The sequence below is a fragment of the Alligator mississippiensis genome, chromosome 7 (assembly GCF_030867095.1).
Source record: "Alligator mississippiensis isolate rAllMis1 chromosome 7, rAllMis1, whole genome shotgun sequence".
In the NCBI taxonomy this organism is placed as follows: Eukaryota; Metazoa; Chordata; order Crocodylia; family Alligatoridae; genus Alligator; species Alligator mississippiensis.
This window is the reverse complement of record NC_081830.1, coordinates 33,381,549-33,523,747: the sequence shown is the minus strand read 5'-3', so window position 1 is coordinate 33,523,747 and position 142,199 is coordinate 33,381,549. Positions and strand designations below refer to the sequence as shown.

Here is a 142,199-nt window from a genome sequence, read left to right as displayed (position 1 = left end):
TAAGTGCCATTGCAAACTGGTGCAAACAACATCTTGGCTTGCCTACACAAAGAGGTTGTGTGGGTGTAGTTATGCTGGCAGGTGGCAACTAGTGGCTGAAACCAGAGCAAATCACCCATGGAGACCAGGCTTTGGGTTAAACATGGTTTTCCTGAGGGATTCGCAAGAGGAGTGAATGGGGCTGAAGCCTGGTTGCAAACCATGGGTATACAGCTGAGCTAGTTTGCTCCATTTTGCTATGATTTAAACTGGGGGAGATTATGTAAAGCCGGCATGAACACCAGTGTGGTGGCGTCTACCTTATAAATCAGCTTGTACTGGCTGCCTCTAAATGTTATCCTACCAGCATAATGCAACAGAAGGCAGAGAATAGAGAAGAGTGGTTAAAGGACAAAGAGAAAAGACTGAAGGAAAGGCCATGGGAGGGTGTGCTAAATGTGATCCTCTCCCAATTGCAATCTCGATGAACACATGCAGGGGTGGATCCAGGATTTTCCAAAGCGGAGGGTCAAGAGCAACAACTCAAGCTGCAAGAGTGGCTGCACCCCTGCTCCCAGCCTCCTCCTCCCTAAAATAAGTGAAAATTCCCCTCCCTTCCCCTTCTTGCTCAGATGCAGGTCTCCTCCCCTCCTATTTCCACCACTCCCCTACCTGCTGTTGCTGCTTTCTTCACTGCTTGGTGTTGAGGAAGCCCCAGAGCCAGCCAGGCTGGGCAAGGGACTTGGCTCAGCTGGGGAGGGGACAGTGGCAGCAGGGTGACTGGAGAGTAGCTCCCCCCACCTGACCCAGGGCCAGAGCAGGTGCAGGGGAAAGGAACCCCACCCCATTCATCCCTGCTGCCACTGTCCTCATCCTCAGCTGAGCCCAGCCCCAATGCAGGGGGCAAGAACAGCTCTGGTGCTTCCTATCCTGGGACAGCTGGGAAAGGCAGGCAGGGAAGCAGAGGGGAGGAGTTGTGCCTCTCAGCAGGAAGGGGAAGGGAGAGAGGATTTTCACCCACTTTAGAGACTTCAAAAAGTCCCTAGAAGCTACACTCTAGTACCAAAGGGAGGTGCAGCAATGCCACCACCCACCCTTCTGGATCCACCCTTGGACATACAAAATCCTAGAAAAGTGTCTTACCCTCTCCTCATTGCACTCTTACTTCCAGGTGCCTGTGCCCATTAAACTGACCATGGGGTGACTGGTCGGAAGCAGAAAGCCCTGGAGAGACGCCACAGCCATTTACCTAGACCACAAAATGGACCCACAATGAGTTGCTACATGCTTTTAAGACAGCATCTTGACAATCCACTGCAATGCCTGGTATGCCAAGCTGTATCAGCGTACTCTTTTCTGCCTCTTCCTTTGTTGACACCACTTTCACAGTGAAGATATTGCAGTGCCATTAACAGGGCTCTCTGCAGCAGTGTATGAAATAAGAGACCAACACCATGTCTAATGAAGCCAATGGAGACAAATGGTACTTTAGAGTTTTGGCTCAGTGTCTGCCTTTCCTTTTCCTGTTTCCATCCTAGCAGCTAGGAGGGAGAAGTCTCTCCTTCCACATCTTGACACAGAGGTGGGGTCCAGAGGCTGCTCTTTTCTCCCTGGGTATAAGAAGTATGCAGGGGAGGGAAGCCTGCTGGATTCTCTTCTGCTGTCAGTGTAGTTCCTCTGTGCTTTTCACACCATTTGGCATGAACAGGCAGACAGAGTGCCCCTGAGATTAGAAGCTGGAGAGACAGTTGTCAGGTATTTCAGCCAAAGAGGGCATATGGGCATTAGGTTCTCCGTATTTCCCCTGGGGATTTATTCTATGCATGTTATGAGGAATTGCCCTGAGAGTCAGGGCAGATAATAAAAGTTGCCAGGTCTTAATAAGGGTAGAGTGATGCTGCATAGCAGTGTTAAAAGGGTAAACTGGGCTTCAAACTGTGATGCTCCAGGCAGGAAGGTCTGGATGTGACATGTTGTGGACACACCCTCCTGCCAATCATAGAAAGTGAGGGTTGGAAGGGACCTCAGGAGGTCACATCTAGTCCAACCCGCTGCTCAAAGCAGGAGCATCCCCAACTCAGTCATCCCAGAAAAGGTTGTCTAGCCAGGTTTTAAAAACTTCCAAGGATGGAGAGTCCACAGCCTCTCTAGGTAGCCTGTTCCAGTGCTTTACTACCCTCCTGGTGAGAAAGTTCTTCCTAATATCTAACTTCAGCTTCCCTTGCTGCAAGCTAAGCCCATTGCTCCTTGTTCTGTCATCTACCACCACTGAGAACAGTCCAGCTCCATGATCTTTCAAACCCTCCTTCAGGTAATTGAAGGCTGCTATGAAATCCTGTCCCCCTCCCCCCTCTTCAGTCTTCTCTTCTCTAGACTAAATAACCCCAGTTCCCTCAGCCTCTTCTCACAAGTCATGTGCCCCAGCCCCCAAACCATTTTCATTGTCATCTGCTGGACTCTCTCTACTTTATCCACATCCTTTCTGTATTGGGTGGCCCAAAACTGGACACAGGACTCCAGGTGTGGCCTCACCAGTGCCGAATACAAGGAATAAGCACTTCCATTGATCAGCTGGCAACACACCTACCAATGCAACCCAGGATGCTGTTAGCCTTCTTGGCAACATGGGCACACTGCTAGCTCATATTCAGCTTATTGTCCACTGTAACCCCCAGGTCCTTTGCTGCAGAGCTGTCGCCCAGCCAGTTGGTTCCCAGCCTGTACTGGTGCATGGGATTCTTCTGCCCTACATGCAGGACTTCACACTAGTCCTTGCTGAACCTCATGAAATTTCTTTTGGTCCAGTCCTCTAATTTGTTTAGGTCTCTCTGGCTAGGGACAGATATTCACAAAGCTGGAGCCTAAATTGATTCAATCTTTGCAGGTTAGTCTAACATGGCTAAGCTGAACCAGTTTGCAGCTGTACAGACACTCCCTTTGGACTGAAGAAATGCAGGCACATGCCTGTAGTGGCTCAGGCTAGAAGTCGGGGGGCACTAGAGCACCCCTCCCTTCCCTTCCACAGTTCTGAGCTGAAGGGGGTGTGTGGCCAGGCCAAGGCCCAACAGGACACTCTGATTAGAGAAGGGTTCCCCTGCATCACTGCTCCTGAACAGTGAGGGAGCCAGCAGGGAGTTACACGGGGAGTAACAGAGCATTTAGCACCCCATCAAGAAAACAAAAGCCTCTCATTAGTTTAAGCTCTTCAACTTCCCCCCCCCCAAGGAAGGAACACAGGGACATTACCAGCTGACCTCTTGATTGGCTCCTAAAAATGCTAAGTGGACACTGTCCTGTCTGCCTTACATAGACACCTCTCAGCATTAGCTAGCATACCACATGCTGGCTAGGGTCCCTGCTGTGGGAGAGGGGAAGGGGGAATCCCTGCTTGAGCAGGGAGTGGCGAGAGGGAAGGAGGAGGGCAGAAGGAAGCCAGCTGCTGTGCCTGCAGTCTCTGCCAGAGCTGCAGCCAGAAAACAGAGGTGTGGGGCCAGCCCTGCTGTGCTGTGTGCTGAAACAAAGAGCCCAACCCACAGAGCATGCTGGGGGACTGGTTTAAGTTAAACCAGGAAGGGGTCTGGGACAGACATTGCATTAGCTGGTTTGACCCAAATCAGTTAAGTCTGATACTGCATTCAATCAGGTTTATCTCAAACTGATTTCAGTCATTTTCAAGCTGGTTTATGTGCACTGAACATCTGTTCTGTTACAGGTTTAAACCAGTTTCTGATCACTTAAACCGGTTTGTGTGTAATGTCTGTCCCTAGCCTCTGGGCGCATTTACATGAGTTGCTTAACTGTTCATTAGCATAGTTTATTGCAAAGTAAGTATGTATGTCTACATGTGAACATGCTTACTATGCAGTAAATCTCCCTAATCCCAAGTAAATTTGCTACCTGTAAATGCAAGTAGCAAATTTACTCAAAATCAGTAATGGCACAGTACCGTTCATGTAGACACCCGACCAGGAGCAAAAAGGTTTCCTGGTCAGCCATCCACCGGAGGTGGGAGATGGCTCCCTGCCCATGGGAGCTGCCTGCTGCCACAGTGGGCTCTGCCATTGGAGTCTGGGTGGGGACTATGTCCCCCTGCCATGGCAGCAGGGAGCTCCAAGTCCCCTGCTTCGAGATCACAATTGGGGAGCAAGGGGCTGGGAAACCCTTATCTCCCAGCTGCAGCTCCATGACCCTGAAGCCAGTGCTGGGAGACCCTTATCTCCCATCTCCAGCCCTGCATTGCAGAGTTAGCACTGGGAAATAAGGGTCTCCCAGCACCTACCCCATAGTCACAGTCATGGAGGTGGAACTGGGAGATAAGGATCTCCCAGCACTGGCCCTGCAGTCATGGAGCTGGTACTGGAAGCTGCCTGCTGGCAGGGCAGGGGAACCTGTTCTCCACCCAGCTCCATGAGCGCAGAGCTGGTGGGGAGGAAAACAGGCTGGGAAGCTTGTTCACCACTCAGCTCTGCACTCACAGAGCTGGGCAGGGAATAGGCCCCCGAAGCCTGTTCCCTGCGAGCTCTGGGCTTGCAGAGCTGAACAGGAAACAAGCTGCCCAACCTCCACCTGGCATGCAGGGTAGGGTCTGGGAACTCTCCTGGCCAGGGACAGGTCCCAGCTCCATGCCTTGATTGGGTGATCAAGGCACAAGACTTGGGAAGAGCTGGAGGGGTGGGGTAGGTCCCAGATCCCTGCCCCAACCTGTCAGTGGGGCAGCTAGCAGTGAGCTAGCTGCCAGCTGCCCCACTGGCAGATTGGGGGCAGGAACCCACCCCTCCCCTGCAGCTCTTTCCAAGTTCCCTGCCCGCGACTGGGGAGCCAGGGCCAGGAGCTCCCTGCTGCTGGTGCAGGTGGACATTGTCCCCTGCCCCGCCACAGCAGCAGGCAGCCCACCAAGGCCAGGAGACAGCTGCCTCCTGGCCCCATGCTCACTGCCAGTCCCTGGGCTAGCACCCAGGGGAAGCCCTGAGCTCCCTCTGGTGGTGGCAGAGGCCCATTACAGGGCTGCAGGAAACTTGGTGCAAAGAGCAGTAAATCTAGTCCCTAGTAATCACTGTATATGTAGACACCTGCCTGAAACCACTTACTCCAGTGTAATTTACACCAGAGTAAACTTAAGCCAGATCAAATGCATTTGTAGACATGCCCTCCGAATCCCAATCCTACCCTCCACTGTATCTACTACTCCCCCCAGCTTGGTGTTATCTGCAAACTTGCTGAGGGTGCACATTATGCCATCTTCCAGGTCGTTGATGAAGATATTGAACAAAACTGACCCCAGGACTGACCCCTGGGGCACTCCACTTCATACCAGCTGCCAACTAGACATCAAGACATTGATTATTACTTTCTAAGCCCGATGTTTCAGTCAGTTTTCTGTCCACCTTATAGTCCATTCATCCAGCCCATACTTACTTAGCATGCCTGTGAAAATGTTGTAAGAGACTGTATCAAAAGCCTTGCTAAAAATCAGGGTACATCACATCCACTGGTCTCCCCACAGAACCAGTCATCTCATCATAGAAGGCAATCAGGTTGGTCAGCCCTGTAGTTCCCTAGATCCTCCTTTTTCCCTTTCTTAAATATAGGCATTATATTTGCCCTTTTCCAGTCATCCAGGACTTCTCTCAATTGCCATGAGTTTTCAAAAATGGTGGCCAGCAGCTCTACAATCATATCAGCCTGATCCAGCCAAACATGTAAGGATATGCTTAACGTATCCCACCAATTTCCAGGGGGCTACTCACTTGTTCAGTAATTAAGTACATGCTTTTGCTTTGCTGGATTGGGGCTAAACTGCTTCTGACTTGGCAGGGGCAGAGACTATGACAGCAGCTGAAGAGCCTGGGATGAGAAACCATCCTGAAGCCAAAAGCTGTGGGGAAGTTTTGGGGGTCTGCATGTCTTGATGGAGAATGCAACGTTCTCAGGCTGGAAAAGGGGGAAGAAGAACGGCGGCAATCTCAGTCTGATGGAAGTTGCCTAGAAGTGGAAGCTAGACAAATCCAGACTGAGGTATAGAGCAAACTTTCTTCGGACTGGTTCCCTTTGTGATGGGATAAGAGTCTCAGCCCCAAGGAATTGCTGAACTAAGTTGGCTCTTTCTACAAGGAACCCTCCAGCTCAGCCATGTATTAGGAGAGCTATTAAAATCCCCTGTTGGCGTTCTCTGGCCTGTGCTAGGCAGGTCAGGCTGCCGGAGGACAGCAATCTGCAAAGGGCCTTCAAACTTAAGAATCTTGCTTTGACAGCCTTTCTAACTTTTAGGTTATATCACCATCCTGTGGCCATTTCATTTAACTATTTGGAATTGACATACACCCATTCCTTTAAGCCTTTCCAACCATAATCCTTAACCACTGTTACCCTTCAACTTTAGGGGTTTTAGACAATGACTCTACTACACTAGCAAGTGCCCCATCCAGAAACCTGGGGAACAGATTTCCCTTGGTGTTCCCAAGAAAACAAGCTTCTTCACTCACAAGCAACAGCAAACTGTGACAAGGTGCACTGATGGGGAAAAGGGTTCAAAAACATGACCTTTAGGGACAGCCTCAACAGTTAATAACTACCAGTTATTACACCCCAGCAGAATTCTCTCCCAGTCCCATGCAGGATGAGCTTAGCTCCACTAGCCTTACTAGCTACTGGTAGCCCTACTCTCTTCCCTGCCCTCTCAGGGTGGCACAGATAATCCTTAGAGAAGGGTGCTAGTCTTACAGGTGGGGACCTGGTACACTCGGCCCTTTACCTTTAAATATTTTACTTCACAATAGAGAAAATAAGTACAAGTAGCCCCCAGCCCTCCAGCCTTTCTTACCAAAAGAAATACGCACATAAGGGGTACATGCCTCCAAATATACCTACCACTAGAGACAGGCATAGGTGCCAACTTTTATTTTTGCCAGAGGAGAAGGGGGAGGCTAAGATGATGGATGTCGCAGGGCACTAAGGTGCCTGCTCCTATTAGAGCAGAGATTGCCTGGGGAGGGAACACAAAGGGCCAGATAAGAGCCCAGGTGTAGGCTGCCATGACAACTGGCTAATGAGGGAATTGTCCGCACCTGCACCTGGTTAGCTGGCCGGAAGAGGCAGGGCCCTAAGCCCATATAAACCCTAGGGCTGGGACCCACCAGTTCAGTTCTCTGCTGATAACCAAAGGGGAAGGAGACTTCAGGGAAGAAGGGCTCAGAGATGCTACAGCCATGGGATATGCTACCCTTAAGGCTAATGGGGAACCAGGAGCCCATAAGGTACCCTTGCCTCTGGGCACCCAGTATTAGAGAGGGAATTTTGTTCTTTTTAAAAGGGCAGAGCATGTCTTGCACTTTGTTATGTTATAGCCCAGGGGCTTATGTTTTGTTTGCTGTTTTATAAGACTGGTGGTTTGGGTGAAGCTATTTGGGGAAGGAGGAGGCCTCAATGGGGGGCCATGGCCACGGCCACATGGGGACCCTGGCGCCAGGGAGGGGCGCAGAGACAGAGCTGCGGAGAGCCCAGTGCTGACAAGGGGCCGAATTGTAACGAGGCCTAGGCAAGACAATGCCAATACCATCTGCGAGCCTTGGGGTGTGGTAAAGGGGTGAATGGAACCACACATAGCCCATAAGGCCAGGGTGCCCCCCAAAACACCTATAGTGAAATGGGACCCACAAGGGGTCTGGGAACCCATGGGGTTCAGAGAGTCCAACAAACCATCTTAAAGAGGACTTAAGGGTAGCCTCCCTATTTTTATACTTCAATCAAAGACGTGGCGGGTGAGAACTAAGTGTGCCCATTGGGCTGAATTGGCATGGTTAAGGGACCTTGGGAGATCATGGCCATCCTTAAGGACCCTGTCCTGTCACAATGGACATGTGGAAAGCTTTATGCATTCTAGGTGACAGCCCTCTTCCTGAGCAGGGACAGGGCCCTTGGGCCCCCACATATTCAGTACCTCTGGACAGCTAGATTCAGGGGACACAAAGTTTGTCACAGCAGAACACAGATAACATAAAAAGGGCTTCAGAAGCAAAGGTCACAAAAACACCAACTAAATGTTGTCCAGGGGTTGAGATGTGTCATGGAGCATTCAGAACAATGAAGGAGCTCGCAAAGAAACAATAAAAATATTCTATCTGCATTAAAACAAGTGACAACGTAGGTAAATAACTCTAATATAGAATGAGACCCAGGACTTTGCCTTCCTGTCCACACAGACTTTTAACAATTTGCTTTCAAACTCATTCAAGTACTCGGGCATAGACACAATATCTAATTCATGAGAAGTAGAAGGGTTTTTCAGTTTTGCAAGATCCAAGAGCTGGAAGCTGAATGCAGATGAATTCATTCTTGAAGTAAGATGCAATTTCTAAGGTGCTGGGGTAACAAAGCTTTGAATCGGCTTATAGTGGATGATGGTAGGCTCAGTATCACTTGGAGTCCATTGTACGGTGTTATATATCCTTCTAAAGACCTGCTTTAACCGACCGAGTTTGTAGAGGAAATTCTTCAGTCTCTGTACATGAAGGTCAGCTGCTCCCTGTTGAACTTAAGAGCTCCTGATGGATGATGGGGAGAGTAGGAAGTATTCTGCACATCATCTGGGATCATTTAGCATCATTCTATCCAACTAATGAACATGTCAAGAATTTGTATAACACCGTTTGGACCTAAATTGCCTCCTTCACAATAACAGACAGACAGTAACTCTGCAGTGGTGCTTTATAGAACAGGCTTTCAAGGTATGAAAGGGGTTCAAAGCTACACAATTCTAAAAACTATCCAAAACTTGCAGAAGGTGAATACATATCAATGTATGCCCTCCTTTCTGTAATGGTTTTTCACTGGGCAGAGAACTATAAACTCAGTACCGGGGCTGGTATTTTTCCCCCTCAATGGATCAAGAAAAATACCAAGTATACCAAGCCATAAACAATACTACATTGTGTCCCGATTTTTTTAAAGCAAGGGTAAGAAGATGGCAGGGTGAATAAATAAGGGTTTTATACATGGGAATTAAAAAATGCCTTTTTTTTTTTCTGCCATAACTTATTAGGATTCATGTACTTTGAGGTAAATGTCTTTTATGAAAGGCTTTGAAAACTATGTCATGTGTAGCAGACACATGGCTTCATGATCTCCACCAGCATTAATGTGTGGGTGCCCAGCTGAAGACACTGTTCTCGGCTAATGTGGCCAACATCATGTCAAGGGTCATAACTCAGGGCATTGGAAACAGACAAGGTCAGGAAGCAGGGGTGCAACTAGAGTCATGAGGCCCAGGTCTATAAAGGACTGAGACATGTGGATAAAACCACAAGCTCAGGGAGCCATGAACAGGAAACAGATCCAAACCAGAATCACTGGCTGGGGGATCTGGAGCAGGCAGCTGTAGCTCTAAGAGTCAGTACATAGGAAATCACCAAACTGAAGCCAGAAGTCAAGTGTCAGGAGACAGGAATCAAGAGCCAGCAAGTCAGGGTGGAGCCCAGGGGTCAGGGTTGGGGTCTGGAATAAGGAGTCGGCAGTGAGGACCCAGGATGAAGCTAGGAACAAGGAAGCTGTGATGGGGCCATCCCAGTGCCAGTCATGAAGTTGGCCTGCCCACTTGTCTAGGGCAGTCTGCCCACCTGTCATGCTTTTGTTGTAACTAAAAGTTGTTTCTAGGTGGGAGGCTGCCCATTTTCTTGCCCTGATGCCAAGGGCAAAATATACAGCTCTGAACCATCCCTGTATCATGTCCCAAGCCTCACAGATGGCATCCAGATCCACTATTACTCCCCCGGCCCCTTAACTGAGCCATACACAGCCTCTGGCCCAAACGTGGCCTCGGGCATCTTCAGCCACATGCCCCCTCACTGGGGCCTCTGCTCCGGCCAGCCCATGTGCAGTCCTTCAGGGCCCAGCAGACCCTACCTTACGTGGCCTCCTGCTCTCACTCCCCCGACCCCGTCACTGGGGCCACTATCCCACCCCCTCACCAGGGCTTCTGGGCCTCGTGCCCCTTGGGCCTCAGGTGTCTGTCAGTGCGCCTGGACCCCCCTCAGGCCCCATTCAATGGACCTGGGCCCTGTACTTTTCTGTCAGGGCGTGCTCCCCTAGCTTTTCACCTCCGAAGGGTACCCACAAGGCAGTGGGGGCCAAGGCTATAAAGCGCCCCATCCTTGCCTTTCATTAGGGAGGCAAAGGTGTGGCATTTCCTGGAGGCTGCCCTGCCACAGGCTGCCCCACCACACCATCCTCCCCAGCAGGGTGCAGTTTCAGGTCATGCCCCAGGACCAGGAATATCCTCCATCCCCATGGTTCCCACCCTGACCTCCAGGTGGTCTGGGAGCTGCAGTCTGCAGGCAGAGAGATGTTGTCCCTCTGGCTCCCTAGGCATAACTGGTGGCTCAGCTCCTAGGGCCTGGGCTTATACCGAGGCTACCCAGCCCTCCTCCAATCCAGTGGCACCTTTGTGGTCATGTGAGGTGCGGTTAGGCTAATTGGGCCTAGCTGGACCTGCTGGCTGCTCCACAGCCTGCTCAAGCACCTTGAAGTGGCAGGCACCAAAGGTGCCCTTCCACAGAAGCTAAAAGAGCAAGACCCAGGGAACAGGAACCAACACACAGGACCCAAACAAGTAGGAACTAACAGAGAAGAACCAGGAACTGGGAAACGAGAAACAAGGAATCAGGAATGTGATATAACCTCAACTTCCCTTGCTGCAACTTGAGCCCTTGCTCCTTGTTCTGTCATCTGCCACCACTGAGAAAAGTCCAGCTCTGTCCTCTTTGGAAACACCTTCAGGGAGTTGAAGGCTGCTATTAAATCCGCTCTCTGATTTCTCTGAAAGTCTTGTCATCTGGAAGAAATGGTTATAAGTAGGCAGCCATGTCCACATGGGTAACTGGGGCCATCTGCGGATAGTTAGGCTACTGGCAGACAGGCACATTCAGATAGCCGCAGTCAGCTGGGGGCTAATTAGGTTGTTTGCTGCCCTGACTTCTGATACATCACTGCTCACAAACAGAAAGATGAGGAGCAGCTTTCAGGAGTGGTTTTAGGAGGACAAGTACACCAGAGAAGGAGTTAGCCATCTCCCCTGGTAGGGTACCAAAGGCTGGCCCTACCTCATGTTAAAAGGCCAAGGCCCATCCACAAATGCTATGATTATCTAGAGGTGATGGGTGGAGGTGGGGGCTCACCCTAAGCAGTTCCATCTGGGCTGCTCCTCCAGTAGGAATATGACAGCTGCAGAAGAGGCAATAACAGACTAATGGACTCCAGAAGAGGAGTTGTCCTTCCTAAAGAAAGACAAAGGGTCACTTGGAGGTGTTTTGAGTTTCATTTGTGGGGGTTGTTGTGACCAAGAAGGCAATTTGGCTGGGCCTCACCTGCATGAGATTAGGCCAGTCAGCTGCCCTCCAGGGAGGGATGAAGAAGACACTGGCACAGCCCCTGGGGTTTGGTTTGAATGCAGGGAGGAGCTATGTTGAGCTGGGCATTGCAATGGATAGGTCTGACCCAGAGAGAGTGTCCAGGCTGAATCAGAAGATCCAGACCATCCCGGCAGTGAGAGAGACAGATGATCAAGATCCCAGGCATCAAACCCCAGTCCTCAATCAGCTTTCAGGGCACATGAGCATCAGTGACTGCAGGAAAGGACTAGATCTTACCCTGCAGGTAACAGAAGTTAGGCAGGGACTTATGTAACCACTAACTGGGTCAGAGGGCATCAATATAGATAAGGTCTGGGAAGCAGGGACATTGCTTCCTGCTATGGAACATATATGTGTAACCACCCCAAAAGCATCACCTCCTTGACATGGGTGGGCAGCTTTTATTAGGCTCTGCCTGGACAAAAGTATCACTCACTGTGTTGTTGCAATCAGCCTTCATTTCTGAGGTTGCTCCTTGCCACCTCTAAGAGGGCTAGTGCACATCAGAGGCCTGTGGACTAGGACAGGGGATCTTATTATTTATCTCCAAGGTGTTTTGACCTGATAAACATATCAGAAACAAGATGTAGGGAGATCAGGAAGAAATCCCAGGGACCATGTCAAGACAGTGCCTTCCACCTATCTGCAGTCTTTAGGCACTACCAAGTCAAGGCCTTATAGAGGCAGCCTCCACCCCAGCCCACCCCACCCTGGTTCCAATGACTATAGCATGCTGCATGCCAGTTTATAAGGCATAGCCAGAATAGTTTCTTGGTTACCCAAGAGGGGCTATAATTTGGATTTCATACATAGTACCCCTTCGAACACCAGAAATTTTTGGTACTGCTGTCTTGGCTGGGGAGATCAATTCTAGAGCAAACACAGGTGACCAGGGGGACACAGATGAAGATTTTAAGGCAACTGAGATAAATCTTTGGCCTCTGGTCTCCTGTGACTAGGAGAAAGTTTTATTCTTGGGTACCAAACCTGATCAGGACACCTGGACAGTTGGTCACCAATCTTCAGTTGTTCCTCCAGTCTATGAAGGGCAAGACACGCACCCAACAAGGGTAAGGTAACTAGTAGGGTGAAAGTGCTAGACTTTAGGAAAGCTGATTTAAATGAACTCAGGCGATTAGTCAAGGACGCACTGCAGAGTAGGAGTTTTGAAGGGATGGGAGCCCAAGAAGGGTGGCTGTGACTTAAGAAAATGATCCTTCGGGCACAAAGGGAGACGATCCCGATGCGAGGAAAAAGAGAAAAAGGGGCCAGGAGGCTTCCTTGGCTGACCAGAGAAATCCAGGGCAGCCTACGGGCCAAAAGGGGGGCACATAAAAAGTGGAAACAGGAAGAGATCACCAAAGAGGAGTATACCTCCTCTGCTCGTGCTTGTAGGGAGGCAGTTAGACAGGCCAAAGCTACCATGGAGCTGAGGATGGCATCCCAAGTAAAGGATAACAAGAAATTGTTTTTTAGATATATAGGGAGTAAAAGGAAGGCCCAGGGAGGAATAGGACCCCTACTAAATGGGCAGAAGCAATTGGTGACAGACAGGGGGGACAAGGCTGAACTCCTCAATGAGTTCTTTGCCTCTGTGTTCCTAAGAGAGGGGCAAGACAAGTCTCTGAACTGGGATTGTAGAGAGGCAGCAGCAAGACGCCAGGCTACCATGCGTAGACCCTGAGATGGTGCAGAGTCACTTGGAGGAACTGGATGCCTTTAAGTCGGCAGGCCTGGATGAGCTCCATCCAAGGGTACTGAAGGCACTGGCGGACGTCATTGCACAGCCACTGGTGGGAATACTTGAACGCTCGTGGCACATGGGCCAAGTCCCGGAGGACTGGAAAAGGGCCAATGTGGTCCCCATTTTCAAGAAGGGGAGGAAGGAGGACCCGGGCAACTATAGGCCAGTCAGTCTCACCTCCATCCTTGGCAAAATCTTTGAAAAAATTATCAAGGCTCACATTTGCGAGAGCCTGGCAGGACAAATTATGCTGAGGGGAAACCAGCACGGGTTCGTAGCAGGCAGGTCATGCCTGACCAATCTAGTCTCTTTTTATGACCAGGTTACGAAACGCCTGGACACAGGAGGAGGGGTGGATGTCGTATACTTAGACTTCAGGAAGGCCTTCAATACGGTATCCCACCCCATACTGGTGAACAAGTTAAGAGGCTGTGACTTGGATGACTACACAGTCCGGTGGGTGGCAAATTGGCTAGAGGGTCGCACCCAGAGAGTCATGGTGGATGGGTCGGTCTCGACCTGGAAGGGTGTGGGCAGTGGAGTACCGCAGGTCTCGGTCCTTGGACCGATACTCTTTAATGTCTTCATCAGTGACTTGGACGAGGGAGTGAAGTGTACTCTGTCCAAGTTTGCAGATGACACAAAACTGTGGGGAGAAGTGGACGTGCCGGAGGGCAGGGAACAGCTGCAAGCAGACCTGGACAGGTTGGACAAGTGGGCAGAAAACAACAGAATGCAATTCAACAAGGAGAAATGCAAAGTGCTGCACCTAGGGAGGAAAAATGTCCAGCACACCTACTGCCTAGGGAATGACCTGCTGGGTGGCATGGAAGTGGAAAGGGATCTTGGAGTCCTAGTGGACTCCAAGATGAACATGAGTCGGCAGTGTGACGAAACCATCAGAAAAGCCAATGGCACTTTATCGTGCATCAGCAGATGCATGATGAATAGATCCAGAGAGGTGATACTTACCCTCTCTCGGGCGCTGGTCAGACTGCAGTTGGAGTACTGCGTGCAATTTTGGGCGCCACACTTCAAGAGGGATGCGGATAACCTGGAGAGGGTCCAGAGAAGGGCCACTCGTATGGTTAAGGGCCTGCAGGCCAAGCCCTACGAGGAGAGACTAGAGAACCTGGACCTTTTCAGCTTCCTCAAGAGAAGGTTGAGAGGCGACCTTGTGGCTACCTATAAGTTCATCACAGGGGCACAGAAGGGAATTGGTGAGCTTTTATTCACCAAGGCACCCCCGGGGGTTACAAGAAATAATGGCCACAAGCTAGCAGAGAGCAGATTTAGACTAGACATTAGGAAGAACTTCTTCACGGTAAGAGTGGCCAAGGTCTGGAACGGGCTCCCAAGGGAGGTGGTGCTGTCCCCTACCCTGGGGGTCTTCAAGAGGAGGTTGGATATGCATCTAGCTGGGGTCATCTAGACCCAGCTTTCTTTCCTGACTATGCAGGGGGTCAGACTCAATGATCTATTGAGGTCCCTTCCGACCCTAACATCTATGAATCTATGATACTTCTGGCCCAGCTCTAAAAGGAAAATTCAGGTGGAAAATGGCAGAAGGGGTGTATGGTCCTTGCAGGCACCCTACACAGAAATGAGCTCTAAAGATTTCTTGGAGAAAGCTATTTAGGTAGGTGAGGGCACAAAAGGCCAATGGTGCCCCAAGGGGACCATGGCTGGACCAAAGCTCCTTAGACAGCATAGGACCCACAGTATCATCCTGTGAGACACACAAACAGCCACACAACAATCAGCCCAGCTTCTAAGGTGCAGTCTTTTCTCTCCTGCCTCCCAGCACTGGACGTCATTGATCTACTGGCTGCACTGTCCATAAGCTGGGATGAGATGTGTATAAGGCAAGTCCTGTCCGGTGACTTGACAAGAACTTGGCACAAAACTGACAGCCCAGGTAGCTGCAGACACTTTTCTCCAACTCACTAGCTGTGAACCACCTAGATAACCCACAGCCAACTGCCTCTGTGCCCCCTGCCCCTTATCAATGGGACACAGTCATCCTGCTGCTAAGTGCTGATCAGTGGCACACTTGTCTTCTCTATATTTGGGAGGAGGGGATCATGTCATAGCCAGTCCTGCCCCCACAATAGGGGCCATGCCCTGGTGGGAACACAGGGGATGATGCCCTTCCATGTCTTTTTCAATCAAGGCTTTCCCTCTAGAGCAGAAACTAGAAAGCACTCTACAATCACACCATGAAGACCTCTACTTCGCAGCAGCACTGGATGAGCAGAGCTGGCCCAAAAATGGAACTTCCTTTTCTCAGGAAATCCCAATGTTCCCAAATCTGGTTTTGTTCCCAGTCAAAGCAAAAATACAAAACTTTGTTGGAACAGAAATTCTGGAAGAGCTTAATCTAGAACAACAGTGGATCTAAGATTTTGAAAGCAGGGGTGCAGTCGAGACTGGGCCTTTGGCCTCCAGGTCTGGCATGATACAGGAGTTGCCACTGGCCACCTGCCCCATTTGGGAAGAGGGACTGGGCAATCTGGCTCTGGCAGGATCAGGCTCTTGCGTCCTGTGGATAGCAAGAGTGGAAGAATCAAAGAAGGGGTTGCGACCACCTCATTGCACCTGCCTGGGGTCTGTTCCCCATCTGGAAACAACAAAGCCTCTTTTTTTGGCAGTGTCAAAACAGTTGTTTTAAAACAAATGTCCTACCAAAACACTATTTCTGTCCAAGTGAAATTAATTTGGATGCTAAAATCCAAACAAATTGTTTTTATCTTAGCAAAATAAGAAAAACAAAATGTTTCTGCTAGAATACTGTTTTGTTAAAAAGATTCAGTCAGCTTTATGCAGTAAATGTGAAATACAAGCAAAAAGTTGCATTGACCACTCAGACAGACATGAGGCAGCTCCTACATGTACGTGAAATCAGACATTTGAAAGAAAAACCAAGCATCACGTCATGCCTGATCCTTGGCCCTGAGCAGATGGGCATGAAAAAGGATGTCATTAGCAATTTGACATTCTTTGAATCACAATGGGGAAATTACAAAAGTACAACAAGGCTGGAGAAAGAAGAAACCAGGCCAGCTGGACTCTTAACTGTAGTGGATAAAAGCTGCCACCTGCTTGGGTAGCATCTGGTCATGTGAGCCACAGACTGGGAGGGTCATATAAAATCTGAAAAGCACTTTCAACTCGCACAAAAAAGGCACTTGTGAAAGGCATCTTTACAAATGTAATCAATTATCTGGAGAAATAATAGATCAATATAGTGCCAAACTGCAAAATGGCTACCACAGAGGATTATTACATCTGAACAGTAATAGGGATGAATGATGCTAAGGCTCAAATGAGAATAGTCAAGAGAACCCATACTGATTCTACCAGGCATGTGCAAAGCTAGGGAATAAGTTCATGACCAAATGCAGAATATAAGAAGCTGATGCCAAGAAGATTCAACAGGGAGCTCAATGAAAAATACATCAAAATTTGTACAAAGCAAATGCACAAATACAAAACAGAGGAAATGCTCAAGATGTAAGAGACCCGAGGGTATTGTGGGGAAAAATATGGTAATGGAAGATGCCCTGCATATGGGGTCATATGCAAAAGGGAAATAACTACATCAGTGCTTGCAGACAAAAAAGCAAAGTAAAAAATATGCACCCTATTGAGGAAGCAAGCAGTGAAACTGAGGATGAGATTTTGCACATGTACGTTATTAAGTCAATGCAAAATAGTAACAAATAGCTGGCTTATAAAGCTCAGTCTGGGACCAAAGAGCAAAGACAAGGCAGCAGCACACAAACAGAAAACAGTAAGTCAAGTAGGCTGGGTGATTACAAAGACTGCATCAGTATTATGCAGAAACTGCAACTAAAATCCAAACTAAAATTATGCAATGACAAGATAATAGTACCACTCAGACAACATATGTTACAAGACAAATTTGAAGGGAAAAGCACACAGGCTGAAATTCCAGGTAAAACAGACAAAAAAGCCTTTGCTTTCAGGTACAGTAATGAGCCTACTAAGAATAAACCAGGGACAAATAATTAAGGCAATGGATATTCAAGTAAAACAAAATAATAGGTTCAGCAGCAAACAACAACCCCTAAAACAAAGCTGTTAAAAGTGAAGGAAGATGATGTCTTACAGAGAGATTAGTTCTCAGTATAGATGCAACATCTCAGCCAGTCCAGCTGGAAAAGAAGGCACTATTGCCGAAGCCTCAGAGCTCGCAAGCTGGATAACCTGCTGGGTAGCCATGGAACAGGTACATTAAACAAAGAGCTTACTACCAAATAGCTGTAAGTGTAGAAAGATTATCTAACTTGGCAAAAGCAAAAGCATTGGCAAGTGATCCTGGCTAAGGAAAGCAGGTCCCTAATCTCGTTCTAGATACCAGAAGGCAGTGGCAGATGGACGTGAACGTTGTTTGGAATTGAATCTGGAGTGGAAGAACATCAGTGCCGCCATGAACAAGTAGTACCAACAGGACTGACAAGGATCAGCCTCATGGCCAACAGCAGCCCAATGTATGGACATGAAGATGTTGTGGCAGAGACTGTGGCAGTTTGTGACCACAGCTGTCTGCTAGAAAGAGCCAGGGAAGCAGATCTAAAACTGAATTAAAACTAAAGGAATCTGTGACCACTGTATGTGGGCTGCTTTCTGACTGCCTCAGGTAGATTAGGGAAAAGACATGAATAGGTAAAAGCAACACAGAAGAAGCCCACACCTAAAGCAGTTTAGAGACCGGTAGGATTTGTAAACTGATGGTTTCTTCCATGCCTCTCAGATTAATGGGAACCCCTGAGGTGACTACTGAGCAAAGACAGGGACCAAGTATGGACACTGTTGTTGCACCTTGATACTGCCATCACATGCATCAGGGACTTGGTGAGCAATTCTGTCCTATCAGGGCTGCCAAACATACAGCCTGTGGGGCTCCTGGAGAGGCCAGGAACTTGGGGGTGAGGAGAATGGTGGAGGGACCAACTGCTGAATTCTGGGCTATTGAGCCATGTTGCAGACATGTTTTGGCAGTGATGGGGTGAGCGATGGTTGCATTAACCCCTGCAACTCCCTGAGCTGTTACAGTGCCACTGCTGCTGCTCACTCCACCACCACAGGTGGGTCTAGATCTGGCCTGCAAGGAGCTCCATGGTTTGGATCCGACCCAGGTGCCAAACAAGGTTGACACCCTTGTCCTTCATGAAGGAAGAGGCAGAATGGTCAAACAAAGGAGAAAAGCTTCACCTGCCTTTCAAGAGTACTAGAATTACCAAGATAAGCTGCACACACGAGATGGCATCCATACATGCAGTTGATCACTGGGAACAGAAACTCTCTCTGCAATGCTTTGGAGCCGTTCTGAATGAGAAATCTGTATCTGGAAAGACACCTATGTCATATACTGGTCAAATATGACCAAGGGTATCCCAAGCTTAGTAAGAAAACACAGGCCAGAAGAAATACAAAACTCTAAAACTCTTGGTTCAGAGGTAATACCTTTTATTAGGCCAACTAAAAAATAGCCCCCCCTGCAAAAAAATGTCTTTCTTTGCAAACTTTCAGGCACACGTGCTCTTCCTCAGGCCTGAAGAAGGACGCATGTGCCCAAAAGCTTGCAAATGTAACCCGGGCGGTACTCCAAGAGGTACCCCCTCTCCAAATGAAGGGATCAAAGCAGGTGCACAAGCACTGTGGGAGGTGTAGGGACTCTCCTCCCCCTATAGAGCAGAGCCAGACCACCAATGGGGCCTTAACCATATACCTTTTAATGAGAGAACAGTCCTGGGAACATAACAGGCATAAACCAGGGGATATAGGGGGCACTACAACGCCCCGAGATGGCAGGATTCAACAAAGGTTAGACACTTACAATCATTGCCAAAAGGCAGAGCTAACAAAATATAAAACACAAACAGCAGAACAAACAATCCTGGTTGGTGAAATATAAGACACAAAATACAAAATGTGAAAAGGAATAAGGAATATAGGACTGTGGTACCTGGAAGGGGGGGAAAGAGGGAAAACACAATGACCCCTTCCCACTGCACCTAGGATTTCTCCCTGTTACTTCACTCACCCCAAGTCACCCCAGCTGGGACTTAAACTCAGACCTCCCATGTGGTAGGCAGAAACTACCACACAGCCACCAAGTGCTAGTACTGCTCCAACCTGCTAGGGGTCTTGACCTTCCAGGAGCCCCAGCTTCACGTCGAGCCGCCTGACCTCTTATTGGAAGCTCAGGAAGCAAAGCTGGGAACCTCTCAGGTCACTGCTCAGATCCTTGCTGGAGCTGGGGAGCCTCTCCTGCCAGCCACATGCCGTGCTGCTGAGGGTACAACTACTGCCTGCAGGTCCTACTCCTTCAGGTGCTTCTGGGGCAACTGCTCCCGCCCTGCTTTGCCAGCTCTTTGAAGCTCCTTCCTTGTAGTCCCTGGCTGGTCTCCCCTGAGTCAGCCACACTGCCCCTTTTATCCCCCTCCAGGTGACCCAAGGGGCGAATCAGGGGACACGGAGGGTGAGTCTCTGGGGCCTGATTGGTGAGTAAAGGGAATCCCAAATCCTCCAATCCTCTTTTACCCCTTCAAAACCCCTGGGCTAAGTCACTGCCAGCTAGCTCGTCACACAAAGAAAGACATGTTTTTGCTATTTTGTAGTTGGTCTAATAAAAGGTATCACCTCCAAACCAAGAGTTTTAGAGTTTTGTATTTCTTTTTGTCTCAGACCAATACAGCTTCAGAATAGATCCCTGAAGAATACAGGCCAAGCATTTAAAAGATTTTGAAAAAAAACCAGTTTCCACAAGAAATTCATAGATTCATAGATTCACAGATGTTAGGGTCGGAAGGGACCTCAATAGATCTTCAAGTCTGACCCCCTGCATAGGCAGGAAAGAGTGCTGGGTTTAGATGACGCCAGCTAGATGCATATCCAACCTCCTCTTGAAGACCCCCAGGGTAGGGGACAGCACCATCTCCCTTAGGAGCCCGTTCCAGACTTTGGCCACTCTAACTGTGAAGTTCTTCCTAATGTCCAATCTAAATCTACTCTCTGCTAGCTTGTGGCCATTATTTCTTGTAACCCCCGGGGGTGCCTTGGTGAATAAAAGCTCACCAATTCCCTTCTGTGCCCCTATGATGAACTTATAGGTAGCCACAAGGTCGCCTCTCAACCTTCTCTTGAGGAAGCTGAAAAGGTCCAGGTTCTCTAGTCTCTCCTCGTAGGGCTTGGCCTGCAGGCCCTTAACCATACGAGTGGCCCTTCTCTGGACCCTCTCCAGGTTATCCGCATCCCTCTTGAAGTGCGGTGCCCAAAATTGCACGCAGTACTCCAACTGCGGTCTGACCAGCACCCGAGAGAGGGGAAGTATCACCTCTTTGGATCTATTCGTCATGCATCTGCTGATGCACGATAAAGTGCCACTGGCTTTTCTGATGACTTCATTACACTGCCGACTCATGTTAATCTTGGAGTCCACTAGGACTCCAAGATCCCTTTCCACTTCCATGCCACCCAGCAGGTCATTTCCTAGGCTGTAGGTGTGCTGGACATTTTTCCTCCCTAGGTGCAGCACTTTGCATTTCTCCTTGTTGAATTGCATTCTGTTGTTTTCTGCCCACTTGTCCAACCTATCCAGGTCTGCTTGCAGCTGTTCCCTGCCCTCTGGCGTGTTCACTTCTCCCCATAGCTTTGTATCATCTGCAAACTTGGACAGAGTACACTTCACTCCCTCGTCCAAGTTGCTGATGAGGACATTAAAGAGTATCGGTCCAAGGACCGAGCCCTGTGGGACCCCACTGCCCACACCCTTCCAGGTCGAGACTGACCCATCCACCATGACTCTCTGGGTGCGACCCTCTAGCCAATTCACCACCCACCGGACTGTGTAGTCATCCAAGTCACAGCCTCTTAACTTGTTCACCAGTATGGGGTGGGATACCGTATGGAAGGCCTTCCTGAAGTCTAAGTATACGACATCCACCCCTCCTCCTGTGTCCAGGCGTTTCGTAACCTGGTCATAAAAAGAGACTAGATTAGTCAGGCACGACCTGCCTGCTACGAACCTGTGCTGGTTTCCCCTCAGCATAATTTGCCCTGCCGGGCTCTCGCAAATGTGAGCCTTGATAATTTTTTCAAAGATTTTGCCAAAGATGGAGGTGAGACTGACTGGCCTATAGTTACCCGGGTCCTCCTTCCTCCCCTTCTTGAAAATGGGGACCACATTGGCCCTTTTCCAGTCCTCCGGGACTTGGCCCGTGCGCCACGAGCGTTCAAATATTCCCGCCAGTGGCTGTGCAATGACGTCGGCCAGTGCCTTCAGCACCCTCGGATGGAACTCATCCAGGCCTGCCGACTTAAAGGCATCCAGTTCCTCCAAGTGACTCTGCACCATCTCAGGGTCTACGCATGGTAGTCTGGCGCCTTGCTGCTGCCTCTCTACAACCCCAGTGAGAGCCTTGTCTTGCCCCTCTCTTAGGAACACTGAGGCAAAGAACTCGTTGAGGAGTTCAGCCTTGTCCCCCCTGTCCGTCACCAATTGCTTCTGCCCATTTAGTAGGGGTCCTATTCCTCCCTGGGCCTTCCTTTTACTCTCTATATATCTAAAAAATAATTTCTTGTTGTCTTTTACTTGGGATGCCATCCTCAGCTCCATGGTAGCTTTGGCCCGTCTAACTGCCTCCCTACAAGCGCGAGCAGAGGAGGTATGTTCGTCTTTGGTGATCTCTCCCTGTTTCCACTTTTTATGTGCTCCCCTTTTGGCCCTTAGGCTGCCCTGGATTTCTCTGGTCAGCCAAGGAAGCCTCCTGGCCCCTTTCCCTCTTTTTCCTCGCATTGGGATCATCTCTCTTTGTGCCCAAAGGATCATTTCCTTAAGGCACAGCCACCCTTCTTGGACTCCCATCACTTCAAAACTCCTACTCTGCAGTGCGTCCTTGACTAATCGCCTGAGTTCATTGAAATCTTGAGGCAAAGTACAGATGGACCTTCGCTCCCCAAACCATGCAAACTTCTTCATTACTCTAGGTCATTATACAAGTTCCTGGTAACTAGAGGACCTGCCAGACATTGCCACAGCAACCATCACTGACAAAACTGTAAAGCGTTTCAGTCAGCCAAGGCTGTTTTACATTTTTCATTAGAGCCATTGACTAAAAACAGCAATAACCCTGGCAGCAGGGACCAGAGCCCAGGACTACCCACTCAGGGGAGAATGTCCCCCTCACTGTGCCACAGAGTTGTGCTCCCATTGCTTGCCCACCACCTGGCCCCTCAATTCTGGGACCCTTGGTTGCTCAATGACCCAGAAACAACAGAAAGGATAGAGAGCCCACCCACATCCTGTTCTGTAGTTTAGAACACTCTCCTGGAAAATGAGAGATGGGGACTTGAGTCCCCTCAGGGGGAGAAGGGCATAGGAAATAGGTCTCCCACTTCTTGGATCAGTGAGCTAACAACTGGGTTATCATATACAGAAAGTGCATGCTGCTACCACTAACACCACCTGCACTGTGCTCGATTGAGCATGAAAGCTGCAATGGGTACTGTGCTTGCATTGACCTGAGTGGTACTGGAAGATACCTCCCCTTTGGGCACAGGACCCAGGAGGATTCAGGCTTTTCCCTTGCAGCCCTGATTGAAATGAATAGACTCCAAGAAGAGGTAGGAATTCAGACACACACCTCTGCCTATTCATTTCCTTTAGACCAGCTGCAAGCACCTGCTTGCTCAGTGCTTCAGAAGGCAAAGTAAAACTCAGTGCCTAAGTGCTGATTGCACTTGGGAAGTGTAAACATTTCTCCATTGACTGGATGGGAATCCTAGACAGCTGACCTGGGCCATCCGGACTGCTCTCCCAAGATGACGTATTTGGTAAGCATTGCATTACTTCAATGGAGACACCTCCAAGGATTATTTGGCTGTGGCCAGTGGGCATTACTAAAATTGTCTCTGATGAAAAGGCCCAAGCTATTATAACCAACAAGCTAAAGACCGCCTAGAACTACAGTGCAGAGTCCCTGCCAGCATGTGTCTGTTTCCTCAGGACACTGGCAGTAGCTGCATGTGCTGAATAAGTACATCCTCAATCACATAAAAGCAGTGGGTAGACTGTGATGGCTCTCTTGATGCTTGCATGAAGATCCTGCTGTGTCTGTACATCCTGTCAACTGTGTTATAAAACAATATGCTTCTAAGGGTTTTACTTTGCCTTCTGGAGTATGAAGCTATAGGGGGAAATTGCCTGTCCCCAAAATGTGTGAGAGCTTTTACAGGTCAAAATCCAGCCTGAGATCTGTTTTTTTTTCCAGCTGCTGTAAGGGGACTTCACTGCCTTGCCATAGGGAACAACTGCAGGTCCCTTCCACCACCCACTCCCTCCCTAGCCTCTGCCCTGAAAGCTCCATTCCATCCCCCCACAACCTACCCATAAGCCTAACTCTTGCCCCATATTCTCCTGTGACCCTTATATCCCCCCTTCTCCTGGCCCATCTTCTCCACATATATACCTTGCCTATGGCCCCTGCTAATCCTTTCAATCCATGCCCTAACAGGAGCTTGGCTATCCCCATGTGCAGGAGGATGGCAGAGGGAAAGTTTAGCTATGTGAGTCTGAAGTCAGGCAGAAGGCAGGGCAGATTTGCATCTTCTAGACAAACTAAACCAGAGATGCTCAGCATCTGATGGAGCAAGCTAATACTCATGAAAGCTTTTATATCTCTTATTTAGTTCGCCTAGAAGGTACAAATCTACCTTGCCTTCTGCCAGTAGTATTGAAGCCATCTGAGCATGGCTTCAGTGTCACTGAAAATAGTGAAATTTTAAAGCAAGTTTGTTGTCCCAGTGCAGCTGGACAACAGAGAACTGGCAACTGCCTTCCTGGCCTAAGCCTTGCAGACTGGTGATGGCACCCATTTTAAATGGGGGAAACATTACAGCAGCGGTTCTCAAACCTTGTGGAAAATGCCTGCTCTGAGCTTTCACTCATTTCTTGGCTACAGAAAAAGTAACAGAACGATTCTTCTGTTGCAAAGATCTCAGAAAGACCACACCAGGTCCAAATGGCATGGCAACTTGGTTGAGAATCACTGAGCTGCAGGTGGGCCCTTTTCCACATTTCATCAGACAGGACCAAAAGAACAACTCTGAAATCTCTAGAGTTGTGAATAAAATGGTGAAAGCTGACAACAGGGAGAGTACCAACGGCAGCTGCTCTTGGTGAAAGAAAAGGTCCATCTTAAACTCGTGCTTCAAGGATTTCACTGATGATTGCAGAGGTCAAGAAGGAATTTTTTAGCCATAAGACTGAAAGCTGTAGAACTGATCCACGGGTTTATAGGCACCCCACCACCTTCCTAATGTACTCTGGAGCTTCATCGTGTTAGACACTGAATTATTGTTTATGTCATGGCAGGCTGTTCTTGTGATGCATTCTAGAGATGGGGGTTGTAGGGAAGCCCCACGCTCCACTTTGGTCTGAAATCACCCTCCAAACCCAGAATCATTATCCTGCAGTCCAGCCTGAGGGGAGTAAACCCCCAGTCTACCTGTTTCATGTGATGGGCCACAAAGGGGCCAATGTAGCACAGACCTGTCTGGGGGCTGCTTTGGAGCCTTTCAAGGAGTGCAGTGCATTTGCCAGGGCTCACAAGAGAAATTCCCATCTTCACTATCATACCTAATTTTACTGAAAACATTCAGTTTTTTCCACCAACCATCTCAGCACAGGTAGTGCGGCACTTCTAAATACAGCCTTCCACTTTTTCCACAAGGTGGTGGCCCTGGGAGAAACTTTCCAGTATGTGGCTAATCTGATGTTTCCTCTTCATTTCTCCTTTCTTTCCTCTCTCTCTCTATCCCCCACCTTTCTACAACTTGACCCTCTTGCTCATTCCTTTAACCTCTGAATGTAGTTGCAGTAATAATAATGGTCTGCACAAGGGTGAGTGTCAAGTGTTTGTCAGCCTAGATCAGTGGTTCTCAATCTTTCTGGACTTGAGGCACCCCTCGCTGGACTCAAAGCACCATAACTTTTGTGAACTGAGTAGCTCCCAATGTCAAAAACTAATGTATATATTGCAATATTTAATTCTTTGCAGAGAGGCCTAACAGTAAGGATGGGGGATCATTCAGGCAAGGACAAGCCTGAACCTGTGCTTATCTGCTTAGTTTATCTGCTTATCTCCTAACGCCTCCCGACATCATTCAAAGGATCTGGTGGTACCCTAGGGTGCTCCAGTGCCCTGGTTGAGAATTCCTGGCCTAGATATTCCAATAGCGTGTGCCCAGCTTCCTATTCATATGAGTGCAATCCTGCAGCAATTTTGCCCACAGCTGGAATGACTAACTCTGCCAGTGATTTGTTTGATCTTTAACCAGCTGATTACGTATGAGTTATGATTCCAGCTGTGGCTAGTGCTAGTTCTACCACATTCTGCTCCATCTGTGGTGCAACTAATTTTGTGCAAATATTGCTCAGCCTGTTGACCATAACTAAGCCACTGTCCTTTCCTTCTCTGCCCTATAAGTGGCTTTTTGAGTCGACAGTAAGATACTATCTCAGGTGCTGCTGGTTTGGCTGTGGTGCTGTAAGATGTGGCAGACCAGGTGGGAAGTTATAGTAATTCTTACTATAACTTGGTGAATCTTACCATAACTTCTTTGGTTAGATCATGCCGTGTATGAAACCAGCTCTTTGGTGATACACCCCCCAGCCCAGCTTAGACTGATTCCTGAAGAAAAGTATCATGAATGTTGTATTGGCCCAAAGAAAAAAGATCCTACTCCAAGTGATGCATGTCTGAGGATCTACTGCCAGCCAATGCTCTGTAACCTCTTTGACCCTTAAAGGCTCTCCAGGTCATGAGTTACTTCCTGCTGGCTGAGGAGAACAACACTGATCCCCATCAAGGCCCTTAGTCAAGTAGAGGTCTCTTTGGGAAAGGGGGGTTTCTCTCTGCAACAGCTGCAGGATATCAGGCAGCAGGATACCAGCACAGGAAATTCATCCACACATGGTAACACAGAGCACTGGGCAAAGAGCTCTGGCTTGGCCTCATGGGAGAAATGCATGAATGCTGTGATCTCTGGGAAACAGAAGAGGAGCTCCTGGGACACTTAGGGAAGTTTTATTTGTAGCACTGTCTAGAGCAGCAAAACTTGCTACAGCATGCCTCTACAGTATCATGCCACTACAGTAGCACAACTGTAGAGCAGTGATTCTCAGCCCGGGTGCCATGGCACCCTGGGATACCTTGAGATCCTTTCGAGGTTCAATAGGGTGCCCCACAATGTTAGCACTCATAGGTGTGCAAACATGATTCACGAGATAAAACCAGAGATTCAAATAGGAATCCATAGTGTTAAAAACATTCTGACCTGTTGTGGACTGAGTTCTTTGCAACAGAAGACTTGTTCTATTATTTTTCTGCAGTCATAACTGAGTGAAAACTAAGAGCAGACATTGTCTGAGGGGTTCCTCAAGTCTCCTCAGGGGTGTCTCAAAATGTTGAGAACCACTGCTGTAGAGTAATTTACTCTTTGTGCCCAGTCAGCCCTCAGTCTCACTGGTGAGAGCTTGCAATGACCCAGATAAATATCTGCATCCCATCTGGATGCATCAGTTCATTTTGCTCATAGAGCAATGGACCTAGGGAGAATGGTCTGAACTACACTACTGATGTGACCAGCCGATTCCCCAATGGAGAGTCTGCAGGCCTACATCCACACTTCCAGTGAAGGTGACAATGATTCTCCAGTCAGGTCCATCTTATGTGCTCTGCACCTTACTGGGTTTCTTTTTAATTGCAGGTAACTGCAGAGAAGCAGACTGGGCCAAGAAGGAAATGCTCCTCAGAGTGAGAGAGGAGAAGCCAAGAGAAGCTAAAGTGAGTGAGGAGAAAATAGGGAACAGCGTGGCACAGTGGGAAATATGCACTTTAGAACCCACACAACATTTACCTCCATCATGAATGCAGCTGGATCCCTGGCCCAAGACTTGACCCTTTTCCCCATCTCCCTACAGCTTGATTCTCTGACCTCCCATGGACCTAGGGAGAATGGTCTGAACTACGCTACTGGGATGTGTGTCAGAGAGGGGAGGGGAGAGGAGAACTGCACCCCCAGCACTGTGCTTAGCTTTCTTGAAGGGAGGAGGCCTTGTGCATAGAGTGCAGGACCCCTTGTGCTGGCAGAGCCCGAGTAGTGGTGGGTTCAGCACCAGGCCTAGCACCAGTCTGCTGTGGGGAATCAGGGAGATGAGCTCCAAAAGTCTTTAGGTTCATCTGTGCAGGGTTATGAAACACTCATCTATCAGGGCTCCTTGCAGCCAGGGAAGGAGGGAACTTTTTCTACTAGCCCTCACTAGAGAAGAAGGAACTGAGGCACTGAGAAGTGGAATGGTTGGGGAGTGGGGCTGGGGGGATGAAACGGGGACAGGGACTGGCCCAAGGTGAGAGAGTAAGACTATACTTCTTTATTATACTAGAAAATTTACTTTTTTGCAAGAGAGCAGCTAAGAGGCAACAGGTCAGCTCCTCAGCCATGGTTAGGGCAGAGTAAAGAAACTGCAAACCAATCTGAAGGGGGCTGTCAATGATCCCCACAAGGGTGGCTGAACTCCCAGCTAGTTCAAAGGTCCCGCATTTCCTCTTCACCCCAGCACACAGGGTGGGGAGGGGGCTTCCTACGCTGTATCCCATTCCCTATTCTCAGGCTGCTTATGTCTACAGACTGTCAGCCTTTCAAGGCTTGGATTATCCTTTTTCCATGGCTATGCAGCACCCTGCTCAGCAGGGGCTACCACCATATGTAGATAATGACAAGGAGAATCTGGTGAAGTGAATAAAGGAACAGATCCGCCTAGAGCAGGGATGCCAAATACATTGGCCTCACGAGCCAGATCTGGACCACAGGGCTTCCCACAGGCTGGATCCAGACTGCAAGGCTTCCTAGAAGCGGGCTTTGAATACTGTCCAGAGACAAAGAGGTAAACAAATGAGTTAACTATTCACTATTTGATAAACATCCTCCCTATGGGTGTCATGAGATCCATGAGGGTTATGATTTTTATTAATTCAAAGTCCAGATCTTGTCAGTTCAGTGCCTGATGGAGACTCTGTAATTTGTACCTTGTTTGTCTGGTGTACTGTTTCTTTATGCTTCATCTCTTCTCTTGTGCAAAGCACTGTTCCTCTGATGGATATGGTTAAGAAGAAACCAGAAGAGGAGACTTGGTCTTTTTCTAGAACTTCACTCTCAGGTTGAAGCAGCTGGGATCATTTTTAATCATAATTCAAGCTCCTCTTGGCTTCTACCATATTGGCTCTGGACATTGGCCAAAAGGCATTGGTAATGCAACCAGTCCCCCTTGCCCCATGAGAACCCCGGAGAATTCTCTTCTGAACTCGCTAACCAGCTCTTCTTCCTGCTACAGCTCCTTTGACCTATGGCGCCACCATTCGACACCTAGTTATAACGCTCCAGAGCTCTGATTTCAGTCTGGATCACTTTTCTGGTGCAGCACCAGATTCCCCAAAGCCTTAGCATTACTATCAAACTGATGAAATTGCCTTGTCTGCTCTTCAAATAGAAGCTAGAGAAACTGGCTTTTTACTGCTGGCTCCAAACTTTGCCCAGCAAGGGCCACATCAGGTTCTGCCTGGGAGAACTGAGCTCATTTGCTGGTTCTGATGTTGCTTCCTTCTCCCTGAAGAACACTTGAAGCGGGGGGTGGGGCTGGACTGTCTGATCCATCTGCTTAATTAACTTATTCCTCCTTCCAGAGGATGAGATCACCGCCTGAGCAAATCCTGACTCCAGGCCTAAAAGCACACTCCCTTCACCCTCTGGCCTGGAAGCTGAGATTAGCCCTATGGCTGGGAGTCACTGGGTATGTGTCCACATGCGTTTTAATGCACATTGGCCTATTTTAATGCACATTAAAGCATCATTAAAAAAAACCTGTTTTTGTTAATGCACATTAAAATAGGCTAATGAACTGTTTTTTAGTACTTCACAATGGAGGGTGCCTATACGTAAGCATGGAGGCTGTAATTACAGTGCGGCGGAGCAGACTTGATTAATTGTCTAATTACTGTGGTCCAGCAGCCTCCTGTGATTTGTCGAACAAGCTTTAGTTCAAGTGCCCTGTTGCCATTCTTAAGCGTGGGGATGCTGATACATGAGATGCTGTGGCATTTCAATTAGAGCAGCTCTTGGAGCCACTCTAATGAAAATGCTGGCATCCCCATTGTTCCCCACCCCTGTCACCCCTGCAACACATGTAAAAGTGCCCAGAGGTACAAAATTTAATGAGCATTTGCAAACGCATATTAATGAACATGTAGAGACACACCCATTGAGAGGGAATCTAATGCCCTTTCCACAACCACTTGCCTTGAGGGTACTGCCCTGTCTTTGTAGGAAGCGGCACAGTGAGGAAGAGGAAGGGATCTGTGGAGCAGGACAGTGAGATCCTACAGAACGTGAATCAATAGCACCATTGCCTTTTTAATGTGGTCTGACCTCCAGAGTATTGTAATGAGCAGCACTCTTTACTGGGCCTGTGCTATATCATGGCAACATATCCGTAGCAGATTCTTCATGACCCTGCTGCCCCCTGCCCTGCTGGAGCTTCCCCAGTGAAACGTGGGGATCAGCAGAGCCCCAGAGTCCTGACTGCCACCCTTTTTTCATACTCATGTTCATCTCTGAAGACTGATACCAAATCCCCACTCAGTTTTTCCCATCAGTGATGAAATAATCCTAATTGTTCCAGGCTTTCCTCACATGTCATGCTTTCTGGATCTCTATGGCCAGTCCCTGAAGGTTTGGGGGCACAGAGGAATTTTAGCTTCCAAAATTGGGCTGAGCACTTCTCTGGCATTTTGGGGTGTAGCCCACACCCACAACCATCACCATCCTCTGCCGCAGGTCATGTTCTCCAGGAACACTGTCAGCATCGCAGGTCTCTTCCTAGGTTCAAAGCTGGAGATACGCCTTGCTCCCCAGCTCAGAAGTGCCAGGCTGTAAAAGCCTGGCTGTTTCTGAGGGACACCTTCCAGATAGCACAGGACACCTCTATTCCAGTGTCCCCTGCCACCTTTCCCTGGGCCTGACACTGTGAAGGTGGCAGCCTACTCCACCCTGGGAATGCTCGCTAGTAGGCTGGACAGGCGCTGGGCTGGGATGGTTTAGTCAGGGACGATCCTGCCTTGAGCAGGGGACTGGACTAGATGTGACCTCCTGGGTCCCTTCCAGCCTGACTTCCCTAGGATCCTATCTCAGAACAGGGAGTGTGCAGGGTGTGTGTGAGGGTACATGTCTGTGTCAGAGTGGGGCTGATGCCTGTGCGCATGGGATCTGAGAGTGTCTATGTGAGAGTGTGAGGCACTTTGTGTGTGCGTGCATGTATGTCAGGGGGTCACTGTGTATGTGTGGGTGCATGTGCATGCATGAAGAAGGGTTAGCATGTGTGTCAGAGAGGGACTGTGTGTGACTGCATGAGTCACTGCATGTGTGGGGCTGTGTGTGTGCCAGAGAGGAACTGTGTGTGCATGCAAGTGTGTGACTGTGTGAGAGTGAGTCTGTGTGTGCGAGAGAAAAGGACTGTGTGTATCTGTGATTGTGAGAATGACTGTATGTCATGTGTATAACTGTGTGTGTGTGTGTGTGTGTGTGTGTGCGTGTGTGTTTGAGAGGAACTGTGTGAGGGACTGTATGTGTGAGAGAGAGACTGCGTAGATTTATGTGTGTGCATGTGTGACTGTGTCAGAGGGACTGTGTGTGTCCATGTGTGTGACTGCACCAGCGACCGTGTATGTGTGTTTGTGCATCTGAGAGTGTGTACATGAGTGTGTGAGGCACTTTGTGTGTGCATGCATGTATATCAGGAGGTCACTGTGTGGGTGTGTGTGTGCATGCATAAGGAAGGGTTAGCATGTGTGTGTGCTAGGGGGGCCATCAGAGGACAGTCCGGTTGTCCTTTGCCCTCTACTGATACGAAAGCGGACGCCTTTACATCCTCTTTTTTTCTTGAAGAGAAAAACAGGACATAAAGGGGTCGGGTGTCGCATCAACAGAGGACAGGGCAGCAGAAAACCGGGCTGTCCTCTGTGATGGCCACCCCGGCGTGCGCACACACGTGTGTGACGGCATGCGTATGTGGCTATATGAGGGGCTCTGTGTGGGGGGCTGTGTGTGTGTGTAAGCACGTGTGCACCCAAGGGACTGTCTTTGTGTGTGTACACGTAACTGAGTGTGTCTGAGAGGGACTCTGTGTGTGGGTGTGTGAGTCTGCGTGGGCGCGCGTCAGAGGGGACGCGCGTGTGCCCTTGTGACTGTGACGGGCAGGCGGGGCGGGGCGCAGGGGGCGGGGCCGGGCCGGGCCGTACTTACCCGGGCTGTCTGAGCGGGCCGGGCCTGTCCCGCAGCCATGGGCGCCGCGCTGCTCGCACTGCTGCTGGCGCTGGCCCGGGCCCCGGCCGCCGCGCCCGACGGAGGTAAGAGCGGCCCCGGGGCAGCGGCACCCGCGGGGTGGAGGCCCCCTGGGCAGGGCGGGCCGGGCCGGACCGCGTGTCCGCGTGCGGGAGCCGAGGGGCTGTTTGCACCCGTCTGCGGCCCCGGGCTCGCCAAGGGCCGACGCGGGGCGCCCTCCCCCTCGCGCTGGGCTGTGGCCGCTCCAGTGCTCGCGGGGTCCGGCCCGGGCGCCTCGGTGGGCGCCGCACTGACGCGGTGCTGGCGGGCTGCCCTGCCCGGGGCGCGGGCGGGCGGTAGCGGGGTGGGATGAGGGTGCGGGCAGGCGAGGCTCTTGGTCTCTGTTATCAGGCCACCTCAATAGCTGGAAAAACTGGCCTTTGCAAGCTTTTGCGTGCGGGTTTTTCCAGCTATCTTTGTTTAATTTTCCGCATTCCCAGCCAAATCCGCCTGAACGCATTTCAAATCCAAGAGTCCATCCAGAACTAGAAGTGGCCGTACCACCGGCAAACATCCTCCACCCCCATCTGGGGCTTCAGATGTCCCAATCCTTTGGCGGGTGTCCTAGTTGCAGTCCCAAGTCCGCAGGCTCGGGGTTGGGTGCCCCCGAGTTCTGCTTGCCCTTAACCGTATGGCCAGAGGAGTCTCCCACTTCCATGAAGTGGGCATAAAGCTGAGGTTAACTATTATGCATTACCTGTGTGGGTACTATCTTATGCCAGCCGAGCGGTCTTCCCTAGGTGCAACTTGGAAGCCACCATGGTGATCATAGTATTTCCCCTACCAGGCAAGCATAGGATTATGCTTGATCTGAGCCAAAAAGCTGTATATCGCACTTGCCCAAAGAACCTTGTCTGCCTGTGCCCCGGAGCAGTTTTTCTTGTAATGGACTGTGATGTTTGTACAGTCTTCACTTAAGTGAGCAAGATGCAGCAAAGCAGTTGACAAGCTGGTGGAAGCAGCAGAGAAGGATAGAAAAATTCTTCTCTCCCCCTCTTGTTTGAGATGTGATGTTTTGTGCCCTGTCCCTGTCTCCACTGTTTCTCCTCTTTTTCCCCTCCGCCTCCCTCCTTTCCCTCCCCCCAGATTGTGACCAACTTCATACATGCTACACATGAACTTTGTTACTGAAGTGCACTTCTTAAATGACATCACTGTGGAACTAATTCAAGGATTTCTGCCATGTGACTTCAGAAATCGGGCCCTCTCAAATGTATAGGAGGATGGTAGCTCATAACTAATTGACATGAGGATCAAGCTACAAGCATAGTGCTGCTTAAGATGCTTGGTATTGGTCAGAAAATCCTATGAGAGAAAACAGGAAGTTCCCTATCTTGGCATGTGGGGTGGCTGTTCTACTAGTTATCCGTAGGACAATAAAATACTGATTTCTGGGCAAACTGACCAATGCAGCTGGAGATGTGTTCCCATCTAGCACTCTCCATCATTGCTTCCTAGCTTATATGCAGAGCTCTGCTTTAAATCTGGCTTAAGAGGACATAGTCTCTGCTCTGTAAAAAAAAAAAAAAAAAAAGCAGAGTTGCAAGTAAACATCTTTATCTCACTTCAGGTCATGAAATACTGATTTGCTTTCCGTGCTATAATGAGTAAATAACCTGAAGAATGGCTACATGGCTCTTTCATCATATGATGGCTATCCACTGTAACTGAAAATGATAGTAGCCTACTGCATTGGAAGTGTGGAAAAGCAGCATTAAAATTAGTAGCTTCTTCCCTGAGTGTCTTTTGGGACTTAAATGGCTTGCCTTCCACATCCTGTAGATAAGTGACTGCTCATTAATTCTTCACATTTGGAATGGAGTATGGCCAAGTAAAGAGATTAAAGTCTCTATTCTACTCATCCTCAAGCAGTGCTGAAAAGGCAACTTTCTGAGGCTTGTGAGGAGAAGGATGCAGATAGGTGAAGAGAGGACTCTTGGAGAGGAACGACATGTGGCCTACTCAAGCTACAAAAAAAAAAAAAGTATGTTACTGGTTTATTAACAGGGAGGTAGGGCCTACATCTTTCTGAGTTGAGGCTACTGCAGCCAGCTTGAAGCAGCTGCGCTGGTGAGATATTGGAGTAGGTGCTCAGAGGTGACAGACACGGGGGCCAGATAATTAGCTGATTATCTGGTCCAGTGCCAATGTATTGTCTAAAACAAGGTGAAGATGTGCATTTCTCTTATTGCTCATGTTCACATATTGCTTAACATCTAATCTTTGTGAAAAACAAATCCAACCTTCAAGCCTGTATGGGGGGGAGGGGGTGGAGAGGAAGAGGGATGGAAACTGCATATAAAATATGGGCAGATCTCCCTGTGATCCAGGGATTTCCATCTGAGGTCAGTGCACAATCTGAACAGAACTCAAGGCTGGAATATGGTCTTGTTTTGCTAATGAACGCTGCTGGAAACGCTGCTCATGCTTTAATCCATTTTATGCCATTTGAGTTTAGTGACACTTATGCCAATGTGCAGTCTGAAAATCCTGGCCCCTCTTTGTAGGTGAAGTTTGGGTTGGTAATAGCAGCTTGCTGAATGAGAGCAAATGATCTATCCATCATGTGTTTTCTCCTCTTTTTCTTTGACTCTTCTCTTCCCTATTTCCTATTCCTTTCCTCTCCCCTCCCCCTGGAAAACCTTCCCTGTAGCAGCTTCCTCTTCCTTTCATCGGTTTCACTCAGTCCTATATCCTATTCTACATAATGCTGTGATCGGTGATATGGATGATGATATCCTGTAAGTTTCTCTAGCCAAGTAGAATTTCTTTGGGGAGAAAAGAGACCCCCTCCCCCCACCTTTTTGCATCTTCCTTCACCAGCCCTGTACTTGCTTCCCAAACCAGCAGTGCTCTAGTTCTCACTTTGATGCAATTGCTAGAAGCTGGGGGAGTCTGTGTGGCCCAAGAGCTGTTGTTGCTCATTGTACTGGAAAGCAATTAGTGTTGTTAACTTGTATTTGGCTCCTACTTGGAAACTTCTCACACCCTTGAGGCTTGCTTGTAACTTTAAATGTTGCTCTGCCTGTCCTGTTCAATCTGAATAAGCCATCTGGGCTGCAAATGCATCGGAGGGGCTGGATCTGCCTGGCCCTTATGTTTGACCCCCTTCCTCCCCTCTCCCCCTCCCCCTCCCTTCCCCCTTTCCCCAGCTGTACATCACTGCTGCAGATGGTTTGGCAAAGCAGACTTTGTTGCTTCTGGTAGAGCATTTTTAATAAACGTGTTGTGAAAGGTGCACGTAAAACCAGTCTGTTCCAAATGGGGATGGCTGTTGAGCTTGATCTACGTTTTCTTCCCTTGCTTTGTTAATCTCTGATCCCTTGCCTATTAACACTTGTTTTGTGAGTCGCATTGTCTGCCTGCAGCGTGACCCAGCTCCCTGCTGTTTGGTTAGCTTTAGGACAGTGGGCCCAACCACTCCATTGCTGTTGACCTGACTACATACCCCCGTATTCCCCTTTTTCTGGTATCTGTGTTGGCGATTGGCATCAGGATGCAAAATTTTAATTTCTTTATGAATTTAGGGAAGGTATGCATATACCAATGCATGCTGAGGTGAAAGACTTCCTGCATTTCACTGTAGGGGACTTTTACCTTTCTTTTGGGGCATCTGTTTGTGGCCAGGGCTAGGTAACTTTTGAGCCTTAGCATGGAGCCCCTGCAGTTTTACAGTACCTCTTGGCTTGAACATGTGCAGTAGCAGCCTCCTTTCCTTGCTTACTGAAGTGGGAGAGCGCCCCCCCCTTCCCGAAGCAAAAAGAGGAGCTTCTGTAGCAGTGGACATCGTGGAGGCTGCCAGACTCTGGGTTATCATAGGGCCTCGCATCTTTTACCATTGCATTCAGAGTTACAGTAAACCATGGGTCTGTCCCTGGCCCTCTGTTTTTCACCCAAGGTGGGCCTTGACAAACAAGGAGGCAAAGTTCCCTGCAGAGAGGAGTCCACAAATTTAAATAAGTCTCTTGTGTATTGTGGGCTGGCAACTACTCCAACAAAGGCTTCATTAGCATTCCCTCTGGGGGAGTAGTTGACACAGGGAGGTGTTTTGTTCATTGTCTCACGGGACTGGAAGGGGCCTCTTAGACTGCAGAGTCAATCCTCTGCATCAGCAGGCCACCCAAAGGTTCTTGAAAATTGTGTCTTTAAAACCTTGCAGCACATGACTACAGGGCACAAGGCCAGAAATCCCAAACGCCCCTTCCAAAAATTTTTTTTCCAGCTATGTAAGTTGGTCTAATAAAAGATACCAGATTCACCCAAAGAACCTTGTCTGCTAGACACCCCTTTTGCACATCCCAGGAAAAGCAGGGGAGATGAGGGTATTTTCAGTAGGCAAGAACTTACTAATACTTTGCCAATTCTCTGGAAAGAGGACTATGACCCATGTGTTGGAGAGGCGCACTCCCCTCCCCAAGTCCATGCCAGTCTGATTGGGCTTGGGGCAGGAGTGAACTTCTATTTTGATCTTGACCTTGGTGGTTGGTTGGACTCTGAGGAGAAGACCAAGATCTTCTAGCCAGGTGCTTAATGGGACTGCAAGTGCCTACCACACAGCAGAAGCATTAGTTCTGTGCACCAAAGTGGAGATTCTAAGTACTTGATCCCCAGTCTGTCCCTAGAAAGCAGGAAGCTCTTAATTGTCTAAATGCTTGCAGGCTGGCTACATGCAAAAGCTGTTAAGCTGTGCCCTAACAACTCCAGGTGTGACACTCCTTCAGAATAAGGGTGCATTATTTCTGGTCAGTGCAACTCCCTGGAGCAGGAGTACGGGGTTGAGGCTTCCTCCTCCCAGCCAGGTGGGGGTTGGGAAGGAGAAGGAGGTAGTCTCAGAGGCATTTTATTCTTAAACGCAACTTTGAAGAGCAGTGAGCCCTGTGCCATAATAGCCATGATGGGCTGTGATGTGCTCGTGGAGTGAACAAAGAGGGACTTGTATCACATATGCACTTCCAGGACTAGCTCAGCCCCAAGGGTATTTAACTTGCATCTTGGGCAAGCTGCAATTGGTATTGTGCTTTGATGTGCTGCTTGAGAAGACCTTAATTGTCCTTTGGGCTTGTGAACTGGCACTGCCTCTGCTGAGATAAAGCCCAGCTCTGTCTCGGAGAAAGCTCCCTGTAGGGGCGTTGGGGAAATGAATCTGTGGCCTTCAAGGAGGCTGCAGAAGTTACGGGGTGACATGCCATGCATGGTTAAGGCACAGAAACATATCTGGCCCCTTTGTGGCACTGGGAGAGGGTGGACAGCAGCCAGCTAACCCAAGCACCTGAGGAGTCCTTGGGGCTTCAAGGAAGCTTCACTTGTGCTCTCCTTTCGGGAGTTCTAGACTTATTAAATAAACTCTCGTTAATAACACTGTTGCTCAAGCTCGGAGGAGAAGATCTAGCAGACCTGAATCTAACAGATTCAGAAATGCATGCGTAGAGAAGATGACTTTAGTGCAGTAGGTGCTTGCACTGAAATGTGTAAACATGGCTCTTTAACATCAAGAATAGTTTTCTCCCCCTTCCCCTTTAAATTTCAATTCTGGATATTACAAATAATCACATCTAAACTTGTAATATTTATATTTGGTCTCTTCACTACTCTAGACCTGTTACTGCATCTTCTTATTTAAGACACAAGGGAAGCATTTGGCTATGGCTTACATATATGCGTTGTATTGAACATGCACACCCCATCTTTGAAGAATTCTCATAATCTTAAATAACTTGTATACACTGATCTTTAAGCTTCTAAAAGACTGTGTATGTGTGTAGTTTGCATATTGTTTTTATTCAACCGTAACCAAAGCTAAAACTGTCTGGTTCAAACTACATAAAACCATGGAAGTCGTGTGCCGACAAAATACACTGTTCTTTGGATCAGAAATGACCTAATGTGGCGGTTTAAAAAAACAACAACAAACAAAATCAAGTTATTGGTTATTGTCTATTAGTTCTGCCCAAATAGCTGATTCTTTCACTTTGATTACTGTAGATTTTTCTATTGCCATATTTTTCAGTGTATAAGACTTTCCCTCCTCCTAATAAATTCTGCCTCTTAACAAGGTGGCAGAGGTGTTCGCATGCTTTCCCTGGTAGCTTCTGATGGGCAGTCATCCCAGGGTTGGTGATTTGGTTGGGGCATTCACAGGGAAAGACAAGTGGGCTGCTGCAGCTCCCTGCACACCTTTACTCCAAGACCCACAGGCTCTTGCTAGAATCTCTAGGCTCGTCTTTATGGTACTAGTGTCTGTCTTCTGTTATGTGGGGTTCTCCTCCCCTCATCTCTAAGCCATACCTTTCTCTCCATTCTGTAGAGAGAGAGAACCCTGCGTTATGCCCTGGTAACACGGTGAAATGTATTGCATTTCTATAAGAAGTCTCTAAGAGGGGAGGCTTCCAGTGGGTTGTTGGATGTCCATAACTTGTAGTTGGACAGGTCTTGGTGCTTGTACTATCTGAAGGAAGTGCAACTGCAGCCAGTGTTTTTTGTGCAGCCTATTCTGATGGCAGATCATCTGCTTCAAGCACAGCTCTGCCCAGTTAAATTATTTCTATGTTTAATAGAGCATCACTAGCAAAAGGGTGAGCAAAAGCAGCCCCTCAAACTTTGGATTGTGACGAAGTCCATGTTTTGGATATAGGGTGACTAGTTTAAACCACAATCAAGTACTAAATTTATTACAATGGAAAACAATAGATGAAACCTGTGATAGCATGCATGTTAAAGCTGCATGCTAACCTGTCCAGTTTCTGAGCCTGCATAGAGGAGCCCTCTAGAACCCTATATGCTATAATTTTTTGTTTATTTCCCCCCCCCCCCCATGTAAGTATGTCACCAGGAGTATTCTGCCCAGATGTGCACAGTTGAGTGGCAAAATAACTGTGGTATGAGGTCCCCAGCCCTGATTTTTTTTTTTTTTTTTTTGTAAATGACCCTTGTTTGCACTAGTGCTGAAGCAAAGAGTTGCTGTGCTTAACATGGGTACTGGTCAGGCAAACACTTGACAAAGTTTTATTGAAGAACTAGGTATCCTCCTAGCCAGGGCATACTACAGAGTTCTCCAGTAAAACCTACCAGACATTGCTGTGACTGGAAAAAATGCTGTTAAGTACAGCAGCTCCTGAGCTAAAAGCACACAGGACTGGACTCTGACCCAAGAGGTCTGTTCTGGACTCCTGCTATTACAGTCAACCAGGCTTTATAATCCCACATGTGAACTCAAGTGCTGTTTTTGCAAGTAGTTTTGATTTGAGGGAGGAGGGAAAGGGGCTTGTATGGATTAAATGTCTTGAGGCCTTTCCTGTTATGTAAGACCATAAATGTTTGGGTTATCAAACACTAACTGTGGAAAAGAGGAAAGGGTGTGCTCCTCGATTTAGAGGATGCCGTGGCATTTCGAGATGAAAGTGGTCTCTTGTATCCATTCAGCCTGGCAGATGTTCTGACAGCTCTCACAGGTTTCACTCTCAAACTGTTTTATGACTGGTAGATTGGAATTGCTGCCTTCTAGAAGTCTCCTACCTTTCTTATGAAAAGCTAAGAGTTTTCTTATGAAAAAAGCAACTTATTGAAAAGCCCTTCTTTCTTTAAAATGCAGATACTGACATGACACTTTTTTTTTCCCTCCTCAGCTTGTCCCCGGTACACCAATACGAGTTGCGAAGAGTGCCTGAAAAATGTCACCGTAAGTAGTGCATAAGCAAAATCACAATTGCTTTACTTCTCCTTGGTTTTTAAAGGGAGCTGGATGCGTTGTGTGATGAGGGGAAAACTGCCAAAGACCAGAGTATCTGACAGGTTCTAAAAGATTCGTCTTTGTGGATGAGGTAGTCAGCAGTTCTAATAACTGATTTCGAAGGGAGCTGCAAGGGGCAATGAATGCTACAGCTATTAATCCAAACCACTGGAAAGCATTCCCCACCTAGCTTGGATCACTTCTGCCTTATGCTGTACTTGGCTGACTAGCGACTTCCCTCCTCCTCCAGCCTTTGCAGGGGGAAAATTGCAATCTGTATGGATGCTTTTTTGGGTGTTGGCTAAATTCTAGCTTCCCAAGGTGGCTGACCATTGTGGCCAGCTCTAGTAATCCAGTCTAGGGATTTTCTGGAAAGAAGTGTTAAGCATCTAAACCCCCAGTGGAATTTTAATTTGAGGGAGAGGAGAAGAAGGGAGGATGTTATTGCAATATTTTTGGAACTCAGTGTTGGCTTTAAGGATATGCATAAGTGTGGGAGGAACTCTATCTCCCTCCTTGGCATAAAGGGGAGTCTTGCTGAAGTAATACCTTACAAGATTGTGGAAGGACTAAAACTAATTGTATACCTTGAAAATGGTCCCTGATTTGGAACATGTGGAAGGAGTGCGGGATGCTCAAAGTTGAGGCCTCCATTTGGAAGGTACGTGTAGAACACAGGGGAATTCAGTATTCCAGTACTGTCCATCTGCTTCTGCAATGCTGCTGACAACTTCTCTTTTGTCACCCAAGCTATGACATCTGGGGCTAGACAAACCTCATGCATTTACAAATATGCTTAATTGCTGTTGAGATGCCTGTCCAGGAACTGAATTCAAAGCTCTCCCTCTTTAAAGCTTTGTCCTTTTTGTTCTTGTTCCCTGCCCCATTATTTAACCTCTTTTCATTAGCTTTGCAACAAACTGACAACCTCTTCCACAAATGTTTAGTAAAGGAGTGAGAAGATCTAGACTTCTGTCCTCCAAAGTAATGAGTTTTAGAATTCCAGTCATTTGTCATCAGAAGGAAATGGAGTGGTAAGCTAAATCTGTATGAGATCAGGAGTCCTGTTGAAATGGCAGTATGCTATTGAGTAGTTCCTGTCCTCTTGGCTGGGTTTGTGTGGTGCTGATTCTTGAGTCACGAATCCAGCAAGTCATCAGAGACTTGTTGCTGTAGCAACAGTGTTTTGTTGCAGCCTGGGAGGTCTTCCATTGCTCTTTATAAATGTGCTTTTTTTCCTTTAGAATACTAGTGTAAAATATCTGTAGCATGCCTTCCACGGTCTGTCTTTCTGCAGTATCAGCGTTCTCATTTAGGTAACTAAGTGCAAAACTAGGGGAGGGGTTTAGGTTGAGGCCATGTTGGTCTTAAGGACATAGGCAGACAAGGTTCCTTTGGTGAATTTGATATCTTTTATTAGACCAACCCAAATAGTTGGAGAATAGTTATTAAGCAAGCTTTCGGGTTCAAAAACCCTTCGTCAGGCTAAGGAAGTTTCAGCAGTTGGTGTGTGCTCTTCCTGGATGGAACTAGGGGAGGGAATTCTAACAAGGACATGACTACCCTGCAGTAGGCAAGGGTGTGACAGGAATGGTGGAAAGAGACTACTTCTTTACCTGTGGGTCAGGAAGGGTTAATACCCCTGTTGCATGTATACTGACCTAGTCATGCATTCCTCAGGCTGCAGTCCCATGCTGTTGTGCTGGATTGGGCAGTCTGGTTGGATTTCTTTCCTTTTCTCAAAAGGAATTGGATTGCTTCTAGGATTCTGCAACTCCTTCTCCAAGGACAAACTATTTTAGGCCCCTAGCTGGAATGGGGAGACTAACGGGGACTACAGAATGGCTGGTGGACCTAATGGGATGTAGTAAATAATGCTGTACTGTCTTCCAGAACTAATCTGCTCTTTCTTTACAAAGCCAGGGGAGTGCAGTTTTGGAAGGGCACTTTCAGTCTCACCGTTTATATAGCAGAAATACCACTTCAGTTCCTTGTACCTGGCCTCCAGTGCTAATAACCTATCTCTGACTAAGCCAGATCAGGAGCCAGTAACCTTATGAGGGGGAATAGGCCTGAAGAGGGGGTGGGGTGCACTGTTAAGAGTAAAAATTGGATGATCTGACATGGAAAAATCATTTGCACGTGGCATAGAATGAGTTCCCTTATGCACGTTTATAGTAGACCAAAGTAGGCTGCCTAACGGTGCTCGTGCTTCCCTGAAACAGTTAATCTATAAGGTGCCGCCCTGCCTTACTTCTCAGGTTGACTTCAGACTAATCCTGCTGACCACCTCCTTTGAAGACTTATAACACAGCTAAATGTCTGAGATCCTGTTGCTGCCACAATCCAACTCTGACACAATTCATAATTTGGTGTGGTGGTTTTTAAACTATTCTAAAGTATGCAAAGAGTAAGTAATTAAACTTACTGGGGTGACGTTCTAAGCCAACTAATAGTATCCCTGTGCTGCTTGATCTCAAAAAGCATATTCCACGAGCATTTATCAAATAGGATGGTAACCTTGTGAGCGCTCCAGGCTAACTATTGCCTGTTGTTTTGGGGATCTTAAGACTAAACATGTGATAGCTGGCTGTCATGGGTTTGAGGCTGTCTTGCTGTGAGACAGCTGTATAGTAGGGAACTGCTCTGAGGGGACTCCCATAGCTTATGAACTGGATGTGTAGTGCCTAGTGGATGGGCAAAGCATAATTGACTGCTATCTATTTGTGACGGCCAATCTAAATAAATGTAGGTTTGAGTGGAGGGGGATGGAAGTACTTGGGTGCCTAAGTTTGAGGGAACATGTTGACTTCCAGGATCAGGGCTCAATATGTTTATTGGACATATGACTTGTAGGGTCTATAAACATGATGGCTTTAACCAAACCAGGTCTAAAATTGTGTGGCTGCTAGGCCTAGTCTCACTTGAAAAGAAGTGGCACCCCAAGATGGCACCTCCTAGTAGTGTTTGGTTTTTTAAGTTGGGTGTCAGAGGAGCACTTGCACCCATATCTCAATCTGGAGAGGTGTGAAAACGTCTACTCCCATGCTCAGCTTTTCACAAGGGTTCCTATTACCAGTATAATCCCCCTCCCCCCCCCCCTTTACCCATTTTCGTCTCTCTACCCCCTTGCAGTTCAGGCCAAGTCATCTTGGCTTTTCTAAGGTAATATCATTGTGCTGGTTTAGGCCAAATATCATGGGTGGTACAGCAGTGCTGGCTGACTTCATCTCCCTATACTGTGCACTTCAAACAGATGGCTACCTTCTTTTTCCCAAAGAGCTTGTAAATTTGAGAGGAGGAGTGTTGTACTAACCTAGCTAGTCTGGTGATATGCACATTAACCATGCTACGACTGACAAATCCTATAATGCCAAGGATAAAGGAGTGAATAAATCTCGAGCTTCTTGCATGCATTGCTGTGGGCTCTGTCTGCTTAGTAAAAAGCTAGCAAGGGAAAATGTTTTCTTTCTTTGGAGATCATGTTATATTTGCCCTGTAACTTGCCTTGTAAGGGGCAGTATGTAATCCTGGGACTTTACCTTTTTAAAAGAAGACTTTTAAAATGCTAATTTGGGTATCTTAGTTATGTTTCCACACTGGCAGTGGCATTCCAGCCCGCTTCTGTTTCAGGACAGTGTCGGGAACATCTGAGGCATCTCTACCCATATCAAACTAGCACTAGGGAATTTGGAAGGGTACTGCATGTGCAGACACTACCTTCTCAGTGGGTCAGTAGTGAGCTTCTCTGTTTTGACTAGATCTTTCGCTAGTAATTGAACGGCTTGCTTCTGAGATGAAGCACTGTAATCCATAAAGCCTAGTACTATCAAATGTTGACTAGAACGACTTGCCTCCAGACTCATGGGAAAATGTTTGTTAATGTCCTTATCTTATCTGGTACGAAAACATTCTGTTTTCAAGTTTTTCTTATGCGGAGGTGGGGACACAGACAGACACGGCTACAGTTGATGGCTCAAACTAACTCTTAAGTCATGATGATTGCATTGGTTTACAAAGTTGTTTCTCTTCCTCAAGTTATTCAGTAGTCTTCATATATAGTAGGTATGTTCATGGAGGCTTTTTTTAACATTTGTTTTTGCATTCCTTTGCTTGCTGATACATTCACCTTAGATGAGCCACCCTTTCTTATCAAAGGCAGAATTTCCTTGAACACTGGCAGAGGCCAAGGTTCTTGTATTTTATTATTTGCAAATCTCTTTCAACTGTTCTAGAGCTTTCCTCATGCACTGCAAGCCTACTCTATGTTCTCAACACTGTTAGCATACCAGAGCTTGCCTATACATGGCAGCATCCCATACAGTATTTGGAATATAAAGCTGATGAAAACAGCAGCAGTTTTTAGAGGCTCCTTGCCGGTTTAGTTAAGTGCAGTTGGAGGACTTATCTGCACCTGAGTTAAGTCAGATTTTAGTCATAGGAAAGCTGGGCTGGAACAGACCTCCAGCAGTCACCTAGTCCAAGCTGCCTACCGGAGACAGGATCTGCCCTGTCCAGCCTGTTAAAGTAAAATTCAAGTGGAATTGGACATCTGAGATGAGTAATGAATGAATAGGTGTATTATTGCAGTTGTCTACTTTTTTCCTCTCCAGTCCCAGTTATATTGTAACACTTACATGCTTCCATCTTACTACTTGCAGTGTCTCTGGTGCACCAGCAGCAAGAAATGTGTGGAGTATCCTGTCAGAAGCATCTTCCCTCCCAGCAGTCTCTGTGAGCTGCGTTCTGCCCGATGGGGAGTCTGCTGGGGTAAGTGGGTTTTACTTAAGTAACATGTGAAACATACTGCAGGTAAACCTGATGATACCCTGTCAGCTCAACACGGCCCCTGTTGCTTGTTACATTGCCTGTAAAGGTAGAGACTCTTCCCAGTGTCTAAAATTCTGGCCCTCTGTCTTAAATGATCCTAGATTGGGATTCTTCAAACTCCTCCAAGTGTGGAAGAATCTTCTGAACCACCTCCCTTCCTGTTGACTGGGAGTGACTTGTGGCTTGCTGCCTGCTTAGAATGTGAAATGCTGAATATTACCATTGAACCCAAATGTGACTTAGCAACTGGAAAGTCTGCAGGACCATTGCAGGCATTTGGGATTGGTACAAGCTCTAGGGACTGCTCATTCTCCTCTTTATGGACTGTAACTGTGGAAGGGAACCCTTCAATAAAGAGCCAAGCTCATCCTACAGGAAGATATCCAGTCTCAGTAAAAGATAGCCTAGTTAAACCAGAAATAAGCAAGATGCAGGGAGTATAATGTGGAAAGCCTTCAGTCTGTGCTATACAGGAGGCCCCTTCTGGCCTTAGGACTATGAGTATTACTTCCTTGAGTAAGGCAAATGGCTGTTACCTTTTGTATTGTGCAAACAGCCCAAACATAGCTGATTTTTTTTTAAAGGTTGCTTTTTCCACCAGAAAGCTTAGGGAGTTGGAGAGTGAGGTTCTTGAGCCTTAAATTGAGTATTACATCCACTAATTTAAGGATCAATAAATGCGATCTGTGGAAGTGAGGTGGGTGTGCCAAGATTTGGGGTGAGGGGGGCACACTAGAAGGGAGGGACAGGATACAGCTGGACCTGAACAGATTACGGGGGTGGGCAAATGAGACCAGGATGGGATTCAGTACTGACAAGTGCAGGGTGTTGCACTTGGGCAGGAAGAACCAGCAGCATACCTACAGGCTGGGGAACTCCCTTCTCGAAAGCACAGTGGCAGAAAGAGATCTTCGAGTCATTATCGATCCCAAGATGAACATGGGCCGCCAATGCGAGGACATGGTCAGTAGGGCTAACCGCACCTTGTTGTGCATCCACGGATGCATTGCAAGCAGGGCCAAGGAGGTGATCCTCCCCCTCTATGCAATACTGGTCAGGCCACAGTTGGAGTACTGTGTCCAGTTCTGGGCGCCTCACTTCAGGAGGGATGTGGACAGCATTGAGAGGGTCCAAAAGAGGGCCACTCGCATGATCCGGGGACAGCAGGGCAGATGCTATGAGGAGAGGCTATGGGACCTTTAACCTGTTCAGCCTTCACAAGAGAAGGCTGAGAGGGGACCTGGTGGCCATCTATGAACTTACTAGGGGGGACCAGCAGGGAACGGGAGAGACATTGTTCCCCTGAGCACCTCGCAGAGTAACTAACAACTTATGGCCGTTATTCTTTTGAGAGTAGGTTCAGACTAGACATTAGAAGGCACTACTTCAGTCAGGGCGGCTAGGATCTGGAACCAACTTCCAAAGGAAGTAGTGCTGGCTCCTACCTCGGGGGTCTTTAAGAAGAGGCTTGACGATTACCTAGCTGGGGTCATTTGAGCCCAGTTTTCTTTCCTGCCCAGGGCAAGGTGTCAGACTAGAAGATCTGCAAGGTCCCTTCTGACCTTACACCTATGAATCTATGATATTGCAGGATTAGCATCAAATGACAGAGTGGCAAGCAGAGCTGTGTTTTCCACACTCCAGACATGCTGTTGTTGCTATTTAATGATGTGGGGAAGATAAAAGTGAGGGATCTGTAACCCTTCATATCAGTGGTATCAAAGATGTAGCCCCTAGGCTAAACCCAGTTTACAGAGTCTTATCTGGTCTTCACTGCTACCCCTGGGTCTCAGTTGATCCACATGCCACCCATAGCCCTGGGACATGGGACCAGAAGAGTTTGACACCCCTGCATTATTCACAGGAAAAGGGTGTAGATGGGTGGAATGGAGAGAAGAGTGCCCACTTCCACTGCAGTTGGGAGAGGACCAAGGGAAATCCAGATAAAGAACCCCAAATAACCTTGTCTGGTAGTGGCTGTGTGCAAATGCTTGGGAGCCTGAAAGCTGAACTCTTAACTGGGGACAGACTTCAATTGACTCCTTTCCTTAATGAGTAAAAAAAATCTTACATGGGGATGAGGAGGGGAGTAAGACTGGGAATGTGTATGAAGAAACTTGCCTTCAAGTTGGCTATGGAGAAAGTCTCTACTGATCCAATTCAAGAGCTGGGAACTTACCTACCCCATTGTGTGAAAAATGGACATTTGACTCCTGTATGTCTAGTGGCTTGTTGATAGAATGCCACTTCCCCACAGTCATCAGACTGCCAGACAAAGTTCCTTATTCACTGGTGAGTTCACCACTTACAAAGTCAAATGGCTTATGAATGTTGGCATTTGTTCTAGTCTCCTAACCATTTCTTAAATAAATATACTTAAAAAACAGCACTTGATATTGGGGTTTACAGCCAAGGGAAAATGCATGTTGTTGCAAAACTAGGCTACAGCAACACCAGTTTTGTCAGATGTATATTTTTCAGTGTGGAGTGAATTAATGAGCTACAATAAACAATAGTTGGTAATATTTCTCTTTCTTTCAGTGAACTTTGAAGCCTTGATTATTGCAATGTCTGTGGTGGGAGGAGCGATTCTTCTTGCTCTGGTTGTTTGCTGTTGCTGCTGTTGCAAGAAAAAAAGCAAAAAGCAAGTATCCTGACAGATTAGTCCCTCCTGTCACTTTGCAAAAGTACAGCTCAAGGTAACCTGAAGCTGCTGCCAAAATCATGGCAGGTGCTAGATGCAGTTAATGGCTAACAATGTCCTATTTCTTTCAGACCAGACAAGGATGATGAAAGAGCTGCCAGAGAGCGGGAGAAGAGGAGAGTACAGCAAGAGGAGAGGTGAGTAGCCAGTGTGAGGACTTGATCATCTCTTTTGTCTCTGTACAGGAGAAATGAGGTGCTCCATTTTGCTCGAACTATAAAATAGTTACTGTCTGTCTACCAGTCACTTTGTTCAGGTAGTGGAGATGCTATCGGTCACTAGTGCATGTGGATCTGGATAGGTGCACACAGAACTTAGTTACTGAATATTTTACATTCTGACGGGAATGCAGACAAGACTGTTTGGAGTTACAGTGTAGGGGATACCTTGGCGCTGGAGAGAGCTTCTTCAAATGGCTTTCAAATGTCCAGTGCCAGGGGTGCACATGACCTTGCACTTGCATGCAGCAGTGTCTGCCTGTAGTTGAACTTCAGTCTAACTTGTATCACGTTCACAAATCCAGTTTGTTTGGATAGTTTTATGACTATTAATATTGTATTAAGAGATGCTATGATCCAATGGTAGATTCAATGCAATGATCCAATTCGTGGTAGATGGGTCGGTCTCGACCTGGAAGGGTGTGGGCAGTGGGGTCCCGCAGGGTTCGGTCCTTGGACCGATACTCTTTAATGTCTTCATCAGTGACTTGGACGTGGGAGTGAAATGTACTCTGTCCAAGTTTGCAGATGACACAAAGCTATGGGGAGAAGTGGACACGCCGGAGGGCAGGGAACAGCTGCAGGCAGACCTGGATAGGTTGGACAAGTGGGCAGAAAACAACAGGATGCAGTTCAACAAGGAGAAATGCAAAGTGCTGCACCTAGGGAGGAAGAATGTCCAGCACACCTACAGCCTAGGGAATGACCTGCTGGGTGGCACAGAGGTGGAAAGGGATCTTGGAGTCCTAGTGGACTCCAAGATGAACATGAGCCGGCAGTGTGACGAAGCCATCAGAAAAGCCAATGGCACTTTATCGTGCATCAGCAGATGCATGACGAATAGGTCCAGGGAGGTGATACTTCCCCTCTATAGGGCGTTGGTCAGACCGCAGTTGGAGTACTGCGTGCAATTCTGGGCGCCACACTTCAAGAAGGATGCGGATAACCTGGAGAGGGTCCAGAGAAGGGCAACTCGTATGGTCAAGGGCCTGCAGACCAAGCCCTACGAGGAGAGACTAGAGAAACTGGACCTTTTCAGCCTCCGCAAGAGAAAGTTGAGAGGCGACCTTGTGGCTGCCTATAAGTTCATCACGGGGGCACAGAAGGGAATTGGTGAGGATTTATTCACCAAGGTGCCCCCAGGGGTTACAAGAAACAATGGCCACAAGCTAGTAGAGAGCAGATTTAGACTGGACATTAGGAAGAACTTCTTCACAGTTCGAGTGGCCAGGGTCTGGAACGGGCTCCCAAGGGAGGTGGTGCTCTCCCCTACCCTGGGGGTCTTCAAGAGGAGGTTAGACGAGTATCTAGCTGGGGTCATCTAGACCCAGCACTCTTTCCTGCTTATGCAGGGGGTTGGACTTGATGATCTATTGAGGTCCCTTCCGACCCTAACATCTATGAATCTATGAATGGTGATTTGAGCATCTTAGTCAAGAAGATGGAGCTGGACTGGGCTCTTGAGTAACTGTCAACTGAGCTAAAATATCAGCCTATTTGGAATTTTGATACTGTTACCTTTTAATCATCTCTTGCATCTATACCAAAGCTTGCTTTCTTCTGTAGGATTGCTTGTGTGTTGGGCTGGTGGCATTTGATCCTTTTCATTTTCAATTATTCTGGAGGCAAGACAAGTCTACATGCGAATGGAGTCTTAAGAGAAGACTTTGCTTCTCTGAAGGGAGACTAGGAAGAAGGCAGAACTTTTATTTGCTTTTCCTCTTTTTCCCCACCCCCATAAAAACCTCTTGGTCTGCTCTCTTCCCACAGGAGAGCAGAGATGAAATCTCGACATGATGAAATCCGGAAAAAATACGGTAAAGAGTTGCAAGTGACTTTCAAGTGCATTTCTTTAAATCTATGAGCTACGTTAAATCTTTCTGCCTTTCTATGTACACTATGTGCCTTAATAGTGTGTGAGGAAAGCCAAAGCATTTATCTTCCACATCCCCTACAACTGAGATATTGTGGGGTGTGGTCCATAGGGGAACATAGCAATTGCCTGAATGTTCTGAGTGTGCTGCATGCCATTCATGATGAACCAGTTTGGCAATCAGGAGATTGGCTGCCAGGTCTGGTGCCCAGTTAATCCTGCAGGCCCATTGCCAGCTGCTGGGTGGCAGAAGCCTTGCTATCCTCAGCAGAGCATGAGGTACCTCCCAGAAAGGGTGGGGGATTTGCCAGGGCAGCTCTGAGCAGAGGGAGTGGATAAACTAGTTGCCAAACTGCCAACAGCTGCTGGACTGCTGCTGCTCATAACAGCACCAGTCCAAATTGGGTACTAATAGGGGGCCACAGACTGATAGTGTTTAAGGACAAAATGGTGGGTGTGCTTAATTCACTCTGGGTAATGCCTCTTTTTTTTTTAATGTGGAAGTTGGTAGGATTTGGCAAATGACTTGTGCTTGTCCTGTTTTTAAATGACCTTCTTTGTTACCATTGGCATCCTAAATGGCTTGGTAGTCAGTATTACCTGCTTTAAAGAGTGGGGGGGAAATTAGCCTTGTGGTTTGTCACCTGCTCCTAATCTTAATCCAGAAAGGGAGGAGGGGTGGAGATGGCTCGCTCACCTTAAATGAGGAAAGGCACAGATTCATAGAGTGCAAACTGGGACTGACCTACATACTTCTCCTGACTAGAGTTTTTTTTCCTCTAGGCTTGTTTAAGGAAGATAACCCATATGCCAAATTTGAAAACAATTAATGGATCACCCTAAAGCTACCAAGCAGCACTGAAATATCCTCTTCCTTGGACACACAGAACTGTACAGCACAGAGGTGGAACACAGGATACATTTCAGGCACCAAAAAGACTGAACATGTGCTCCACAAAGTCTTGTCCCAACCTCTGGATGAAGCCAGCTGAAATTCCAATGAGCTATTGAAACCAGCAGAGCCGGATGGCACCCCACTTATTTTACCTCAGACATTCCACTGCTGCCCGTAGCACGCAGCATTTTGTATCTGAAGTGCATTTAATTTTTGCTGCTTCTGTTCTGTGCAAGACCCGTGGCAATAACTTTCTCTTTGACTGTTAATAGGTACGTGGGCAGTATTATTTCCACCACTGTTCTCTCTCTTGCCCAGCTTGGCTTGTTAACTCAGTCTAAAACAAGGCAGCAGTATATTTGCTTTGATCTTGAATAAGCAAGATTGCAAGGAGCAGTTATCTGTCCAGTCCTTTGCTTGATAAATACTTCACATCTGTGAGCAGAGCTGTTTATCTTCATGTTCCTTTTTTATCTGAAACATGAGATGGTGCCAATTCTTTTTCAAAGGCTAGATTGATTTGATTTGGACTTCTTGCTCAAACTGAAGCCTTGGGTACATTTTTTTTCCAAGTGACAGAGCTGGACAGTCTTAACTGTGTAGTGTTAGTATTGTTTCAACACACTCCTCTAGTATTGAGGACATGGGGGTGGAATTAAGATCATACTTGCACTTTTTTTCCTTTAATAGATGTTCCTTTTACTTCCAGAATTCGTCTTGTGTAGATGAATCCCTTGATCTCCTACCTCTGCTCTGTGCATTTCTATAACCTCTTGTAATTCAAGACTGAAAGCAGCCATATAAGACTTGGGTACTGTGAGCCTATATTAGATGCATGTTAGTAAAGAAAAATGTAAAGCCTTGGCAATATTGAATTGATTACTGCTTAAGTCTGAACAAATGAATTCTGCTTCAGTACGAAGCATAGTTTGATTTGACACATTGCTTCAGCTAAAATATTGTTTTCAGTAATATGTAATCTATAATGGAATATTCTAATAACCAAATAGGTTGAATGAGGAAGTGGTACAGAAAGGACAGTGTAGCATGGTAAAACAACCAGCAGGCTTCCATGTGGCCTGTACTTCCAGCATGTGGTACAATCCAACAAACTTGCATATCATAAAAGAAGTAGCAGGTTCTTCTGGCTGCGCTACATTTGTGCCCTGCACACAGGAGTATGGAATGAGTGTAACTCTGTGCTCAACGACCTGAGCCAGGTTACACAATGCACATTTAATCCATATTTTAAACATGTCACAAGAATGTGGAAAGGGTGGATTAACAAGCAGTTGTAAGGGTTGGGGGGAGGGAGGGGAGGTTATTTGATTTTTTTTTTTATATAAAACACTAGAACATGGCAAATGACTGCCATCCCTGATAGCAGAATGCAGGCGGGGCACTAGAGCCCTCTGGGCTCATGGAGCAGTTGCATTCCAGTGTTCCTCTGGACCATGGGCTCAAGTGCACTTGCAGTTGAAGAGGAACGTATGATAATCCAGACTAAAAATAGCTGTAAACAGTTCCGATGGTTTAAACTTCTTTCACCAAAGTGAAGCCTGTCTGCCTTGCAGAGAGTAGATGTTAAAATCCCAAGTGTGGGAAGTCTTGAAAATGTAACCTGATTAGAATACTGCACAGTGCTTGGGATGGAAGCATTGCTGTGGGCTTCCTTGAAACACTTTGCTATAACTTCACATTTTTATGGCACTTTGGTCTCTTGAGACGCACACAGTTTTTAAAATGAGAAGCCTTTTGAACTGAACTCTGAACTTTAAAAAAAAAAAAAAAAAAAAAAAAAAAATTAAGTTATCTCCACAGGAGAAACACTGTTTTTTTTATGTTGATTTTTGGAGGGGGGAGGGTATCTTAAAAAGGTCAAAGCAGTGCTGAGCTGTGCAGAGCACTTCATGGTACTATGAAGGCATGTATTTGCTTCCACTAATGCTGGGTGTGAAATCATGAGACTGGCAAGAGAGATTAAAAACTGTGCCTTTCTCCATGCTGCTGGAAGGAGTGCACATACCATTCCAGATGAGCAAAACAAACTGATTATGTAAATGACTGACTTGGCTAATAGCAAATAAACTGATTTAGTAAGTAATGTGGACTGGGTGTGTTTTTTCTTCTTGTTTTGTTGGTAGTATCCTCCTCTTAAAAACAGCCCATTTAAAGAGCCGAGTTGGTGATGCCTGGTTTCTCCTCCCCTCCCCCACCACTGTCCAAAGAGAAAAACTCTTTCTTGTACTAGCTGTCCTTTTACATCCCTGGGGCCAACCTTTTGTTAGCAGGCATGCCCCAAATTAGCCGCACAGCCTCCCCGAGTACTACTCAAACCCCCTTCCTCTGCCTGATTGGCTTCTCTGCTTCCTGCCCTGTGCTCCCTGTCTGATCCCTTGCTCTGCTTTATGCTTCTTGCTCTATCTGCTGCTGCACTGCCTGTTGCCTCCCTGATCTGCCATGTGCCGTACAAGGCTGCTTGTGGCCCTTGTGCTGCAAGTTGGCTCTCCTTGCTCTACACCTGAAACAGTTCAGCCCACTGTTTGTGAAATGCTGGTGCTGCAGCAGGGTCAATGGCAATGCCCTATCAAGAGCATCAACTGCTGTCCTCCCCACAACAAAGCCCAGTGCCATTGTCTTAGAGAAGTCTGAACTCCTCTTGTTGCTAGATGGAATAATTTTAAAGCTTTATGCTTACCTGCCACAATCTGGGTAGATGATGAAGCTTTGTTTCAGACCTGGGTTGTGTGTCGGTGTGACGTGAAACTTTTTGGAAAAGGTCCACCTTCTAAATCTAAAGCAACTCTCCTCTGCAGAGCCAAGTAGTCTCACCTTGTCTGACTCAATGGAAGGCCTACAGGCCATTAGGGCAGCTGAAATGGGCTGGGAAGGCGCCTGAGACTCCAGCAGGTAGGAACTAGAAGCAAGGGATTATCTGATAAAGATCTTTAGCTCTGGAACCTGCTTCCTGTATGGCTTGGTCTAAATAGGATGCTTTTCATAGATTCATAGATGTTAGGGTCGGAAGGGACCTCAATAGATCATCGAGTCCGACCCCCTGCATAAGCAGGAAAGAGTGCTGAGTCTAGATGACCCCAGCTAGATACTCATCTAACCTCCTCTTGAAGACCCCCAGGGTAGGGGAGAGCACCACCTCCCTTGGGAGCCCGTTCCAGACCTTGGCCACTCGAACTGTGAAGAAGTTCTTCCTAATGTCCAATCTAAATCTGCTCTCTGCTAGCTTGTGGCCATTGTTTCTTGTTCCCCCTGGGGGCGCCTTGGTGAATAAATCCTCACCAATTCCCTTCTGTGCCCCCGTGATGAACTTATAGGCAGCCACAAGGTCGCCTCTCAACCTTCTCTTGCGGAGGCTGAAAAGGTCCAGTTTCTCTAGTCTCTCCTCGTAGGGCTTGGTCTGCAGGCCCTTGACCATACGAGTTGCCCTTCTCTGGACCCTCTCCAGGTTATCCGCATCCTTCTTGAAGTGTGGCGCCCAGAATTGCACGCAGTACTCCAACTGCAGTCTGACCAGCACCCTATAGAGGGGAAGTATCACCTCCTTGGACCTATTCGTCATGCATCTGCTGATGCACGATAGTGCCATTGGCTTTTCTGATGGCTTCGTCACACTGCCAGCTCATGTTCATCTTGGAGACCACTAGGACTCCAAGATCCCTTTCCACCTCTGTGCCACCCAGCAGGTCATTCCCTAGGCTGTAGGTGTGCTGGACATTCTTCCTCCCTAGGTGCAGCACTTTGCATTTCTCCTTGTTGAACTGCATCCTGTTGTTTTCTGCCCACTTGTCCAACCTATCCAGGTCTGCCTGCAGCTGTTCCCTGCCCTCCGGCGTGTCCACTTCTCCCCATAGCTTTGTGTCATCTGCAAACTTGGACAGAGTACATTTGACTCCCTCGTCCAAGTCGCTGATGAAGACATTAAAGAGTATTGGTCCAAGGACCGAACCCTGCGGGACCCCACTGCCCACACCCTTCCAGGTCGAGACCGACCCATCCACCACGACTCTTTGGGTGCGACCCTCTAGCCAATTCGCCACCCACCAGACTGTGCAGTCATCCACATCACAGCCTCTTAACTTGTTCACCAGTATGGGGTGGGATACCGTATTGAAGGCCTTCCTGAAGTCTAAGTATATGACATCCACCCCTCTTCCTGTGTCCAGGCATTTCGTAACCTGGTCATAGAAACAGACTAGATTGGTCAGGCACAATCTGCCCGCCACAAACCCGTGCTGGTTTCCCCTCAGCATAATTTGCCCTGCTGGGCTCTCACAAATGTGAGCCTTGATAATTTTTTCAAAGACTTTGCCAAGGATGGAGGTGAGACTGACTGGCCTATAGTTGCCCGGGTCCTCCTTCCTCCCCTTTTTGAAAATGGGGACCACGTTAGCCCTTTTCCAGTCCTCCGGGACTTGGCCCGTGTGCCACGAGCGTTCGAATATTACCGCCAGAGGCTCTGCAATGACGTCCGCCAGTGCCTTCAGTACCCTCGGATGGAGCCCATCCGGGCCTGCCGACTTAAAGGCATCCAGTTCTTCCAAATGACTCTGCACCACCTCAGGATCTACGTATGGAAGTCTGGCGCCTTGCTGCTGCCTCTCTACAACCCCAGTGAGAGACTTGTCGTGTCCCTCACTTAGGAACACTGAGGCAAAGAACTTGTTGAGGAGTTCAGCCTTGTCCCCCCTGTCTGTCACCAATTGTTTCTGCCCATTTAGCAGGGGTCCTATTCCTCCCCGGGCCTTCCTTTTACTCCCAATATATCTAAAAAACAATTTCTTGTTGTCTTTTACTTGGGTTGCCATCCTCAGCTCCATGGTAGCTTTGGCCTGCCTAACTGCCTCACTACAAGCACGAGCAGAGGAGGTATATTCATCTTTAGTGATCTCACCCTGTTTCCGCTTTTTATGTGCTCCCCTTTTGGCCCTTAGGCTGCCCTGGATTTCTCTGGTCAGCCATGGAAGCCTCCTGGCCCCTTTCCCTTTTTTGCCTCGTTCGGGGATCGTCTTGCTTTGTGCCTGAAGGATCGTTTCCTTTAGGCACAGCCACCCTTCTTGGGCTCCCATCCCTTCAAAACTCCTACTCTGCAGTGCTTCCTTGACTAATCGCCTGAGTGTATTGAGATCAGCTTTCCTAAAGTCTAGCACTTTCACCCTACTAGTTACCTTACCCACTCAACGTCTTATGTTGAATTCTATTATTAGGTGATCACTGTCCCCCAGATGGCTACCGATCTGGAGGTCCCCTATCATGTCATCCCCTGTTGCCAATACCAGATCCAGTATGGCATTCCCCCTAGTGGGACCATGCACCTCCTGTGTCAGGTGGAGGTCCTGTACACAGGTTAGGAACCTGCGTGAGCGATGGGACTTTGCTGTCTGCGTCTCCCAGCAGGTGTCCGGGTAGTTTAGGTCCCCCATGACTACCGCCTCTTTAGCTTTTATGGTCTCCGAGAGTTGTCTCAGGAGCCCCGTATCTATTTCTTCCCCTTGGTGTGGGGGTCTGTAGCAGACCCCTACCACCAAATCCCTTTCTCCTTGCCCCCCATGTAGCCTAACCCACAATCCTTCTACTTCCTCATCCTTGAATTCCGTCTTGATGAGGGTTGATTTATATTGCTCACTGACATAAAGTGCAGCCCCCCCCCCCCTCCTTTCTTCCCCGACCTGTCCTTTCTATACAATCTATAGCCCTCAATATGTACTGCCCAGTCATGGGATGAATCCCACCAGGTCTCTGTTAGCCCCACTAAGTCATAGGTGTTTAGTGCAAGCAGGAGCGCTAATTCATCCTGCTTGTTCCCCATGCTCCTAGCATTAGTATATAGGCACTTGAGCCCTGCAACTGGTGCCTTTGCTGCCCCCCCGCTCCGAATCCCAAGGGGCTTTTAGACTGTTACCAGACAGTCTGACCTTATTCATTTGTCTTCGGTGCTTTAGCAAGACATGGGGAAATGAGGATGAGAGTGCTACCCACTTGCTGCTGTTTAACAGTCAGTAGCAAGGGTGCTCCTAAATCTAAGAGGTGAATAGGAAATGGGTGCTCTTTCTGTGGCCATTTCAGAACAGCTGTTCCACCTATCCAGTTGATCAAATAAGATGCTGCAGAGTCCTTGCCACTGGCCTTCTAGTATTCAGGGGGCAGTGAGGAGTAGGGAGGTGGAAACAGCAGGTGAGTGATCTGGTTTAGTCATGTGAACATCTGAAAATGGGGGAGCAGCTACTGGAAGATCAAATGAGAGGACTAGTTCTTCTATGTAGATGCCTCTAAAGCAGTGGTTTTCAACCTTTTTTTTTTTTTTCCATTTGCAGACCCCTTCAGGAATTTCAAATGGAGATGTGGGTATTCACATAATTTTGACTTGATCACATCCTCTATCGCAGACCCCTTTGACATAACCTGTGGACCACAGACTGAAAGCTACTGTTTTAGGGCAAAGTCCCTTCTACTTCCAAAACAGATTGTGAGGAGGAGTTATTTTGGCATAACCCTGTGATATTTTGGTAGCGTCACCACATTTTCCCAGTTCAGCAAGGCATAATGATCTCCTAGCAAGCAAATCTCAGAAGGTGTGGGTGTGCTCCTTGACTTGCAAGCATCAAGTGCCTGATATTTTTTTCAGGGGGAGAGAGGTGGGGTTTTGTTTTTTTGTTTTTAAGGCAGCTAAGTGATTGCTCCTGTTCATTAAATGATGACAAAGCAGCTTGGCTCCTAATACAACTCATCTCCCAAAGTTTAGTCTTCTACCTATTTTAAGTTCTCAGCCTGAACACACATCAAAACAGAAACAAACATCTTCACTGCTTGCTTTGCACGATGTGGGTGTGACCAGATCTAGCTAAAATGCCCTGTATGACTCCCGTCTCCAAAAGTATCTTCCAGCCATGGTTTGGCGAGCTGAGACTAAAGGCAACAACTAGAACTTCTTGTCTTACCACTTGAGCTGCACAGAAGGAAGTTTACTTTACAAATCTTACTGCCTAAGGCCTCCCCTCCCTCATCCAGAAACTCAGCAAGTCTTAGGTAGAGGCAACCTTTGTACAGACTTAACTTGCTCAGGCAGAGCTGCAGCTGAACCCAGCCTTATGAGGCTGAATGTCCAATATATATGTGCTTGGCTATCCTGTCTAAAGGCTTGGCTAGTGGGGGCCACAGGTTAGCCTCATCCTCCTCAAGTGCCACTCTGATCCCTTTCCCTGCTCTGCTTTCTGCTCTACCTACCATTGTGCTGCTTATCCCCTCCCTGACCTGCCACATGCCCTGTAAAGAAGTTGCCTATACCTAAATGAACTCTTGCCTGAATTTCTTTTTTTTCCCCCCTCTCTCCCAAGGGCATTTCATTACTGCTCTCTATACTCTCATATTAAGGAACTGGTTTTATCTTCATTGTTACTGACGGTATGGATAAGTAATACCTTGCAAACTGTTCCTTCTCACTTTGGATAGCTATAAGTGATGGTTAAACCTATACACTTTGAGGAAGTAACATGTAAACGTGCTGGGTGTTGGGGTTTTAGTGGGGTAGGAGTGTGCAGATGGCTGAGAGGATTTCATAAACTTTCATAGACATTAGGGCTGGAAGGGACCTCGGAAGATCATCGAGTCCAGCCCCCTGCCCCAGGGGCAAGAAGTCAGCAGGGATCATAGGATCCCAGCAAGACAAACATCCAAATGTCTCTTGAAGGTGTTCAAAGTAGGTGCTTGAACTGCCTCTAGTGGCAGTCTATTCCAAACCTTGGGGGCTCAGACAATAAAGAAGTTTTTCCTTCTATCCAGCCTGAAACAGTCATGGAGGAGTTTGTGACTGTTCAACCTTAATCATACCTTGGGGCTCTCTGGTGAACAGATGTTTGCCCAGATCCTGGTGAGCACCCCGATAAACTTATAGGTGGCCACCAGATCACCCCTGAGCCTGTGCTTTTCCAGGCTGAAGAGTCCCATGGCTCTCAGCCTCTCTTCATAAGGCCTGTTTTCCTGGCCTCTGCTCATGTGCGTAGCTCTCCTCTGCACCCTCTCAAGCTTCTCCACATAATTTTTTAATTGTGGAGCCCAAAACTGGATGCAGTACTCCAGCTGCGGCCTCACCAAGGCCAAGTACAGCAGGAGGATGACGTCCTGGGATTTTCTTGAGAAGCATCTATGGATGCTCGCTTTGCTAGCTGCAGCATCACATTGAAGGCTTATGTTTATCTCGTGGTCAATCATGACCCTCAAGTCCCTTTCATCTGTAGTGCTAGCCAGTGTAGCACTGCTGAGCCTATAAGCATGCTGCAGGTTTTTCCTCCCAAGGTGGAGAACCTTGCTTTTTTCAGTGTTAAACACCATCAGGTTCTTGTCTGCCCATTTCCTGAGCATGTCAAGGTCTGCCTGGATCACCCTCCGGTCCTCAGGGGTGGACGCTTTACCCCAGAGTTTGGTGTCGTTGGCAAACTTGGCCAGTCCTCTTCTGACTCCAGTGTCCACACCATTAATGAAGATGTTGAGTAGTATAGGTCCAAGAACAGAGCCTTGGGGGACCGCACTGGTCACAGTGCACCACGACAATTGATTTCCATCACCCCCCACCCTCTGGGTCCAACCATGGAGCCAATTCCCCAGCCAGTGGATCGTGGTGAGGCTGAGGCTGCAGTTAGCCAGTTTTGCTAAGAGATGATCATGGGATACCAGATTGAAGGCTTTTTTAAAGTCAAGATAGACGACTTCAATCTCTTCTCCTTTGTCCAGGTGATAGATCACCTGGTTGTAAAAGGGAATACGATTGGTCAAGCAGGACCTACCCGCAACTAACCATGCTGGATATCCCTCAGGATATTGCCATGGGCCAGTCTGTTGAGAATGGTCTCTTTGATAATCTTTTCTAAGACCTTCCCTGGGATAGAGGTCAGGCTGATGGGCCTGTAGTTTGCCGGATCCCTCCCTTTCTTGAAGATAGGCACCACATTTACCTTCTTCCAACCTTCAGGCACTTCACTAGAGCACCAGGAGTTCTCAAAGATCCCTGCCAGGGGCTGGAATATGATGCTAGCCAGCTCCTTGAGCACCCTGGGGTGTAAACTGTCAAAGCCAGCTGACTTGAAGGTATCCAGCCACTCAAGGTGTTCCTTCACAAGATCAGCATTGATGGCAGGCAAGGAGTCTCCCTCACTCGGGCCTCCCTGTTCCGTAATGGGCAGGGGCGTCCCATGGGACTGGTGAAAAACTTCTCTCTTTCTGAGTCCTTTTGACCCAGAGGGCAGATCCTGGCCATCGAGCTTTGGGGTGCAGTGCAGACTCAGGGTTAGAGCTGTGAACAAGGAAATGGTCTCTGTTTCATTTCCTAAAAAGGGAAGGAGTCGGGATTTTGTGTATTTTCCTAAATAAGCAGCGTTGTGCCGAAGACACCTGACTCTCTGTCTCCAGTCTCTCTAGCGATGCCTCTGGGACCCTGAATTGGGGTCAGTCCTTCAGATCAAAAAGGGCAATAACTTCTGTAATTTTCCTGCACTTATCACATTGCTGTCTGTAAGAGCAGCTATTGCAGGATGTAGATGACAGTCTAGAAGCAAGCCCTTGTACTCATGAAGCGCAGTGCCTATTTTCCACTGCAAGTTCATAAAGAGCAATGTTGGAGGGACTCATGTAGCCACTCTGTAGAGGATCCACAGGCCCAACTGTTTCAGAGGAAGACTAATTTGAACCTTTGGCCTCATCTTTCACCCTGAATGATATCTGGCAGCTCTAGTTCACTGTAAGAATGCAGTGCCCAGGACTCTGACAGCAGGAACCACAGAACTGAGAAAAGAGGCTGGCTAGATTAGTTTTATCCAAAATGGAAAATAAAGGCACAAGTCACTTGGCTCAAACTGTTGTCAGGTGTTGCCGCCACTAAGGTGGCTTTACAAGACAAAATGCATGAACTCTTCCAGTGGTTGCATTGCATTTCTCCTGCTCTCAGGTGCCAGATGCTGTACTTGAGACCAAATCTGAGAAGCTGCTATTCAAGGTGACAAGTCTTGGCCACTTCTCTCCCAATTCTTGAGGCACATATGCAGCTATATGAGGCCTTGTTCCAAGCTCAGGACTAGAGCTCTGCATGGGTGTTATAAGTTGACTCTCAATTTGTGTGATCTGTGCAAGCAAGAAGTGCCCAACGCTGTTTTACTATCTAAACACAGCCTTCTGCCTAGCTGAGCTTCATTGTTGGTGGGGTTATGACCAGGTACTAGCACCAAGATTATAAATGCTTGTTAATCAACTGGTCTAGGATTTCTGCCTTTTGAAAGATTCCCAAAGCAGCAAGCAAGAATCACTGCTCTAAGCTGTGGTTCTTGGAGACCACAATGAATGGGAGAACAAAGGCCTAGCCTGCCCCTGCCCTGGAGGGGCTGACCAGGTACAGCAGGATAGGGCTGGCTGAGGAAGGGGTGTAATATAAATGCACACAGCCAGGACAAGTGGAGGTCTGAGTCTGAGCAAGCTCCCCAGTGGGCTGTGCATAGCAGGCAGCAAGGGGCTGGCACTGATGAGGTGCATGGGCTGGGTCTGCATTTCCCAGGGAATCTGTTGCTGATGGAAAAATAACCCAGGATTTTCTGACTGCCAGGAGGGGGAGGTTGATAATCACCCCATGGTCTGGGTGCACTGGGTCTGGGCTCAGCTGGATCCACTTGATGCCCAGGGAACTGGGGCTGTAGTCCTCGGGCTCAAGGGCATAGGGGCAGCCCAGCTTCACAGAGTCCCCCTTGGCCAGGTACGGCACCTCCTGGCCCATGACCAGGGGTCACTAACCTAGTAAGGAGGGCTTTAACCCAGGTTCACTGGGGGATAGAGACCAAAGCCCTGAGCTAAGTGGGGAAGCAAGAGACCTGGAGGGAAGTGCAAGCAGGAGGGGGCAACAAGAGACTGTCTCCTACTTACTCAGGAAGAATGGCAATTGGCTAGTCACCTCAGGTGCCTGTGCATGACTGCAGGGAACCTGGGAACCAAGCAGGAAGAATTGGAAGCCCTTGCAAAGTCATGGAGCTGTGATGTGATTGGCATAATAGAGACATGGTAGGAGCCTGCAGGACTGAAGCACTGTCATGGATGGGTACAAACTGTTCAGGAAAGACAGGCAGGAGAGAAGAGGAAGAGGAGGAGTTGTGCTGTGTGTAAGAGAGCCAGAGCTCCAGTATGAAACTGGAGATAGGTCTGTTTGAAAGTCTCTGGGTTAAGGTCAGAGGGGAGAGTGACAAGGGTGATGTTGTGGTGGGTGTCTGCTATAGACCACCAGACCAGGAGAATGAAGTAGACGAGGCTTTCTTCAGACAACTACAGAAAGTTTCCCAATCACAGACCCTGGTTCTCATAGGGGGCTTCAATCACCCTCACATCTTCTAGGAGGGCAGTACAGCAGTGTGCAGGCTATCCAGGAAGATTTTGGAGAGTGTTGGGGACAACTTCCTGGTGCAAATGCTGGAGAGACCAACTAGGGGCCATGGTTTTCTTGATTTGCTGCTCACAAACAGGGAAGAATTGGTGAGGAATGTAGTAGTAGATGGCAACTTGGGCAGCAGTGACCACGAGATGATTGAGTTCAGGATCCTGAGGAAAGGAAGGATGGAGAGCAGCAAAGTACGGACCCTGGACTTCGGAAAAGGAGACTTTGGCTTGCTTGGGAAACTGATGAGGAGGATCCCCTGGGAAGCCACTCTGACGGGGAGAGGAGTCCAGGAGAGCTGGCTGTACTTCAAAGAAGCCTTGCTGAGAGTGCAGGAACAAACCATCCCAATGTGCAGCAAGTCTAGCAAGTATGGCAGAAATCTAGGTTGGCTCAGCAGGGAACTCTTCAGTAAGCTAAACCACAAAAAGGAAGCTTACAAGAAATGGAAACTCAGACAAACAACTTGGAAGGAGTATAGGTGTATTACTTGGGCACACAAGGATGAAGTCAGGAAGGCCAAAGCACAACTGGAATTGCAGCTAGCAAGGGATGTTCAGGGTAACAAGAAGGGTTTCTACAAGTATGGCAGTAACAAAAGGAGAATCAGAGAAAGTGTGGGCCCCTTACTGAACAGAGGCAACCTAGTAACAGGATGCAGAAAAGGCTCAATGCCTTTTTTTTTTTTACCTCGGTCTTCACAGGCAAAGTCAGCTCCCAGACTACTGCACCAGGCAGCACAGTTTGGGGAGGAGGTGAGCCACCAAGAGTGGCAAAAGAACAGGTTAGGGACTATTTATAAAAGCTGGATGTGTACAAGTCCATGGGGCTGGATGGAATGCACCTGAGGGTGCTCAGGGAGTTGGCTGATGTGATTGCAGATGTGCTGGCCATCATCTTTGAAAACTCATGGTGACCAGGAGAGGTCCCAGATGATTGGAAAAGGGACAAATATTGTGCCCATCTTTAAGAAAGGGAAGGAGGAGGATCTGGAGAAGTACAGCCTCACCTCAGTCCCTGAAAAAATCATACAGCTGATCCTCAAGGAATTCACTTCTCAGCACTTGGAGGAGAAGGTGGTGACTAGCAACAGTCAGCATGGATTCACCAGGGTCAAGTCATGCCTGACCAACCTGATTGCCTTCTATGATGAGATGACTGGCTCTGTTGGATGTGGGAAAAGCAGTGGATGTGGTATACCTTGATTTTTAGCAAGGCTTTTGAAATGGTTTCCCACAATGTTCTCACAGGCAAGCTAAGGAAGTACAGGCTGGATGAATGGACTGTAAGGAAGGTGGAAAGTGGGCTGGATCATTGGGCTCAGAGGGTAGTAGTCAATAACCCAATGTCTAGTTGGCAGCCAGTTCAAAGTGGAGTGCCCCAGGGGTTGGTCCTGGGACCAGTTTTGTTCAATATCTTCATCAGTAACCTGGCAGATGGCATAGAGAGCACCCCCAGCAAGTCTGCAGATGATACCAAGCTGGGGGGAGTAGTAGATACACTGGAGGGTAGGGCTAGGATTCAGAGTGGCCTAGATAAATTGGAGGATTGGGCCAAAAGACATCTCACTAGTTTCTATAAGGACTGTGGGGGAATTCCCAGTGGGGTTTGGGGAATTTCCATAGCTCAGTCTTGCAGGTAAACAACTATGCATTTTCTCCTAAGCGATGATGCACGCTTTCTGAGGCTTGTATCGATAAGGGATGGCATCTTCCAAATAAGGGCATGATTCAAAACCTAAGACTGAGTGGCTCAGCCAACAGTATAAAGTCTCAGCACATCCAAACAGCAGTGGAGATGTTCGAGATTGATACTAGGACCATCACCTTCGACTTGATCAGTCAGAGACTGAGGTCGCAACGATGATCGCACTGGACCACGCCTCACCGGCCAGAGTCAGCTCACAAGCTCAGGGACGCCTGACTCGTGAGAGGCTAACAAAGCCTAATTGGACAGAAGGTGCGCACGCTTGGCAACCGGCTCTGACTGATTAGTGCCATTGATATATGTTTATGTTTGTGGTGTTATTGTATGTTCTAGTCACATTTTGTGTTTTATTGTTATTTGTAACCATGCCTCTGTTGTTGATCATGGTTGTTTAAATAAACCTTCTCTACGATCTAACCCAGAAATCTCTAGGACCTTCTCTCAGATCCGGCCGACTAGTATCGGGCCGTGACAAAGAACAAGTACAAAGTCCTGCACTTAGGATGGAGCAATCCCATGCCTAGAAGGAACAGGTCGGGGGCTGAGTGGCTGGGCAGCAGCTCTGCAGAAAAGGGCCTGGGGGTGACAGTGGACAAGAAGCTGAATATGAGCCAGCAGTGTGCCCTTGTTGCCAAGAAGGCTAACGGTATCCTGGGCTGCATTGGTAGGTGTGTTGCCAGCAGGTCAAGGGAAGTGATTATTCCCTTCTTCAGCACTGGTGAGGCCACATCTGGAGTACTGTGTTCAGTTTTGAGTAGAAGGTATATGGACAAATTGGAGAGAGTCCAACAGAGGGCAACAGAAATGGTTTAGGGGCTGGGGGACATGACTTGTGAGGAGAATCTGAGGGAACTGGGCTTATTTAGTTTGGAGAAGAGAAGACTGAGGGGGGATTGAATAGCAGCTTTCAAATCCCTGCAGGGTCATTGCAAAGACGATGGAGCTGGACTGTTCTCAGGGGTGGCAGATAATGAAACAAGGGGCAATGGGCACAAGTTGCAGCAAAGGAAGTTGAGGTTAGATATTAGGAAGAACTTTCTCATGAGCAGGGTAGTGAAGCACTGGATCAGGTTACCCAGAGAGGTGGTGGCATCTCCATCCTTGGAGGATTTTAAGACCCGGTTAGACAAAACGTTGGCTGGGATGATCTAGTTGGGGCTGGTCCTGCATTGAGCAGGGGGTTGGACTAGATGTGACCTCCTGACACCCCTTCCAACCCTAATTTTCTGTGATTCTAAATGGCTGCAGGGCAGTTGTGGGTGTGCCACATGCTGTCTGCTCCCACCGGGGTGCGCAGGGTACACAGCAAGCCACACTGAGATCTGAACTTGGGTGGTGCAGGCCTTGGGCCCCCTCTTGCCCTCAGTCTTCCTGGATTCTGCTCCTATCTCCTGAAGCTAGAGTAACCCAGGCTAGATTTTAAGGCTGGGACTGGGCCCCTGGCCTGCTCTGGGAAGCACCCAGGGATCCTTGTTTTGCTACAGTATATTAGGTGAAGCTGCCTGTGCACCCCCTCAGCTTGCTGCCCCCTTCTCTATGTTCCCAGGCCCTAGTGAGGTCAGGCCCTGCTGTGTGCTCAGCTCGGCTCTGGTAGCACTAACAGAAGCACATGCAAGTGTTGGGTGTGTCTTGGCTTAGGGGGAGCAGTGACAAGGGGTGGGAAGTATGTGACGTGTTCCCAGCACTGGTGAAACCAGGGTTTGGACACTGCACCTGTTGTTGGCATCCAGTTAAAAAAGATATTGAAAACCTGGAGAGGGCATGACAAGCATCGCACATTGCTTGGGGGCAGGAAGAAGAGGGTTGTGAGAAGGGACTGCAGGGTCATAATTTCTTTAGCTTGTTAAAGAAGAGGCAGAGGTGATACTAGTACCTTTGTGGAGTCCAAATCCTGGGGAGCTCTTGAAGGCAGAGGGGAAGGTTATTGTGGAACGTACTAGGTAGAGGGGAAGGTGCGAGGGGCTGGAAGCTGACACCAGACACATTTACCCAGGGGGTGCTGATTAACCATTGCAGCCCAGTCCCAGGGGCTGTGGTGGATTCTCCATCTCTGGGTATCTTCAAATTTTAAGACTCCCTGCCTTTCTGGAAAACAATTAACCCCAGTGGTTCCCAGCCTTTCAGTCCAGCAGGGTTGGATCCAGTCTGAGCATCTCATCTGGCACATGGGTTTGGCCCCAGGCACAGGGCCATGTCATCTCGGCTCCAGAGCCTGAAAATGTGGTGGCTGGGGAGCAATGGCAGTGTTAGTTGCCACTGCTCCCACACCATCAAAGTCTGGATCCATTGGGAGCCCACAGGCCTGATGACATGGCTCTGTGGGCCAGATCTGGATGTTGGTCCTGGCAGGTCAGAAACTGCATGGTGGAGCTGCTGCCATGAGTGACAGTGGGGACAGGTCACCAGGGGACTGGAGGCAGTCCCAGGGCAGCAGCGCTAAGGACAGGGGCTGTAGACTCTTGAATGTCTTGGTTGCCTGCAACTTTGGGCAGCCGGTTTCCCTCACTGTGGCCACTTGTGGCTATCTAGCCTCACCGGGCCCCCACAGTACATCTCTTCAGCATCACAGGCTACTGCAAGAACATCACACCTGTGCCCCACTCCTTGATGGCTGTCTGTATAGAAGGTAGTGTTACCAGATTTGCCCATTACTTTGGGGTGTGCTCATTTATTAGGGATAGTTTCTAGGGTCTTGGTAATTCTGTCAATGTGCTGCTTGTGTTTCTATACGGAGCTGTATCTCTCCCTTCTGCAAGCCCTCACCCCCAATGGAGCTATCTTGCAGGACTCAGTTTCAATGGGACTGGGTTCTTCCAGTCACCAAATCAGTCATGCACACAAACACACACAAATTAACGTGACACGCCTGACCTGGCCGGGTTGATCAGCATGGACAGGCTGACACCCTCATATGCCAAAAATAGTTCATCAGAGCAACAGTAAACTGCAGTCAGACACAAGCACACAGGCGAACAGAATCCCTCTGAATCTGGCTGGGTGTCTAGCTGACACCCTCATGGGCCAGCATTCAGTTCATAAGGGCACGTCTGAGTCAAACTGGGTCAATCAGCCTGTACAAGCTGATCCCCTTATGTGTTTCAAACTCAGCATGTCCCAATCTTCAGCCTCTTGATGAGCAGACCCCACAGTATTTTTGGGCTTCACAGGGATCTTTAGCTCAGGTAAAAGAAGCGTTGCTGCAGAACACGGGAGGAAAGAGAAGCAGAGAAGGAAAAATATACCCAGTTACTACCAGTTTGGCTATAAAAGTTATTTATTGCTAAGCATATGAAATATATAATGGTACTAGTAGTAATAAACATGCAAAAGAAAAAAACAAACACAAACAATTACAATATTACCCTGGTTTCACTAAGTATTTGGGGAAGCTTAGCTCAAGCTTAACTAATACAGTTCAGGTTCAGAAATGTATGCCTAGAGTGAAAAGAGAGAGAGAGAGAGCGCTGGGATCTCACCAGTCCAAGGTACTCAGGCTGCAAAGCTGACAGGCATAGTTCATAGCACAATCCTTGAAGAGAGAGACGATCTGTTCTTCCAGCGTCCCAAGAACAACAGGGGATGGTGTCAGCACAGGAGTTTTCTTCTTGAAGCACACTCACACTGCTGCTTTTTTACAGATTTTTATACCCTCAATTCAGCTGCTTCGAAACATTCTCAATAGTATAAATCATTGTCCTTTCTCTTGACAAGGGGTTATCTGGTATGGAACATCTCAACAAACTGATTGATAATCAGGAAACACATAAGGTTAGGGAGTAACCAGATACTTGGGAGCCAGCTTGAAATTCCTACGGATAGCAGATATACTGATGGGATATCTCATGGGTTCTTTAGAAACAATAGATAGCTTGCAGCATCAGGATTTTGGATTTTCACTTGTTGGGCACAAGCCCCAGCTTAGCATGACTTTTCCAGATTTTACTATAATCTTTTAACAGACTTAACGAAATTATTGGGGTGTTCACAACCTTTTATGGAGAGGACTTCCTCCAGTCGTCTCGGGAAAGGTATGGCAACACCTGTAATTAGGGCTCCAACAGGCTGGACACTGTGATGAACCTTTTTAAGCCTCAGAAGAGTGCATTGACAGGAGTCCTGCCAGGCTGGCAGGCCTTGTTGTAACTGAATCAGGCTAAAAAAAGAGGACTCGTTTAATCCAGGGCTAACTGTTCCTGGTTTTGACTCCCATCAAACAGTCTGGGATAAGAACTGCCACTGACTGGGTCAGACCATAGGTCTATCTTGCCCAGTCTTCTGTCATACCTGCTGGAAGAGCTGCATCTGTGAACTGTCTGACCAGGATTTTTTCCTCTCTTGCTTGCAGCCTCCAGCAATTAAGGTCTAGGAATCACAGCTTGAATGGCAATTAACTCAAATTAGTCTTGATTGTCCCAGGCAGGCTGTTAATTTGGATCCTTCATGGGAACTTGAGGCGCACAATGAGCTGGTACATCTACCCCTAGGATCCTAAGACAGAAGGTTTTTTTCTGAGATAAAGAGCAGTCTGTTTTTAGCTCTGTGGAGAGGCTACAGAGGAAGTGAAAACAGCAGGTCAGCAAGGAGCAGGAAATGCAGGAGGCAAGCATAGGGCAAGGAAGCCTAGCACCAGTCATGGCAGCTGAGTTGTAAGGCCCCTCTGCCTGGAATAAGAGCAGCCAGGAATCCGGTAGGCATAGCTGCCGACCTCGGGGCCCACCGTGGTGCCTGCCACTGCTGCTTCCTGGATGCCTTTCCCACTTGGAGAGGACACTTGCGGCTGGAGTGGGTGCCTGTCTGGAGCAGAGGAGAAGAAAAGCCTGGCTGGGAGAGGATCAACTTGCCACAGCTAAATTGCCCAGCTGGGAGTTAGCCTAGCTTGCAGCCCTCCATCTCTAGGCTGGACAGCATCTCAGGCCTCTGCTGCAGGAATCTTAGGTGTTTCTTGGCATGGGAAGACACAGAAACCCTGGCAGGGGAGAAGGAGGCTGGCAACTCTAGAGAGCGAAGCTACAGAGGCAACAGCAGGGAGGCAGAAGGAAGGCGCAGAAGTTGCACAGAGCCATTGGTGCCTGCTGGAGGGGGATGGGGGAAGAAATGTTGCCAGGGTGGAAAAAGACAGAAGGTGGAAAAGAAACAAAGGCCCATGCAAAACCCCCCAACATTGCCTGAGCCAGAGGCTCTGGCCTCAGCGGAGTGACTGGAAAGGGCTAAAACTCCTTGAAAATTTAGAAGAAGCTGAAGTTGCTCAACCTGTCCGTGCCTGAAGAAAGGTAGGGGACAATGTGCTTGAGGCAGTCGAAGGGGACCGGGTACCAGACCCTGGCAGGGAGAGAAAGCCAAGAAAAGCAATAACCAGGGCAAGAAGGTAAAATGGATTTAATACCTGATTTGTGTGAGAAACTGGAGCAACCATATTCCCGTGCTGATCCCCTCGGCCCTGGCCACCCCATCAGCTGTCTGACTACTGGCAAAGGCTGCTCTGGTTGCTAACCAGTGACTCATGCTGTGTGTCTTCAGACCTACAAACAAGAGCTGGAGGCAACTCCTAGCAGGGTGGGGAAGGATGGCCAGGGTGTGGTGGGCAGCCACAGCCCGCAGCAAGGAGAACTTTAGTATGGAGGGAAGGATTGTTGGAAGGGCATCAGAGGTGGCACACAGATGCCTTGCAGGGAGCAAGGAAAGAAGCCAGGAACCACTGGCCCATGCATTGCCCCCAGCCTGCAACAGCTGTGAAGTGTGGGACCCCCTCTTGGGAAGAAAACCAGCTGGTTATTTGAAATCTAGCTAACAACGTGCTTTCTTCTGTGTGTGCCTTTCTCAGACTGGGCTAACATTGTGTTAACATTAGCAATTTCCTATTGTGGGCAGTGGTCTGGGTGGTCATCATTGCCTTTTCCCCTCCTCCCTGCTCTTTAGGCCCAAGGTCCCAAGACGAGTTTATCCACCCCTGGCCAGGAGGTGAGCTGCTTCCTTTGAGGGAAGCTGAGATGCAGAACCTCTGGGCATTGGCCTGCATGCACTGCTGGGAGAAAAGCAAGCAGCAGAACTAATCCACTAAGCCACTGGCTCTGTCCTGCCTGCTCATAGTGCCTCCTTCAGGCAAGCGTGGGTCTGTGCTCTTCCGATGCTTGTTCCGGGCTTGCAGACTCTGATGTTCACACGGGCCTGGACACATCATGCTTGTGGGTCCTGCTTCTCTCCTGCTGGAACTGCTAGTAAGAGTGCGTCACCCCCCAAAACCGGGATCCAGTGGGGCCTTGTCAGGGGGGCACATGCTCACTAGTGATGTTCCCCATTGATGGTGCCTTGGGGATGGAGGCAAGCGGTGCTGGAAAGTACATCACTGAGAAACCGGAACTGGTGGCTATGGTGGGGAGAGAGGACAGGGATCTCCCTGGGGCACAGAGTAGGGGAGGGGGCATCTCCCAAAGGCACCTGCCTGCCTGGCCTATCACCTTCTATGGCCAGCCAGGGACATTGGTGGGACAGTCGGTGTAGGTGGCTGCAGCTGCCCTGCCTGAAATGGCTGTAATTCCATAGAGTGACCCTGCAGCACTGTATGCACCTCCCATAAATGAGGCCCCAATGTGTGTCAGCATGCAACATCTGCCAGGCACTTGCAGAAAGCACTCCTGCCCCTGTTCGTTTACACATGCATGAAACCTGGAGCTATGTGCAGGTGCACACTGCAAGCACCCATACCAACAGCCATGTACACACACACACACACACACACACACACACACACACATGCTCAACAGCTAATTTCAAACACCCAACATACATGTGCACCAGCTTCCTGTCCTCTGTCATTCAGGATGCATGGGTCAGGGGGCTCTTGAAGGTTGTTACCTGCAACCAGCCTCCTGGAGTTCGGGTGCAATGCAGAAAGAATGCCTCAAATTTGTGTCTGGGGGTGAAAGCTCGGATTGTCTCTTGCGCATTAGCTAGTGGGTTGGTACATCGGTCAGTCCAGCTCAGCAAAACTGCCCAGAAAATGGGAAGTGTTGCATGACATGCACTGATGACCCCTAAGTCGGTAGGAGAAGGAGAGTCTCAGAGGCCCTGTATTTATAGTCGAGATGCGCCCACCCCGTGCCACCTCTTATCGCTTTCTTGCTTGAGATAGCGAGGAACTAAGTAAAAAGGGGATAAGTCCAGACACGTGTGGGCTCAGTCCTTGCCAACATCAGCCCCCTGCTGCCCAGTTCAGGCACCAAGGGTGCATTCCCTGCAGATCTGGGGGGTCTCCAACGTTTTGGCTTGCTGCACCTTTTATCAGCTCATCTGGCGGTCAGTGAAGCCTGTTACTCCCAAGGTTCTCTGCAGTGTCTTAGCTTCATTGCAGCTTAGCATCACTACAGTCTTCTCCAGACTCCTGCACCTGCCAGGCAGAGCAGAGCAGATTGTGAACCCCATGTAACAGTCAAGGGAGTGCCACGTTCTACCACCTGGAAAGTAGTAGTCGCAGGAACCTGGGCAGAAGCATGGATCTGCTCCATCCTTTGCTGAACATGAATCATGTGGGAACAGCCTGGTTTCCTCCCCGGGTTAGCCAAGGGATGGCACTGGGCACAGTCCCCTTGGGATGCAGGAAGGCTTTGTAAGGCATGGCAAGGGCAGTCATGTGGGAGGGGGATGGGGGCTGCTGCACACCCTGGCCTGGTGTGACTGGGCCCACCTGCCTGGGTCAGCACCTCTGCCCTCAGGGAGGACACGCAGCGTCAGAGGCAGGACTGGCACGTTCCCCTCATAGGAAGGGTGGCCCTGGAGATGTCTCTGCCTCATGCTCAGCTTGAAATTGGATAGAAGCCACCTAAAGAGTGGTTCCACCTTTCCAAGCACTGACTTGAGACCTGGTTGGCTCTTTTTATAGCTGGAGAGGCATTGTGATCTTGTGCTCATCACTTTGCACGTGTGGCCTGTCTATGTTTATTGTGTGAGTTGCCAGTGCATTGTGTGATGTATGTAACATGTATCCGGGCCCTAGAAGTCTGGAGTGGGGAGTGAGAAGCACCCTGCCCTTCCCTGCCTCAGCTCCCTGCAGCAGCAGCAGAAGGCATGGGTACTAGTCTGCAGCCACAGAGCAGGTGCAAAGGAAGTGCTGCCTGTCCAAAGGGGACAGGGGCAAATCCTGAGCCACTTCTGCACTGCCAGGGTAAGGGGACAAGAGGTGGGGACCTGTGGAGGGGCCAGAGCGGGAGCCTCACGCAGCGGAAGGGTAGGGCAGAGGCTGGTGCCTGGGTGCTGTGACATAGGAGGCAGTGCTGGCAGGGTTGTTAGAGGGGGTGTTGGGCCTGGAGGTAGCTAGGGGGGGCTGGGGGCAGAGAAATGCTGGCAGCAGGGCTTGCAGCATGCTGAGGGAGGCCAGGGCTGCAGGTGGTGGGGCTGTGGACAGTGGTGGGGCATTGCTTCTTGGTGTCTTGGCTAAGAAGGAAGGTGGAAACTATCAACCACCTCTTCTGATACTGCCCATACACCAGGGAGGTGTGGAGAATAATCAGACTCCTCCTGATGGTAACAGGGGTCATCACCAACCAGAGAGGCAGTTCTGTACAGACACTTGACCAAGCAGCAAGGGACTCTGATAGCCCACTTTGACCAGTTGATTTCCTGCTTCAGGAATGCCTTGTGGAGGACCAGGAACCTGCTTGTGAACAGACGCATGAACCCTGCAGATGAGGGCTGCATCAAAAGGGGACTGAGTGAGATGTACTGGTACTACAGGAAGATGATAGAAGATGATGGGAAAGAGATGGTGGAGATCATATGGAAGAGAAGGGACTGGCATAGCTTGTTCAGAGATGGGTCTCCTGAGGAGAGGAATGATGATAACAACAATAGTGACTGAGATGATGACAATGAGTACAATCACAAGTGAAAGGACTGCAGAAAGAGGTGGGGGAGTTAGGAGAAGGGTGAAGGAAGGGGGAGAGCACTGAGGTTGTCTTTGGTGTACTTGTGACAAGTAAAATTGATGGTGATGGGCATGTGGCAGTGTGGGTACATGGCTGCAGTGTGGTCATTATAAAAGGCATGAGAACAGTGTAACTGTAAAAGTGTGTGTTGGACTGTCAAGTGAACCATATCGGTCACAAGACAGGGTGTGTGTGTGTAATTTATATTTTTTGCAAAGTCATTTTAGTCTAGATGTGCTCCCTGCCTTAAGTGGGGTTTTGACAGTGGAAGATAGGCATGGGGCTTGCTCCATCCACTGGCTTGGTATTGCAGTGTTTCCAGGAGCAGTGCACCTCTCCTGGGGAGAACAACCTGTGTCCAGGACAGACTAATGCTTTGTTCTTACTTTTTTCTGCTGTGTGTGCTGCTCACCCATGATTGCTTTCCAAGTTCTGTGCTCTTCCACACACTCAGACACTTCCTCCCTTGTTATTTCTGTGGACCTTTTAATTACAATCCTTTATTCCCTGCCACTCCAAATTCAAAACCCCACAAATTTCCCATGTGCTGCTTCATCTCTAAAGGTAAAGGTTAATGCCTAGACAGGACTGTTCAGCATTGAAATTAAGCAGTTCTTAGACAGTAGTAGTAGCTTATTTACAGCTTTAGTCAAAGCAGTATAAATGAACAATGTGTGTGTGTGTGTGTGTGTGTGTGTGTGTGTGTGTGTGTGCACGTGCATGCATGTGTGTGTATGATAACACTATATAATTCATAGAAAATGAGGGATGGAAGGGACCTCAGGTCATCTAGCTCGAGGCCCTTTCTCAAAGCAGTGAACAAACTCCTCCAGAAGGTGATGGGTCAAGACCTGACCAGAGAGGCAGTGCTATTTGGCCACCCGACCAAGCAGCAAGGGATCCCAAAAGCCCACTTCGATCAGTTTGTCTCCTGCTTTGGGAACACCCTGTGGAAGACTAGGAACCTGACCAGGCCCTTATTCTACATGTATTTGCACTACATGCAGAAAGAATAAGGGCCAAAATCAAATAGAATATTCCTGTTCTATTATTCATTGCTCCATTTTGGATAATTGTACATTGTGTTCTGTTTTAATTTTTTGTAAACTAATAGAATGGATAATCTTATTGTATGCTTTTAGTAGAAATTATGAATAGGAGCCGCAAGTTACAATGGCCAGTAAACTGAATATGAGCCAACAGTGCACCCTTGTTGCAAAGAAGGCTAACAGCATACTGGGCTACATTAGTAGGTGTGCTGCCAGTAGGTCAAGGGAAGTGATTCTTCCCCTCTATTCTGCACTGGGGAGGCCACACCTGGAGTCCTGTGTCCAGTTTTGGGCCCTCCACTACAGAACAGATGTGGACAAGTTGGACAGAGTCCAGGAGAGGGCAACAAAAATGGTGAGGAGGCTGGGGGACATGACTTCCGAGGAGAGGCTGAGGGAACTGGCCTTTTTTGGTCTAGAGAAGAGAAGGCTGAGGGGGATTTAATAGCAGCCTTCAACTACCAGCAGCCTGCAGGTGCCCTTTGGACAGGCGGCACGTCCTTTGCACCTGCTCTGTGGCTGCAGACCAGCACCAGCACTTTCTGCTGCTGTTGCAGGGAGCTGGGGCAGGGCTAAGCTGGGCAGGGCAGAGCAGGCTGCTCCTCACCGTCCCCCACCCCCATGGCTCCTAAGGCCCTGCCACACATCACATACTTTATGAAATTCATTGGCGAATTGCACAATAAATGTAGACCAGCCACACATGCAAAGTGATGATCACAGGATCACAAGGGCTCTTCAGCTACAAAAAAACCAACCAGGTCTCAAGTCAAGATTTTGGAAAGGTGTAATCGCTTTATAGGTGTCTTCTTTCCAGCTTCAGTCTGTGTGTGTGGCACGCTCCTAAGGGACATATCTGGGGCCACCCTTCCTATGAGGGGAATGTGTTGATCCTGCCTCTGACCCTGCCACGTCCTCCCTGAGGGCAGAGGTGCTGACCCAGGCAGGTGAGCCGAGCCACCCCAGGCTGAGGCGTGCAGCCCTTGTCGCCCTCCCACATGACTGCCATTGCTTGATGTGTCATGCCTTATAAAGCCTTCCTGCGCCCCAAGAGGGCTGCACCTGCTGCTGCCATCCGTCGGCCATCCGGGAAGGAAGCCAGGTTGTTCCCACTTAGTTTGTTCTCAGCAAAGGATGAAGTGGCTCCGTGCTCCTGCCCAGAATCCAGGAACCCGCTGCTCTCTGGGCGGCAGAACATGGTGCTCCTTTGGCTGTTATATGGGGTTTGCAATCTGCACTGCTCCACCCGTGAGGGCTTTACGACAGACGCCACATGTGACCAGGGCATCACAAGGTGTGGGGGTTTCATCCCTCCGAGCATCCTCAGCCCTGCTTCTGGCTTCTCCGCAGGCATGTGCAAAGGTGTTCAGAGAACAAAGATGCGTGGCAAAAGCCCCTTGCAAACCACAGGAGCCGGCCAGTTTCACGGTGGCTCGTTTTCAAGGTGTCCCCCACCAAGCCTATCAAGGACTGGCTGATGCCCAGAAACTGAGGGAGTGGGTGTGTTTTAGAGCTGTTCAGGCCTGCCAGCGCCTATGCACAGCTGGGACATTTGTGCACACCAGCATTAGCTAGTGCAAGCACATGCACTTATAGGTAGAGACCTATTTCAATCGCAGCAAGAAAAATGTGATTTTTGCAGGCATTTTGTAGTGCACGGAGCCAATTTTGTGGTCTTTTCATGGCGAACCTCCCCCACCACTGATTGACCAAGGGGCCCCAGCAGTCCTGCCCCTTGCCGCTGATTGGCTGAAGGGCCAACTACTCATCTTCAGACTGCAGCATTGCATCTGGCTTTTTAAAAGATGGTACTGAAACCCTTTCATTTTCTTGATTTGTGCCTTCACTGAGTCTGTCACTAGCTTAGCCTCTCAGTCACTCTTCTCAAACCATGTGCTCTATGGCTGCAGGGATTGCTGGGCTTTCTTTGTATTCTGGTAGGCTCTTTTTTGGGGGGTGGGATTCCATACACAATTGTAGGAAATACCATTTTTCACGGTGATCATGGAAACCACTGCAATTTAAGTAGATCCCTGCTTATAGGAGTATCTTTGTGCATCTCTACGCTTGCATGTGTACACTTGTTTGTGCATGTGCATGTATATGCTGGGCTGTTTACACACTTTGTGCATTTTATTAATTTAATTTCTATGTCATCTCTCGTAAAAGGCTTAGGGCAGCTTATAATAACAAAGTCGTAAAGACAAATAAAAATAATAATTCCCCAAAGAACAACCAAAGGTTAACACTACCCCGCAGGTGCCTGCTCAAATAAAGGTCATTCGAAAGATGTGCAGTCAGGATCTAACAGGCCTTAAGGGAAGGGAACAACAGCCTCCCATGTGGTTTGGCCATAAGAACTGGTGCACAGATGGTGCTTGTTGGAGGTTGTTCTCTGGTAAGCTTAGGAATTGTGACTGAGCATAAGGGAGGAGAGTGTCCATTATGTACATAGGACTCAGGCCATTTAGGACTTTATAGGTCAAGACCAGCACCTTGAATTATGCCTGGAAGGCTACAGGAAGTTATTGCAAACTCTGGAGCATTTGGTTAATCATGTTCCTGGCACCCTACCCATTCTGCGCCAGCTACCACTGCCGAAGTGTCTTCAAGGGTAGCCCTATGTGGAGAGCACTGCAGTAGTCTAACCTTGAGGGCATGGAGGATAGTGGTGAGATCTGAATCTTGAGAGAAAAGGTTGCCAGATAAAGTTGGTGAAAGACACTCTAAACCACTGCTGCAATCTGAAAATCCAGGTGTGGCAAGGGATCCAGGAGCACCCCAAGGCTGTAGACTTGAGTGAAGAGAGGAGGCAAAACCTCTTAAATGATAGATGTCCCTATCTCCCCAAGTAATGAGATCTGCCAACTACCATCACCTCTGTCTTTTCTGGATTCGGCGTCATTGGTTCATTTGCATCCAGTCCTCAACTGTAGACTGGCACTGGGGAAGGACTCAGACTGGGGGACCAGGGTCAGAAGAGGAGAGGTAGAGTTGGATGTCATCAGTATATCGATGTCCTCAGATACACACTAAACCTATCTTGGGGGACCCAACAATCAAAGTCCCAAAAGGAGGATGAGCACTCATCCATCATCACTCTCTAGGATCTCCCTGTTAGGAAAGAGCAGAACCAGTTAAGAATGATCCATGGAACACCCACCAGGTCATAGATGTGCTATCACTATCAGCAACTCGTGGTTAATTGGACCAAAAAGCTGCTGAAAGAGCCAATAAAATCAACAGGTGTGATTTCTCCTGCTGATCTCCAGGCAAAGGACGTAAGGACAGTCTCAATGCTATATGGAGAAAAAGAAAAAAAAATCTTTGCAGCTGACACTGCCATAGCATAGCAGTCCTTTAAAAAACATCAATGCCTGTATTTTTCTATCAACTTTGGGACTGAGAACCATCTGAGCTGTAACCACCTACCCTCCCACTCAACTGTCCTCAGTTCCTCCCCTCAGGTCAGAAGGCCAGATCAAAATGGTGCTATTTCAGTTCCTCTTGAACCCAATGGATATGTTTTTACTAATCCTGTAGTCAAGGGGTTGATAGACTCTGTGTGGGGTGGAACATATAGTTCAAGAAGAAAGAACTCTGCTTAGTCAAGGAGTGTTTGGAGTAGTTATATGTGAATTTTTCAAGTGTCACTAAGGAGGACTAGTTGTTTTGTTGGAAGTTCAGGTAGCCTCAAATATACTGCTCCAAGATATGATTTATTTTCTTGGCTTGGTCATTCACCTGGCAAGGGTAGGCAGACGAGAGGTAAGTGTGAACTCCCAGTAACTGTATGGCTTCAAACCAGAATTTGGAAACAAACGGCAGTCCTCAGTTGGATACAATATATTAGAATACTAGAATCATCATAGAAAATTAGGGTTGGAAGGGACCTCAGGAGGTCACATCTAGTCCAACCTCCTGCTCAAAGCAGGACCAGCCCCAACTAGATCATTCCAGCCAGGGCTTTGTCTAGCTGGGTATTAAAAACCTTTGAGGATGGAGATTCCAGCACCTCTCTGGATAACCTGTTCCAGTGCTTCACCACCCTCCTAGTGCGAGAGTTTTTCCTAGTATCTAACCTAAACCCTCCCTTGCTGCAACTTGAGCCCACTGCTCCTTGTTCTGTCATCTGTCACCACTGAGAACAGTCCAGCTCCAGCTTCTTTGAAACCACCCTGCAGGTAGTTAAAAGCTGCTATTAAATCCCCCCCCAGGATATTCTGGGAGTCCTGAGTCTGTCTGTGTCTTTTGCAGAGGGAAGGAATGTGCATAGGATGAAGTGGACCATCTTTGTAACTTGATCCATCACAGTCAAGATTGTAGGAAAACTAGTCAGACCATGGTGAGTCTGGGCGGGGTGGGAGGTGTTAGGGTTAGGGTTACAGTTGAGGTGGGGGGAAGTGAGGAGGAAGTGAGGAAGGATTGGAGGAACGAGCAAAGATTATTGGCCTTGTAGTAAGGGCACATACATCACAGGAGTAAATAAAAGGCCTGTACCATCTTGTGCAGCTGTGGCAACCCGAAGTAGCAGGAATCGAGACAGTGCATTTTTTCCAGTCAAGGTTTCCATTCAACAGAACTGTATCTTAAACAAAGTATGGTCTGCTTAATACAGGGGTGGGCAAAATACGGCCTGTGGGCCGGATCCGGCCCGTGAGGCCATTCTATCTGGCCTGCAGGGCCCCTAAAAAAATCTTGAAAATTTTTATCTGTCCTTGGTTCCTGTAAAAAATGACAGCACCCAGGGGCAATAGGACCCAGGGGAAGCCTGGTGGGCTCCTGCAACAGCAGGGCCCACCTGGCCCCACCCCCCCAGCCGGAAGCCCCACCTGAGGCTTCTGGCCTGGGAGCACTCTGGCCTGGGAGCACGTGGCTGGAACCTCAGGTAAGGGGGTGGGGGGGAGGGCAGGGGACGAGCTGGTGCGGAGCATGGGGAAAAGCAGCCCCTCCCCCGCCCCGTGGACAGTGCTCCCTGCTGCAGCCACTTGCAGCCCACACGGGGCTGTCCTGAGCATGCACAGGCAGCTCCATGCGGGCTGCGAGCGGCTGCAGCACAGGGCGCTGCCCATGGGGCGGGCAAGGGGCCACTTTTCCCCACACTCTGTACCAGCTCTTTTCCTGCCAGTGAGCAGGGGGTTGGGGCTGTGTGCTGCCCCCCAGCCTGTACTGCAGGGCTGGGGGGGGCACTGGGAATGAGCAGGTGTGGGAGCACAGGGCCTGCACTGGTGTCCCAGGACCAGCGCCCACAGGGCCCAGAGCAGAGTGGTAAGGGTATAGGTTCCTGGCCAGCAGGGGCTCTATGCAGCTGGGCCAGCTCCCCCCTCTCCCTGCTGGTGCAGCCTGCTCCTGGCTCCACAAATCCCTGCCAGCCTGCACCCTGTTCTGGGCCCCACCAGTGCTGGCTCTGGGACACTGGTCCCAAGACACTGGTCCCAAGATGGTGACCAGGGGGTGGGGCATCTGTCAAGGGTGGCCCTCCATAGCTTGCCAAAATTGGGTAAGCCCCTGGCTTAGTAAGACCAAGAGACACCACCTTTTTTCCCTAGTAAAGATAACCCTGTCCTTGACATTATGTGTTTGCTTTGTGAAGACAGACTCCTCTGGGGGTATTTCTTCCCTGGTGGTTGCACAGAGCAGGGAGAGCATACCTGAAGGTAGTGCGGTACTGCTGAAGTTATGGGGCTTTAGTATAGGGCTAAGTTCTGGATTGTCTCCCAGTAAGTCTGTGTCATACTCAACCTTTCAGAAGAGAATGTCTGCCGTCCCATTTGAGGGTCTGGGGTTGGCATGCTATTTGGAAATCAAACCATGAAAAAGAGCCTGTCAGGGCTGCCTTTGGCTGAGAGCGTTTGCTTTCCAAAAGTTTTCTAAATTTTTGTGGTCAGTAAAGAACTGAATTGTGTGGTGAACCCCTTCCAGGTAATGCCACCACTCTCCATAGGCCACTTCAATGACCAGGAGCTCACAGTCCAAAATTTCATAATCTTGTTCTGCTGGAGTGCGCTTGCGGGGGAAAGAGGCTCAAGAATGTAGTGCCTGTTCTGGGCCCTGCTTTTGCAAGAGTACTGCCTGATCCCTGTGCTGAAGGCATGTTTCTCCCACAAGGGCCAAAACTGAATCTGGGTAAGCCAATTCAGAGTCTGAAGTAAAGCCCTACTTTTGATGCATGAAAGCCTGTTGGGCCTCAGCAAACCAAGATGACTGATTTTTTTTTTTTAAACAAAATGATGGCAAGAGGGGACACAAGCTGGGCAAAATTGGTGATGAACCCCAGAAATCTCTGGAGCTGCCTGAAATTTTGGGGCACCTTCCATTTGTGCACTGTCTGTACCTTCCAAAGGTCCATTTTCAGACCTTCTGGGGATAGGATAAAGCCAAGGAACTCCATGAAGGTCTGGCCAAGAGCACATTTCATGAAAAGGCCATGTTGGCTCAATCTTTCCAGCACCATATGGACATATGACTGGTCTTGTACAAGGTCTTCCAAGAATTTTAGGATGTTGTCCAAGTAGGCAATAACAAACTGGTCCAGAAGGTCCCGCAGCACATTATTGATAGTGATGGAATGTAGCTGGTGCACTGGCTAGCCCAAATGGCATAACCAAGTACTCAAAGTGCCCATAACAGGTTTCATAGATTCACAGATTGTAGGGGTGGAAGGGACCTTGGAAGATCATCGTGTCCAGCCCCCTGCACCAAGCAGGAAAGACAACTGGGGTCAGGTGACCCCAGCAAGGTGACCATCCAGATTCCTCTTGAAGATTTCTAGGGTAGGTGATTGCACCACCTCTGGAGGGAGTTTAGTCCACAGTCTGGACACCCTAGCTATGAAGAAGTTTTTCCTAATGTAGAGCCTGGTTTTCCAGGAGTTTGTAACCATTACCCCTAGTTTTCCCCAAGGGTGCCCTGGTGAACACTTGTTCACCGAGCCCTTGATGTACTCCCGATGTAGCGGTAAGCTGCTACCAAGTCCCCTCTCAGCCTTCTCTTTTTCAGGCTGAAGAGTCCCAGGTCCCTCAGCCTTTCCTCATATGACTGGCCCTGCAAGTCTCTGATCATATGGGTGGCCCTTCTCTGGATTCTCTCAAGCTTTACCACATCCTTGTTAAAGTGTGGCTCCCAGAATTGGACACAGTACCCTAGCTGTGGTCTCATCAATGCTGAGTAGAGTGGAAGAAGCATTTCCTTGGTTTTGCTGGAGATGCATCGATTGATGCATGCAAAGGTCTTATTAGCTCAGCTGGTATGGTGTCACACTACTGGATCATGGTCATACTGTTGTCTATTATTACCCCCCAGTCCCTTTCATTCATAGTGTTGGTCAGATTGGCATTGCCAAGCCTGTAGGTGTGCAGGGGATTGTTCGTCCCTGGGTGGAACGCGTTACATTTCTCAATGCTGAACTTCATCTGGTTCCGATCCGCCCAATTTGCCAGCCTGTCTAGGTCCACCTGTATCTGCAGCCTATCTTCAAGTGTGACCACACTTCCCGGTAACTTGGTGTCATCCGCAAACTTGGCCAGTGAGCTCTTCACTAATGATGAAGATATTGAATGCTACTGGAACAAGCATCGACCCCTATGGGACCCCACTGGCCACTTCTTGCCAAGATGACACAAATCTGTTCATTAGGATCTCTGGGTCCTGCCCCACAGCCAGCTTTTACCCACCTTTCTTGCAGTTAAGCCCGCAATCCTCCAATTTTCTCGTGAGAACATCATAGGATACCAGATCAAGATTTTTGGAAGTCAAGGTATACAGACAGTATCAACCTCCTCTCTCTTATCCAGGGGTGAGTTACCTGATTATAAAAGGAGATGAGGTTGATACAACAAGATCCACCCACTCAGAAGCCTACCTTCTGTAAGCCTATAACACATACATGCATATTTCACCCCAGGTGGAACTTAAACCCACAGTCCTTGGCTTAGGAGACCAGTGCCTTATCCATTAGGCCAGTAAGGCTTACACTGTAATTTAGAAAGCTATTTTCCATTTGTCACCATCTCTTATTCTTACCAGGCTATATGCTCCACTGCAATCACATTTAGTGACTATGCAAGCAGCCTTTAAGCAATCTGGTAGCTCAGGATTTAGAGCAAGGGCAGGCGATTATTTTGGGCAGAGGGCTGCTTACTGAGTTTTGGCAAGCCATTGAGGGCTGCATGACAGGCAGCCCAGGGCAAATAAATATTAATTTTCTAAATTTTTTAGGGGCCCCACGGGCTGGATAGAATGGCAGGCTGAATCTGGTCCCCGGGCCGCATTTTGCCCACCCCTGGTTTAGAGGTAGGGACAGTACTGATTTTGGGTGGTGATTTTCCAGGGCCTGATAGTCTACAATGAGGCAGAGGCTCCTGTCCTTTCTGATGAACAAGATAGGGACCCTGGCAAGAGATATGTATTTTCTTATAAACTCCCAGGCCGGGCTCTCCTGAAGGCGGGGGCAGATCCGGGGGTGGGGTGGGGTGGGGTGGGGGCGACAAAGTGATACAGTTGCACCCCTCTTTCATTCCTGCTCCACCCAAATTCTAGCTAAAAACCTTAACTCAGGTGTGGTAATATTAATTCAGGTTAATAAGGAAATGACTGACAGTAAAGTATTGGAGGCACTGGCAGGCCACTCAAGAAGGCTAGCTTTGGTTTACAAAACTGAGTAAGAAATGTATATTTAACTGCAATGACTAAAGGGCTAATGAAATAATATCTTTTGACTATTTTTTACCTAGTTTGTGGTATCTTTTAAAACTTTATACAGAATCTAGCAAATCAGTGCAGTCTAATAGTTTTATTTGTTTTTGCTTTGGCCTTAAACTAAATAATATACTGCTAGCCCTTTAGTATATTAGTAAAGCATCTAATTCCTCTTTAACTGGAGAAAAATGTGTGTTGCATTATACATGCTAATCAGTCACACCATCTGCACCCCTTTTCAAAATCCTAGATCTGCCCATGCCTGAAGGTACTCTCAGAGGGCAGCTAGTTCCTGCTCAGACATAGTGTAGAGTGGTCCACTGAGATCCTAGGCTGTAAGACAATGGTGCAGTTGTAGACACAGTGTGGGAGGGAGGAGGAACTTCAGCAGGTTTTTAATCAAAAACAGCTGCATAATGTTGGGGTAGGTCAGATCTTGCTGCAAGAGACAGAGCTCCTTGTAGGACAGTATCTGTTGGGATACATAGTTAGCTGTGTTAGTCTGAAGTCAAGCAGAATCCTTAAAGGACTAACTATACTGAGAATATATATATGCATAAACCAACTCATGTAAGCTTATGCTATATTATAGAAATGTATTTATTTTAAGGTTCAAATCTACCTTGCTATCTGTTAGGATTCTAGCCTGAAATCATAGGGTGGGTCAACCATCCAAGGCTTTTAAGTGTTTCCTGCAAAAACTGGATGTAAAACACCTCATAGCTTTTCCACTGGACCAGGGGACCATAACAGGCAAGCCAGAAGGATCTCAGGATCAGGGAGTAATGTGGGATCAGACTGCCCCAAAGCAAAGTTTCCCTGTGTTTGCAGATTTCCACATCAAGGGTGAGGGTTTCCAACTCCAAGGAGCCTGATGAAAGAGGGGAGCTAGAAATGGTCTCAACTATTCCCAGCCTGAGCTGTTATGAAGGGATACGTAAGGCTTGGACAATGGTTTCATTAATGACATTTCTAGTTGCCCCGAAGTCCGGTAGGGTAGATAATACCAGCTGTAAAACAGGCTCAGCCTGTGATCTGCAGGTGAACAGGTAACCTTATCTGAAAGGTCTGCAGTTTGATTTGGCTACAGGTTTCACCTTTATTGCTGACCCCAAGTCAATACCCCTTGCAGGGCTGAGTGAGAGGAGGTGGAGGCATGTTTCCCTTCTTGTAGGGCAGTAGGCAAGCACATGTCCTGATGTCCCACAATAGAAGCACAAATTGTGCTGGCAGTGTCATTCCCACTTGCTCAGGGTAAGGTGGCAGTCCTCCCCCATCTACCAGCACAGGTTTAAGAGCAGAGGACGGGGACAAGGAGAAGACAAAGAGTACCTCTTTTCTTCTTTCCTTTTCTGTAGAGTGCAAGACTGAGAATGCAGATCACTAAATCCACAAAGTCACGAGGTTTGGAGGGCACTTCCCCTAGGCAAGGTCAGCCTTTACCTCTTCTCATGGACCCTATCAGAATTAGTAGAATTCAGCTGCTGTTGCAGTTGGTGTCTGCCACGTAGCGCTAGAACAGAAAAGCATCATCAGCAGCTGCACTCTACTCCTTGTAGAAGTTCCACAATGCAGACTCTGCTGTACAGCCCCAGTGGGGCTCACCGTTGTACATAGCTGCAATGGCTTGGAGAAATGCCTCCCAGTTCTAGAGGACTGGGCTGCTATGCTCCAGGAACAGGGAGACCTGGACCAAGGCTTCCCTCAACAGGAGGTCTATCACAAGGTTCACTTTTGCTTGGTCACTAGAATAAGCTCTGGGCTGTGCCAGAAATAAGAGACAGCATTGATCGAGGAATCCCAAGAAATGCTGCTGGTTCACATCGTACCTTTTGGGTAACGGTCTCAAGCTCAGGGTTCCAGGTGGGCCCAGAATGCGCGCTCTTCTCTCAGCTGCCACGTTTCCTCCAACCAGGAGCTCTCCTGAAGACAGGCAACTGGGGATTGAAGGGTCTGGTGTGCAGTAGTCAACTGCAGCAAGTGAAGCTCCAAGGCTTGTCAGATAGAGGCAAGCTGAATCAGCCACTTCTGCATGGCCTGTAGGTCTCCTGGAGAATTGGCATCTAAAGCAGGTGGGTCTGAGAGCACCACCAGGGGAGAAGCATCCATAACAGGCCCTCTTCGCCAAAGAGTAGTCCAGGCAGATTGGCAGCATCAGGTCACGGGTGACTAGACCTGGAGACCGACTGGAGATCAAGGTTACCATAAGTGGGCGCATAGGAAAGTGGGAGAGGGCAAGCAGAACACAGAGGCAAGCCAGGAAATTAAAAGGAGAGAAAAGTCCACGAGCAAGCCGAGCCACGGAAACCAGACCATTAGAGTGGCATCTGCAAGCATGAGCCAGAAAAGCAGACGGCCAAGAACTGAGGGTGCAGGCTGAGATCAGAAGCCTCGTTAGCCAGATGCTCCCTGCAAGCTTATGGTAGGAGCCAGCAGCTCAGGTGTCAGCATCGGGGCTCTGGCACTGATGGGACTTTTGGAAGGCCTCATCTGCGTTTAGGACCAGCGGCAGTGGGGCAGAGGGCCATGCTGGCCGACGGGGATCTAGGCCTTTAGGTGTGACGCACACACAACAGGGGAGTCTTAACAGCACCCAGCGGCTGCCCCGACTCTGCCCGCAGGCGCAACACACCGCGTCCGCCGCGTGCAAGACTGAAAGGGCCCCTGCAGGCTGCGACAACTCCGGGCTACGCGAGGTGCCGCGTGCCCGCCATGAGCCTGCCCGGCGCGCGCTGGTGCCGCCCTGCAGGCCAGCTCGGTGCCTAGCTCGTACGGGTTGAGGCCACCAGGCCCTACCGGGGAGGAAGTGGCAGATACACGCGCGCCGGAAAGGCCGCGGTGGGGGGAGGGGACGTGCCAGTTGCCGCCCCTCCCCCACCCAGCTGCGCCGGCCGCCGCAGCGCCGCTTCCGGCCCCGCGCTGACGCACTTCCCCGCGCTACCTGCCCCTGCCCCCGCCCCCGCCCGGGCGCGCTCCCGCCGGGCAGCTGGCTCGCGAGCGCGCCTCGTGAGCGCGCCCCGACCCCACGTGGCCCCGCCGGCTCCAATCAGGGCCCGGGGATTTGGGTGTGGGGGAGGGGTGACGCGCGCTCTCGCCAGCGGCTGCGGCGGGAGAGAAGCGGGAGCCGCGAGCGCCATCGCCCCCCTCAGCGCCGGCGCCATGGCCGAGGAGAAGCCCAAGGTAACGGCGCGGGCGGCCCCGGCTCCTCCCTGCCCCGGGGCCGCGCGGGCCCACCCGGGAGGCGGGTCCCGCCGGGCCGCGGGGGGCGGGGCGGGGCGGCGCCGCGTTCGAACGGCCGTTGGGGCCGTTAGGGCCTTTGGGCCGGGCCGGCCGCTTCGCTCCCCTCTGCGTCCGCGGCCCCCGGCCCGCCCAGGCCGCAGGAGCCGGAGCCCCGCGGGGCAGCGGGCGCGGGAAGCGCGCGCAGGAGCAGGTGTCCCGACCTCGCAGTCACGGGCCCGGCTCCGCAGCTCGGGGGGGGGCTCCTGGCTGCCTCCCCCGGGCAATTGGAGATGGCCCGTGCAGCTCCCTTCCTGCCCTGCTGCTCTAGGGCACCAACACTCGTGGTCCTGCAGAGCCCGGGTCAGCCTTGAGGGATGAGCAGCTGCACGGTGTCAGGCTTGAGTCTTCGTTATGGGTCTCCCATGCAGTGATGGCTGTTGGTGCTGCTTTGCCTCAGACTAACCCTGAAACCTTCAGTTCTGTGCGAATTAGAGGAGTCCGTGGAGGCCAGGGGGCATTGCTCGAAGCTGGCATCAGGGGGCTGCCGAGGTAGCACTCTTGAGTTGAATTAAATGGTACTTGGCGGTGGACCTCGTGGAGATCAATGGAGCAGGTGTCATCTTTCAGAAAGCTTACTCTTGAATGAGAAGAGCAAGGGATGGGGCTCCCGCCTTTCCAGGGTTAGGTTAAATCTTCCTGCTGTTGTGATCTGCAGAGATCCCCGAACTTGATGCTGCAGACCGTGCGTGTTACTATCCGAACAGTTGTTCTTAAGTAGGTGGTGCGTGGTATCGTGCCCGGCAGTGCTCCTTGTTGGGGTGATGGAGGGGCTCTGCCCCATCCTGAAACCTTCATCATTCCTTCTGAGAGCCCACTTTGAACCGTCATTTCTTCCTTCGCTGGGCACTTGGCTGATGAGGTGTCCTCATCTGTAAAAGAAAACAGTCTAACAGTAACTTACATTTGGTGGAGTGAAAAGGATGAAAAGTTTAAGCCAGTGTCGGCAGGGGTTTGTGGCAGGGAGCCAGAATGGCCCAGCTTGGCTCTGAGATGAGATGGGCTGGTGCTAGGACCAGGCCACCACCCCGGCAGCCACCTGTGCTCTGCCACTGCTTTTCCTTGCATGTGCTGCAGCTCAGCAAGGTGTAGGAAAGCCTCTTGCTGGCTGGCCACAGTGCAGTACGGCCTAACGTGGACAAGTCCTAGCCAACAAGGCCACAACTCAGGCATAGCACTTCCTTTCTTTCTTACCCACCCTCCACATAAGGGCTCAGGGCAACTTACAAGCGAAGAAACGCATTAAAATATGAACACAACAAAATAATCCCCTCCCCCAAATTCAAAAGCAATCCGTCTCCATACAGCCTTTTCACTACCCAGTGACTGAGGAGAACTGGGGAGTGAATTGAATACTTCCATAAAAGAAAATAATTCCCCTCCTCCCTTCCCGCAGTTTATTCTCCCTCTGGGAGGGATGGGGAGATTTGTTTTTTTCAGGACATCCACATACTCTCTCCCTTTCCCCCCTGAGAAAGTACATTGTTCTTTTTTTTTTTTTTTTTTAAACCTCCCCTCTTTCTTCTGCCTTAATCCCAGCCAAAACGTAATGATAGAGGATGCCCTTTGTTTGGTAGCATCCTTTTGGAAGCTCTGGTGGTTGAAACTTGCCTTTGAATCCCTGTCGGAGAACTCATTGTCTGAAGAATTCTTTAGTGCTTTTTTTGTTGGAGGTCACCTGAAAAATAATGCCACCAAAGGGAACTTTAATAAAAACATCCATCTATTGCTTGCAGACTCGTATGCTTTAATAAGCTAGAATGTTGCAGTGAAGAGGCCTTGGTCAGGAACTTGTTAATATACATATTATAAACAGGCTGGACTTCACAGAGAGTAGGGTTTTTTTTCTTGATTCTTTTTGGCCAGTCTACTTACGTGCACAGAGCAGGTGATGCAGTCGTACAAGTGGAGATTGCGGACTTAAAGTCCTTGTGTAGGACGATATGCAAGTATCAAAAGCCCGGATTCTGTGAGCTTTTGAACTTTCATTTCCCAAAATCTTCATCCGTCCTTGCTCCATCCATGGGGGAAGAAAGACTTCCTAAACTGGAGGAACCAAGAGGACCCAGGAGCACTGGATTGGCTTTATTAAGCTCTACAAGTACAGCTGTTGTGCTGTGCTTCTGATCATTTTCTTCAAGTCTGGATTGGGTTATTCTATCTGCAGTCATCATCTAGAGAGAATTTTAGAAAAGACTGCTGCATGCCTTGGGTTCATCTTGCAAGAATTTTGAGCAGGTTGCACCTGGCAAGGTGGGCCCTGGGATGACTGTGCCTTTTTCAAGAAAGAGTAAAATCCCACGTTTGTAATGGCAGAGGAAGTAACCTGAATTGTTGGTCTGGGCTGAGACTTATTCACTGACTTTGTCCTGTGCTGGTAACTCAAGTGAATGTTTCTAGTGAAAAAGGAAATAGTTGAAGACCAGGGAAATAGGAGAGAAACTAAAAGTATAACAGGAAGTCAGTGAAAATATAACTAGGTAAAATTGGAAAACAAAAGGTAAAGCAGGGAAGGGAGGGGGGGAAAGGCCAAAGGAAAACACTACAGTGGTAATAATACAAGGTAAGGAAGAGGCTGTCAATGAAAAGGGAAATAGTTGGAAATCAGGAAGACAAAGGCAGCAAAGTAAGGGAAGGAAGAATGTAAAGGGTCAGGTCAGGCAGGTACCAGGTGAGTCAGATATCAGGCAGGTTGTAATGCGTCATGAATCCAGTGTCTGTATTGAGTCCATGATTTTTTTTGTATCCAGTAGATTTATGAAGTGGGGTTCATAGGCTCTTCTATGAAAGTTGTTTTGTAAGTTCCCTTTGTTAGAAATGTCATCTAGGCGAATACCAGTGCTATCACAAAGTAGGCCGGAGAGTGTTGTGATGTCAGAAATTTTTGTTTGTAATGGTCCTGTTTAGTTTAAATGCATTTTAATTGTTCAGGCTTCCAGAAAATGTTAGAAAAGTATTGTGGAATGCAAAGGTATACATGTCAGTTGTTTTTATTTTATGGTAGCGCGTAGATTCCAGCTAAGACAAGGGCCACTTGTTCTAGGCAAATGTGTTGATAGTCCCTTAACTGAAGAGCTCACAGCCTAAATAGACAAGCTGGACAAAGGTTAGGGGAAGGGATAGAACAGGAGAAAAGCAAACTGCAATTGTTTGCAAACATGTTAGTGTTAATGACTTTACAGACTTAGGGGAACAGACTTATGGGAAATTAGCTAAAGAGAAAGAAGGGAGAGTCCTTGAATGGAAGGAGGGGCTGGAAATATAGAAAAGAAGTGGGAGGGAGGGGAACATGGAGAGCAATTACAGTATGGTGGAGGTGACAAGATGGTAGGGGAGAGCACAGTTTGGGGGTGGAGCCACACCCAGCTAATCTACAGAGGAGAGAGTCTATCTGAGGGCAAAACAATTTGCTATCCCAGCCACTGACAGTATGTGCTGCAACTGGTTGCTTCTGGTTGATTCTTTGGCTGGCTCTGTCCAGGCATTTTTTTCCCAAACCCACAAGCTTGAAACTTAGTGCCCCCCAAACCCAGTCCTTACTTACTGTCTCCTGTCTTCATGTTTATGTCATTACTATTCTTTATTCCTGGTTTGTCCCTGTTTCTTCCTTATAATGGGCATTGATTCCCCTCCCATAAATTAATAATTCAGTTGAAGTGAGTTGAATGTGCACTCCTGTTACTGCTGAGCAGGAGGTTCCTAGTGCTTTATTTCTCTTTTGTGCCTTTTGGAAGCCAAGATGTGAGTAGCCACTTGTCTCTGTTCTCTGACCAGGGATTGACAGGAAGAGATGGGGATTAGGAGATTTACGAGAGAAGGACTTGCATTCACAATACATTATTTTGCAATGTTTAGAAAATATACTACATCCCATGTTAGCAGCTTGAAAGTAATGACTCAAAGGATGGGAAGAGCTATACTAAGTCCTTTTACTACTAATATTGTGATAATATACATGATCTAGGCATTTAGGCTGGGATTTGCAAAAGTGCAAGCAATGGATGTTGCTTTAATGGAAGTGATTGGAAATCACATTTAACTTTTTGACTAACCTACAAATCTGACAGTTGTTAAAAAATTGTTAAGAAGTAATTGTAGTTATGTAGTGCAAACAGGAGCTCATAGTTTATGAAATGCTGACCCTTTTTAAGGAGACTGATCTCTGTTTATCCCTTGATCTCTTCAACTCACCTTTGCCCTTCTCAGCAGCATCCCCTCCCCCTAGCCTTTCTCCTCCCTTTTCCTTTCTTTTGCATTTAAGTTCTACTTTCCTATGAGTCCTATGACTATTCCTTTCTATTTATTACTCTGCAAGTCCATTTATAGCATCTGACAAAATAGACTGTTGCCTGCAAAAGCTTATGCCTTTTTTAATGCGTTAGTCTCTGAAGTGCCACCCTGACCTGCCCTTCTGCATGACTTCTGCATGTCTTCAGACTAACTTGGCTAACAACTTCAAGAAAACTTCCTAAATGTTGTAAAGCTGTAGATCTTTGCAGTTTCTAATACATGTAATACACTCTAATATATGTAATGCACTCACTTGTACCAAAAGTTCTCTCAGTTTACAAACGGAAATGTTGAGATCTATTCCCTTTTAAGTTTTGTTTGTTTTTTTTTGTTTTTTTTTTGTCAAGTCTTTGCATGCAAATCTCAGAAGAAACCATGACACCAGAATTCTTCCCCAAATGGCATGGGAAATGTTGAACTCTTTATAGGAAGGAAAGTTTCTGATATTTTAATAATTGGCTAAAGGATTATTAGTCTGCTGGATTCTGTAGGAAACTTTTATGTATAAATACTGATACCCATTTTCACTTTTTGTTTTGCAGGAAGGAGTAAAAACAGAGAATGACCACATCAATCTGAAAGTAGCTGGTCAGGATGGATCAGTGGTCCAGTTCAAAATAAAAAGGCACACACCGCTAAGCAAACTAATGAAGGCTTATTGTGAGAGACAGGTACATGCATTAAATATAGTTCTTGTATATTGTAGTTCAGTACTACTGTTGAATTAATGCTGACTAAGAGTCTGCGTCTGCATCTTATCTTGTGGGGAGACTCAAACTATGGAAACATTGCAACTTTTTCTGACATGCTAAATACTTTTTCTGACATGCTAAATGAAGGAATAAGCCCATTATATGGGAATTGACACAGCCCGGGCACAGCCCCAGCCTGGGCTGCAGCTGACACCCAGCGCCTCTGGAGGGGCTTCAACCACCTCATCCTGGGGGGTGGGGGGAATCAGCACCTCCCCAGCCTGGGACACTCCCATGCACAAAGCACTCCCATGCAGAGCTGTCAAGGAGTAAGCCCATTATATGGGAACACTATAGAAAACAGGTTTAGGAGCTTATCTTTAGGTTTTCAGGCTTGAAAAGATTGGTTTTATTTATGGCTTTAACTAAACAAAAATACTTTCCCCACATCTGCACTGAAAGAACTAGGGTTAATTGGTTCAGAGAAGTCTGAGGTGGGATTTGAATTAGTTTTCAAATACCTGAAGGGTGATTTTAGAGAGAATAGAGATGGGCTTTCTTTTGTAGGGGACGGGACTAGGAACAACAGATTTAAGCTGCAGCACGGGAAATTTAGGTTGGAGATTAGGAAGAACTTTCTGACTATGAGGGTGATCAGGCATTGAAACAGGCTGTCTAGAGAAGCTGTGGAATCTTCCCTCTTGGAAACAGTCAGAAGCTGGGCGGACAGATACTTGGCTAGAATGGTTTAGTCAGGGATGATCCTGCCTTGAGCAGGGGGCGGGACTAGATGACCTCATGAGATCCCTTCCAGCTTTACTTTCCTATGATTTCTATGTGTCTTGTTTTCTGTAATATCTTTTGATATTGAAGCCAAGAGTCAGAAACCCCTGAGTTTTAATCCTCACTCTAAAGTGAGTTATTTTATGTCTGTAGCAAATCATTTAGGTTTTAAACCATTTACTATTAAGAAAGGGGGCCAAATTTAGATTGCATGGGCCACTTCAATATTGGCTTTTTCTAACTTTTGAGTGTTTCACTTTGCAGCCTTAACTTTCTTCTTAAATTTTTGTGGAAAGTGTGATCTGTCCAAAGCCTAAAATCAGCTTTGCTTCATATTTCCCTGGTTTTATTGAACTAGGGAACTGGAATGGGTGAGGCTACCTGGCAAAACTTGGAATATGGTTTCTTGTCTTGTGCTGGCCAAGACTTTATATTTCATTAGTCAAAATGTAGCTGCTTCAGTTTTGGGTCAGTGGTCCCATTCTTTTGAGTAAGCAAAAAATGAAAAGGTATGTTTTTCTGCTGTTGTTATGTAAAGACATGTTAAAATATTAATCTCTCTTTTTCCTTCTCGCTCCTTAATACTTCTTATTGTTCTATTTTGGGAACTGGGGAAGTGTTCCCTCCTTTTTGGTTTTTCTCCTTGCTTTCTCCTCCGCTTTCTTGGTGTTAAATGTTGCTTTCTCTTTCCTTGGTAGAATGTACACAGGCTAGATTTTGATGCACTTGTTCTCATGGAATAGAAATCAGATTTTGATCTAACAGGGCTCATCCAAAAGGAGGGCTGTGTTCTGAGTCCTCAAACTAAACAGTTTTGACTATGGGATCATAGAGTAAGACTTGTTTTGTCACTTTAAAGCTTCAGTAACCATACTGTATTAGGTTCAACAGTAAGATATCTGCATCTCATGTTAGTAACTTTCAACTTTCAGGGCTTGTCAATGAGACAGATTAGATTCAGATTTGATGGACAACCGATAAATGAAACGGACACACCTGCACAGGTATGGAAGAACACTTAGTAATAACTGTAGCAAAACTCTTAACATTTTTGGATGATGTGCCTAAAGCAAACTTTTAAGGGACATATTTAATTAAAAAAAACCACACTACCTGTTGTATAGTTTATGAAAATCTTAGATGCTGTGTCTGTGGAAGGGCTTTCTTTTTCCCCTTAACTTTTCATGACTGCTACCACTTGCAGAGCTGCATCAGTTTGCGTGTGATTTATAGCAGTGTAATACACAAATAGTTGTCAGAGTTTTTAAGAATTGTATTTTGAAACCTGCTTAAAGTAGGGTGAGACAAAACCACAGCTGAAATGTTGGTGGCCATTGATGCTTTATTTACAATGGTGAGAACTTGCTGGTGGTTGGTTTGGAAGGAGGATTCATAGATTCATAGATGCTAGGGTCGGAAGGGACCTCAATAGATCACCGAGTCCGACCCCCTGCATAGGCAGGAAAGAGTGCTGGGTTCAGATGACGCCAGCTAGATGCTTATCTAACCTTCTCTTGAAGACCCCCAGGGTAGGGGAGAGCACCATCTCCCTTGGGAGCCCGTTCCAGACCTTGGCCACTCTAACTGTGAAGAAGTTCTTCCTAATGTCTAGTCTAAATCTGCTAGCTTGTGGCCATTATTTCTTGTAACCCCCGGGGGCGGGTGAATAAAAGCTCACCAGTTCCCTTCTATGCCCCCGTGATGAACTTATAGGCAGCTACAAGGTCGCCTCTCAACCTTCTCTTGCGGAGGCTGAAGAGGTCCAGGTGCCCCAGTCTCTCCTCATAGGGCTTGGTCTGCAGGCCCTTAACCATACGAGTGGCCCTTCTCTGGACCCTCTCCAGGTTATCCACATCCCTCTTGAAGTGCAGCACCCAAAACTGCACACAGTATTCCAACTGTGGTCTGACCAGCGCCCGATAGAGGGGAAATATCACCTCCTTGGTTCTGTTCATCATGCATCTGATGCACGATAAAGTGCTGTTAGCTTTTCTGATGGCTTTGTCACACTGCCGACTCATGTTCATCTTGGAGTCGGCAGGAACTCCAAGATCCTTTTCCGCTTCCGTTCCACCAAGCAGGTCATTCCCTAGGCGGTAGGTATGCTGGACATTTTTCCTCCCTAGGTGCAGCACTTTGCATTTCTCCTTGTTGAATTGCATTCTGCTGTTTTCCGCCCGTATGTCCAACCTGTCCAGGTCTGCTTGTAGTTGTTCCCTGCCCTCCGGCGTGTCCACTTCTCCCCACAGTTTTGTGTCATCCGCAAACTTGGACAGAGTACACTTCACTCCCTTGTCCAAGTTGCAGATGAAGATATTGAAGAGTATCGGTCCAAGGACTGAGCCCTGCGGGACCCCACTGCCTACACTCTTCCAGGTCGAAACCGACCCATCCACTACGACTCTGGGTGCGACCCTCTAGCCAATTTGCCACCCACCGGACTGTGTAGTCATCCAAGTCACAGCCTCTTAACTTGTTCACCAGTATGGTGTGGGATACCGTATCGAAGGCCTTCCTGAAGTCTAAGTATACGACATCAACCCCTACTCCTGCATCCAGGTGTTTTGTAACCTGGTCATAAAAAGAGACTAGATTAGTCAGGCATGATCTACCTGCTACGAACCCGTGCTGGTTTCCCCTCAGCATAATTTGTCCTGCCGGGCTCTCGCAAATGTGAGCCTTGATAATTTTTTCGAAGACTTTGCCTAGGGTGGAGGTGAGACTGACTGGCCTATAGGTGCCTTCTAGTATTGGCAAGATTATAATGGGTAATTCAGGAAATAGAACATAGATGTTCTAGTTTGTGTCAGTTGGACTAAGGAGCCCCTCCAGTGATTGGTCTGGCCTTCTAAAGCCAGGTAGAAATTAGACATGAAAACTTAACTCATAAAACAAAGAAAATCTAACTTGAAAAAGACCTTGACTATAGCTGGCATCCTGGGGTGGCTTGCTGAGAAAGGAAGGGGTATCAACCCTAAGTGGTGAAAGGAATTGCATTCTGATTTTAGCACTGCTGCTTAATAATGCTGTTTAAGAATGAGTGTAAAGTTAATACCTTTTAAACGTATGTAGTTGTGGATTTGTGTATTTATTTAACAGCTGGAGATGGAAGATGAAGATACCATCGATGTATTTCAACAACAGACAGGTGGAGTGTGTTAAATATGCTGTCCTTGTGGGAAGAGAAGTTAAAAGACCCTCATCGCACCTCACTTTTGTCATCTGTCCTTGGATTTGCTATTAAATAGTAAATAAATGAACATGCCAATCACACAGGATTCTTCTAAAATTTTAGAGGACATTTTCCAAAATTGTTTTCTTGTCTCTGACATACGGCGTGTGCAACTCAAAACTGTATCTGCAGGGATTAATCTACATCTTAAATTGGGCCAATCTGATTTAACTTTTCAGTTTAATTAAAGTAAGCGTTGTTTGTCTGCTGTTTTCTTGTTTCTACAAACCTGTGGCCTAAGGTTTCCAGGGCACGGATTGTTCATTCCTGGTTTGTGTTATATTCTTGCCCTACTGCTTAAGTCTAATCATGTAAATAATTCAGTATATTCTCACTTCGGTAGTGAGCTTGATAGTTTCCTCGTAAGATATGGCTAAGAGGAGGAAAGGAAAAGTTGATTAAAAGCATCTAGTGTGTGTTGTAAACACAAATACTTTAAAGCTGTTAAGCCTATGATACAAGGCCTGTACATGCAGATATAATGCTTCGCATAGAGTGAAAATTTAAAATATTGTAAATGTACATGTGCTTTGTCATAATGTGATAACATAGACTGAAATGTAAACTTTGAAAATTAAAACTGAAAATTGGCTAGAATTAATGTCAGCAACTGAGCTGTTACCAGACCTAGTGCTGATGGCTGAGCAGTAGTATATTCTGTTCCATAAGGAAAATACATCTCGACAGTTAAATATCAATTTACTATGGGATGGACAAAAAGTTAAGCAACTTGTTCCCTCATCTGTTTAATACGAGCATAACAACTGTATCTTTATTTTATCTTGGTACTTGTAACTATATGGCCTCAGGATTCTTTTATTGCTTGTTTCTGGTAGTTAAAATTGGTCTTATTAAAAAATCTAATGTTTTTCCTTGTTATGTATAAGTTTGTGGCCAAGCTGTATGTGCAGAAGTGCTATTGAAAGCTTGGTAAACATGAAAACCATGGACAAGTAATTTAAGGTTCTTCTGAGAAAATTCTGCTCTGCTGCTTTCCAAAATGTATTGAATTTTAAATGCATTTGTGTGGTGACTTTCAGTTCTATATGAAATTTTGGGATCTATTCCAAATGAACATTTTTAAAAGGTCATCCTATTGCCCTAAAATAGGTTGTCCATTGCTGCTTGAGGAGGTCATTATCTGCCTTTTATATTTACATGACCAATTTGACAATGCTAGATCATCTCCTGCTTGCTTGAAATCTTGCTGAAAAAGTTCTTATTTTCTTTTTCATTTTATTGTATATGGACTAGGGTGGGATATCTTGTTAGATCTCATTGTTTTTTCACCAATTTGTACATTATTTGTTGTCCTTTACTACTGTATACAGTAAATATAGTTTGGTACTCTGTCTCTTGGCTTCTGTTTTTATGCTGCTGCATTTCAGATGACTTTACCGCATGTTAGGTCACTGAAGTGCCAGTGCTTTATTTGTTGGCATGTCTTGTATAAAATTCTCAGCTGGGACGCTTCTGACTTATTTACACTTAAATAGGAACAGTGAACGCACGCTTCACAGTATTTCTGTGCTCACAAACACCTAGGATTACTGCAACGTAGTGCTCCCTTGCTTGGTAATTTAACCTCTGTTACTGTTAACTGGTGAGAAATATAAAATAAATTGCGTGTATTAAAGACGATTACTTGGATAAAAAAAGCTGCATAATCTGAAGGTGTGTGTTCTAGTTTGAAAGGTCAGCCCAGTGTAACTAAAAAAAAACAAACCTCTTATGGAACTACCTGCTTTTGTAGAATGCTTTTGTTTGTGGGTTGGATAAATACATTTTGTTTGTACCCCGGTTTGGCATAAACCACAACAACAAATACCAAAACACATTTATGGAAAGCATTGTCTTTCTGTTTGAAGTCCTTAGAGAACAATGACCTGCACGTTTTGTTAGAATCAGCCAGGTACAGCACCTAGCACCCGAAAGAAATTTGCATGGTATATTCTGGTAGAAATGTTCCTCAGCACAGTATCTGCTTTTGTGTTTTCTGCTCAGTGCTTCATATGCCTCACTTCATTGTGCCATATATCTTCAGAAAAAGAGCTTATAGTGCTAAGGGTGGTGGGCATTTGGCTCTTTAGAAGAAAAAATAGTCTTTAATATGCTTAAAATGGGCCTGCCCTGCAGTGGTTTCTCTTTTCTCCTCCTTCACTCTGAACTGGTTGGCCTCTTAGTTGGCTTGTCACAGAAAAGGAAGGAAAGGCTCACCCTGCCCCTTTTGGAGAGGAAGGGGAAAGCTCTCCCTCTAGACTTCCCTAAGAAGCACCCTTATTTGGTTTCCCTTTCTTCAGAAGATGCCCTGCAGCCAGCCCCAGCATGGCTGCAGGAGGGGCAGCCTCTGGCTGTGGCTCTTTTTAGTCCCTGGCTTCCCCAGTGATCTGTAGCACCCTCATGGGAGCTCCTTTTCAATCAGCTCCTGGGGAAGGAGTGGGGGGTGGTATTTTCTTCTTTAGAAGACAGTTATCAGAGTGATGATGTCTCAAGCAGCACAGCAGGCTGCTTCAAAACAACCAGTCTTTATTGTGTCATTCCAGTTCCCTCTGTCCTCATTCAGACTTTACTTTGTCTTCCTTGGGACTTTCTGTCCACACTGGCACCTTCTGCTGTTCCCCAGCTCTCTTGGAGCTTCTCTCATTCTCCTCAAGCCCAGTCAGCCAAATTTGCAACCAAACTGTAACAAAACTATAGTCTTAACCTGGGGACAACAACTCACCCAGTACAGTGAAACATGCTACGAGTAACTGGTGAAAGAGCAATCTCTGGCCTGTTGTCAGGCCTAGACTGCCATCTGCCCCTGAGGTGAAACAGGGGCATCTAGACCTCCTACACAGAGAATTATTTACAAGTACTATTTACAGGAAAACCTGCCCACATTAAGCACCCCAAAGTGCTCCCCACTGGATGGGCAGGCTAGAATCCAGCTCACCTAGCTTCCTTCATCATATGGCCGAAGCAGGGAATTTACCCTGCAGCTTCCACCGTTGAGAGCTGCAGGAGAATACAAAACATGGTAATGAGAAGAGGGAGCTTGTTTTTTCCTCTTCCCTGAGAAAATACTGCTCACTGCTGGGATAGTTAGGTTTCCTTTCCATCCCCATCTCCAATGCTTTTTTTCAGGCTTATTGACTATGGTTAAGGTTCCACCCACCTGTGCTCCTGTCTTAAATCCACAAACTAGATTACATCTCTGAAGCTTCTGTCTGCATGTGTACAGTAACCAAAAAAAAATCACTGAAAGTTTTTAGTGAGATCTTAGGCTGTTTTTGGCTAACCATCAGCTTCACACACTACAAAGGAACTAGAGGGGGGGGGAAATTTTCTCAATCAAAAAGCAAGGACAGGAAAGGCGTGGACAGACATAAAACATTTCAAATACCTCTGAAATATTTCAAATGACCAGATCCAAAAGTGGCTGAAAAGCTTCAAAAGTAGCTCTTTATATAAGGTACTGTTTTGGAGCATTTCATTTTTTGGTTCTGGTTTCATAGAGAAGGGAGGGAGAATGGGTAGTCATTCTGCCAGCCAGCTATCCACTAGCCCTACTCCAGGTCAGGGTTGTGCTGGGTCTCTGTTGGGACCCCCATCTCTCCCAGAGCCAGGCACGCTCACCCCGACTTGGGGAGGGAGGTGTTGCCCAGAGCTGGACTCTGGCCCCAGTCCCCTCTACACCTACTCTGCTGAGGGGGGGAAGGGAGAGCTGAAGGGTACCTACAGCTAAGTGAGACTTTCTTTGATGGGACCAGGAAGCCCCCACTTACTTCTCTTCAGCTCATCTCTGTCCTCTACCTGTTTTCCTTTGAGGAGTGGGGGAGCCAAGAGTAGAGGTAAGCAATAGGCCGCTGCAGTGTTTTGAAACATTCCTGTTGGGAACTGCACAGGCTTAAATGTTTCGTTTGTGAAACATTTCCAAACACGTTTCAGTTGCTATGTCTGCACCCAAAGCAAGTCAGACTGAAAGCAGAAGCTAGATTAAGTTAGAAAACCCATGTTTTTCAAAATTGGTTAGCCATTGATGCAAGTAACCAAAGGTGGGCATGGATTCTACAGCACTCAACTCCTTTATGACTAATTCAACTGCTGGTTGCTGAGCTGGAAACAAGTACTAGAGTGAAATTCTGGGTGCTGTATTTCAAGGAAAGCAGATATGGCACAGTTTGGCCACCCCTGCTCTAAAGAGGCACAGGCAGCTTTTGTGCGTGCCACATGGCAGACTTAGGAAGAGACAAGCAGCACAGTGGCAGATAGGGCAGGGAGCAGAAAACAGAGCAGCAGATGGGGCAAAGAGCACAGGCCAGGAAGTAGAAAGCGAAGCAGCAAATCATGCAGTGAGCAGAAAGCAGGAAGTGGGGGGGGACACTCAGGAAGGGTGTGGGCCTAGTTTGTGGTGGACCTGCCAAAAAGATTGACCCCCACTGGATTAGAGTATTTTATCAGTCCTGTAAATAAATGGGATACTACATCTGCTCATGCATGGAATCACAGGTTTGCCCTTACACAGATGCAGGATTTGCTGGCTCCAAACCATCCCAGACAGATGCCTCATGGTGTGAGCTGTTTTGTTCCTGAGTATTTTCGGCCATTTTGACTGCTGCTGCTGCAACCTATCATTGCAATTAGTGTCTGCCTAAGCAGTTTGGAATCCTTTGGGTGGAAGATGCTTTGGAAATGTGAGCTACTGTTAGAAATACTGTTAAAAAAAGGCTGTGAAACTTCTCTCGGTTTATCAGTACTCAAAACTGCATCAGCAAAGGAGTAAAAAAAGGGGGTCTCAGTTGTGAAGAAACTGCAGGAGCAAAACCTAGAATTGCAGAGCAAATAAAAGTGATACAAGTTTGCCAAGTGATACACCTTCACACCTCAGTGCCTCACAGCAAACTGCTGTTGTCACCCCTGAATGTTCCAGGCCTAAAAGGTGCAAAAATTAGTGTTGCTACAGTTGCCAAAAGTAAAATACCTCCCCTGCCTCACCTGTGGATAAGATGTGGAAGTACTGTAATTTGAGACACTGCTTCCATGTAACTGGAGATTCTGTGGCTTTTCTCTTGATTGGCTCTTAAGTGTCCCCTTCTTGGTAGTTTGTCAGGATCTGGGGTTGAATTCTGCTGTGGTGCACAGAGCCACCAGCTGTAACTATGACCTTGTGGCCATGGACATGGCTCCCCTGCCAGGCTCAGGTGGTATCCCAGTCCCCTCTAACAGCGTGACTCCCTTCCAGTGTCTGACACCTTAACTTTACCCACCTGCCTTGTGACACTTGCCTTGCACAGACCCCTGTGCTTTGGGCTCCCTCACACCATGTCTGTTATTCAGAACTAGGAGCAAACAAGTTGTGAAAGTGATGAGCTCCATGCTGAGCCTCAGTACAGAGGGCTTTTGGGAAAGAGAATCAGTCCAGCTTTTCTCTTGGCTGTAGGCTCTTCCCTGCATTCTCATTGTGGTCCATCCACGTACGTTCTTACTGCAGCTGCTTCACTTGTATGCTCCTTTCATACTTCTGCCCTCCCCAGCCCATGAATAACCACCTCTCTCCCCTCCCCAGTTAAGTGCACATACACCAAAACGAACTGGAACCAAATGTAAGCAGGGAAATGCATGCCTCCTTTGGCTTAGGCCTCGTCTGCATGTACGTGTTGCTGCTGCCAAATACTGTCTGCTTGCAACACTGCCGAGAAAACATTCACGTGGTTCCCATGCGCATGCTGTGCTGCTACAGCATAAAGTGGCCCGCAGGAAGGCACCAGCAGCTGAAGGGACTGTGGCAGTCAGAAGTCATGGCCCTGTCTACCTATGCCTTCCATTGAAGGTGGGCTGCAGTAAAGCTCAGAGAAGTGGAAAAGCAGGGTTGAATTTAGATGCTCTTGAAGTTTTTCCAGCAGACCAGGCCTTAGCTATCTTTACTGCCATCACCTGAGGCTGGCATTAGCTGGATACCACCACATGGGCAGGGCTTACAGAAGAAGGATTTGAGTGGAATTGCCATCTTTCATCAGGGCAACAGGAGGAGAGGTTTGAGGTGGCATATATTTTTTTGTCATCTCAAAGTTTGTTACTGACAAGAAAGTGCATCTCCCTGACTAAAACCTAGCTCAAAGAATCCGGTCAAAGCAAATGACTGATGTGGTCACTTACAATTTTTTTTTTAATGCTCTTCCTCCCCTTTTCCTTATCCTTTGTATATAGATTACTGTATTCCAGGGGTGTTGAACTCTTCCGGCCCCATGGGCTGAATGAAGGGCATGGGGTTGCTCTGCAAGCTGCATCAGGCCCACAGACTGGCCCCAGGCACTAGAGCCAGTGTACGGACACCTCACAGTGCTCCCTCCAGCCCACCCCGTGCTTCCTGCAATGCCCGTGGCACCGGGTCCAGCTCCAGCCGCTGCACGCACAGCATCAGACCGGCTCCGTGCCTCGGGCCAGCACTGACTGGCCCATGCCACACGAGGCGCACGAGGTCGGGTCCGTCCCGGGGGCAGTCTGGATCTTTGACACCCCTGCTCTATTCCTTTCTGTGTAGTACTGTCTGCAGGGCCACACGCAGCACCTGGCAGGCTGCTGCCTAGCGAGCCAGTCTGTCACAGCCCTTCTCAACCTCTTAGGCCCCCTTGGAAAATCCCGGTGCTGAGCATCCACTCGTGTCTTGAGACCACAGCAACCGGGCTCTTGCAAACCGCTGGGAAACCCCACCGGCCCCGCCCCTGGCCGCAGGCACTGACATCACAGCGCCTCAGGCCAGCACCCCACCGCCCCTCCCACCCCGCGTCCGGCGGACTGCCATAGAGACGGGTGGCTCGCGCGGCGGCCTGGCTAGCTACCGCCGCGCGCGCTCTCTATGGCGGTCGGCTGAACCCGGAAGCGCTGAGGCGGCCGGCTCGGCCCCCTGCGGCGGCGGGGTCGCGGGTGGTCATGGCGGGCACGGCGCTGAAGCGGCTCATGGCCGAGTACAAGCGTGAGTGAGCGGCGGGTGCGGGCGGTACCCCGGGGGGTCTTGGGCCCCGAGGCCTTCAGCCTACCTATTTCTGGCAGACGCGCGCCCCTCGCTTCTCGCCTCCCGCAGCCTTACCGTATTTCTCGGCGACGTGTGGGCGTGGCTTCCCCAGGCGGTGGTGGGGCGGGGGAAGCACGGTGAAAGGGGCTTCCCTGCGGGCTGTCACCCCCCATCCCCTCGGGCGTGGGGCGCCCGCAGCACCCGGCTGCTGTCCACGTCGTTGTGGCTGCCCGGGAGGCGAGGTCCAAACCCAGGCCCACGTAGGCCCTGCGCAACCCGTGGACCTCGCCAGGGCATTTCTGGAGAGTGGAGCTGGGCACCGGGCCGTTTGGCCTCAGCAGTGGAGGCCTGACGGCTGGCATCGGCGAGGAGCGCTGCCTGCGGCAACAAGAAACGTGCATCGTCCCCGCCACCCCCAGCCAGCCGGCCGGCCGCAACCTAGAGTCACTGCTGGGGAGACATCATTGCTCAGGGCAGGGTCCCGCTTGCTGTCCAAGCAGCGCTGCTGTTAAAGAAAACCGAGAGCCGCAAAGCCAAGTGCAAGTGAGATCAGCGCAGTTTTGGACCAAGACTTCAAAACGTTCATCACCCCCTGCCCTCCTTTGAAAGCAGCCAGAGAGGGAGACAGTACCGGCAGGCAGTGCAGGCATCCCAGCAGAGGAAGCCTCCCCCCAGGTTGCTTTGCTTCACCCTGCCCTCACGGCTGCTTTGTTGCTCCCAGCCACAATGCATAAAAGTGCTGTGTCGATCCCACCATTGGCAGGTCTCTAAATGCATGTCTGAATAAAGCCAGGCTGATGCAGATGGCCCGCAGAGACGTTGCTCTGTGTTTTTTCTTGTTTCTAAGTTGGGACAGCAGGCTCGACCTGCATGGCTTGCAATATATGTTGTTGCTGGGCCTGTGGTATTCCCGTTCTTAATTTTCTTAGTTATATGTGACATGGAAAAGGAAAGGACCCTTTCCTCAAAGGAGAAAAGGTCACTTGCTGCAGCTGTTGGATAGATGTTGGACAGAAGGCAGGGGAGATAAGCACCTTTAATATACTAACTCACTGCTGCTCAACCTCTGTGGCTGATGGGCCAGATGGGCAGTGGATGGTCTATGGTCCTGATCTGGTACCTGGGGCAGTTGCAGTGGGAACCCATCTGGCTCTGCAGAGCGGGAGAAGGGTACTTGGCACCTGATGTTGCTGCAGGGAGGAGGGGACATGGCCCAACCCTGATCCAGCAGCCAAGGAGAAAGGAGCAGTGTGGCCTGGCCCCAACCTGCTGCATGGTGCTTGGGGTTTAGGAATTTGGCAGTGAGGAAGGGTGGCCATATTAACTGCCACTGTTCCCCCGCTGCCAAATTTTCCAACCCCTGGCAAGCCCCACGGGCCACATTTGGCTTGTGGGCTGCAGGTTGAGCACCCCAGACTAATTAAACAAGATCTATAGAGAGAGAGAGCAAAGCTTTTGTGAACTAAAGTTCACTTCCTCAAATGACAGCATCTGATGAAGTAAACTTTGGTTCACAAAAGCTTGTGCTGCATGTGCATCTATCTTGTTGAGTTAGTCTATAAAGGTGCATTTCTACCCTGTGTTCTGAGTGACTGCAGACTAACAGCGAGCTACCTCTTTCTGCTTATATATGGTGGAGTTACAGGTCTTCTGATTGTTGAGTACATGCTCATTTTCCTAAACCTGTGGTTCTCAACAGTTTTGGATTCAAGGGACTCCTTGTTAGATTTCAGGCATAGCTTTCGTGAATTGAGCAGCACCCCATTTAAAAAAACTAATGTATTACAGTACTTACCTCTTGGCAGTGATGGGCAGGGCAGCAGCAAGGCAGAGAGGAGCACTGAGGGTGTCCTGACGCTCTGGTTGAGAATTGCTGTACCGTGACGAAATGAGTATGATAAATAGAAGTATCACTGCTTCCAGAATGAGCCAGTAAGCAGCTTCAGGACCTGTTCTTCAGTAAAACAAAGAAACCTTGGCAGTGTCTTGCTTGGTCCAGATAGGAAATACTTAGATAATTGGGAGGTTGATGCCATTTGGTCGCATCAATCCATTTAATTTCTTGTGAATAACTATACCCGAGATGGGATGCAGGAATTTATATAGGCCCTTGTGTGTTTTCACAGTGTGTGTGAAGATTGATAGGGCATGAAGAGTAAGCTATTTGTGCAACTGCACATTAGCAGCAGGTTAACAGCAAGGTATGCTGCAACTTCTTTTGATGCTCTTGACAGTCCTACAAATGAAAGTTCTCTATCACCTTTCAGAAGCGCAGATTTAAAAAAAAAATTACCATCTGCTTGCAATTGGAAGTCTCAACAGTTTTTTTTTGTTTTTGTTTTTGTTTTTTTTTTTAAAGGAAACATTCCCAGTTGAAAGGACATAGCAAATTTCTGTTGGACAAAGCTGCTGATCCTGGTTTTAGTTGTTTGCCTAAATGCTCTGTTCTTGAAACGGTGGGCTTAGTAATCTTAAAAATTGAGCAGAACAACAATAATAATATTGAGCAGAACAACAATACTGCCAGGCATTATATGAATTCCACAGCTCTGCAGCAGGTCCTGATTGGATTGTAGTAGCATCATCTCCTGTTCTAGTTCTGGGTTTCCCTTGAGATGAAACTGGCAAACTATAATAGAATGTAGTCTTCTGAACAGTTAACATCATTGGCAATATTAATATACCATGGAGTAATGTTACCTCTGGAGACTCCAGCTGGAAAGTTTGGTATGCTGAATCTCAGCTTTCATGTCTCTCTGGAATATCCTCCATTCTAAAAGGCATGGAGTTCTTTGCTTACTGTAGTCAAAACCATGTGTCTGTGAAGATAAGTATTTATAGGTAAATTATAAACTGTCTGATGCGTTTTCTCCATCAGGGAGACATAATTGTACTAATAGGCTGTCTCTTACATGTTTGTTACCAAAAGCAGAAACAAATCTAAATCCTAATTTCTCTTCCTTTCTTTTTTGCTGTATGCTGAAGTATTATAAGCAAATGCACAGTCATAGTACTCTGTAGAAGTCACATTTCTATCTTACCCCTAGAATTTTTAGCTTAACTCAGCTTTCGGAAGGGAAACGTATTTTAAAATTTTGCTCATAGTCCTAGTCAAGTCTCTTGAGATGTTCTGTTTTTATTGTAAACTTGTATGTGTATATTTTTTAGTTGAGTTCCTTACCATTTTTGCTTTTGGGCCTACACTTTATATAGAGTGAGATACTTTACTTATTATGTTAGTTATCTTCTATAGTAGTGATGTAGTTGTGTTGCATATTCTTATCTCTGGACCATCACAGCTACATCTAGCAGGATTTGTTTGGCAGTATCTTTTTAGTTCACCAGCAGTATAGTTGGGAGAGATGTTAGACAATCTAAGCTTTTCAGCAGAATTCATATACAGTAGTTGGGCATCTCTGCCAAATTCATAGTTGAGCCAATAAAAGATAGGGCTGAACACATCCAGTTTCTTGGTTATCTTCCATGGAAAGAGTTAACTCTGAACTGTGCCAGAGCCCAGATGCATTACTTTTCAGGCCACATCACAAAGCTCATTTGTTTTCTCTGACTCATGGATATTGCAGGGAGGTGAATAAATAGGTGAGGGTGACTGAAGGCAGATTTAGTTTTTCTTATTTTGGTGGTGATTTGCATGTTGATTGATTTCTATGGCAGATACTTGTGTGGATTCCCTCCCCCCCCCCCCCCCCATATATAGTGCATTTAATAACAGAACAGTTAAGATTGTGATCTTTAATCCTAGTGTTCTGAAGTTAATACTGTGTAAAATCTGAACTTGGTTTAACATTATTCTTGAGAGAGAAGCTTTCTTTTGTTTGAAACTTGTGTTTGAGGGTTTGAAGATTAGAGTCCTCTTCCCAGCTCTGCTTCAGGTTGGCTGGGTGATCCGGGACAAATCTTGCTTCTGATGTCTGAATCTAACCGTTTGAAATGGCGATCCTTTTGAAATTGCATTTCTACAGTCTCCATCTAACAAAGTAGCAGTGTTTGATTATGCATTATATGAGAAAAATATTTCCTTTCTATTAATTGAGAGATTCATTGCTACTAGTTATTGAAGCCATTAGCCATACACACATACAGTGTAGATATGTAAATAACATTCAGCAAAGACTATCCATAGTTAGATCAGACAGTATTAAAAAGTACTTAGAGGGGATATGATCCTTCCTATTTCAGGACAGAAGCCAACATTGTTTCAGTCTGATTGCTCTTACAATTGGAGAAAGCCCATCTGGAGCTGAAAGAGAGAAAGCCTGCACTGCAGCTGGACAGGATATAATCAGCTACTCTCTCATGAAATAGCAAGTGATGAATGTTTAGGCAAGGTCCCTGCAGCTGGTAAATGTTATTTTGAAACCTGCCACTGAAAATGCCCTTCCCTTTCTTGAACAGTATACTTAGAGCTTATCCCTAATCGGTTATTGAAACTCAACCCCTAAAGAAATACTGTAACATGATCATGGTGTCATAAAAATACTTCAGCTTCTAAAACAGTGACAAGGGGGATTCACTTGCCATGACAAGGAATTGTAATTATAAGTGAGGTGGATGAGCTCAGTGGAGGGAATGTTTCTATTGTGGATGAGCATACCGGGCAGGATGGTACCTCAGGGTAAAAACAGACAACCAGCTTGAGGGAGATACTGGCTTAGTCTCTGACTGCCTGGCACCAAAACAGGCAAGGTTTAGCTGCTTATAGTAAGGCTTAAATGGTAATTAAGTGGAATTAGCTGAGGCAGAGTGTTAATTTGAGTAATTCACAGGTACTTAAAGCGGGCATTGAGTTTCATTGTCTGTATGGTGTGGTTTTAGTACACCCATGGGTGTTTATACCCATGCTCTGGGCTGGGCTCTTTAATTAGCTCAGCTCTGAGATTCATGCTGATTAAAAGTACCTGGAGTGTCCCACTTTCGGCATCCCTGCACTGAAAAATGGCGGTGGGGGGCTTTGAACTAAAGCTTGTCAAATGAGCTTTAGTTTAAAGCTCCCCGCTGCCATTTTCAGTGTGGGTATGCTGATACGTGGGACTCCGGAGGCTGCTGGAGCACGGAAATTTCTGTGCTCTAGCAGATTAATTGAGGCTGCTGTAATGTGCTGGCATTACAGTGCATCAGAGCAGGCTCCCTGCACATGTATAGGAGCCCCAAAACACTGGTATGAATCAGTGGTTGTCTGTTTTCAGCCATAGAGAGATTGACTAGTTCAGAAAGGCACAAGCTTCCCTAGGTGAAAGCCTACTTAACTAGATGATACAAATGGACTTTCAGAAAGTAGGAGAATTTAAATGCAAAGGATAAAGGAAGGGTCACTCACTGCTGAGAGGGAGGGAAGAAGGTGGGGGTTGAATAGGTCAGTAGGGATAAACAGGCAGTTAACCCATTAAGGGATATAGAGTTTAAAAAAGCTAGTTCAGGTAATGGGACAAGAATCTGTAGTTTCACTGTGCTTTTGTTTTGTTTTTGTTTTTGTTTTTTTTAGCAGCTCCTGCCTAACTTGGTGTTAGGGATTAATGCTGTGTGCCACTTGGGAACTGGAATCCTTGGGCTTCACTTAGATCAGTAGGAGCCAATCTTTCTGGCGAGCATGCTATAAATTAAGCCCTGCACCACCCAAGTGCAGTTCTTATCCCCTTCCTGTGCACAGTCTGCTTTTCCCTACCCTGTGGTCCCTGCTTGATCTGCGGCTCTTCCATCTGCTCCCTGGTGTATGTTACTCCCAGGTCCATCATGCACAGAGGCTTCCTTTACTGCTTGCAGCACACATAGGTTGGCCACCTGTGAAACTACTAGAGCTGGAGATAAATTGTGGAAATGTGAAAGGAGGATTGACCCCTCTCCAATAGCAAAGCAGAAATGTGGTTTCTTAGTTTCATAGTTGGTAGGGTCGGAAGGAACCTAAGCAGATCATCAAGTCTGACCCCCTGCCATGGGCTGGAAAGGATGCTGGGGTCAAATGAACCTGGCTAGGTGGTTGTCTAGCCTCCTTTTGAAGACTCCCAGGGTAGGGGTGAGCAACACTTCCCTTGGAAGTTGGTTCTAGCTCCTAGCTGCCTTGACAGTGAACTAGCGCCTCCTGATGTCTAGCCTTAATCTACTCTCAGTCAATTTATGGCCGTTGTTCCTTGTTACTCCCGTTAGTGCTCGGGGGAACAGGGACTCTCCCATTGTCTGCTGGTCCCCCTTGGCAAGCTTCTAGGCGGCCACCAGATCCCCTCTCAGCCTTCTTTTGTGGAGGCTGAACAGGTTCAGGTCCCGTAGCCTCTCCACATAGGGCCTACCCTGCTGCCCCCTGATCATGTGGGTGGCCCTCCTCTGGACCCTCTCGATGCTGTCCACATCCCTCCTGAAGTGCGTCGCCTAGAACTGGACACAGTACTCCAACTGCGGCCTGACCAATGTCACATAGAGGGGGAGGATCACCTCCTTGGACCTGCTCGTGATGCATCTATGGATGCATGACAAAGTGCGGTTAGCCTTCCTGACTGCATCCCCACATTGGCAGCCCATGTTCATCTTGGAATCAGTAGCGACTCCAAGATCCTTTTCTGCCTCTGTGCAGACAAGAAGGGAGTTCCCCAGCCTGTAGGTATGCTGCTGGTTCTTCCTTCCCAAGTGCAACACCTGGCACTTGTCCATGTTGAAACCCATCGTATTCTCATCTGCCCACCTCTGTAACCTGTCCAGATCTAGTGTGCTCACTTCTCCCCACATCTTAGTGTCATCTGCGAACTTGAACAAGGTGCTTTTCACCCCCTTGTCCAAGTCGCCGATGAAGATATTGAACAGCGCGGGCCTGGGAACCGAGCCTTGGGGAACCCCACTGTCCACGTCCCTCCAGGTCGAAAATGACCCGTCTACCACCACTCTCTGGGTGCGGCCCTCCAGCCAATTTGCAACCTATCTGAATGTGTAGGCGTTGACACCACAGTCACCTAATTTTTTAATGAGGATGGGGTGAGAGACAGTGTTGAAGGCCTACGTCCACCGCAACACCTGCATCCAAGGCTTTTGTGACCTGGTCGTAGAAGGCAACCAGGTTGGTCTGACAGGACCTGCCTCTAATGAGCCCATGTTGGTTGCCCCTAAGAATAATCTCCCCTGCTGGTCCCTTGCAGATGTGCTCCTGTACAGTTTTCTCAAAGAGCTTCCCCAGGACTGAGATAAGACTAACAGGCGTATAGTTTTCTGGGTCCTCTTTCTTCCCTTTTTTGAAAATGGGGACCACGTTGGCTCTTTTCCAGTCCTCTGGCACCTTGCCAGAGCACCATGAGTGGTCATACAGTTGTGCCAGGTTGTTGAGATTCTGTAAGTTCAAGGCCTGCATCTCTAGCTGTCAAGAGTTGGATATTCCACCAGATGAACAGCTGGTGCCTTGCATGAGCCTACATCAGGACTGTCAAACTTGTTTGGCCCCTGGGCTTAATCTGGATCCAGACCCAGGTCCGGCAGTGGAACAAGCAGCAGTGGCATGAGTAACATCCGGGAGCCATGAGGGTTAACGCAGTTGTCATTTGCTCTGCTGCTGAAATATGCCCTAAACAGCTCTGTACTGCAAATTTTGGTAGCAAGCCCTGCCCCAGCTCATCCCCATGTCAAACTCTTGGCCCCTCCAGGAGCCCTGCAGGATATGACATGACTCCAGTGTCTAGCTCTTTGATGCATCTGCTTTGCAGTGATACACATCTGAGGATTATTTGCTGCTCTGTCAGCTCGAAGTCTGGCATCTGAACATTCCTCTGCCATTTTGGTAGCAGAAATGCCAGTTTAGAAGTGTGCTTACAGTTATGGGAAATAACACAAGTATTCCCCCTCTTGACTTAAAGGCACCATGTTTTCACAGGCCATACATACTACAGCCTCGATTACTGACATTATGCACTGTCTTGACATCAAACACTCTTGGTGAGGCAGAGCGATAACTCCTTGAACTCTCTTGCTTGTCTTTTTTTCTTCTTTCATATCCCTCCTCCCCACCTAAATACTCCCCTTGTAAGGAAGTCTGTTATAGGGATCTTTTCTACTCAGAGGTGGAAAACTAGAAGTCCTGTCTGTAACTGCCTGTTCCTAGTTCTCCAGAGGGTTAAAATCATTCATAAGCCTAAGTTTAAATCTATTCCTAAAATTTTATCAGGAGACTTCTGTGACAGGCTTCTATTCTGATCTTCATTTAGCTAAAGAGCTAGCTCCTTTCAGCCGTTCTAGTTTTTACTCCAGCAGGGTATGAGCAGCCTGGGGCACAGAACTCCATTTCATACCAGTGTCTGAAATGAGATGCTCAGGTATTTAAGTCTACTGTAACTCGGTGAACTGGGAACAGTATGAAGCTACAAATGAAACACATATCGATGAAGTAAAGGTTTGTTTTAGCCAGGCTGTGGCTGTCCTTAGCCCACAAAGATGCCTTAACTAGCAAGCTGCTTCAGCCTGTTCTGTGGTCATCTCCCTGCCTCCCCACCTTGTTTTCCAAGCCATAAACTGGGTCATTTGTGTTCAGCGAGGGGGTATATCAAGCCCTGAAGGCATTTATTCCCATCGGCTCTTCTTGCTTCTTTTCTTTCTACTTCTGGTTCATGTCAGCAATATAGATGCCATCCATTCTGAATTAGTCCAGTGACAACCTAGATCAGGGGCAGGCAACGTTTTTTGGCCGGAGTACTGAAAAACACCACAATGCCTACCTTGGAAGGTGCCGGAGTGCTGGCATGGAAGAAAAACAAAATGAGGGCAAGGGGTACACGGCAGGATGCCCTACTTGTCCGCCACCCCGTGCCCCTTGTCCTGTGCCTCCCAGCCCTTGCCCCCCAGCCTGGGCTCTGTGGCTGTTAGCAGCTACCCTGGCTCTGGGTAGCTGCCGGAGCCCGGGGTGCTCTCAGCAGGGCTTGCAGCATCCCAGCTACCTGCTAGGAGCAGCCCGGGCTCCCAGCTGGCAGCAGCTCCCCAGAGCCAGGGCTGGCTGCAGCCAGGAGGCTCCAAACAGCTGTGCTGGGCTCTGGCATCAGCTCCGCACTGGCACTTGCACCTGCGTGCCGGAGTGGGCAGTGAGGGAGGGGCCTGAGGCAGTGCAGCCCTGGTCTCTTCCCCTGCTCCTGGCACAGAAGTAATGGCAGGCTTTCAGAGCCCAGCGCAGCTGTTTGTAGCCAGCCTGGGCTCTGGGCAGCTGCAGTGGGCAGGCTGCAAACAGCTGTGCCGGGCTCCACAGCTCTAGCGTCAGCTTCGTGCTGGCGGCAACTGCACAGGCACCTCAGGGCAGGCTGCGCTGCCCTGCTGTCTGCTCCGAGGTGCCCATGCAGTCGCCGCCAGCATGGAGCTGATGCCGGAGCTATGGAGCCCGGTACAGCTGTTTGCAGCCTGCCTGCTGCTTGCTTGCTTGCTGCAGCTGCCCAGAGCCCAGGGCTGTGCCAGGAGCAGGGGAGAGACTGGGGCTGCGCTGCCTCAGGCCCCTCCCTCACCCCCTGCTCAGCTGTTTGGAGCCTTCCGGCTGCATCCGGCCCTGGCTCTGAGGTGCTGCTGCCAGCCAGGAGCCCAGGCTGTTCCCAGCAGGCAGCTAGGACACTGCAAGCCCTGCTGGGAGCAGCCTGGGCTCTGTTGCTAGTAGCAGCTACCCAGAGCTGGGGCTGGCTGTGGTGTGCCAAGCAAAATGGCCTTCTGTGCCATGCTTGGCATGCGTGCCGGGTGTTGCCGACCCCTGCCCTAGACACACGTTGCTTTATGCTGTTTCATGCAGGTGGACAGATAAAATACAGCCCTCGTCCAGTATAACTTGAATCTGGTGTAGAATTATCGCATAGAAAATTGAGGGTAAAACTGCACTGGTGTAAGTAATGCAGATATAGTGGTCATGTGTCTGCAGCTTATCCCGGAGTAGCTTTTTACTTGTTGCAAACACACAGGTACCTGCTCCTCCCCCCAGTAGTATTATAACAGTGCCTGCTTTTGTGTACAGTTACCCCTGCATAGCGGCATGTTTGTCTGCTCTGGATTCTGGTGGTGTTCTACTTTAAGTGTATAACATTGATGTCACTTAAACTGGTGTAAACACATCCTTTGCCTTGGTGGTGAGGCTATAGAAGTAGGATTCTCTTCTTGTTTGGATTTCATTCACTCTCCATGCGAATTCAGGACATTCCACCTTTAGAAAGAAAAGTGCACATTTGGGTTTGTGGAACAGTTGGTTTTTCCTCCTAAAATTCAGATTGTTGTAATCTAGAAAACTTGTCCTTGGTAGGTTTAAGATTTAAAGCTAGGTTGGCTAGCAATTCATTTCTTGTATTGTTTATGGAAAGGTGTAATATATTGGTCCTTCTGTTTGGGAAGTCTTGGTAGGGAGAGTAGCATATGATAGGAGGAACTAGACTGTTCCCAAACTTTCCCTGATGTCTAGCTGTTCTTTTATTGTCAAGAAATGGCATGCTAAGGAATAGTAATCCAGTTGAAAGGTTAAACATCTTCCTCTTGGAATTTTCAGTAATATAAAGAGATTCATGTGTGTCCATAACAGTCTTTTCTCATTTTGAATTTTACAGAGTTGACCCTGAATCCACCGGAAGGGATAGTAGCAGGTAAGAAGTTAAATAGATTTAATATATTATAGGTATGTGCCCGTTCCTGTTCTTAGTAAAGCAGTACTGTTCCTTTCTTTTAAAACAGGGCCTATGAATGAAGAGAATTTCTTTGAATGGGAAGCCTTAATCATGTGAGTCAATACTTTGAATCTACATTTTATTTGACTAGCTTGTCATAATGGAGTGTGTTGATGTAGACTATCATTTTTTGTGCAAGAAAACTCGGGTCGTGTTCAGAGGGGATACCATCAGGCTGCAATCTCCTTTTGAATGTTTTCTGTGTTGGTGGACGTGTTACTGAAGTGACTGAAAAATATAGTGCTGACTATCTTAGCAGAGCCACAAGAAATAATATGCCAAGTATAACATACGAGGCTCCCTAGAGATTGCAGGTAGAACCATGACTTTTAACATATACATAAGCCACAAGATGAGTTGCCTGATTCATCAACTGTATAAACTGGTGGGAAAAGTTTCTAAATTGTACAGCAAAGAGGCAATTCAGAAGTAGCAAGTAGAACAGAATGAGCAGTGTAAATTAGGTTTATTTTGGCCTCCAGCATAAATTTTCTTTTTAAATTCTCTAGCTCTTAACCAAGATGCTAGTAAGATTTCGCAAGCTTAGGTCCAGATCCAGTTCAACCTAGTAGATTCTCAGTACAATCCTATTCCACCCAGGTAAAGTCCCTGAAGAAATGATAATGCAAAAGGTGAACGAGTTCTCCTCCATCTCAGGTTTTTTTGTGACTTAGTATAAGGCTACAATGATAGCGTGTTACAGAAGTAGATGTATTAATGGATTTTTCTGGGACTTGAACAGACTGGAATAGTACCTCAATAAAATACCTACATCCATTTAAGCACCTAATAGATGAAATAGGATCTAGTTTTCAGTGTTTATTGCTGGAGAGTTTACAGAATTCCTAGGCATCGTCTACCAAGATCACAAATGTCATCTTAGATTTCTGGAGGGAGCTCAGATAATATAGGGTTTGGTGTGATATAATTAACATCTTGCATTTCACCTAGAAATCAGCTGGCAGTCGGCACAGATCAAGTGACACAGGTGTTCCCTATGGAAAGGTGCTGTATAAGCAGGCTGTCCCATTTGCGACAGCTTGCAGATGTACTTCTGTGCATAATGCCCTGCAAGTATTCTAGTCTGGAGTGGACAGCTATAGCTTATTATAGCTGGCCTACATCTGAAAGGAAAGGGTGCAACCTTCTTGCTGTTAAACTGCTTGTCACGTAATCTCCACAGTGAGTGTTATATGCCTGCAATAGCTTCTGACTTTTGCTGGAGAACTTGCAGAAATTATGGCCTTGGCTTAGTGTTCAAAGGATTGTAGCAGGAAACTGACAGGTTACATCACATCAAAGGAAGTCCCTGCTTAAGAAACTTCTGTTGACAGCTCCCTCTAAATGGAGCCTAGTGACTTGGTAACCTTCCTTGGTGGTAGCTGGGTGACATTCTTTCTTGTACTTCAAGGGCTGGCGGCCTTTAAGAAGTTGTGGGCTGGAACAGCTTGGCTGACACAGGGCCAGGTGGTCTCAGTGGGATGTCATCAGTGAAGGGTTTTTCCTGTGCCTGCACTGGGACGAGGAAACTAGGAGCTGCTCCTTCTCTCAGCCAGCTGCTTCCCATCCCTGGCACATGTGCAGCTCCTAGCTGGCGGGGATCTGTGCTGGGCCTGGGCCATATATTGTTGACCCCCTAGTTGATGCTACTGCACTCTCACAGCTCTGGTAAGAGAGGAGGGAGGGCAACAGATGACATTCCCCCACATGCATCCCCCCATTTGGAGGGTCAGGGTCTTGTCTAAAATTCATTTTTTGTTTGGAGAACATCATTTTGTATTTGTTACATGATCATGCAGACTTTCCCTTTCAAAAGTCTCTCATGCTTTGAAAGAGAAGTTATAACCTCTTCCAGGGTTGTTGGAGGCCGTTTAGGAACATATAACATTTGCTGTCAATCAGCAGCAGAAACTTACTTGTGTTCAGTATTTGCAAAAGTCCCCCACTGTCATACATGACAGGGTTGCACATTCTGGTCTTGCTAGTAAATCTTACTTTAGAGCTGAACAGATTTTCACAAATGTCTTTAAACAGTCAAATTGCAAATTGCCAGTACTGCTTTTCATTAGTGACTAGCAGTAGTTATAAGAGAAAAAAAATAAGGTGGTGGCTTTGGCTAAGCACTATACCTGGAGCTAAACTTCAATATCAACTATATCACAATCATTATCTTCCATAAATATTGAAAGAAGTGATACATGAGATGCACACACCTGTTTGTTACCACAGATGGAAGCATTTCCTCACCTGTATTAATAACTGGAATATTTGAGGTCTTCCTCTCATAAAATCGATTGGGTAACGCTGATTTTTCTGAATAGGAGATTGTTGGTTTAAAATGATACGACCCTTTATGTTAATGGGATTTTGGCCTGGGATGAATATTTATTATTCAAAATGGGACTTGTGAATGGTCTCCACTTCCAAAAGTAGGATTAGATACTAGAGGTGCACCAATGTATCAATGTCATATTGGCTCGACACCAATAAAAGGAAAATTAACATTATTGGCTTTTTTGGGCTGGTGTAGTTGATAACGCATTAATAAATATAATATGCCATCTGGTTGGGGCCCCCAGACCATGGCATGCACATGGCCAGAAGTGCAGCTGGGCAATGTGGAGAGCAGCACCCTGCAGGTAAGTCTGTGGAGGGGAAGGCAGATTGAGGCCCCCACGGTGAGGGAGGGAGTAGGGTAGGGGCTGGAGCTGGGGGCACTGCCCAGCCAGGGCAGTGAATTTGACCCTGGGGCTGAGGCAGGGAGCAGGACAGAGCCACGGGCAGCTTGTCCAGGGGGCAAGTGGGGAGGGAAGAGCTCCCTGCTGCTTTGTGCACCTCTGGGAAAGGCATGGGGGGGCATGTGCTCCCCCCTCCCCAGATTTGTGCATGGGGCAGAGGCAGGCTGCCTGTTGTGGGCTCAGGGCTGTCTGCCCTGCTGCCTTTTGCCTCAGGAGCTGCGTGCTGACGGCATACCCCCTGCCCACCCAGTGGCAGCAGGGGTAGTGAATTGTGCCTCCTGCTGCTGGGCGAGCAGGGGATGTGGTGGGGCTACCATGCGACTCTCAGGGCAGAGAGCTCTGAGCCCACAGCAAGCAGTCTGCATCTGCCCTCGCCCTGCTTGGCTCCACTTCTAAACGTGTCCCCGAGCTTAAAAATGGCGGTGGGGACACTTGAACTAAAGCTCATTCACTGAGCTAAACTAAACTAAAGCTCAGGACACTGATCCCCTGGATGAACAGCCATGGCTCCAATCTGCTCCCTGTCCCAGCCCTAGGGTCCCATTCACCACCCTGGCTGGGTAACACCCCCAGCTCCAGCCTCTGTCCCTGCCCCACTCCCTCCCTCACCATGGGGCTGTCAATCTCTGGCCCCCCCATGCCCCTTCCTCTCTGCTCACTTACCTGCAGGGTGCTGCTCTCCCTGCTGCGTGGCTCTGCTCTTGTAAATCAGTTACCAGATCGGTATTGCCCAATATCATAGAATCATAGAAGTAGGGTTGGAAGGGACCTTGTAGATCTTCAAGTCCGACCCCCTGCCTGGGCAGGAGGGAAACTGGGCTCAAGTGACCCCAGCCAGGTAGGCATCGAGCTGCTTCTTAAAGACCCCCAGCGTAGGAGCCAGCACCACTTCCCTTGGAAGTTGGTTCCAGATCCTAGCCGCCCTGACTGTGAAGTAGTTCTTACGGATGTCTAATATAAGCCTACTCTCCAACAATTTGTGGCCGTTATTCCTTGTTATCCTGGGGGGCGCTAGGGGAAACAAGGTCTCCCCCAAACCCTTCTGTCCCCCCCCTAGTGAGTTTATAGGTGGTCACAAGGTCCCCTCTCAGCCTTCTCTTGTGAAGGCTGAACAGGTTCAGGTCCTGTAGTCTCTCATTGTAGGGTCTGCCCTGCTGTCCCCGGATCATGCGGGTGGCCCTCCTCTGGACCCTCTCAGTGTTGTCCACATCCCTCTTGAAGTGGGGTGCACAGAACTGGACACAGTACTCCAGCTGCGGCCTGACCAGTGTTGCGTAGAGGGGGTGGATCACCTCCTTGGCCCTACTCGAGATGCACCTGTGGATGCACGACAGGGTCTGGTTAGCCCTGCCGACCGTGACCTCACGTTGTCGGCCCATGTTCATCTTGGAGTCAATGATATCAGGTCTAGATAGTACAGTCACCCGTACTTTAAAACTGACAACATTTACAAATTGCAGCTATTGACTACTGTTCTACCTTCCTCAAGAAGTTTTGTATCTTCACTTCTATATACAAAAAATATGCCTGGTGAATAATCGGCTATCGGTATCAGCCAAGAAAATCTCTATCGGTGTACCCCTATTTGGTACCTAGATTGATATGCCAAATGACAGATATCAATATCTACCTTGTAGACATCCAAACCCCAAGATGCTGGGTGTGATGTCTTATACCTTGCCTTACATTAGGATGTGGTTGTCAGTGTTATCAAAAGTAGTATCTCGGTAGTTGTTAGAATGGACCTCCCAGTCGGAAGTAATTTATAAATAGTGTCTCAATTTGGTTGAGTGTTGAAATCTCTTAGGGCTCAAAACATTCCTTGTAGTAGAGAAGTACTGATAGCTTGGAGTTTCTTTTTCTACACAGGAGTGCCTTGCCGTTGAATAGAGCTTGCCCTGAGAACACATGCTGAAGACATTTGAATGTGTATGTCTAAATATAAAAGCATTTGTTATCATAAAGCAGATGTAAATAACCAAAGGGATTCCTGCTGACATAGAAAATGAAATCCCCTTCAGCGTAGGCTTTCAGGTGTGTTTATTGTGGTCTTTGCTAGTGCAAATTAAATATTATTACTGTCTTATTTGTTTTTATTTGGTGTGCCCTGATAAAATTGCAGTTTAACACCTGCTAGATCTGGAAGGTAAAATGTAATAATCAGAGAGGTTCCTTTAGCTTAGTCCTCATCTTGGTTGATTTTTCTTTTTTACAAAGATAAACTTTTATTAATTAGAAAATTTTAATGGCTAGACAGAGCAAACTTATATTTGCATGTAAACCTCTTCATTGTGTGCAACCCAAGGTTGTGGTACTGTTTTAACACTGCATGAGATTCAAGTACCTAAAGAAATTATACTGGAATGAAATAACAAGTATGGTCTCACATCCAAGCAGATGAAGTACCAAAGGGATATATGCAGTATAATGGGAAAATAGTAAAGATAAGGATATTTTTTTTATTTAGACTAATCTCAAATACCTTTTAATTGTAGAGATGTGTGTATGACTGTGTCTGTGTGTACTTATATTAAAAAAAGAGTGGTTAAAAATCTTAAACTCAAATGTGGTCCCTATATAAAAGCTCCAGCAGGTCAAAATAACCTTGAGAAGGGGGAGGTGGGTGTGGGAATTGTTCATTGAGACTAAAGATCAGGGTGGATTTGATTTAAATCAAATCCGGTTAAATCATGATTTAAATGGCTGGCCAGGAAGCCTCGATTTAATCATTGTTTTTTACAGAAAGTGCATTCTTGTTGATTGATATCCTCTATTAATTTAACTTCTTGAAACCTTGCACTTTTACAGAGAGGTAAGGGCCTGACTGTGTATACAAACTTGCAGAGAGACAAGAGGGCTGATGGGTAGGCATTCAGGTCTGTTATCTCTCATCTCCATATACTGCTGTTAAGGCTGTTATCTCTGGAGACACAAATCCATAGTTTGAGAACTGAAACTTCTTTAATCTTTACTAATCTATAGAGGAACCTCTGGGAACCCCATAAGATTGGGTCCCTAATGTAGTCCATGGCCAGTTCTGACATTTATAAAACTTTTCTAAAAAGGTTACATGAATATATTATCTCAAATGGTATATAATTAGAAGTTACAATTCCTATTCCACGATGATATCTTTGAGCTTTAACCTATCTTAAATTAAAACAATCTTTATATAGGTTTATTTTTTTAAGAGCATCTTAACAAAAAATTAAAAGTATAATTAAATAAAAAAATCTGATTATTGTCTTTAAGAAACAACTCATTTTTAAAAACACCTTGCTGAAGGCATTTCTTTGCTATCTGAAAGCAGTCGAATAAACAGATTTCTGCAACTTAGATCATGCAGCAAAGGCCCCAGTTGTCCATGTAGTATGTCGATAAGTCTCCAAACGTCAAGGAATGTCATCAAAATACTGGAACAGACTTTGGCACCATGTGGGGTCCAAGCTGCTTTAGCATGTTGTGCAGGATCACAAGTTTAAAGTTTCAGGGACAGGTACATTTGCCCTATTTAGTTATAGGATTCGGGCTTGTGAACTTCAAAAGCAGAATGCTGTGAAAGCATCTGTTGTTACAGGAACAGTTTAACTCCAAATGATACAAAAACACTCCGTGTTTACACTTTATTAGCCTAAAGGTTGTTTTGTTTTAAAACGGTAAACAGGACAAATTGAAGCCAATTTTTCCAAAATCTGTCTAGAAATTAATTAGATCTCTGTTTAGACCTAGGCCTGTTGTTGAGAGCAAGTCTTCTTTGAGTGTGGAATTCCCCTTCCCAGGATGAGATTGTAGCTTTTGGTCTCTTTCCAGCTTCTTTCACAAATGAAAAAACAACCATTTACAAATGGACGCAAAACAATTATTATAGAATTAACTGTCCTCTCATCAATATGCTTCCCCTGTTATTTTACCAGACACCTGCATGGTGGATTTCATTCCCTTGTCTTTTCCCCCTCCCCTCCCTTTTAGAGTCATGGAAAATGAGGGTTGGAAGGGACCTCAGGAGGCCACATCTAGTCTAACCCCTGCTCAGAGCAGAACCAGCCCCAACTAGTTCATGCCAGCCAAGGCTTTGTCTAGCCGGGTCTAAAAACCTCCAAAGATGGAGCTTTCCTAACCTCTCTGGGTAACCTGTTCCAGTGCTTTACTACCCTTCTAATGAGAGTTTTTCCTATTATCTAACCTAAACTTCCCTTGAGCCCATTGCTCCTTGTTCAGTCATCTGCCACCTCTGAGAATAGTCCAGCTCCATGCTTTTATGAACCACCCTTCAGGTAGTTGAAGGCTGCTATTAAATCCCCCTCAGCTGCCTTTTCTCTAGACTAAATAAGCCCAGTTTCCTCAGTCTCTCCTCACAAGTCACATGCTCCAGCCCTTGAACCATTTTTGTTGCCCTCCATTGGACTGTCTCCAATTTGTTCACATCCTTTCTGTAACGAGGGGCCCAAAACTGGACACAGGACTCCAGATGTAGCCTTACCAATGCCAAATAGAGGGGAATAATCACTTCCCTGGGGTGTGAGATTTTTAAATCCTCCTTTTCCAGCATTCTGCCTAGGTTTCTTGGATTGGTGCTGTGCACGTATAAGTCTGTGATGGGGATCTGGCTGTAGCAGATACAGGTGATCCAAACTCCAGCTTTCTTTAGGAAACTGCAAAAGCATCTTCTTTGAGAGCCTTGCTAGCTTTGATGCTCATAATGCTGGCCCACCATTTTGTTTCTAAACTATTCACTAGTCAGAGTTGGGGACCTGGCCTTAAGCTGAATAGTGACCGCCTCCCTCCCCTCCCCTCCCCTCCCCTCCCCTCCAAAAGAGAGATGTGCCTGGGACCTCATAGTTTTTTGAGGAGTTAAACTATGACTATTAATTTTTAGTGTTTAGCTTCATCCTAGACTCCAGAACAACAATTTGTATTTGACAATTGGGTGGTCACTTGAATTCCCTTATGTTTGGACTCAGTGGATCAAATTTGGGAGTAAATAGCTGGGGTAAGGTGATACCTTTGCAAGTGTGTAAAAACGTAGAGGAGGGTGTAGGTTTGTGGGAAATGAGTTGAGAAGACAACAAGTTATAAGTGACATCAGCTAAGTTGCCTTTGAAGTTAGTGTCTTTGTTTTGGTTAGGAACAAACACAGGAGTTGTCTCAGAGTTGTGGTTCTTCTCATTTGGTGCCTGATCTCTGGCTGCAACCAGTGGAAGGTAGAAGAAAAACCCCCTTCATTTGCAGTGTTGGTATCACAGATTCACAGAAGTTTAGGGCTGGAAGGAACCTTGTGAGATCATCAGGTTCAGCCCCTCTGCTGTGCTCAGGAAAGACTGCTGGGGTCAAACAACCCCAGCAACGTGTGTATCCAGTCTCCCTTTGAAGATCTCAAGGGTAGGTGCCTACACCACCCCTGCTAGGAGTGTATTCCAGAGTCTGGTCACATGAACCGTGAAAAAGATTTTCCTTGTATCCAGACTAAAACTTTCTAGGAGTTTATGACCATTGCTCCTGATTTTCCCCTGGGGCGCTCTGGTGAATAGTTGTTTGCCTAGCCCCTCATGCTCATCCCTGATATACTTGTAAGCTGCCACCAGATACCCTCAAAGTCTTCTCTTTTCTAGGCTGAACAGTCCCATATCTGTCAGCCTTTCCTCGTATGGCTTGCTCTTTAGGCCTCTGATCGTATGGGTGGCTCTTCTCTGGACTCGCTCAAGTTTTTCCACATCCTTGTTGAAGTGCAGTGCCCAGAACTAGATGCGGTACTCCAGCTGCGGCCTCATCAATGCTGAGTAGAGTGGTAGAATGACTTCCTTTGTTTTGCTTGAGATGCATTGGTTGATTCATGCCAGCGTATTGTTTGCTCAGCTAACTAGCATCACACTGGTGGCTCGTATTCATTTTATGATCAATAATGACCCCCAGGTCCCTTCTGGATGTGGTGCTAGCTAGCGTAGCACCACTGAGCCTGTAAGTTTGTTGCGGACTTCTCCTCCCCAGGTGGAGCACGTTACAATTTTCAGTGTTGAACAGTATCTGGTTCTGGTCCGCCCATCTAACTAATCTGTCTAGGTCCGCCTGGATCATCAGCCTACCCTGATGCATAGCTGCACTTCCCCACAATTTAGTGTAATTGAAGACACAATTTAGTAGCATTGATGAACTTTTCCAGTGTGCTTGTCACCCTTGCATCCATATCATTGATGAAGATGAAAAGCCCCAAGTACCGAACCCTGGGGGACCCCACTGGCTACTTTCCGCCAGATCAACACAGATCTATCTATTAGTGCTCTCTGGGTCCAACCCCACAGCCAATTTCCCACTGTAGCAAGACAGAATAAGATTTTTCCTTTAATCCCTGTCAGTCCCTGTTTGGCTTTCCCCACAAGCAGAAGGGTTTCTGTTCCTTCATACATTTCTGTTCTGTCTGCCTGGTTGTCAATCTTCCTTATCCACATTCATATTTAAACCTTCTCCTTTACTCCCCTTGACTTCTTAGCCTTAATGGGAAAGTACTGGAGCAAGTTCCATTAGCTAACAAATTTGCTGTGCCTCCAAACTTGCAGGCAGACGGACCTTTCTGCCACTGACCCATAGGTTCTCTGGATCTGAATGTATCCTAATCACTCTGTTTCTAGTGTAGCTGGGCTTCAGCTTGGCTAGATCTGAGTGAAGCTTCCTGCCTGGCTTTTGGGGCTTAGCCATTTAATTCTTGATTTCTCTTTCTGCTTACAGCAGCATAGAATTTAGCACATTTTGGTGTAAGCATGCCAAGCAGGGAGGCAAGTGGAGATTCCTCAAGAACACAGTTAATTTTTCTGCTTTCTGTCCGAGGTAGAGAATGTCATTGCTGAGCTCTTTTGGCTTGGGGGCTGGAAGAAAGTCCCACAGACCTTTCAGACATACATGGGAAAGCAGTCCTGAAGGGAGAATCACCCACAACTCCCAGAAGGGCTATGTGACTCTGGTACACCTACCTGGAGCTGCAGCCTAAATTGAATGACTCCCTTCAGCAGAAAAATGCCCACCTCCCACTTTGGGCAAGTGGGTACTGGACATGTTAGGAATCACACACACTGTTAATTTGTCCTGCATATCTTCCATCACAGTGTGTGCACTTGGGCATCTCCCACTTTCCACAGAGAGAATTTCTGTCTTGGAGAGGTGATGACATCTATGTATGTTGCTCCCACTCTTTGAAAGATTGGAAGGGCTTGTAGCAGCACTGGGTCTGATGTACTTTGTGAAAAACAAAGTTCAAGATGGGCTGTGTCTCTCGCTGGCAGTCTCTCTGCTATACATTTTAGAGACGTGACACCCAGATTGAGAACCAGGTAAACAATGAACATAAAGTAGAGAAGAGACTGAGGCCTCTAGCATGTGTTCACATAATGGCACAATTGGATCTGTACCCTGATCCTAACAGTCACACCTCCTGCTATGCCATGTTGGGATAAGGGGTGAAATCCCAATTGAGCCAGTCCCAGTTTCCCCCTGCAGCAGCAAGCAAAAAGCAGTGCCTGGTGAACGGGTGTGGTCTTGGGGCTGGAACTGCTAATCAGCTGACTGATGATCTTGGCTCTAGAACCACAGCAGAGCAAGTTTGACGCAGTTGTGGTCCTGGAGCAGGGGCCACCCATCAGTTGACTGTGGGTCCCAGCATCAGGGCTGCACTGAGGCTGGTCCCAGAGCCCCACCATGCATCAGGCTGTATGGCAGGGACTCTGCTATACCTTCAATTTAAGGTGCAGTGGAAGCCAGTCACAAAATTACATGCGACTTGTGGAATCATTTTGTGGCTTATTTCTTGTTTTATTGTGCCATTAATAGCATGAGCATGTGGATGTGTTACTACTGAAGACCTGATTCATTGGTTAATTGAGTCTTAAATGTAACTTTTTGCCATGGGCCTGACTGACTGCAATAGGACAACATTTTTATAAGGTTTATCTTCCCAGCCCTTGCTGAAGTATACATACACGTGCCTTGTAAAACTGGCTAGTAAGAGTGAAGTCCCTAGTGGACTCCATGAAGTTGTTTCATGCTTGTACTGCTTAAGCTAGGATTATGCTTGTTTGATTTGTTGGACCCTCGGGTCGGCAGTGAGTACATGGGAAGAGCTTGCATCATCCTCTGCCTTGCCATGAGCTTCTGTATCATCCTTCCCAGCCAAATACTGCAAGTATTCGACTCTGGCTGGCACAGTGCTTTATTGCTAGTGTAAGGGGAGCCCAGTCCTTGCATCAGCAAGAAGCATGCTTCCACGGGCTAGGAGCCATCTTTTCTGAGAGGGTTCCCAGCCATGGGGACCACGTGCAGCTGGGACTGAGAATATCCACACCTGATAGGGATTCCTGGTCTTGATGTGTTCATGGCAAGCTGTGGGGCACTGCTGCAGTCTCCCAGCCATGGAGGTGCCTGGAGCACCCTATGGCTGGGAGACAGCAACAACTGTGATCTCCCAGCCGCTGCCTGAAGTGCGCCCTGCACTTCTGCAGCCAGGAGACTGCATTGGCTGCAGTCTCCCAGCCCTGTAGTGCATTGTCCTTCTCAGTGCCTAGGAGATCACCTACATGTGCAAATTTAAAGATGGATAGAAACCTGATATAAAGTTCTTACACATTTTCAAGCAATAATGTGGCTGGTTGGCCCTTTTTAAGGTGCAGTAGTTAATTTGCACATGTAGCCAATCTAAATTACTGCACAATTAAGATAATTGTGCAATAGATGTAACATGTAGAGGAGGCCACAAGGTCAGATGAGATCAAAGCATGAGGCACTGAGCCTTCAAGTTATGTGAAGTTATTGAGGCCTTTACACAACAGGTGATATGACTGCAAAATGATACTGTGCTATTGAACATCAGTGCTTTTGGCAGACTGCTTGAACTTAATGTAGTGGGCCTGAGTAGTTTCAGCCTGAATGCACCTTTCTTGTGTGCCATATTAGTAGTAAATGCCATTTTTGTTTCACTTAGTTTCTCTTTGAACTTGATCCCTGCCCCAATGATTGGCTAAAAACAAAGCCATCAGGACATTTAATACAGGTTGCAACCCAATGTGCACCTTTTTAGTGCATCTTAGCAGAAAGGCCCTCAAGGCTTGTTAAAGTAGCATCTATCAGGGGAATAAGAGGCACAAGAAACCAGACACACAGTTGCAGGATTTCAATACGCATGTCTTTAAACTGTGGCTCAAATGAATGCAAACTCTTAGAATGAACCGCTGAAACACAGGACCAAATTATCTTGACTAAATTTGGAAGGACAAAGGAAGGGAAGAATGACAGGGATAGGTGTAACTGATTCTTGCTGTGTCACGGCTGATATCTTTCTCTGACTTTAAATACGCTGCTTGTTTTCAGCCCTTTCAGTTTCTCTCTCTCTCTCTCACCTGCCAGTACAGCCAGCCTTGCTCTGTTTCCACACTTCTGCAGAATTGGCACATTTGGTCCTTAGGCTTGGTGGATCTCATGCTGCTTCCTGCGGGTTGCATCGCAAACTTTGTTCTGGGATTTGCCTCACTTGGCAGCTATAATGTTCCTTTGGTGCAAGTCCTGTTGTGTTCTGTACTAAACTTTCCTCCCAATACCATCAAATTCCTGCTTCATAATCTTTCTGCAGGTCAAATCAGGTCTTGCAATTAAGACTTCCATGAGAAAACACGTCCAGATCCTTCTGCCGAGGAGAATAATTTAAGGAGCTTTTCCTAAACAATTTCCTCTTTGTTCTTCTGCTTTGTAGAAGCCATGGCTGTCCAACTGATGGCGCCTGAAGAGTTAGCATGTGGCCCATGGGTTTCCTCCCAGTCACTACTCACACCTCCTAGTCACTTCTGCATAGCTGGGAGGGGGCTGGAGTGTCCGAGCTGCACACAGCAAAGTTGACAGGTGATGTGCACAGCCCAGAGAGAGGGGTGATGGGAGTTGAGCTCTCTGTGTTGTGGGCCCCCTCCCCAGCTGTGCACACAGCACCCCCTCACCCCCCACCAGCCAGCTGTATGCACCATGTGGTGGGAACCAGGTTGCCTCCAAGCTATGTGTATGGTTGGGGAGAGCTGGGATACCTGTGCAATACCTGGATCCTAAGCCTCTTCTTTGTGAGGGGTAAGGAGCGAGGTGGCAAGTATACCAGCGCGTGGTTTGCAGCCCACATAGTGAGGGGGACTTGGGAGAGACCTATCTGTATGGCGTGCAGCCTTCAGCTGCTTGGAAGCTGGATACCGCTGGTATAAGCCATGACTGATACACACTTAACTGTCTCTTCTCTGGCTTTCCAAGAAGGGTGGGTGGTGTGGTGGATGTGTGGGAAGGAGGGAATGGGACAGTAATTGTTTCTACAAATTAACTTGGCTATTTTATGAACTAGATGCATATGACAGTACTTTCACTAGAGGTCTGATATAAACATGTGTAAGAGAAAGCAAGCTAAATACCTTAAGCTTGTCAGTACTGTATATGGAACTCCAAAGCCATTACATTTCCTGAAGCATGGGTTTTGGGCTTTTGTTTTTTCTTTTGATAAAATATTGCTGTAGGTTTTGTATTAAATGGGACAAGTCTTGACATGCAGTTACATTCAATACTGGCAGTTCAGATCTTTTTAGGTCAATTAGAGGAGGCCTTGCCTACTAATCCTTGTTTTATAAGTTGGTTTCTGAGCTGCAGGATTTGACATTTCTGTCCATGCAGCACAACAGCACCTTCAAAGACACAGAAGCTCAACACCTGCCAGCTCTTCCCCTTGGCGTGCAGACTCTGCAGTCCTGGAACACGCCTGTGGGGCAGATTGTTCAATTATACTCAAACACACCCTGCTAATTAAGCAGAGTGTTGTGACCTTCCCAGTAATTAAATGTACAAGCTTTGATTTCTCCCTCCCTCTCCTGCCCCATATTTGTGTTCAGGTTGATGGGGAGTGGGTAAGAGGGAGTTAACCCTTTGTGTGCTTGCAAAAAGGGCCCTTTTAAGCAGATGATCAAAATGCAAGGTTTCCTGCTGGACTGATTAGTAGCAACTGTAGCAAGACAGAAATCCCAGTGGCTAAATAAGAAAAGCTTCTCTCCTGATGCAGGATTATTGCCAGGTGTTGTTTTGGGCAGCTTGTTTTATAACAGCTGTGGTATTTGGATCCTGTTCTCCTAGAAACGCTGCAGGTATGGGGAGAAGGGGGAAGGAACTGATATCCAGAGATTGGAGCTGCTAGATGCCAACCCTAGAAAAAATGCAGGACCCCAAGAAAGATGCTAGATGCAAGACTGGAACTCTAGGAAGAGGGTTCATGGAAGAAGGAAACTAAGCTACCCCCACTACAGAAAGGGGAGAAAGCATCTAAACAGTGAAGGAGCACTAGGGGAGGCAGGAGGAGGGTAAAACCTTGTATGTAGCTAAGACAACACCTGCTTTGTTGCTGGGCTTTTGCATCACAAAAGTGCCACAGGCACATTGTTATAGGGGTATAGGTTGTAGCTGTGTTGGTCTAAGGACATAGGCAGACAAGGTTCTTAGGGTAAATCGCAGGCATATTGTGTAATAGTGAATGAGAGGGAAAGGCATGGGCTGTGGAAGAGCCATACAGATAAGCTTCTGAATGCCCCAATGATCTCAATAAAGTCTGTTCTCCCTCTGCAGAGCATGAAGACATAGTTCTTAGCTAGGAAAGAAGTACACATGAACCAGAAGAGTGGGATTTAACCCTTTTAATGAAGAAGATGGCAGCAGCAGAGTTGAGATTTTGGTGCATTGCTTTGTGCTGCACACATGCTGCGGGGCAGGCTGTGCAGCTGTTCATTCTTCTGTAGGCTAAGGGTAAAATATTAATAGCCTCCTGGATCCTAAGTCTCTTCTTCCATGCTGTGCCAGATGGGAGCCTGTTAGGACTGAGTGAAGCTTTGGGTGCTGATTTGATTTGGAGGAAATTAGGCCTGATTTGGTGGCCGAATCTCCAAATCCAAATTGAATTGGGGGACCAGTTAAAAGGTCTGAATTGATTCAGAGAGCTTTGGCGATTTGGGCAGTCCCTGCTTGCGGCAGCAGGGATCTGGACCCGGACTCATGCTGGTAAGTAGGGGGCAGAGGAGGGGAGAGGGATTCATGGGGGGACCCCAGCTCCCAGCCCTTTAAAAAAACAAACAAACAAAAATCCTGACTCTCTGGCTGCTGCAGCAGCCTTGGGGCTTCTGGGGGCTCATGGCAGAGCCCCCCCATGTAGCGTGGGACAGTGGCAGGCAGCGGGGATTGCCCCCCCTGCTGGGCAGGAGCTGATGAGTGAGGGCTCTTTTCCCCCCAAATGCTGGGAGCTGGGGCGGGTGGGGGATGGGGCCTGTGTGATTTGGCAGCAGCTGAATCAATTCGGGACAGTGATTCAAATCACCGACTCAAATCACTGTCCCCCAAATCGGCCGAATCCGAAGCGAATATTAGCCGCTTCGTACAGGCCTAGAGCCTGTGTCTCTAGTAGATACAGCTTGTTCGTTTGCTATGCTCTGCTTGTTCACCTCTGGTAACTGGGCCTGTAGGACAAACTACTCAGTCAGCAGTAATAATTGCACTGCAGTTTGTAGTTTAGTATCTGGGGCTCTAGGAAGGGAACGTGATGCTTATAGCAGGAGTTCAGATCCTTCTTCGTGGCTGGCAGTCTTTTTTTGGGGGTATTGCAGTTTAGATGTATATGTGGCGCAAAGGACCCTTCCAGTGGCTGGACAGTGGTATGAAGGTTTACTGCACAACCTTGTGTGCCATATTCAGGTTGCATTCGCTCACATGCTTTGTGCTGCATAACCAAGGGCATAGATTTTGCTGCAACTTGGCCCTTTCTTTTCCCCACTGCTTGCCGTGTGCCCCTAAAAGAAACTGAGATCTAAAGTAATTGAATGTCTGCAGTCCTCTACTCCATAAGTAATTCTGCAGCAGCAAGCCAAGGTGTGTGTACAGTAGAGGAAGACTTGGGGAGACGCTTCAGCTCCCAGATACAACAGGCTGTTAGAGCTTAGGTGGTGGAGACTTTATACCTTAAAACAGGGGTTCCCTAACTGTGGTTATGTGTACCCCTGGGATATGCAAGACATCTCACGGGGGTATGTGGGAGAAATTGTGTAATGGCATATTTCATTTTTATTATAACAATAATTGACTTTTAAGGGTTTAAAATATAAAACGTATGCTGGTAGGGGTACACAGGTAGCTGGCAAGTCTGGAAGGGGGTACACAATAAGAAGAAGTTTGGGAATCTCTGCCTCTAAAAGAAATAACGTAGCAGGGTCTTTGACCTCATTCTTCTGATGCTTTTAATGGCATAGCACTCACTGTGGGGAAAACAGCTTGCTTAGTACCTCTCAAAAGTGACTGAGTCACCTCTGTCCTGAGTTCAGTTCTCATATTCCCAAGAAGACATGTTGTGAATATGTGCATTACAGCTTATCTACTCAAGCCCCGAAAAGTGGTGACTAAAAGAAGCATAATTTTCCTCCCAAAATATAAACTTGAAAACGAGTAACCTACTTCAATAGGACATGCATACACACAATTAGCCAGCTTTAAATAAGGGAGATTGGTGACAACACTACATGTCCTGGGAGAGGTGAAATCTCTTTTTAAATGCTTGTTAGCTTGGTTTTCCGGTGTCTGGTTTAATTTCTTGTAATGATTCTAGGGAACAACAGGGAATATTGGCCTGATTCCTTTTTGACTGTTCATGTCATACAGGTTAAATAATCTTTCTCGGATAAATGTGACTAATCAATGGCTACTACAGATGTGGGCATGTAACCTGCAGCAGGTATTTAATTATCTTCTTTGTTCCTAGGGGTCCCGAAGACACCTGTTTTGAATATGGCGTTTTCCCTGCTATTCTGAGCTTCCCTCTTGACTATCCTTTAAGTCCCCCAAAGATGAGGTTCACGTGTGAGATGTTTCATCCAAACAGTAAGTTTAAATCATTGTGGGGTATTTTTGATGGTTTAAAAGCTTTCTTTTTAATACACTTTAACGGCCAACTGTTGTAACAGGACAGCAGGCATTTCTACCAATGCACTCTTCTACACATTTAACCTTAGAACAGCAGTACATGGTGGGAGCTCTCTCATCCAGTGTCCAGTTTTGTTTCATCTTGAGACTTGTCTCTTCTCCTTAAACACATTTTCATGCTTTCCTGATGCAGTAAGGGCTGGCTTGGCTGTGGTATGCAGGAGTATATGCAAGTGTACCAAAACTGAATTCTCTGAGCCTGCCCCACACTGAGTGTCACTGGTGCTGTGAGGCTTAAAAAAAGTAAAGAAGGGGGAGCCCCTTCTGTGCTGTTCTGTAACTTAAAAAAAAAGTCATTAAGGACCATTGTTAATAGAAGTTGCCTCTGCTGGAGCAGATAAAGTTTGTGTCCAGACTTATGCAGAAAAGGCTCAGTTGTCAATTTTGTCCAAGCCAGAGGCTTCCTGACATGATCCAATATCTAGCACAGTTTAGAATCTCCCAGTTATTCATTTCAATATTGAGAGAGTCCTTTAGCCTTTTTTTTAACTTTCCACTGCAATACTGGCAGATTAGTATATTCCAGTTGTATCACCTTCATGAGACTTTGTCAGTGGCTGCTTAAAAATGTCCTGATGAATAAAATCAGCATTTGTGTCTAAAAGCACACATTAAAAACATCACAAAATTCTATTTTAGCTCTTAAATCTCATTATCTGAACAAATCCACATTCAGCACAGGATTGCTGTTCTTTATTTATTAAATGAACATGGAAAAGATGTTCAAACTCTTTATTACAGTTCAAATTTGTATGACTTGGATGCATCTTCCAGTTAGGTCAGGGCTGTCCAACTGGTAGTGGTTAAATTACAGCCTATTAGTGCCACCCCTCTCCTCCCTGTGCTGCCTGCCAAATTCTAGGTATTGCCGTTCAAAACTAAAATCAGTGGCAGGGGAAAGAGGGTGTAGGTAGCAGTGGTATTCACTCCCTGGGCTCTAGAGCTATGTTGACAAGCTACCCTCTTGCTGCCTGGAGGTGTCTCCAGCCTGCGACAATCCCCACAGTATGGATCTGGCCCACAGGGTAAAATGAGTTGGACACCCCTGCATTAGGTAATTAACATGACAGCCCTGAAAGGTAACCACTGCCCCACATGCCCTCTCCCACCCATATACAAGCTCTGGAATGTCAAACACCTCAATTCTAGGCTAAGATCTAGATCTTTAATCCATATTTTGCATCACACCAATGGTCTTGGCAACTCCTGATGACCTGCCTACCCTTCTTTTTCTCACATGCTCCCCAAGTGTCTTCTCCATATCATTCCCTCATCATTCCACATATGGACCCATCTTACCTTACCTGTCCCTGTCTGCTGCTTAGGGATCTCGCACCAGACTCAGTTGATTTCTGTGCAGAACTGTTATTAACACAAAGGACAGTCTGCAGAGGAGTGCTCGCTGAGGTAGTCCCACATGTCCAAATGGCGTTATTTTGAAGGTGAGGCCAGACTGACTATCTATAAAGCTGCAGTCTTGCCTCTGAGTGTGCTCTGTGTATACGACAACTTTTTTTTTTCCTCTCCTACCTATCAGAAATGGTAATCAGCCTTTCTCCTCCTTGTGCTCCTGAAGCACTTGGCTGGGCCAGTAGAACAGGGGTTTTCAACCTTTTTTTAGTAAGTGCACTCCCAGTGGCCAGATGCAGAGTGGGGAGGGAGGTGTCACATGGCTGGATGTGGGGAGCGGTGACAGCGTGGGGTTGTGGATGACAGTGGCGTAGAGGGGTGCCACTGCCCTTGCCCTGCCTTGGCCCGCCTCCTGGGAGGCAGCAGTGCGGGTTGGTGGGTGGTGGTGCTCTGTCCCTGCCTGCCCATGCATACCCCTAGGGCCTTCCCAAGTACCCCCAAGGGTACGCTTACCCCCAGTTGACAACCCCTGCAGTAGGGGAATGCAAAGGAAAACCCGTGAAATTTGTGGATTCTCTCCCGCCCAGCTAATTTTAACTGGTTTCAATGGCTGGTGATAGTCAGGCTACAGAGTTCAGTGGGCTCTGGCCAAAATGAACTCAGTGAAGTATAAGCTAAGGGGAAATCCTTAGATTCATAGATGTTAGGGTCGGAAGGGACCTCAATAGATCATCGAGTCCGACCCCCTGCATAAGCAGGAAAGAGTGCTGGGTCTAGATGACCCCAGCTAGATACTCATCTAACCTCCTCTTGAAGACCCCCAGGGTAGGGGAGAGCACCACCTCCCTTGGGAGCCCGTTCCAGACCTAGGCCACTCGAACTGTGAAGAAGTTCTTCCTAATGTCCAATCTAAATCTGCTCTCTGCTAGCTTGTGGCCACTGTTTCTTGTAACCCCCGGGGGCGCCTTGGTGAATAAATCCTCACCAATTCCCTTCTGTGCCCCCATGATGAACTTAAAGGCAGCCACAAGGTTGCCTCTCAACCTTCTCTTGCGGAGGCTGAAAAGGTCCAGTTTCTCTAGTCTCTCCTCGTAGGGCTTGGTCTGCAGGCCCTTGACCATACGAGTTGCCCGTCTCTGGACCCTCTCCAGGTTATCCGCATCCTTCTTGAATCTCCTTGTATAGCTGCATCTAGCAACAAAGTGGAAGACCCACTTTCATGCCTGGAATCAGCTTCTCGAGTTTTGTCTGGGCTTTCCTGGGGGTTACAGTGGACAATAAGCTGTATGTGAGCCAACAGTGTCCTTGTTGTGAAGAAGGCTAATGGCATCCTGGGCTGCATCAGTAGGAACGTTACCTGCAGATCGAAGGAAGCGATTCTTCCCTTCTATTTGGCACTGGTGAGGACATACTGTGTCCAGTTTTGATCCCCCCCACTACAGAAAGGATGTGGACAAATTGGAGAGAGTCCAGTGGAGAGTAGTGAGAATGTTTTGGGGGCTGAGGCACATGCCATGTGAGGAGAGGCTGAAAGAACTGGGCTTATTTAGTCTAGAGGAGAGAAGACTGAGGGGGGACTTAATAGCAGCCTTCACCTCCTTGGAGGGGTGGAGCTGGACTGTTCTCAGTGGTGGCAGATGACAGAACAAGGAGCAGTGGGCTCCTGTTGTAGCAAGGGAGGTTTAGGTTGGATATTACAAAGAACTTTCTCACTAGGAGAGTGTTGAAGCACTGGAACAGGTTACCTAGAGAATAGGTGGAAGCTCCGTCTTTGGAGGTTTTTAGACCCGGCTAGACAAAGCCTTGACTGGGATGATCTAGTTGGGGCTGGTCCTGCTCTGAGCAGGGGTTGAACTAGATGTGACCTCCTGAGGTCCCTTCCAACCCTGATTGTCTATGATTTCCTTGATTGACCTTTTGTAAGGAAAACAACGTTGAAAAGCAGGTACTGTATTGAAGACGTTAAGTGTCTTCTGCACAGTTTCTTTATTACAACCCACATTCCCATTTTGCATGCGAGGAGCATTGATTCAGCCTGCATTGTCGTCTCGTCTCCCAGCCGTGGGTAAGCCAGCCCCAGTTCCCAGCTCTGGACTGTGGGAAAGGGTTTAAATGTAGTAATTAACAGCCCTTGTCATTTGCAGAGTGCTTTACCAATTCCAGGCCAGGACAGCTAATTGGATGGAGAGCTCTTGAGATAAGCCTTGCTATTTCCAGCCCTCCTTCCTTGGGGGTGTAGGAAACAGTTGGCTACATAAAAGCGTTAAAAATACTAAGGTAAAGGTGGATGCTCCGTCTTTGGAGGTTTTTAGACCTGGCTAGACAAAGCCTTGACTGGGATGATCTAGTTGGGGCTGGTCCTGCTCTGAGCAGGGGTTGAACTAGATGTGACTTCCTGAGGTCCCTTCCAACCCTGATTGTCTATGATTTCCTTGATTGACCTTTTGTAAGGAAAACAACGTTGAAAAGCAGGAAGTGTATTGAAGACGTTACACCCATCCCTTGAACCTATATGGAAAATCCTCAAAAAATTGCAACCCATATTAGAAAAAGACCCGCACCTCCAGGAATGTAATATACCTCATCCAATGCACCAAATGTCCTGATGGAAGATATGTAGGAGAGACCAGACAACAACTGCGCACTAGAATGAATGCACACCGGAAATCCATCAAAGACAGAAACACCCAATTACCGGTGGGGGCATATTTCTCACAAGAGGGCCGCTCTCTCTCCAATCTCTCAGTCCTGATCCTCAAGGGAAATTTACACAACGCATCCCAGAGACGAGCCTATGAGCTCCATTTCATCAACCTGCTGGATACTAGAGATCAGGGACTAAACATAGACAATGGATTTTTGATACATTACAATCTGCCTGGCAACTGACTCCCCAGCCCAGCCCCTGGCTTCTTTACTTTTCATTCCATCCAGGAAGAGCACGCGCCAACTGCTGCAGCGTCCTTAGCCTGACAAAGGGTTTTTGAACCCGAAAGCTTGCTTAATAACTATTCTCCAACCATTTGGGTTGGTCTAATAAGATATCAAATTCACCCAAGGAACCTTGTCTGCCTAATGTCTAATAATACTTTTTTATGCCACTCACTCCTGAATGAGACCACCTGGCTCGAACAGCTTGACAAACTCCTTTCTGTCAGAGTGCATGTTTAACCTTTCCTTTAATCCCCTCAGAGCCTGCGTAGGGAAGCAGCCCATTCCCTGGGGAGGAGACTTAACTGGTGGAGGCATTTGCAGAATGAGACCCGAATTCTTAAATAATGGCAAATGCCTTTCATTACACACGTGTGGCACTTGCTCTAACGCAGCTTAACATTAAGCAAATGTGCCCACAAGGGAATCTTTCTTCAGTCATAAATCACTAATGTCCAAATGAAGCTGAGTTTCTTGGGTTGCTTCAACAGTAATGTGACTTAAATTAATCTCTTCTAATAAACACCTAATCCTAGTAAAATATCTGATTGCTTGTACAATTTGTAAGTAGGTATTTCAGGTATCCAGGTTGTAGCCATATTGGTCCAGAGGAAAAAGCAATCGGGGTTCATGGTAGAGGGTGATATCTTTTTATTAGACCAACAAGGTTTTTGCGAAAAAATGTCTTTAATTGCAAGCTTTTGATGCCTGATGAAAGGTGTTTGTGCCTGGAGAAAAGATTGTAAAAGTTAATTTCTGGGTAGGGGTGTACTTGGTAGCCGTATTGGTCTGAGACATAAAGACATACAAAAAACTAGAACTCTTGGTTCCAAAATGATACTTTTTATTAGACCAACTGGAAAATGGCAAGAAAATTGTCTTTTTAAAAGGTATCACTTTGGAACCAAGTGTTCTAGTTTTTTGTATTTCTGGGTAGAACTTTCATTTCTACCCAGGAGCACTTTTACAGTCTTTTCTCTGATGCCTGATGAAGGGTTTGTGTGCCTGAAAGCTTGCAATTAAAGATATATTTTTTTTTTTTTTGCAAAAATCTTGTTGGTCTAATAAAAGAGATCACCCTCTACCACGAGCCCTGATTGTAAGTACATGAGCACTCTCTTTTACTTCAGTCACACTACTTGCTGAAGGTTATATACATACACGCTTTAGTGCTTTGCTGGACCAAGGAGTGAAGGATTGTACTGTAGAACTATATTCTTTCATGCAAACAAGTTCTGGTAGTCCTCTCATATTACCATATGCCATCAAATGCTTTCTGGTCTTGTGTTTGTGTTCTTTTTCCCCTCGAGTACCAGTTGCCTTCTGACAATACATACCCTGTTAACTTATGCTGGTTTTTGAAATTGGTGAATTTAGTGAAAATGAGTTTCCATTGAATGTTTTTGGCTCTGTGCTGTTTTCCCAAGAAAAACAGCACTCTGCTAGAGTGCAAACCATGACCTTGCATCTAATTTTCTCTCAGATCCTAGTTGGGCATGACCAGTTACTAGAGGAAGGTATTAGCATATACAGAACTTGAGATTTGCAAGCACACCAGGTAACTTAACCGCATATTGCTTATTATGCAAGAATCCCCTTAAGGCAGGGGTTGGTGACCTTTTACTAACATGGGCTGCAGCTTGTGACTTGGCCGGTACCCTGGGCCACTCTAGGATGGTGAGCCAAGGTTGCAGTGAGGGAGAGCACCCTTCCAAGTACATTTGATCAGCCAGTTAGTGAATCAAACACTGGGGATCAGTGCACGCTTAGTAAAATGTGGGCTGGATCCAGTCTCTTGTGGGACAGATCCAGCCGGGAAGCTGTAAGTTGTCTACCCGTGCTTTCAAGGTAGAAAACTCAAAATTTTAGCTTGGCACTGAGTAGTAGATTTCTCAAGTTTTCCTGCTGGCTAGTTGGATGGAGGGTGCTGTAGTGATGAGCCTAATTTAATACCTTCATCCATGGTCTAGAACAAGAGATCATGTTAATGAGATCTGTGGCTGACAATTCAGAAGAGGTGATGAGGAAAGAGCAATAATAATCCAAGGTGGCAGAAAAGCTAGAGACATGAACAGAAAGTGAAGTGCAGTTCAGTTTGGAAAACTACAGCAAATCTCTGGAATCTACAGCGAATCTCTGGAAAGGACAGTGAATCTCTGGTGATTGTGGAGTCCAGATGGTGCAGTCCTTGGAAAGAAGGACCTTGGGAAATAAGTGATGCTGAAGCATGCTTGGCTTTAATTGACTGCTCTGCCTCAATATGCAAGAGTGGTGTATATAATCACAATGTTTAAAGGCCTGCCTACATGATCTGGGTTCTAACGTCTCAGGGGGTGAAACTTGTTCTGTTGCCTTCTTAAAGGAGTGCATCTCTGTTGAATTTTGGGGCAGTCCAGGGAGATGGGCTTGGTGAGTTGCTGTCTGTACAAATAATTGCTGTGCTAAGATGCCAGATGCTTCCTCCATGATGAGCTCCATCCCCTCTGCTCCCTCTGCAGTTTACCCAGATGGGCGAGTTTGTATCTCCATTCTTCATGCCCCTGGGGACGACCCCATGGGGTATGAGAGCAGTGCCGAACGGTGGAGCCCAGTGCAGAGTGTGGAGAAGATCCTCTTGTCAGTAGTCAGCATGTTGGCAGGTAAGGAGTGCTGCTGCATGCAGTAGAGATAGCACCTTTTAATTCCTCCTTTTGCTGAGTGGGCAAGCAAAGGTGTCCTAAGGCTTCTTGTACAGGAGCAAAAGCTCTTGGTGCCATAACAGCGGTCTGCCCCGTTTTTTAACGTACTGGTATGTGAAGCGCTAACAATAACCAGAATTGATTAGCACCCTTTCTGGAGTCCCTCTGGGGCAGTGGTGCCTCAGGCATGCAAGAGGGTGAATTGTGCAGGGTTAGGGCTGGAAGAATCTTAAAGTCCTTGGTTTGGTAAGTAACTCACCTGCCTTTTTGCCTCTCATTTCAGAACCCAACGATGAAAGCGGAGCTAACGTAGATGCCTCCAAAATGTGGCGGGAAGACAGGGAACAGTTCAACAAAATTGCCAAGCAGATCGTGCAGAAGTCACTTGGACTTTAAACATGCACGTGCGTGCACACATGAGAGACTGCAGTGTTTTGTATTTCTCTTCAACTGACGGCAGTGCTCAGTGCTGGTACCAAAAAGGCAAATTTTTGCAAGATCATCGGCCTCACTTTTTTTTTTTCCTTAGTCTCTTTTACCTCCTGTCCTTGTCCCCGTCCCCCTCTCGCCGCCCCTCCTAACTAAACTCAAATATATAGGAAAGAGGTTTTATTAGAATAAAAAGGAATTAGCCCTGTTGCAGAGGCTGTTCAACGCTACCTCACTCTGTAATGTCTCCAAGCTTTCAATGTAAAAAGCGTGAATTTCTTGAGCCGAATTGAATCGTATGTAGCTTGCCACGCTCTGTCCTCGACACTCTCACGAAGAACGCAAGCAATTGTACATTTTTGATCAGTGGAATTAGGTTTGTATTTTCTCCAGAGTTTCAGTGATTCAAAACAAAGGTTAGTGAGAGCATACTAATGCGGGGGAGGTGGTCAGGGCATTCATCTCTTAGGGATCTTACCATCTGCTACCAGTAGCCCTTTGAGAAAAGAAGTGTGCTGTTTCTGAAGTCACCTGCTTCAAGAATTAAATATGAATGTCTGTGTGACTAACATTTTACCCCTAAAATATTTGAAGAACGTGATTCATTTTTAAGCTCATGATATCATATGGAAAACCAGACACACCCTCTGTGTTTAAAAGCCAGAGTTTAAGAAGGGTTAGAACAATAGGAGAGGCTATAAACCAAGAATGCAGTCAGGTTTTGATGTAGGTAGTGATTTTCATTTTTTCTTAGCCAAGGCAACTCAAATTCTAGGTAGTAATTATTATCTGTGGCTGGTGTTCCTGCATCTGAGTGTCTAGAAAAGCCTAGTGTTTTTGTATCTCACAGCTAGTCTAAATAAAGCTTTTGAATTGGCTTTCACTTAAAAGAAATCCTAAGGACTGTTGTATTGCTCCTGAGTTGTACTTCCAGTTTCAGTCAGAGGTACAAGACCAAACTCCTGACTCCCCTGAAACCTTGTGATCACCATGTCCTCTTTCATACTACCATATTGAAGCCTGAGGTAGGTCTTTTATGCTTGGCAGGTCCTGTGAAAGTGTGCTCAGCTGGTCCTGCTGGTGAAATGAAGCATTTCCATGATACTGTGATATGTGAAATTCCATTCTCCCACCAGTGGATGTCAAAAACCTATAGACACTGACCTGAATCTGTCCTTCCCACTGAGATTATTTATCTTCAAGTGAATACATGGAACATGACCTTTTGACAGGCAACTGGAATAATCCTTAAATTATCAGGAGTTGCTGTTTCTTGATGCTTAACTTCTTTTGCATACTCAAGTCAGTATTGGAGGAGATCCTTATCCTACTTTGTAGGGCATGGAAAGAGGCATTTTGCTGAAGAATGCTCTACCAATCCATGCCTGTGTGCAGGGTTTGTGCAGGGCACTGGACTGCAAAGTCTGTTCAAATTTCTGATAATGTTCAGTCTTTAAAGTGGGTTCAGTGCCCCTTGTGGTGTTCATATTTTACCTCTTGTCTAGGTCTGAAACTTTGCTAGACACTGTATCAGCAATAATGTACATGTCTATTGGAACTGCATTTCCTTGATCCTAAGCAGGCTAAGTTTGGGTAGAGGTTTGTGTCTCTGAAAGAAAAGAACCAAGAACTCAAATGGCTGAAATAACTACATGGGGGAGAGAGTTTTGCTGAAGTGAAATAGTGTGTATGTGTCTATATAAATGTCTATTATATGTATGTATGTATGTCTATGTAATGCTGTCATCTCGGTGCCTGGTGGCTTGCAGTTCATATTGCATATGCATGTGCTGCATGTTACTGTTGTGTCATCTTTCTCTATCATTGAAGGGAGTCTGGACTGGGATCATTTGTTGGGTTTACCATCACAATAGGGAATAGTATCTCTAGGAAGAAATCTAATTTTGGGGGTAGGGAGATGATGGAATAGTATTGTACCTTCCTAGTATTTGAAACCATGTGGAAAAATGTAGCTCTTATATGCAGAGTGGAGGCATTTTGTGCATTGGCTAGAGTACAGCTGGTATGGGGTGCAATAGATGTTTATGGAAATAGCTTCATGAAGGAGGGTGCTACGTGCCTGATTCTGTGAGGATTGTGATCAATCAAGGAAGAGACCTGTCAAAACTAGTCTCTTTTTAAAAGCAAGGTATTTTTATTTGTGTATACTCAAAGACTTGTTATCCTTATTTTATGGTGGAATTTAATCTGTATATTGAAAATAAAGTGATTATATTTTCCCCTTTCATAAAAGTATAAAAAGATATTTCTTCAAGTTTCATTTGTTCAGTGGTTCAGAGGACATCCAAGGTTAATTTGCGCCACACGTGGGCAGGAAGAAAGATGTGCATCTTCAGGTAACGCCACAAGCAAGGTCCGGAAAACTGCAAAAAGACGTAGGAATTGCCAGAGTGGGTATGGTTCGAAGTAGGTCAAGACCAGTGTTTTGTCACCAACAGTGATGAGCATCAGCTGCTTCAGAAGATCTAAGAATCCCACATTAGGCAGACACGGGATAAGTGTGTCCTGTCCTCCCCGTCTCTCCCCCACCTTCCCCTCCACCACCAAAAAGAAGGGCTCGTCCTGATCTCTGAGCTAGGGATCAAATCAGACCCTTCCCCATGAGATATAATGTCATTCATAATTTTTGCCAGAATCTGTTGTTAAGACTCCAGAAAGAGCTATTAGATGCTGAGGTCCACTGCAAGTCAAGGGATTTGAACATCAGCTTCTATTTTGGGCTTCTAGAAATCTCCATCTTTTCCCCCTGAACTTCTGCCATCTAAAAATGAAGCTAGACTTGCTAGTTGGCACAGAAAATGCTGCCATTAAATAAACTTAAATAAGCTTACTTTTTGAAGGCAGAGCAGATCTGCTAAATCAAAATGGTTCAATTTCCTTAATTTAGTAGTAAAAACACATGATTTATCAACACAACAGCTTTTAGCGACCTTTTAAAATCTAAATAGAAGGTAAATTCTCAGCAATTGGTGTGTGAGACTCGTTCTCCTTATTCAAAGTGATCTCACTTAAGGTTCCTTTACACTTGAAAGTCAGTCCAGAATAAAAGAGGACATGAATTTAAAGTACAGTAATGTAGGTAACTGCATGTGTGGATACTCTACTTCTAGAATGAAAGCATCCACATGTGCGGTTCTTTCCCCTGAATAGGTGTTAAGGTATTGCATGTCTTGACAAGCCTTAATTGCATTTATTCACATTTCTAATGTTTATGATATGGCTAAAAATAACAAAGTATCATGTCTACTTTGTGTAGGTAGACAATTTATTCTCCAAAATGTTTAAACTTTATTGAAAGATTGAAGCCAAACACTGCAGTCAGCATTTTTGTGCTTTTCACTAGCTGGAAATAAAACTAGATCAGCAGCTTGGAAAATAACCTTAATATGGACTAACTGCAAATAAAAAAATAAAACTTGTTATTTAAAATATCACAAGTGAATTGAATACTTGATGCACTTCATCCTGAAAAATCAGGGCCTTGTACAAAATGATTTCATGGAAGAGTAATTTGGCCATTACCAAAAATGCCTTGAATGTAATGCTTCAGCCTTTCTGTGCTAGGAATTTGATATCCCAGGGAGTTTTTTTTAGGGCTTTGTAAAGTTGTTCACGGTTTATAAAGCTGTTGGGTGTTTCACTGGGAGGAGAAATCTAAGAGTATTCATGTTAGCAAGTTCTGTGACACTAGCCCCTAGCAACATTTCTGATCTGTTTGCTTTTTTTCCATAGTCTGAAACAATTACAATAAAACAGGTTCCTTGGGGAGTATTAGAACTCAACAGGTGTCGTACAGAGATATATGCATGTGAATAATTTTTTAATCTTTAATAATTTCCCTCTCTTGGATGGTTTATGGTTAAACTATATACAAAGCCTAGAGCAAGCTGTTGAAAAAGATGCTATCAGCCTCTCTTAAAAGTCTCTTCCTCCCTTCCCCTCTTTGGCAATGGAGCCAGAGTCAGAACACACACAGTGGGAAACAAGACATAAATTATTTGGGGCTTTTTTTGCAAATGTTTCTTTGAAAGCAGTAACTGCAATAGTAAAAGAGTTGGAAGCACATTACGCAGTCACGCTCGAGGGCAGAACAGACTCGGGGATTCTCACCAGCTCCTCTTGCTTGGACTAGTTCTGACTTCTCAAACAGTGTTGTGAGTTGAAAGGAGAGGCCTACAAAATGAAGTGGGTTCATTAGCTGTAACTTCTTGTGTGAACAGGAGCTGTATCAGTTGTACAGTTTCCTCCCGTTGTAAAAGACCCCAGTAAGGATGGAAACAAGGGTGGAAACAGACGTTGCCAAACTGACGCAGATCAACTGTGATGAAACGCAACTCCTGGAGATATGTCTCTCAAGCAGGGAAAGCCTGGGGTTCCCCATTTAAGGAGATGCAACTGGGAGATCCCAGGAGTATCTCTCTGTAAGTGGAGAACCCTGGGCTTTCCCCATTTACTGAGATGCCCTGAGATTCCCTGGGGTGTCTCTGTTAGAGGGGAGACCCAGGTAAGTGCTTTAGGGGCAGGCTTGAGGTACCCAATTCTGCCCAGAAATTCCTGGGATGCACAGGATGGGGCCTCAAACCTTTACAGCACCTATCTAGGGTGGCTGAAGAGTGTGGGCCACTCTGGCTGTCGATGCTGTCCCACCACTAAACAGACAGACATCCACCGCAATAAAGCGACACAATCACCTTTGGTGCCCACAAATGTTGGGTGTTTGTGGCATTGCAAGGGTATGGATGTTTGTTTGCTTTGCCTTTGTACCGCCATAAAAATGTTTATGGTGGCGCAAAGGTGAGGAATGGCAATGCCTGTCTGTTTCCACCTAAGGAGGCTATATCACCCAAGAATCAGAGAGTAGAGAAAGCGACTTCTGGGTTTGGATGCCTTGGCCCTGAACTTTGGCACATACACAGGTGGCTTGAAGTGCTGCTCATATATGCCCCTTACTGAGCCCAGTGGAAGCTGCTGCCTCCTTTTTAAGGGCTGACTATTGATTAGATTTGAATCCAAGTGATTAAAAGAAATTACTTCAATCAAGGCTCCCTACTGGCTAATTTTAAATAGTTTGATCTTAATCTTTGTATCTGCACTTCTTAGTTATTTTGTCACAGGACAGTTGATTTTCTTTAGGAACCCTCAAAACATGGATTTGCTGAATGTATTTTTTATGCTAAATTTGGCACTTCTGTTTTTCTGAAACAGGAGAATATGGACTGGCTACACACCATTTATTTAAGCAGCGATACAGCTTGGCATAAACTTATTTTGGATTTTTAATGTTCACATTCTTATATTGAGAAGCAGTGAACAATGCATTCTTTACTGGATCATATTTTTTCCATGAGAAGAGGTATTGTGCTGTCTTTGGGAAAGAAATTGACCCTCAATTTCAAAATGCACAAAACCAGTGTTTTAATAATGTGTTTTACCTGAATAAAAATTACACTTTATGCACGCTGGGTAAATAAGGACGAATGAGATCATCTGAACATGTTTTGTATTTAAAGCTGATTTATTAAGACAAGGAAGAATGATCTACAATTAATGGATCAAATCAATTCTTTCAAGGTCCTTTTCAGGGTTCTAGAACTAGTAGCTTTAGACTGGAAGAGGAAAATGAGCTTTAATGCTTTTTCAACACAGTCAGTTTCTCAGCTTTGAATGAACTTGTCACTGAACTGAACCAATAAAAGACATTCTCTAAAAGAGAGAAACATAATTTCTTCAGAACATGCTGCTACTGTCAAAAGTTGACGTAACATGTCATCAAACACATCTCAGCTTCTTAGGTAGAGACTTCCCACTGTTCAGAGGTTTGACTTTTTACAGAAAGTCAGTAGCAAATATTTCTAATCTTAAAGCATCTTAATGACATGCAGTAACATGGAACTTTAACATAGGTTGCTGTGATTACACATTTAAGTAAGCTTATTTTTAAAAGAAAAAGTATTTAAATCAAGGACCAGATTTGAATTTAAAAACTGGTTTCAAGTAAGATTCAGTTTTAAATAGGTACATTTTATTCCCTTGGTTTTAGGTGCTGGACAGGGTAGCTCTTTGCTGAATGATTGTAAAAGATGGGTGCTGACTTCGTTGCATCAGCCCCATAACCTGTTGTGTTTTGAGAGACCTCTTCCTTGTTCACCTTTTTCAAGCACAGATCTGTTTCCTCTGTGGATTGGAACTATTTTTTGTTAGGCATTTGTTCTAGGCACTGTACAACCCAGTTTCAGTCATTCAAATGATATCTCGTTTCAGCTGGATTGGCAGATGACCAGTCTAGTTTGCCAGTGGTCCTATCAAACAGCATGGAAACACTCCTAGCTCCTGCTATCAGGCCCTGGGCATTGTGTGGCTCTATTATTCTACAAAACTACTAATCTGAGGATCCTCTATAGCTTCTTACATGGGACTTGACCTCTAGGAGACTTGGGAGGGAAGAAAAGTGAGAAGCCAGAACCTTGGGTGTTGAATGATGTGATTAGGAGAGC

General features: G+C 47.2%; 3 protein-coding genes and 1 long non-coding RNA gene across 5 annotated transcripts; 3 read left to right on the top strand and 1 right to left on the bottom strand.

The window, feature by feature from the left end:
* The first annotated feature begins 31,490 nt into the window (after positions 1 to 31,490).
* Positions 31,491 to 51,937, top strand: PTTG1IP (PTTG1 interacting protein). Its single transcript, XM_006272032.4, has 7 exons — positions 31,491 to 31,613; positions 39,210 to 39,262; positions 43,975 to 44,083; positions 46,685 to 46,787; positions 46,919 to 46,984; positions 48,836 to 48,882; positions 49,722 to 51,937. Exons 1-7 carry the CDS (start codon positions 31,547 to 31,549, stop codon positions 49,766 to 49,768), a joined length of 492 nt encoding a protein of 163 aa, XP_006272094.1. The 5' UTR covers positions 31,491 to 31,546; the 3' UTR covers positions 49,769 to 51,937.
* A 29,762-nt stretch (positions 51,938 to 81,699) lies between these two features.
* On the bottom strand, positions 81,700 to 84,518 carry LOC109283695 (uncharacterized). The gene is made up of 2 exons (XR_002090964.2): positions 83,450 to 84,518; positions 81,700 to 83,133 (listed from the first exon to the last, which is right to left on the bottom strand). It is a non-coding gene; the product is annotated as an uncharacterized LOC109283695 (long non-coding RNA).
* Positions 84,519 to 84,666: 148 nt separating this feature from the next.
* Positions 84,667 to 95,245, top strand: LOC102570114 (small ubiquitin-related modifier 3). 2 transcript variants are annotated; one of them, XM_006272033.4, is made up of 4 exons: positions 84,686 to 84,800; positions 89,729 to 89,857; positions 91,594 to 91,665; positions 93,761 to 95,245. In XM_006272033.4, exons 1-4 carry the CDS (start codon positions 84,780 to 84,782, stop codon positions 93,821 to 93,823), a joined length of 285 nt encoding a protein of 94 aa, XP_006272095.1. In that variant the 5' UTR covers positions 84,686 to 84,779; the 3' UTR covers positions 93,824 to 95,245. The 2 variants fall into 2 exon arrangements, with proteins under 2 accessions (XP_059586776.1, XP_006272095.1); XM_059730793.1 differs by lacking the exon at positions 91,594 to 91,665 and having other exon boundaries at positions 84,667 to 84,800.
* A 5,484-nt stretch (positions 95,246 to 100,729) lies between these two features.
* UBE2G2 (ubiquitin conjugating enzyme E2 G2) lies at positions 100,730 to 137,950 on the top strand. Its single transcript, XM_006272034.4, has 6 exons — positions 100,730 to 100,848; positions 111,435 to 111,470; positions 111,559 to 111,604; positions 128,076 to 128,194; positions 135,076 to 135,216; positions 135,539 to 137,950. Exons 1-6 carry the CDS (start codon positions 100,806 to 100,808, stop codon positions 135,649 to 135,651), a joined length of 498 nt encoding a protein of 165 aa, XP_006272096.1. The 5' UTR covers positions 100,730 to 100,805; the 3' UTR covers positions 135,652 to 137,950.
* Positions 137,951 to 142,199: the final 4,249 nt, after the last annotated feature.

Excerpts from the sequence above, each read along its gene's own strand:
- LOC102570114 (XM_006272033.4), top strand. The coding sequence starts at position 84,780 with ATGGCCGAGGAGAAGCCCAAG. Across the intron at positions 84,801-89,728 it reads TGGCCGAGGAGAAGCCCAAG|GAAGGAGTAAAAACAGAGAA; the intron begins GTAACGGCGCGG and ends TTTGTTTTGCAG. Across the intron at positions 91,666-93,760 it reads AAACGGACACACCTGCACAG|CTGGAGATGGAAGATGAAGA; the intron begins GTATGGAAGAAC and ends TTTATTTAACAG.
- PTTG1IP (XM_006272032.4), top strand. The coding sequence starts at position 31,547 with ATGGGCGCCGCGCTGCTCGCACTGCTGCTGGCGCTGGCCCGGGCCCCG. Across the intron at positions 39,263-43,974 it reads AGTGCCTGAAAAATGTCACC|TGTCTCTGGTGCACCAGCAG; the intron begins GTAAGTAGTGCA and ends TACTACTTGCAG. Across the intron at positions 46,985-48,835 it reads AGAGTACAGCAAGAGGAGAG|GAGAGCAGAGATGAAATCTC; the intron begins GTGAGTAGCCAG and ends CTCTTCCCACAG.
- UBE2G2 (XM_006272034.4), top strand. The coding sequence starts at position 100,806 with ATGGCGGGCACGGCGCTGAAGCGGCTCATGGCCGAGTACAAGC. Across the intron at positions 111,471-111,558 it reads ACCGGAAGGGATAGTAGCAG|GGCCTATGAATGAAGAGAAT; the intron begins GTAAGAAGTTAA and ends CTTTTAAAACAG. Across the intron at positions 128,195-135,075 it reads TGAGATGTTTCATCCAAACA|TTTACCCAGATGGGCGAGTT; the intron begins GTAAGTTTAAAT and ends CTCCCTCTGCAG.